General features: G+C 39.1%; 1 protein-coding gene across 1 annotated transcript; it reads left to right on the top strand.

The window, feature by feature from the left end:
- Positions 1-51,071: 51,071 nt before the first annotated feature.
- LOC139726528 (solute carrier organic anion transporter family member 4A1-like) lies at positions 51,072-132,548 on the top strand. Its single transcript, XM_071637510.1, has 10 exons — positions 51,072-51,510; positions 53,988-55,069; positions 87,214-87,313; positions 114,353-114,474; positions 115,439-115,693; positions 124,424-124,619; positions 125,453-125,606; positions 126,908-127,086; positions 129,668-129,732; positions 131,433-132,548. The coding sequence occupies exons 2-10, from the start codon at positions 54,229-54,231 to the stop codon at positions 131,786-131,788; spliced, it is 2,268 nt and encodes a 755-aa protein (XP_071493611.1). The 5' UTR covers positions 51,072-51,510; positions 53,988-54,228; the 3' UTR covers positions 131,789-132,548.
- Positions 132,549-144,179: the final 11,631 nt, after the last annotated feature.

Here is a 144,179-nt window from a genome sequence, read left to right as displayed (position 1 = left end):
TGTGAGTGAGGGACAGAAACAACCAATGTAAAAAATTGAATCAGTATAATAAATGTTAATTATTGTTAAATACAACATGTCAACAATAGTTATGATAAAAATGTTTCTGGAATAAACCGTCTACAGTTATGATTCATTGAGGAAAATAGTACATGGTAGGATGTTTTGTGATACAACTGACTTACACATATGCATCAAATGTGATATCTCGGAACATTTTTTTCAATCACTGCTCCCAAAAGTAAACTGTACCTTTAAACATTGCATGGCTTCGTGGGAGCTGTTGTTAAAGGACAAGTTCACCTTCATAAACATAAGGATTGAGAAAATGCAACAATATTAGTAGAACACATCAGTGAAAGTTTGAGGAAAATTGGACAATCGATGCAAAAGTTATGAATTTTTTTAATTTTTGTGTTGGAACCGCTGGATGAGGAGACTACTACAGCTTGTGAGTCATATGCGTACAACAGCATAAAGAAAATGTAAAAGAAAATTCAACATATTTTCACTTTTTTCGCATAATAAAAGAGCACTTGACTTGCCTCTTTGTAAAGGCAGGGGGAATAATATTACCCATAACATTTGTCGGTAACGAGTCAGGGGAATGTGTACTTTTTTCAAAAGATGGAATTTTGTGAAATTCTCTTTATATTTTCCTTATATTGTTGTACGCATGTGACATCTAAGTTATTCGTACACTGCAGTAGTCTTCTCATCCAGCGGGTACTGCACAAAAACTTCAAAAATTCATAACTTTTGAACGGATTGTCTGATTTTCCTCAAACTTTCAATGATGTGTTCTACTAATATTGCTACATTCTCTCAATCCTTATGTTTATGAAGGTGAACTTGTCCTTTAAACAGCAAACATGATTGCTGCTCTCATTGGGTCATTCTGTCAAGATTCTCAGCAATTTTGTGAGTGGCCAACAGATTTTGCAGTAAATCCCATATCATATGCATTCTTGAATAAGTCCCCACAATTATTTGCTGGAAATGATGGCTGCTTTGTATTGCGTGGTAACCAACCGAGTGTGCCTCAGACAAATTCTTTGTGAAAAGGCAATATGTCTTTATATCAGCACCTAAAATGTTTGTGCAATACTAGAACTGTTTCTGTCTTTGTACTCTACATTCTAATCTCGCCAGTATCAAATGCACAGCATACTCATCAAAACTTATAAAGAGCCGTATGGTTTGGATGTGTAAATATAGATAGGTAGGTCCATAACAACCTACAGATTTGCAGGACACAAAGTCCACATTCGACTACTGCACTGATGGCTGTTGGTTCAGTCATTATTCTTCAGTTTCAGTTCTAATTCATTTGATCTATCCACTGTCAAAGTGAATCGTGACAAACTAAAGACAACATTCTCGTCAACATGTAAACACGAGTTCTTGAAGAGTATATAGATATAATCACAGGTATACAGGAATATATTTTAAAGTACAGGTTCAGGAAGTTGTCATCTTTTAGCAGTTTCCTTGACTGGGATAGCGTTCTGATTTTCAAACGAAGGAAGCAGACTATGTAGGTGAAAGGTCAAAATCCTTCCCTACCCCACCCCCAACTCCCGCCACGTGCTGCGATCGGTCTGACTGCTGTACCGGTAAACGTGCAGAGATTACTTCGACATTGATTTTTTTTTTCGTCCCCTTACTTCCACTTCTTGCCGGCGTCCGTCTTGGGGAACAATCTGGCAAACGCATTGCGATTTGCAAGACCAGTGAGGTCAAAGAACCAACAGTAGCGTGGTGGGGTAGCTACAATTTCTTTTTCTCCTCTCTATCTTTTTTCTACTAAATTTCACAGCATGTGTGGAAACAGACGGGGGGGGGGGGGGGGGGGGGGAAGAGAGAGAGAAAGAAAGAAAGCAGGAGAGAGGGAGAGAAAGAGATGGGGTCAACCATACTTTTCTGGACAAGGGCAAGATGTATGTCACCTGCTCTGTGGAAGACTGGAGCAATGAACCTCTCTGTAGCAAAGAAACATCTGGATCCTTAGCATTCCCCTGTCAAGTCCATGTGCATTAATCACCAACTAATTAATGAAGTGCAGGGGGGAGGGGACCAGACTTTGGGGGTCAATAAGGCAAAATACGTATGGCTACATCATCCTCTTCATGTAGTCCTGTTTTTGGTACAAAGAGATGTACAGCACATGATGATACCTATAAGGCTAATATGTATTCTTTGGTACAATCTGTAATGTGGAGTGAACAGTTAACCTATATATTGCAGTGTATGCAATGCATACATTCCTACAGTATAAGAAACGACAAAGATGTTTGGTGTGATGCTGCAGGAATAGTGGGGGTGGTCATGATGATGATGAGGAAGATGATGATGAGGAAGATGATGATGGTCGTGGTGGTGGTGGGCATGATGATGATGATGATGGCGATGATGATGATCATAATGATGAATGATGATGATGATGATGAGGAAGATGATGATGAGGAAGATGATGATGGTCGTGGTGGTGGTGGGCATGATGATGATGATGATGGCGATGATGATGATGATAATGATGAATGATGATGATGATGATGAGGAAGATGATGATGAGGAAGATGATGATGAGGAAGATGATGATGGTCGTGGTGGTGGTGGGCATGATGATGATGATGATGGCGATGATGATGATGATAATGATGAATGATGATGATGATGATGATGGTGATGATGGTGATGATGATGAAGATGATGATGATGGTAGTGGTGTTGGTGGGCAGGATGATCATGTTGATGATGGTGGTGATGATGGTGATGATGAATATGATGATGATGATGATGGTAGTGGTGGTGGTGGGCAGGGTGATGATGATGATGATGATGATGATGATGATGATGATGATGATGATGATGGAGAGTCTGGTAACCTAGATGTGATGGTTGACTTTCCAGAATAAATCACTTAAGGGAATCTTCATCAAATATTTTTTTTGGTCAATTCTTTGTTTCTTTTTTTTTGGCCCAAAAAAAATAGTTTTTTTTACCGAAAGATTCTAATGAATCTTGCAATGACAAACACTCTTTACAGCACAGATAGAGCTGTGGTCCACTGAGTTTACTATTTAGAGCTCTGGTCTGTTGATTTTACTATTTGTTCAGGTGTCCGAGTGAAAGATCACTTTGTGTAAAATTAAATCAACTGTGAAATTCCACAGCCTGTGGACCAGAAAGCTTGACCCTTTAGATTCAGTCTTCATTTATGTAAAAACACAATGAATCAAAAAGTACAGGGAGAATGCTCAGAATACGCAGCCATTCTGATAAAAATGTAGCCGCTTTCACAAAATTAGAATATGTAATCGATAACAAGTTATGAGGTACAAGCTTTTTTTATCATTATTTAACAGCTTCGGTGTTTCTTGATTTTGACACTTTTTTCTTGAGTTTGCCTGAACCCTTGACTGGCCTCCGGGGATGATCATGACATCTCGAGAGGGAGGGATGGGTAAACAATGGCCCTCTCCTTATCTGTGTGGGGTGCACTTGACAGGGTGGTGCCACGTCTTCAACGGTCTCCTTTTCATCTTTGCCGAGAATCTTGTTTTATTGCAGTGTATGGTCGGTCTTCTGTGGTTGCATTCCACTGTTGAGTTGCCAGCGCGGCCCCCTAAACCAAGGGGTTACTACTGTCATTTTTACTGTAGTAACTCTTTGCCCTCACCAGTGAAGCTCTAGTTCCATGGACCTGTTCTTACAAGCTGAGAGTGTCGGAGTGTTGACTAACCAACCAACTTGTCAAGGGAGGAACCAGGGCCTCTTGTAAGTAGGGCGATGGACAAAAAACAGGTGCACACTTCACCCTTCTGCTACAGTTGAACCTCTCTTATCCGGCCTCCCTTTATCCGGATCTCTCTATTATACGGACGCAATCTCGCCGTGATTTTCTTTTTTTTTTGAATAATAATTACGGGAGGAAAGTGGGATTCCCAAGTCCTTGAGAACTCGTACACAAACACACATGAATTACATATACTTGATACATTTCTTAATAATTATTTAGGTAAATCATCCCAAGAATTTATAAAAGAAAATGATTGCATTCTTGCAAACACGAACCTCTATTTTGAGGTCTGTTACTGAGTGTAACAATGAAAAGGTTACAGTATACACATTACTACATGTGGTACTACAATGGGCTACATCAGTACATGTGTATGTATATGTACATGTATAAAGCATTGAGTCTCCCGTATCCGGCCAAATCCCTTATCCGGATGAGCCCCGGTCCCGACTTGTCCGGATACAAGAGGTTCAACTGTATTTGGAATTTGACTAAAGGGGCACCATGGCGATATTTAAAGGTTAACATCATTCACTAGTGTGGGTCAATCTTTAATATTACTTGACATTCAGCCTTGAATTACATCAATATGTAATGTTATGATATTTAAGAATGAAGTACATTGTAATGCTTGAAATGTATGTGACCAGTCACCACTTTTAACTGATGCGTTCTCAGACTCAATAGTCAGTAATACTTTGTAATTCTATTTCATCATTGACAGATTGCTTTATAGAATTGAAAGATTGATACCATAGTTACCTCCCATACAAATTTCAGAGTCTTGGAATGCTTCGAAGTCCAAAAACTCTCTGCATTATGAAGCATATTACTTGATATATTCTTGTTTGACTTATGTGTCGAACTCAAATCTTGTGCTTGTTTACTGCACCTGAACTTCAAAGCTAATTTTTTTCAAAACTGTGTTGATGACATCTCCAGTGTCATGTAAGGTTTTTCATCATTTCTTCAGTAGGATCATACCAGATGAAAAGGAACAAATGTGCACACAATGTTAAAGCTTAACTTCTAGAGAATGTCACAATAAAAACATAAGTTGGTTAATCAGTGGTCAGTGGCTTGAACTTTTATGGTGAAGTGGTCCTATGTATCATCAATTTCAGGCAGTCATATTTATTCTTGTGTCCACTTCCATACACTTCAGTAACGCTACGTCTGTTGATGTCTGAAGTTCATTTTGGTAGATGAATTTCCTTGGGGGAAGTCTGCACATGTGCTTTACAGCTGGTGTGGTAAGAAGTATGAGAAAGTCGTTAAACGCCACCAACAGATGAAATCCCACGACACCTGCGGCTGACTTCTCTCGAAGACTTCACAATGACGCACATTTCGCTCCACTCGATCGTGGGATGGTCTCTGATTTGAGCCTCTGTTTCACAGAATGAGAAATAGGCAGATAAATCTATAGATGGATTAATGGATAAATGATTTCAAGTGGGGGAATATATAGAAGTAGGTAGATATATACAATGATATATGAATATAGATGGAGAGAGATATAAAAGGGAAAGAAACATATGAAGAGAGAGAGAGAAGGAGAGAAATATATAGGGCCCTATACATATAAAGAGAGAGATAGCGATAGAGAAAGATATATATACAGAGAGATAGAGAGAGAGAGAGAGGAGAAATAGAAGGAGAAAGAGAAGGAAAGGGAGGAAGGAAGAGCGAAGAGAAGGATTTGGAGGTGGGCTCTTACTGGTCCAGTCTCAGTGTTGGTATACAAACAGAGGGTCTCTCCAAGGAGGGTCTCACAGGCCGTAAAAACATGCATCCATCACAACCAATAGTTATGGCATAAGCAGATCTTCCGGTCTGAGCCATAGGTTTCTACTTGAGTAGAAAGACTGCAATTTCTATGAATATTGATTACACAAAGAATTATGAAAAAACAAACAACACACTACTTGCTAGAAAATTGCTACATGTACCTTCCAGTCTATGTACGTACAATTTTGTACTGCATAGTGAGATATATTTGCTGCGTGAAATTTTCGCCAATTGGAGCCAATGGTCTTTTTTGCTGCAAGAAATTTTCGCAAATTGCCACTGGCATTCAATACATATAATGCAGATAAGAACTTTTGTGTGCATTTTAATTTCGCGAATCGGTTGCAAAATTCGCAGTGTTAAAATGCACATAAAAATTTCTCATTTTACAGTAAATATATACAGCAGAAGGAAAGAAGAACATGAGATATTGATGTCTAGAATTACTACTGATGGTGAGCATTTAGGATATTAACCCATTGAGGATGGACTGATTTTGCTACGACATGCATTTCCCGTAGAGACCTGCCCGAGTATACTGTGGACTCGTCCTCAACGGGTTAAAAAGAACTTCTACCTCCTCCCTCAAGACTTTTTTTTAGGTGTAAAACCATGAGATTATTGAAACTGTGAATCAAACAAATAATAATGGTGGTTTGTGGTTCCAGTGAACTACCAGTATACCATTTTGTGAGCATTAGAAATGAGATAAGTTGTACTGCTCATATGATGTTACTTTTCTCTGTATTTGTGGCCTATGTTTGGTGGTATATTTATTTTCAGGATATGATATGATTATTCTTTTTGAGAGATGGGATATTGCTAATAATTTACTTGCAAAGAACTAACAGTTGGTCTGGACTTGTCCTCAATGGGTTGAAAACCGTGATTTGCTCTGAAATGATATAGTATATACAGTAATCCTTCTTTGAACTGAAATATAGGCCCTACTGATTTTTGTATGCAGTTTTTTTTTTTTTTGTATAAATGTCTGGATTGACAAGAAACTGATGACGGGGGTTGAGTGATGGGATACAGGGTTAGTCTGAATTTTAAGATGGTATCTTTTCCACGCAGCTCTTCCAAGATCATACATTGTGGTCCTCATTGACAATGGGGGCTTGGAGACCTCTGTATTTACATCACATTTTCCAATGTCTGGGTCTATGCAGGCAGACTGGCTGGCTGGGTTAGGCTCTCGACAACCCAGAGTTGATGCAGTTCAGGAGAAGTTCAATGTCACAGCATAAGATACAGTACATATATTGGACTTGACCTCACTGACTAAACCAAAAAAAAAAAAATCACCTAGATAACTTTCTGATTCTATTTGTGTCCACAGTGACATAGTTGTGCCACTTAACTCATGTGGAATGATTGTAATTAAGTTTCTTGTTTGCATAATCAAGTAGAATAAATGCAGTAGGAAATTGATATTGCTAGGGTTCCCTTTGATAGGACACCATATGCACACTGACAGAGCATATATATCAGTTCGGAGATTTTCGGCAAATTTATTCTGTCTCGGGTGACGGGTTGTGGCACCACACCTGTACTTGCTCATGGCTGGTGATTTTTCCCCTATTTGCATAATGACTTGGGATGATTGCTTTGGGTATTTATTGTTCAGTTTGAGGAGATTTCATACTTGTGTGGCAGAGCCATAGAGCGTTCAGGCTGATCTTGGAGCACTGGACCGTTCACATCGGAGTGATCGAAGCTACCAGAAATCAATGACTGCTGACAAATCAAAAGAGCAAAAACATGTCTTTTTTAGATTTTTGTTTTTCTCATTCAAGCCCTTGACATTTTTTTTTGATCCCTTTGCTCTCATGAAACCTTTATCCATCAAGTCCAGTTCATGGAGAAGAAGATGAATTTGTTGACTTGACATTACTCCCAAAGCATGCCAAGTCTGATTACAGTTTCATCCCACGTACTAATAGATCTTGCTACAAATATTTACACTGTGCTGGCAGATCACATGATAAAACTTGAACCTAGCCACTCATGGCCTGAACTTAGCCACTCATGGCCTGTACAAAAATGAGCATACGAGCATAGATACATGGACATTGTACATACAAACAAAGATATGTGACCCGCTACAACAAAATGATCCTAAAGTCGGGCGAGGTCGATTATTTGAAAATTGCATGACACAATTTCCTAATCTTTCTGCTTTAAATTGATATATAACACGTCTTATAAAAATAATCGGCTGCGGAGATATCGATGTTTAAAAGAGAGCATGTCAAGACGTCTGGGAAATCACTATTTCGAGAAAAGCGCCCTAAAAGTTCTCCTTGCGACGCAATCACAATCAAGAGACACGCAAGTCAGTATTCACCTCCGGATAATAGAAGTTAAGCCCTAGCAACCCCCGAAATGCTCATTCAAACACAGCGTCGGCGGTCTCCTCACCGACCAATCAGTGACCAGGATGTCAGGAGAAGCGACTAGGCATAGCGCAACCCGCCCGCACGCACCAGTCGACTGGGCAGTGTGCGAGCTTCACGCTTCGGTTAGCGGCAAGCAGCAAACTGACCAATGAGATCACTCTGGTCGTTGTTAGGGGCGGAGCCTATGTGTGGCGCTCAATCCAAATGTTCGAACCAGTTTCTGCTTCGTTGAAACGCCAAAAAAAAACATGGCCCAGAAAAATGCTATTTTTTGGTCTTTCCTTTCATCATTTTGCTTCAAAATTTCGACAGATGATAGAAGACATGTCAGACTCTAATAATATGTCAAATTCAGAAAATCGTAAGTTTTGACCAATTTTGATGCTCTAACTTCAAACTCGATTTTCACGGCTTCGACCGTGCGCGACTTTAGGACCATTTTGTTGTAGCGGGTCACATATACACACTGCAATGTGCACACATGCATACATATACATACAAATGCACTCATACTGTAGATGGTGTTGTATACTACACATGTATGTGTGAACGAGCATTTAAAAAAAAACTAAAATGGTAACTTTGGCAGTGGATGCTGAAGGATAAATTGTTTACAACCCAAAGCAATAGGTAGGGTGTAAATGTATTAGAGGTAGTAAAACGTTAGTAGCACCAACACTGAACCTTACTGTCCCAGAGTATCGGTGTACGATGTAATTAAGGACTCGACAAATGAAAATCAGATGTGATTGCAAGTGACGTTCAATAAGCAATATCTTGACTGATAATCATGATTGTTTATCAGATATCTTTTCAATTCTGGCAAATTTTGCCCTTGGCATTTTTACGTGTGACGTACCGACATTTCACCAACCCTATCATTTCATCGAGTACATCCTCAGCAAAGACAAAAAATATCTGACTACATTGACTGTAAAAAGAAACAAGCAAATCTTACAATTCTACATACGTGTGGGAGATTGTATGTATAGCTCTATCCCATGTTAATTCCTGCGTGATATTGTGCTGCAGACTACATATAATGCATGAATTCTCTCTTTAAAGGTAGGGAATCCCATTTGCATGCCTTAAATGAAGAGTTGTATAAATACAGTGGTATGTTGAAGAGAGTATCATTTTAGAAACTCCCATAAAGTATTGAAAGTGGAAGGTAACATTTAGTACATTTTTATTGACCGTTAGATTTTGAATTGAATTTTTTTCGGGGCTCACCGTAAATTCCAGTACATTACTAGGCTAGCTTTGCAGACCCATGCACTGCATGTGTGTCCATCATGTATATTTTGTGAAGAAAGTTCATCAAAACTTACAAACATTTCTATATACATTCTTGCCACACACTCTATATGTTATTACATCAGCTCTTATACTTTTAGATTTGTGTTTATAGATAAAAAAATACAGAAGACTGCAACAAAAAGGCTTAAGTGTGGCTGACACACAGAACTACTGAGTAGTTGAGTTTTGTGCATTATTCAAATTGTAGATAACTGTTGACTTTCAAATTTCTCAGCAGTGGCCTAAACAAGTCCCCTGAGGTTCATATTGAATGTTTTGCTGCATTTTGGGAGGTTTGTAAAAGGTATCCCCTACCTTTAAAGGGGAAGCGTGAACTTGCTTGTTTTTCGTGCTGTGCATCGGCATGTTCTTCGCCGAAGAGTTTATTCCGGGGCAAGGATGCTAGTGGAGTGAGGATTTGGGATAGATTTGGTGGAATGCTAATCAAGGTATTTGAGGCCTATTGTTGCAGTTAGGGTAGGCTCCGGCTTTTACACGCCAGGAAATTCGTCGAAGCATAGCCCTCAATGATGAGACTCGTGAATGGAATCGGGAGCGGAACAGAATGTGGGCCGCTTTTTTGGAAGTCGCCTCTCAATAGTTACGTTCACACAACGTTCCTAATCACAAAGATTAACAATGATGTTAACTTCTGTGTTGTTGTTTTGTTTTTGTTGTTTTGGTTTTAGTGGTGTGTATCACTCATGATGATTTTGTAGTTAGCCTAGTGTATACATGTAGCCACACCAAAAGTTAGAAATCTTAGATATTAGTTGGTAAGTGGTCACAAGATTTTTTAGGGTTAGCTCCATCTGCAAGCACGGGATCCCTGCACGTAGATTAGCATTGTGTGGACATGATAATCAACAAACTCGAAAGTTAGCCTGATCTCTCCATGATACCTATTCCCTTTTAGTTTGCCGGTCAACCTCCATTACAAATTGTTCATTACCGTATTGCCGCACATGATCGTGTTTATTGCTATCGCTGGGTGTATGAATTTCTTTCAGTTCTGTGAGTTTAATAATGGAGTGGGACTCTATCCTGATCACTTGACGCACGTCGTAGTTAAAAGTTACAAGCTAATCTATGAAAGTGAAAACTTTAAGTTAATCGCAGAGATTAAAAATGTTGTGTGAACCAACCTGTGGAGGTGAGGAAGAAGACAAAAATGAATGAAAAACAAACAAACAGTAACTGCATGAAAGCTTTTAGGTAGGCTGAAAAGCAAACAATATTTGACACCATTGTGTGTGTGTACAATTACGTGGACATCAATGCTGGAAAAGACAAAAAGGCATTCATTGGTATGCGGAATTGTGGTGTCAGGTTAATCAATTTAACTGTGTTTTAATCATTTTGATAGAATGATATGGGTCATATCCCACTCCAGTGATATAAATGCAGCTTTGTTTTGTTGTTTACGCTATTTTTTTTTCCAGGAAGTTATTTGTGTTACGTAGGATGAGAATATTTCTGTTGGCCTTGATTAGTGGAGGTGATTGGAGTAATTACTTCATATTGTGAAGCTAAATTTATGGTAGCATGTCAACACTCCTTGTTCTTTTGGTCATGCACTTTTCACAGTGGTGTTGTGTGAATATGATAACTAGGGTCATTTTTATGGGTCCTTATAGAGAACTCCATTTTCTGGCTTGTTTAATAGTCAGTACTCATACTGTGGCAGCTCAAAATTGGCAACATCATTCTTCAGACTGTCAAGAAAGATTCAGTCACATTCAGTTCATTATCTTCAGCTGCCTGATCAGACTTTATTGAAGTGGCAGAGTCAATTTCAAGTCATTGCATAGAAGTGATGTTCTTCAGGGGTGGAACCAGAAATTCCATAAAGAAGGGGTACCAAAGATGGTTTCTTTGGAAATCAAAAGGGGGGCTCTCGCGCCCCTTTCATTTTTCTCTTTTTATTTCTTTTGTTTTAACATAAAATAAAGGGGGGTGCCTGGAGCACCCCCCTCTGGATCTGCCATTGTTCTTATACTAGTATCCCCAAAGGGTAGTCCTGCTTTAGCTACGTAAGCAGTATATGTTGCCCTCCCAAACGGCCCTTGTAAACATTGTGTATATTTGTAGCATCATAATATTACGCCAAAGTTTGAATGAACAGCTTCCCATTTAGACCTTACAACTATATTAAAGTGTTGATTGAGGTGGACAAGGTGGATTTAACATTTTGTCCAAAGATGTGTGTACCAAGCTGGAGTTGAACCCATAATCTGCTACAATGTATGTATGCATTAGGGCCTTTCCTACTTTTCCACAGTGTTCTCACTGGTAGTTTAAAGAAAAAAGAGAGAAAAACTCACTTCGTTGGCATTTTTCTTTCCCCCTCCAGTCATTGTAGTCTCCTTGATCTGTTCCACTTTTGCTGCCAGTTTGTTCCCCGTGTCCTGTCCGAAGGAGCAATTTTCGCTTGTCAGTGGAATCGGCCGATTAGCAGGGGACAGAAAATGCGACCTAATTTTCTGTTGAGAGATTGGCCTTCTGGCGTGTCCAGGCGCTGGGCTCTTGGAGACCCTTAAGCCTTCCCATCCCACGTGAACTTGCATTCCTCTCATCTGCGAGTGTTTTGGTGACACAGAAATTAGCAAAGCCTAGTAGAAGAAGGGTTAAGTTGTAGTTGTGCCAACAGCCTTTCATAAGAATTACGTTTCCCAACTTTTGTTCTCTTTTTTTTTCCTGCCAGCTCGAAGATGGAATGCTGATGGAGAAAGTTGACGAAGGAATTACGGTCACTTAGTATCTGGACTCAACTCCTAAATAGGTGGTTTTGCTCATGGATATTCGAAGTGAAATTAGGTCTGAATGCCCTACTAACTGTCATGTACCCTCCCTTTCTTATTTATTTATTTTTTAGCTGTTGCTGAACTTTTCACCCTATTTAGCAATGCAAGGTGAAATTTGTTCATATTTCCCTCTGATTGTACAAAGTTTGCATCTTTCGTGGCAATCTGTAACTTTTCTGTCACCATTAGCGATCGATATTTGCATGATTTCGATTCCGATTATGCATTGTTTTACTTGGCTGCTCAGGCAGCAAGCTAGAGCTTGTTAACAAGCAGCCACAGAATCAAGAATCCCATACCCCGTTTAGACTGTGGGCGGGTTTCAGAGCCTCCTTCAGGAGGTTTGAAAGCCAAAGTTTTGACAGTTTTCGAGATTTAGCCACCAGAATGGTATAGAGTGTCAGTAATGAGGTGAGAAATGGCCTCATTTTATACCTCAGTGCAGAGGTTCCTATCAAAGGAAGCTGAAGCCATATGAAAATATGCGAGCCAAACTTAAGAGAACAAACCCCTGAGGGAGCTATTTATTCATGTCCACGTGGTGTAACCAGTGAGTGGTTCTCATACAATATAATGGCTTCAAAGAAAATTCCCTCGAGATCATTTTGAGGCCAACTTTTCATGTCCAAAGGTTTGCCCAAGTTTATATGGAAATTGCTTCCCGTTTGTGTAACAGCAAACTAAAGCTCCTTTAACAGCTAGGTATTACGTTTTTAGGAGAAAAGCACAATAAAACAGAAAATATGAAAAATAACCCGCATTACATGTAGTAGGAATTTGTTCGGAAGGAGAGTGGGGAGAATTAAAAAAAAATGAGAATGAGAAATGGGTGTGGATCATGAGAAACATTCATACTGTGCAACTCAAGTAAAAATTACTGATGTGTGTTTTGAAGGAAATTATCCAAACTCTGTGCAGAGTGGTAGGTTAAAAGTGAGTACTGGCTGCGCATCTCACATGTTATGAGGATTCTCAAGTGATTGTAGGCATTCAAAATTTAACAAGTTGCTTATCTACATTGTACACTGGTAACGACTACTTGTGTACACAGTGAAACCTTGCATGCTTACAGGAATTAGGCCTTGTGGGACCAAGATGTCTGCAGATGAAATTTTGCCTTTTTCTTAGACTGGAGGAGACAGTAGTCCTGTTACTTGATCATGTAATCTGATCTCAAAGTGACCTGATCAGTTGACAAGTGACATTCATATTCATTCATTTTGGGATGTTTTCGTTTGCCCATGGACGAGTAGCAGGGAAGTCGATAATGTAAGTTCGGAGGACCACAGCTTCCCCTTCAAAGTACAAACATTGGCTGTGCAAAAGGTGCTGGAGTTGTACCCCCATCACCACCCCAAGTTCTTCCAGCAGCGTTCCTCCCTCCAATCTGTCAAGACGGCTAACCATGAGGCCTCCCAGATTTCAATCAGTGCCCCCGCATGGAGTCCTTAAGGATCGGGCGAGAGAAGATTGGACGGCCAATTGTGAGAAAAGCACAGAGTGATACCGCCCCCACCCCCTTCTCCTACACTTCTTTACTCACCTTTAAAAAAAAAAAAAAAAAAAAGGGGGGGAAAATTGTGCGTGCCTGCGTTCGAGCTTCAGATAGATTGGATAACTACTCGATGACTTTTCGAGCCCAGTGTGTTTTTCGGTGTGGGAGATCACCTAATCTGTAGTTGTGCACACCCTCCTTAAAGAGCTCTCAGGATCATAAATTGGACATTTATAAAGGAGCCATTTTCCTGGGGGGGGGGGGGGGAGGCAGGTAAAAAAAAAGAAGGAAAGACAGAAAGGTTATGAAAAGTGCATCCTTTCTCATCTCAACATCCCCACTATACCCAATAATCAAGAATAATTGTTTGGGTTCTCCTTCTGCGACCATTTGTACGGCATATTGTACGTCTAATCCCACATCCACTTCAACCATTATTATTGACAGCCAAGGGGGGAACCACATAGTGTGCTAGTGTATTTCGAGCCCTCCCACCACACTGAAAGGCAGAAATCTCTTTTTCAGGTGATCTCTATACCAAATTTTCTTTTGCAGAAAGAGGGTCCATGCCTAGAGTCTTAATGGCTTGTTGACAAATATTTCAGACCGAATCAACCCACTCATGATAAAGCAGTGACAAGTAAAAGCCTAACTTGTAATTTTCAGTGGGTCATCTTCATTAGTCCAGGGTTCCAGTATTTCTGTAGTGTTCAAATCTTAACTTGTTCCCTGTGAGATTCCCTAAATCCTTGCAAACTTTGTATGGGATCCAATATGTTCATGCTGTTTGCAGTGGGTCAAACCGTCTGTTTTTGGCAAGCGGGACCATTCTCGCAGGTATTCAAGAATCCCCGTAGCAAATTGTGTACAGCTTTTACACAGCTGATCTCTATGTACCACAGGCCTTATTCCAAGCAGTTCGCACACAGCCAAGGAATCCCGTCTGAAGTCGACCGTTCCTGATGAGAGCACGCATTGATGCACATATTCGCTGACGCTTGGCAATGGGCACTCTTTGTGGTTTTTGAATGCTACCGATGGGCAACGAATTCAGTCATACCAGTACCACCCATAACATGTCTCCCCATGCTTCTGGGGTATATTAGGGACCTGTCCTCTTCTCGAGTCCACAAGTCTCTGTTGCTGGGTGTGAACGAAAAAGATCCAATCATTCCAAATAAGTTTCGCTGCTGCGATACTTTTATTCAGTGAGAGAATGGGCCGAAGATATCGAACCAACCAGCTGCTGGTTGGACAGAACCCAGGGCGAGAGAGAGAGAAAAAAGAAAACCATCTGAGCAGATAGGAAGAAGGATTTCCGGCAGCGTGCCAGAGGGGCAAATATGCATGGACATTGGAAACAATTTGTCTATTATTATTACTATCATTTCTTTTTTTCTTTTTTTATACTTTTAGCCATTTCTATTCTTGGTTGCAGAAGAGCTTTGCAGACCTTTTGCCAACCATATATTTCGATTCTTTCCCCTACCATCACAAGGTCCTTTGCCAACTATTATGATACATCACAATTCTTTGATGTTTTGTTTCTTCTCCCCAACAAAGCCTTCACCTCCTGGTGAATAGGGAGGAGGTGTTAGAGAACAGTGGCAGCTTTTCAAAGGAACAAGAAAGGAACAAGGCTTTCTGTAGGACCAATCCAATCATTGTCAAAGAGTTATAGGGGGAAGAAAAAACTGAAAACCCAGCAACCAGTCTCGAAAAGAAAACACTTAGCCCTTATTACCCGCTGCCATTGGTTTCACAGTAATTTCTTCTTGGTCCAAATAGGTGAACAACTGTGTATTGACAGAAATAACATTTCGGTCAGAGGGGAGGGTTTTCACAATGAGTCAAAGACAGTTATTGGGCATTCTATGAATACTTTTCTGGTGAATGTATTTTTTCCTTTGTCCTTGAATGACAAGTTGACTTCTCTCACTCAAATTCTAATCATTTGTCCTAAATTCACCTCCATTTGTCCCAGACTGTGATTGTTGATATAAGTCCCCAGATTTCAGCTCTGGGGGAGAAGGAGGTGGGAGGGGAATAGGAGAGGGGAGAAGAACCTTGCAGAGAGGGCTTGATTTCACGTTATTTCTTCCCTTTTCCCCTCCATTCCCTCTTTTTCCCTCCAATTTTGTTTTTATATTTCCTGCAACTTGTACAAGCCCCTGGGGGAAGGAGATAATCAGCGTGGGCTTAAGCTGAATGAGTAGTTTGGGTTATTTCAAGTTCGGTGCAGACACATAACATGCACTCCGCTTGAATTCTACTCATTGCGTTCACGTACAGCCATAGCAGGCTTTGCTGTTTTGCATTCATATGTAGTCTAGATTCTTTTTCATTTTCCCCCTCTATTTATTTATTTTATTTATCTATTTTTTTATTTTTTTTATTATTTTTTATTTTTTTTTTGGGGGGGGGAAGTAACATTACTGTCATAATAACCTGAAACATAACCATATTCGTTGAGCCTTGTGCTGGTGAGACCGTAGAAATCTCCTGGTGTTTTTTAATGTGTTCAGTTTTGCAAATGGAAAGAGTTGACTATACTCTGTGACTTTACCTAACAGCAGGAAATTTCAATTTCAATTTATTTTCGTATTTCTCGATGGAAAATACATGGTATATAACAAAATATAATACAGAATGTCCAGCTTGGATATATACATGAAGAAATAGGAATACAAAAGTAATACATAACGGTCGATGTGTCATTTTCAATCAAAGTAAAAGATGCGAAGAGAAATACGATGGAACCTACTAAAAAGCAAAGCTTGTTGAGTGTAGGTCCCAACAAAAGCCTAGTAAGGGGAACAGGATGAGGAGCACGGGTACAATTAAGACCAAAAGTAATGATAAACAAAAGAGAATGACTATTACTCGGGGCTCAGAAGATTCTTCTCACATGCATTTATGTGTGTGATAAAATGAGAACAAGTAACCACATGCTGCACACTATAGCAGTTGCTCTCATAGCAATTTAGACATGGGAGTGATAATGACGTGAATACTTAAGTACTATTAGGGTTTAAACATTCCGGCTTCCATAGACACGGGGAAAGATTTAAAAAATGGAGAACATGAATCAATTGCAATTCCTATATGTGATATACCAGCCAGCTGCAATGATGCATAAAAGAAAGGAAAGAAAGAAAGGAGGGGAAACTATGCGACACGACCATGGTCTTACTAGAAGTGGAAGGAAAAACACCGATGGGAAGGAATTTGAGAGAGCATGCAACTAAAATGTATATGCATGAGTCTGTTCACATGGCAACAACCGAGTAGTATAACAGAGCAGCCATCAGCATAATAAAAAGGAATTTTAGTGCACTTGTGTGTTGTAGCTATTCAATACATGCTGTCTGAGTTTACGCTTAAAGGATGATAATGACAAGCAGCTTTTAACCTCTGTTGGGAGATCATTCCAATATTTAGGACCTGTATACATAATTGTGTTTTTAGCGAAAACTGTTCGAGTTCGTGGAAGGTGATAAGCGTCACTCTGGCGAGTTGGATAGTGGTGGACAGAATTGTTTCTTATGAACATCTGTAAAAAGACACCAGGAAGATCTTTTGAGGAAAGTTTATACATGAAAATACCTAAATTATAACCAAACAAATCTATCAGTTTTAAAATCTTATTTTTCTGAAATAAGGCGTTAGTGTGAGATAAATACCCAGCATGGTTAATAATTCTGATCGCTCGCTTTTGAAGAAGAAAAAGTGAATCCAGTAAGTATTTAGATGCGTTACCCCACGCAAGAATTCCATAATTAAGATATGGGGAAATCATGGTTGAATATACAATCTGCAAGATATGGTTGGGCAAAAAATGTTTCAGTTTGTTTAGGATTCCTGTATTTCGTGACAACATTTTGCTTAAAAAATTAAAGTGAGTTTTCCAGGAAAGGTCACTATCGATGTAAAGTCCTAAAAACTTTGTACTATCTACTCGGGTTAAGTTAATATCATTAATCTTAACATCATCAGGAATAACTTGCAAAAAATTGCTAAATAACATATAATGTGTTTTATCAACATTTAATGATAACTTGTTAGCGTAAATCCAGGACTGAACAGATTTCAATTCATTATTCATTATACTTACGAGGGTATTGGGATTGCGGTGAGATAGAAATAAATTAGTATCATCAGCGAAACAAATAAAAGAAAGAATCTGTGACGAATTTTGGAGATCGTTGATGTACAGGATGAATAAAAGTGGGCCAAGAAGAGAGCCCTGGGGGACACCGCAAGAAGTTGACGTCATACCTGACTCATAGCCATTTATGTAAACAAATTGTTTTCTGTTTGTGAGATAGTCTTTAAACCACTCTAAAGCCCTCCCACGGATACCGTAATGGCTTAACTTATAATACAAAATTTGATGGTCAATGGTATCAAAAGCCTTCGAAAAATCGAGAAAAACACCGATGGTGTGGGAAGCATCATCTAAAGCATGAGCTACTTTATCAATGAAGGCTAATAATGCGTGAGTTGTGCTATGCTGTTTTCTGAATCCAAATTGGAAATTAGAAAGAATATTGCAATTAACAAGAAATCTAAGAGTTCGTTTATAAACAAGCCTTTCAAGAATTTTTGAGACTGAGGTTAAGAGAGATATCGGGCGATAATTGCTCACAAATTCTTTTGGACCCTTTTTGTATATGGGAACAACTCGAGCGATTTTCATGTTATCTGGGACTTTGCTACTAGATAAAGATTGATTGAAAATATAAGTGAGTGGAGAAATTATTTCATTTATTATATTCTTCAGAAGAAAAGCCGAAATACCATCATTACCTATACTTTTCTTAATATTTAGGTTATCAACAATTTCTTTGATTTCTTCTTCAACAATAGGAATGAAAAACATGGTTTGTACATTCCTGTCTTTTAAAAAAGAATGAAAAGTTGTCTGGGTATTTGGTATTTTGCTAGCAAGATCAGGTCCTAAGTTAACAAAGTAATCATTAAATACATCGGCCATTTCCTGTGGATCATCAACTTGATGACCGTCATTCAAAATATGAGTAGGGGAATATGAAAAGCTACTTTCAGTCCTTCAATAAATAATTTGACATTTCTATGATTCCCGAAAATTGAGAAGAAAGAACGTTTTAGTTTTATGGCTTCTCATTATCTCATTGAGTAACAGTGCTGTAATGATTGAAAAGACAGTTTGAAATGATTTGACATGGATTGCCAAAAGAGCTTAGGTAACCAGTCTATTACCATGGCTTCATTCTGTACATGCTCTGGGCCAGTTAATAAAACAGTGTGCATGCTGGAAAATTATAAAAATTGAATACATTTTAGCATTTCTTTACAGGAATGTCTGGCGAAGGGCGGAAACGAGACGCCGTAAAGCCTGTCGACATGTGCAGAGCATCGATCAGACTTAGAGGATTTGCTTCAAATCCATGACACATGCAAATTTACCCTTTTTTGGGAGGGGGAGGGGCCAGGGTTAGTAAGAAGGGGCATTTTTTACTTTTGCTCTGAAATTTAGGCAGAAATATCCTGACAGCTGTATGTGTCAGATTAGGAATGAGCATCAAGTGCTAATCCACTCTGTGTACAAGTTGGGTGAATGAATGGTGTGAAGTCCAATGCACAGAAAGGTTGAACAGTCATTAGAACAGGATGTGGAATTAAAAAAAAAAATGTTAGGGGATTATTAAGTTTCACATGCTTTAATGGAAACAGTGATATGACCAAACAATGTATGCAAATGAGCGTAGGGTTATGGTATTGTTACTGGGAAAAGGTTTTCAACGTAGACCTGTGCACATACATTTACTGAATATCCATCCTTTCTTGAAATGAAATCAAGAAGATGTTGTTATTCTGTTCAAACAAGTAGAAAGATTGTGAATTGATGATTTTATGATCATTTTTTATTTTTATTATTTTTTTTTTGGGGGGGGGGGAGGAGGGGAAGCACTGTAGTACAGTGGGTCCCCTATTGTTGCACGTGGGAAAATCACACTCCACCAATATCTTTGTACATCCATGTATGAATGCTCCCCTCCCCCCCCTTTTTTTTTAAGTTGTATGGCCCTACATTCCATTTCAAAATCTGTGAGTTCTTGTGGCACATTTACATTGCATTCTCCGGGTATTGGCTAACAGATTTTATCTGCCATATATTCCACGTTTGATTTCATTTGACAATGATTTTTTTTTTTTCTTCAAAGGCGTGTGAAAAGCGATATCCGTAATCCTCTATGAAAGACTTGTACAGGGTGGTAGCAGTGACTGGGCCTTTCTGAGACAATCCGTGCTCTCGTGGAAAGATACATGGTCGTTGAGTTACGGGGTCGGTATGTCTCCTGCAAAGATTCGAAGGGAACAGGCACTGCGACTGTTCCCGAATCCTCAGAAGAGTTGTTTCCTGACAAAACATTGTGGGTAGATGGAAACCTTGCAACAACGTGAAGATAGATGCATGGGACTAGGGGACAGGAATATATTTCTCTTTTTCTATTTTTTGTTTCTGTCTTTGTTGTTTTATTTGCCCCTAGGTCAGAATGAATATGACTGAATCTGTCATTGCCAAAGTTCAAATATTGAGATTGGGAGTATTCATATGACAGTGATATGATCTCTTGATACTCCTAGAATGTTGGAAAAAGAGCAAAGGTTTATAGATTTTCTTATGGGGGAAAGGGATTGAGTATAAAGGGTAATAGGGATGTGAAACAGTATCTGTGCCCCATTTTGTTATTGCTGAAATGCAGGATATGGTTGGTAACTTTCTCACGTAGTCGGCACTCTGGAAGTTTACTTTAGGCCCTTTCTTATTCGGAAATTCATTTTAAAACAAATCACAATTTCACAAATTGTCATTACTTTTGAAGAGTACACATTCCCCCGACCTAAAATGAAAACAGCTACTAAAGATGAATATCATATTCCATCAGTCATGCAGGAGCTAGGTCAAGTGTGACGACAATGTCCTAGATTGTTTTTTTTTTTTTGGGGGGGGGGGAGAAATTTCGTATTTTATGCGTAGTGTTTTGAGATTGTATTAACATGCATCATTGTTGTGTTATTATCTAGGAGAGCAGCATGCAGAATTATTCAAAATTAAAAAAAGAATTGTAACTTTGGAATGGATTTTTGTTTTCTGTTAATCAGTACAATCCATTTCTTGCTATCTAAATCTGTATTGTTTCTTTATTGTAAAAAGAGTACTTTGCATCTATGGGATGATACAACAACTTTCCTATAGTGGCTAATAATGCTTGCATTTGCAAATAACCTTTAAGACAAGTCCAGACCCTCAGACAGCATGTTCATAATAATCTGATTAGAGATTTCACTGAACCTTGTACGTTTGAAACAACATGTTTGGATCAGTCTAATACTTCTAGGTACTTTGAACCTCTTCTCCTTCAAAAGAGATAGCTTCAATATAAACAGGCAGGCTCCCATTGCTGCCTTGCCCCAGTGAACCCATGGGGCCAGCTAATCTGCTATAGGCCTCCCTCCGCACCTGCCAGTGGGTACTACTAGATTTAAATCTGGGGGAAAATATTTAAAAAAGTGAAAAATGCCAGCCTGATAGGAATCATTTAGTTGTGGTTGATGTGGGTGGGTAGCTTCCTCCACAAAATGCATCCCTCTTTGAGGCTGACTGCGATTTCATTTAAATGTGGAGGAACCGTATTCGTTTCAGGTGTAGATCCTCAAGTCAAGAAATAGGGAAATAGCTATAGCCACAATCCATCTATAGGGACCTCTGAGCGGAATTACGCCGACAAACCCCTCGTGGAAATTTCATGACCGATGTGAAACAAGTCGCTCTTGCTTGGTTGCCAGACAGTAAAAATATCGTATCATCTTTGGTGTATTTATGTGAAGAATTTATAGATCTTTCAGAGAGAGTGTTTAACTTGCACCTCTGTAGGGGTAATTGTCTGCAGGTGCAAGACCTCCTGGGTGTGGGGAAGTGGCAGGTTATGAAACTGTTATCCTAATTTCCCACAAGATTCTGAAACTCTCCCGATTTTGTAGGAGACCTGTTATCAGACCTCCCAACCATAATGAATTTGGAGGAAAGAATCTGAATTTTGACCATTCCCAGCTCTTGTTTCAACAGGAGTTTCCTATTTTTCTGGATAATTTTACTACACACTCCTATGGGAACTGCTCTTTCTTTTCTACTTTTGAGCCAAATCATCCCTATTTTTCAGCCAGAAAGGTTGTGAGGTCTGTGTTATTGTTCTTGTTGGGAGTGCTTGAAATTTGAAGCGTGTGGATGGAGTCACATTTTTTTATTTTGTGTTTGTTATGAAGCTATTTTCTTTTCGGGGGGGGGGGGGGGGAGGGGTTGGAAGAGTGTGGAAGTTTGGAAATAGGATATGAGAAGTCTTGGCAATTACATTGCATGTTCTGTCCTAGTTCAAGCTAAAATCATTTTGGCAGTATTTTCCTGTGTATGGTTGCATGGTAGAATAATGCTAGAATGTGATGTTTTGTACGGGTGCTGTTCGTTATTCCGAAGGTTCGTTACGCTGAAGGATCATTATTCCGAAGGTTCATTAATCCAAAACACACAATTCCCTATGCCTAGATGTTCGTTAATCCAAAAATAAAATAGGATTTGTTATTCCGAAGGCTTGTTTGTCCAAAAATGAAATAGGGGTCCTTATTCCGAAGGTTTGTTAATCCGAAAATGAAATAGGGTTCGTTATTCCAAAGGTTCGTTGATCCAAAAATGAAATAGGGTCCGTAACGAGCCATCGGAATAACGATCCTTATTTCATTTTCAGATTCATTAATGAACATTTGGATTAATGAACCTTCTGCATAACGAATCTTCGGAATAACGAACCTTCAGAATAACGAACTGTAATCGTTTTGTACACATGAGGATCCTACATTTCTTCGAGAGGAAGCATGGGAAGTGTGTGTGTGCGTGTCTCAGGGGCAGGTGGGGCAAGAGGAGTAGAACTTCTCCTGTGGATGGTGGAACTATGACGCTGCATATTTTCATCGTACTACAATAATTATCGCGATCGAGTCTCATTTTGCATGGTTGTATATGACACATGTAAGACCCAATTATGTTTACACAGGCCTATCCCAAATTCAGCTGCTGCTGCTGGTACACGTATGTATGGGGGATTCAAATTTGCATGTAACTGGATGATGTGGTCCCAGGCTTCAGGCAGTGAGGTTCAATCAATCATCAAACGTACCCATACCAGCAGATTTTGCTAGGAGTGGGACTACAGGCAAGCGCTCTTTCAATGATCCATCATAGTACCAAATATGCCAGAGGCCCCCTGAAGTCAACTTCATAGCCCAGGAGCATTTTGTCTCCCCAAGGCCAAGCGATCGAGGGTTGGCTTGGATGTGATGACACGGATGCTGGGAGAGCATAAAGACCTTTTTTAGCTGAATTTTTGGCCGAAGCGCCGCTCTTGCTATTTTCTGAGGGCGAGCCGCCGCTGGGGCAGGCATGGCATCCCCCTGCCTGTGCGTATGAAGCAGCTGTCACGGAGGGCAACGCCTGCCTCACCCCGAATTACGCCCCCACAGGCCTGTCCCATCCAAAGTCGGTCGTTTTCTCAAGAGGATGGATGGATGGATGATTGTAATGATGTTGTGACCTTGATTTTTCTGTCTGATGTCTAATAGACAGTTGTATGTCTCCAGGGGCGTCGCCATTTCCTTTAAAGTGTAACTCCACAAAATGCGAAGTAGGCGTTTAATGTATAGAGTAAAACCAGGTGAATGGGATGACGGAGCAAAACAAAAACAAAGAATAAAAGCAAGGAAATTATGTCACAAGTTTTTACTGAATAGTGATATTGCTCACAGACATGCATGTATATATGCAAATTGGTAGAAGCGATGATGTAATCACCTCAAAGTTCTGCCATTGCTTCGTTCAGCAAAACATTGAGATTATTTTTAGGGGGTAAATATTAAAGCAACTATCGTACAGTTGCATTTTCTGCTTTTGCAAGAGAATTGTGGTTGTGATTAACATTGACGACTGAATGACAAGACTAGGCAATAACCAGTGACAAGGTGCTAATGATGGGGCACATGAACTTTTGCCTGCCTGCTGAGGTCATTCCAGGTCAGTGGATAGCCCCCTTGGCTAATTGAGGTGATAATCAGAGGTCACATGTCATGGAACACATCCAGGTCATTGAGACAGTTTTCCCTGAGTCAACCCTGGTGAAATTAGACTTTGACTTCAGACCTCATTTTGTCATGAACTGATTTTCAGACAATTGTCATCATCCATCGACATCTTTTTTTTTTAATGCTTACCCAAAATCTACACAAACTAGTTAAGTGTGTGGAAACCAATGATGTTGTTGAATGTAGTATGTATAGACATGTCTGTCCCATTTTCAGTTTGCTTTTTTTTTTTTGGTTTTGTTTTGTTTTGATCTTTGCTTGATTTTTGTATCTTTATCAGCAAATTAATGGAGCAAGTCTTTTTATCCCCACCCTCGCTCTTTAGTAGCTAAGTGCAACCATGAATGCATACACCCTTTGACGTTATTTCTAAGAAAAGAGAAGGCATCACATTAGCATAATGTGCTTGTTATTGAATTCTTCCAGAAGTATGAGTAGGTGGTAAGACTGTGTGGGTGTGGAGAGCTCGTTACGGCCCATCCCTCTGGGAAAATTATATATCTTATTTCAATTTGTATACCCTGCATCACAAAACCACCAAAAACTCGTCAGACATGGATATTTGAATAAGTTATGGGTAGATTCTGAAAGAGCAGACTCTAAACTTTAAAATGATGTAGGCCTATAATGTAATTCAGATGGACTTTCCTGACCCATCTAAATGATAGAATGTACACACTCTGGAGAAGTGTTTACTGAGAAAAGTGGCTTTGAAGTGTAGTGTCTGTTCAAGAGCCTACTCTCGCACCAAGCTGTGCTCTGTGCAGTGAATGGGACAAAAGATAGGAAATAAAACTCCATAACAACCACAATGAAGGGATTATTGGAATAAGCTACGTGTAAAATTGTGTATGCTCTCATAGCACATTGTATCCATGACTACTAAAAACTTTCAATGTAGAAGCAACATCTTTTCAAAAGTTACTAGAATTAGAAGTGAAGAGTGTGTTAAAAAGAGTTTTTAAGGAATGAAAAGGGGCCTGTAAGACACATCTGATAATGATATTCTACAAAAATGTGTTTTAGAAACACTGCCAAAAACAAAATTTCCCATTTGTTTTATGATCCCAAACTTAAGAATAACGTAGAAGAATTGCTGTGTCAGGAAAAAAAAAAATAGGTGGACCTATTTCACCTATTTTGAGACCTGCATGAAATCAAGGCATGCAATCTTTAGTTGGTTTTTTTTGATGCATGGTTACATATATAAAACACATAACCCTTCATTTTCAGGTCATATACCATTCTTGGAAAAACAGACATATGAGCATCATTATCAAAAGAAACACTCTTAATATCCTTAGATAGAAATGATATCATGCTACTTTATCTCAATTACATTCAGATGTGAAACTAAACTTTTCTGTGAACTGAGCGCTACTAATCACTTGGTGGGGAAGTGGAATTGATTTTCCCCTTTCACTATTCTTATGTACCTAGTTTATAAAACATATGATGCACAGATATATGTCGTGATTTGGTGGTTTTTGGGTGCACTTGTTAACACTTGGAAGCAGTCTAAAATTCACTGAATGGCACCTTGTGTGTTAAAGCCATTCCTACAATATTGTAAGTAGTACGTCCAGTTCTCATTAGTCCAGCCTGTGCCTGGACAACAGTCTTTACCTTCAAATGTTGCAGTGGATGGGTTTATGTGTGCCATATAACCTAATCTCTGTTTGTCCCCAAATCCATGGCAATGTTGAAACAAAATCTTATTATGTTGTGATAGCTCCCTCGCTTGCTGCTGATTGTCCAGGCGGAGGACGAGGACATTCATACTTCTTGTATGTGTGTGTCTGTGTGTGTATGTGTGTGTGTGTGTTTACACATCATTGGATAGTGCTTCTCTCATTGGGGGGGGGGGGGGCACCCACACCATCGACATGTTTTTTCTGTGTAATAGTCGGCCTTTGTATGTTTGAGCTGGGATTTATTTGGGATAAGACCCCGCCTTACCCTGAGGTCATCATGCCAATCAAATAATGGACTGTTAGGCATAGACTTGACCCTTCAGACCACTACCTGTTCCTCTGCTAAGAAGACATTTGACAAAGAGATTTGTAATTGCAGTATGTGTTCCCAGTCCAGTAACAATAATTTTCTACTCTGACTTGAAATAGCTAAAGCAGCATCAACTTTATATCATTGATTGTTATATTATTGAGTATGACAGCATTAGCTGCTTGTAGAGGATGAATTCCTTTTGAATGAAGTAGACCTGCTTGTCAGTACTTAAATGCATTTGAGCCAGAAGCAAGTTAGAAGTATTTTTCACCATTTGCAGATGAATCAAAAACCCAGCTTTAGTGCTTCAAAATAGTTCTAAAACGATAGTTAGGGATAGAAGCAAGGGATGTACAAAATGTTAATTAGTATAATCAATGTAAGTAGGCCCTATTATTAAATATACAAAATGTGAACAATAGTTGTAATCACATTGCATCTAGAATAAACTTTCTACAATTATGGTTTATTGAGAAAAATAGTGATATCTCCTTTGATATATTTTAGGCTTTATTGTAAAAACTGTATATGCTAATGCAACTGACCTACACATATGCATCAAATGTGAGAACTCAAAAATTTTAAATCCCTGCTCCCAATAGTAAACAGTACCTTTAAAATAGATTCAAATCGACCTCCTTGCTCAAGCTACAAGCTATTTGGCTCCTACTTCACACATTCTTGAGACAGACAATAGTTACGTTCAGACGGTAGGCCCTAACCTCGAGGTTAGGAAACCTCGAGGTTTAGCTCTTGCCCCCTAACTACGACGTGTGTCCACACGACGAATCGTAACCTCGAGGTTACGAAACTTCGAGGTTAAGCTTCTGCCCCCCGTAACTACGAGTGGGTCCCACTCGATGTTAAAACCACAAAACCGGAAGTTTAAGCCCACATTGCTAACAAGGCGTCTATTTATTCTTTAGTCCAACCCTGTCGGACTCGCTTACAGGTACTCTTTTTCTCTGTCATGATATGCAGAGATAGCACTGCACTGATGACTTTATGCCTTTATGAAGATATTCGTCGAAAACATTTCTTTTTTAGCGTCGGAGAAGAATATAGAATACAGTAGCGAGTTCGACATGTTCAGTTTCAGAGATCAAGCGTATGGGAAGAAAAGATGATGTTGTTGTGTCGTGCGTCATAGGTTTTTCATGTGTAGTGTATTTGTGGTGTACGTTTGGGAGGTTGACCCGGAAGCAGAGGGAAATTGTGGGGGGGCTGGAGTTTACGGCGAGGTCACTCTTAACTTCGAGTTCGTTGTTTTTTGTGTCTACACGGTGCTTAACTACGAGTGGGGACCCCCCGCGGCTCGTGGTTAGAGCGCTAACCATAAGATTTCTCGTGGCTCGAAACATCGAGCAAACCTCGAGGTTTGCTAACTACGAGTGCGTCTTCACGGTCCCTAACTACAAGCTCTAACCTCGAAGTTTCCTAACTTCGAGGTTAAGGGCTCCCGTCTGAACGTAACTATAGATCTCTGGTCATCTTTGAATTGATATCTGCAAGAAAATGAATACTCTTGATAAACACACATAAGTTGGTGAAGTGAAGAGGGAAGAATCAAAGCAAATGACAAAAGATAAGAGAAACAATCGCTCTTAAGTTTTGTTGTCACTGTGTCTCTGTCTCATGTTTTATTGTATGTGAGGTTATTCACACATGCTTGAGAGTGAGATAATGAATAGTATGCTTCCAGAAAGATACAAGTAATTGTACACCATTCTAAGAACACTGACTTGCAAATGTTCTTTTGCTTGATAGCTTCTGTTTTTTTGTTTTTTGTTTTTTTGTTTTTTTTTGGGGGGGGGTATTTCACACATACTTGAGAAAATGAAGAGGATGAAATAGGTCATTGTTCGCTTACTTTCATGCTTTTATGAAGACTGAGCCGTCTGCCTCACAACCCTGCCGTAAAAAGGGTTGGAGGATTTGAAGACGGGTGTCTTAAAGAAGCACAAACAGTGCCACAGTAGAGTTTGTGAGCCAAACTGGCAAAATCTGTATGTATAGGACATCATTCTTGCCTCACATGTTGTTTAGCCTGTTGAAGATGAGCTGATTTTACTTTAACACATATTTGTCATAGGCCTAAATATATGGGGGGGGGGGGGTGGTAGCAGGGGCAGATCCAGGAATTCTGTAAAGGGGGAGGCGCAACTAATATTTCTGATGCCACTTCCGGGTTCATTTCATTTTTTTCTTTTTATTTCTTTTGTTTTTGCCGAAAAATAAGGGGTGTGTGCGCCGGTTGCCCCCCCCCCCCCCCCCCCCCCGATCTGCCACAGGGGTAGTCTTCAATGGATAACAAGCGACAGCAAACTTTAACTCTACTTCTTCTGGAAGTAATGCACTTGGAAGAGGTAGAGGCTTTTGTCAAGGTGTCATTAAATAATAAACCCATTAAAAAATAAACCCATTTGAGGACAGGCTAATTTTGCTACATGTTCATTTCCAAAAGACACCTGACTGAGTATATACAGGACAAGTCTTCAAAGCGTTATGAGACTTTCAAAATTTCATCTTTTCATCATTTCATCAATCACCCAGTATTTAGAGATGAAATACCAAACTGAACAAACTGATCAAATTCTCACTTACTTATTGTAGATTGCCTGCTGAAGACCAAAGTAAGAACCAATCCATTGTTTCTGTACCAGAAGTAGGCCTACTATGATCCACCACTTGCTCAGTACTAATAAACTACTAAAATTGAAAGCATCTATAGTCATAGACATCCATTGCAGATTGATACCCTAATTTTTGAAACACTCAGCTTCGGACAGTGGGAACTTTTATAGCCACCATTGACCTTTGAACTTCGACAAATTGCATCTATATGTTGGCAGTGATCTCTGATGATGGACAATCCATTTAGTTATCTATTTTTTGTCAGTCTTTCAGTTTAACAAAGAACATGAAGAATTTCGTACAGTGCAGTGAAAAGGGAGCAAGATATATATATATATATATATATATATATATATATATATATATATATATATATATATATATATATTTTATCTTACACTAGTCATGAGAAAGCTGAAGTTGATATGACACCCTTATTTACTCCCTAATGTCCACTGGCAGCCAGTTTGTACAGAGTGTCTATTGCATTTTGAGATATCGGTGCTGAGTGGGTTAATGTGAACAATAAGGCGGTTGGATGCTGTAGGAGGTTTACGTGGGATTGTCATGGAAACTTCATATGGAAAAAAAAGGAAACAGTGTATCCCTCCAAAGTCCTACAAATGAGACTAGCAAGAGATATCCTCAAGTTGGTTAGAGTTAAGTCAGATAATTGCCCCCATGTAAATATTAGCATTGGTCCAAACACACATGCTTAGAATACCCACTTCTCCATCTCTTCTTTTTTTTTTCCCCTCTCCTTTCTTTTGTTTGAATGCGTATGTTTGTGTGCGTGTGTGTTTCTCCCTCTCACGGAAATACCCTAAAAGTCTAGCCTTGTAGTATCAAGCTTGTATGCTATGTCAATAGAACACAAATCCATTGAATACAACGTGCCCTCCTTTTGTACTCCTTTTCCTGCGTCCAGATAAGTGAGCCCTCCCTTGGAAAAAACCGAAAAAGAAAGACGGAGAAAAGAAGAGATTCATGCACCTGTCCAGAATTGGCTAGAGAAACCCAGTGTAGGGGATGCTCTCCACACACATCTCATCGTCTTTACATTGCTGGTGAGTACTACAATACTTTACCTAATCTCAAGTATGCTTCACTGCAACAAGATCAGTGTTAGATTCAACACCAAGGGTGTATAAATCTATTTGAAGACAAACCAGTGTCAATACAGTCCACACCAACAGGTATAGAAAGTATGTCGTGATGATTTGATTGAACACCTGTGGTGTTCAATCTATTTAGACACAAACCAGTGTCAGTACAGTCCACACCAACAGGTATACATTGTAGAAAGTATGTCGTGATGATTTTGATTGAACACCCGTGGTGTTCAATCTATTTAGACACAAACCAGTGTCAGTACAGTCCACACCAACAGGTATAGAAAGTATGTCGTGATGATTTTGGGTGTTCAATCTATTTAAACACAAACCAGTGTCAGTACAGTCCACACCAACAGGTATAGAAAGTATGTCGTGATGATTTTGAAAAGTGTTCACCTGGCACTTCGTGGTGTGATTTGACACTGTAGCTGGTGATATTTTTGACACTGCACTGGTGTTAACTCAACAAAGGCACTACATCTTGTTGATTGACATTGCTTGTGTTAATTTCAATGGTATGTCACTAGCTCGGTATATCATATTTAACACCCGACATTTTGCAGTGTTGATTCTTGACTGTGCAATATAGAGTGGTCTTCATTTTTTTTTTCTTTTTCTTTTTCACGAGACTTGTATTATTTAATAACAACAAAAAGATCCCCCTCCCCCCCCCCCCCAAAAAAAAAATGCTGTAAAATATGGGAGCGAGGCTAAATGTCATTAGGTTTGGTGAAAGTGCAGATTATGGACTCTTTTTACTGCAATCCTGGGTTTTGATTTCTCTTGTTTTGTTCTGCTTTTTTGGTAATTAAGGTTTTGATCTTTCATTTTTTGGTTCCTGCTAAAAATATTAGACGATCTCAACGGAAAATTACGTCTGCTGTATGTTTCACCTCCTAAAAAATTGGTTGTGACTCTACATTGAAACAAGTGTAGTTCCTGTAACTTGTTTTATAGCTAATTGTAAAAAAATAGCTGAGGAATCTTCAGTACACAATGGTACTAGTAGCCGAGCCTGCTACAAATGTAGCTGTGCATTTGGTGTGTGCATGAATGGTGTATACAGGAATGGAAATCACATGATGAATATCACAAGTTTTTTTGAAGTGTGGGTTCTCATTGCATAATGTCTTCATGCAGAGTTGTAAGAAAAATCACAGTTCCATCTGCATTTTTTTTTTCTCTGGGGATATCTCTTTCTTTATTTTTTGTCAGCATTTGGCAACTTTTACCTAAGTTTGGCAATATGGCCAAAACATGTTCTCATTTGTTTTTTTTTTTTTTTTTTTTTTTATGTGAGACAGTTATTCTTGCCTTGTAATCAGCTGTTGGTTACTCCAGTGCCAAGTTTAGTTCCAGACAGAATCTCAGATGTGTGATATATAATTACCAGTAGAGCTCTGTTTTGTTTTGTTTTGTTTTTTCTGGGGGGGGGGGGGTGGAGGAGAAGTTACATGTTGTATGTCTAGACCACCATTATGTCTTTAAATGCCTACCACATTGCTGGCAACCATAACATGATATCAGCCTGAATTTTGAATAGGGGAAAATGGTTGGGGTGGTAAAAGATGGGAAGGGGGGTGGGGGATGAAACTAGGGGGGAAATGACCAATATCGTACTTGTGTCTGACCTTTTGATTACCTGCTTGTTGCATATTTCTATTGACCACAAGACTCAAGTTCCTGTGTCATTCTTGTCTTGGCAACAATAAATCTGTTGTCACAGGCGAGGCTATGTCATTGGGATGACAAGCTATGTTGAGACTGTAAACCTGTCATTTGACCACAGCTATGAAAATGAATGGTGGTATACCGCAATATAGACATACACATGATATACTATATATTTTACTTGGAAGGGAATGCTGTAATTTATTTATATATCTGACCCTGAGAGGTTTTTAATACTCTCAGTAAGGCCCTCTATAAAATCTGTCTGTCTGTCTGTCTGTCTGTCTGCCTGTCTGTCTGTCTGTCTCTCCCTCCCTCTTTCTCTCATTTTTCCCCTCTCTTTGAGGAGTTTCACACATGTTGAGAAGTTGGTCTTATTAGTTGCAAAATATCAGTTATATCACATATATCACATATACAGTGTAGCTATCAATTTATCTATTTACGTCTATCTATCTATCTATCTATCTATCTATCTATCTATCTATCTATCTATCTTTCTATCTACCTGTCTGTCTGTCTGTCTATCTATCTATCTATCTATCTATCTATCTATCTATCTATCAAGGTATTTATTTTTTATCTATCTTCCAGCCTGCTTCTACCTTTTTACCTGTTTCTTCATATGTTGTATGTATGCCCTACACGTTTCTCAGTTCATATCATCATGTGCGGGAAGACCAACACTATATCAGTTTCTTCTGAGTTTATGTGTGTGGATATAATATGTCATATTTCACACCCATACGTTTAAACACTCGTCTCCCTCTCCCTCTATTTCTCTGTTTCAGTCAATATTTGTGTTTGTAGCAGTCAAGTAAGATGCATGCTTGAATTTCATTCATCCATTCAGCCCTTAGATTGCATCAAAAGGTTGTCGCCCATTCCGCAATCCCCCCCCCCCCCACACACACACAAAAAAAAAAAAAAATTGAAAGGTTCAGAATCTGTCAGCTCTCTGGAGGCTAATAACAAACATGATGGGGGAAAGGTGAACTTCAGACATCCATATGGGACTTTTTGCAGGGTACTGTACCTGTTGCTTTGGAGAGCTCCCATTATGCCCCCATCTCATATTCTCCTTCTCTCTTCTCTTTCTATTCCTTTTTTTTTCTCACTGTCTTTTCTTTGGATGTGGGTGTGGATGTTTATGCAAGAATGTAGAGAGAGAGGGGGTTGGGGGTTGGTAGTACCTGCAGATGGAGAGCAGGAAAGATTCTTTTCCTACTTTGTTTATTAATAGAATATGTATTCATCTAGTTGATTTCTTTTTTGTCAACCTTTTCTGACCTGTCTTGCCAGGTCATTTTGCTTTTCTTGCCTCAGTGATATTTGTTCATAGATCGCTTAAATGATGATGGCGTAACTGTTGGGCCTTTAGTATTATCGAGTGGTCCTCCCCCCCCCCCCCCCCCCCTCGTTGCATTCAATAATCATCATACTGATCAGTCAGTTAAGTTCAACCATTTCTATAGTTTAACCATGTCAACATTTAATAGTGTCCATGCATTTTCTCAGAAAATTCTAGTCATGGGGCAAGAGAGGAAGAGATGCAAAATAAATCAACGCTAGTTTGAACCTTGTAATGATTAGAAACAAAGTCTCTCTCAATGCCTGACATGTGTCGATCTTAGGCTGCATTTATCTAAAAAACTTCTGAGACAGAATCACAATCCTAAATGCATATTTGAGGCATTTTCAGGGGTTAGATAAACGCAACCGTGTTTTTAAACGCGTTAAGAAACGCCGTTTTGAAACGCCTTTCACAGGGCGTTTTGAAACACGTTTGAGACCACGATCTCCGTTCTGTGAATAGATAAACGCATTGCCGTTTTGAAACGCGCTTATATCTCAAGGTCGAATCCCAGCTGTTTCCGGTTGTGTTCTCTACCTGTTATTTGAGTGTGACTGATGAGGCATGCTTGGTGGTATGCAGTTGACCATTACTTCCTGGGTCAAATGGCGCAAAGCTGATGGGCAGTGACATCACTCGAATTGCGATTGTATGATGGTTAGATAAACGTGGCACCCTGAGAATCACGTTTCAAACCACGTTTGCAAACACCGTTCCAAGCGTGTTTTGCAACGTGATTCTCTCTCTCAAAACACAGCCTTGGAATATTGAGTGTTCCGTCATTTGTTGCAATAGCGCCATTGTTGTGAAAGAAGTCTATCATGAACAGTAGCATTGACATCCTAAGACAGTGGTCCCGATGAGCTTGATATTGTTATTGTTGTTGTTGTTGTTTTAATGGCGTGTATCACTCAGAATTGAGTATTTACGCCAACACTCTCACGTGTGTTTAAGCGTGTGACATAGACTAGCCTTGCTTCCGAGCTGTCTGCTGATTTTATGTATTACAGTCAAACCTGTCTTGGCCACCACCTGTGTGTTATAGCAGCCACCTGCCTGCCGTACCCACGACCACTAAAAACAATTCCCTCCAAGAGTAAAAGCATGTTACAGAACTTGTCTATTGCGGCCACCTGTCTGTAATGGCCACTTTTTCATCTCCCTGGGGTGGCCACTGTAGACAGGTTTGACTGTATCTCAAGCACACGTTCTTGTGGTGTGCCAAAGCTTTTCCAGTTTATGGTAGATTTGCCCAGTTTATCTCGTGAGAATGCTCTGGACACTGAAGTCAAAATCAAATTTTGAACCTTGATCGGTGTGATTGTCCTTTATGAGGATATTATTACCCTCCAGATAAAATGCATGTTTCTTATGACCCAAGGGGAGACTAGGTGTCACCTGGCGTACACTAGTACAATGTCAACGGCATGGGCTCCAGGTACTGCTGGCTAGTGGAGGAAGGTGTAGTAGAGGGCTCACACCTGTAAATATAATGGAATATCCCCGACCGCATCACAAAATCGTACCAAAGACACTAAAATAAATGAATAAAAAATTAATTAAAAATCAGAAATGCAGTTTGGCAAACAACTGAATAGCTGCAGATATTGAATATGAATACCTCTTCAAACTGCATTTTGGTTGGAAGATGAAAGCTTTTCTGATGGAATTTTAAGGGACTATATTTGATTGGGTGCATGTACAGAAAATATGTGACTTTTTGAGGAAAAAGAACTTGTAGTCTGGCTTTGCAAACTCTTGGACAGAGTTTGAGCTGAAAAAAAAACCCTTGGAAAGTTGATAGATGAAAGGGTATATCTTACTTTTTCAGGTTACTGAAGATGAAACACCTCATTTCTCCCAGCTATTTTACAGAATTTTTCGAATTTTGAATTTTAACACATGTCTCTATGGGGAAATATTTACCTGTGTGAGCCCTATGGTATAGAACCCCTCAGCCTTGACTGGAGGCTACACTGCTCCCTAGTTCATTGAAGGGACGGCACTGTGTGTGTGTGCCTGACATTTTTAACGCATCGCATCTCGTCAAAGACAGATGTCATTTGATGTAACACTTGGAAGTCACTGTTGATCACTGGCATGCAGGGTCAGCAAGCATAATTTTTTGACAGGAAGTCAGGTGGTTTCCAGTGACTCAGTCAAGAACAATTGTCGAAGTCATTGTTAAGTCATTGAAAGTGTCAGCTTTTGAGGTCATACTTTTTTTTTTCTAAGGTGCTGCGCTTTTGGTCCGGTTAATGAAAGTTTAGAGGAACCATGCCAAGAATAAATCTGAGGTGTACATTGCAAGATGAATTTACAGTGTAAATTTCCATGACATGATTGTGGTGCCTGCACCATGAAATACATGTAGTAGTAAAGCTACAGAGGTATTGCCATAACCATCAAAATTCAAAACCAGTAACGTGAATTTGAATGAGTATGTGCATGGGTCAATGGATTGTCTATTTCCTTTTTTTTAAAGAAAAAAAATCTTCGCCATAAAAGGATTGTTTCTCTATTATATCTATATTTTCTTAACATTTGTGTCATAAGTTGTTGTTTTGTTGTTTTTAAATCTAACATTTCTTGTACTTGTTAGGACACAGTTGGCATTTTGAAAAACAAAAGAGACTACTTGCATTCATTTCTGGTCTGTTGTCACCAAACTAGGGCTTAAGCTCATTTTATTTTGAAATGTGCAAATATTTGCGAGATAAGTGTCAAGCAAACAAAAGGCAGACTAAAGCCGAGTGATTCGACGATTTTATAGAGCAAATTGATCGAGCAGACGGAGCGACGCCTTTCGGGAAAGCTGAAGACGTCTCTTTCTTCTTCTTCTTTTTTGTTGGGTCTGTCAAGTCCAGGAAATTAGCCGAGATATGGCTTGATGCCGGCGACAGTTTCTGATTGTGCGATATGTTACTGGCTTTTCTTTTTAGCTGTTTGCATGCGTTGTCGCAGCAAACAACCAAAACTTGTTGACAGTGTGGAGATGGATGGTGACTTGAGTTTGCAGGATGAGGTGTGGGGGAGGTGTGATCAAACGTTGTTGCTGTTCCTGTGCCCCCCAAATCTAGGCAAGTCGCAGAGAAAAAGGGACAGGCAAGCTCGCCCCCGGGCTCGCCGAGAAGACAGTATCAATCGACGTCAACGATGCCATTTGATTGTGTTCTCCAAACCCTCTTTTGTGAAGAAAATGTCTTGTCGTAGTGCAATAGTGCCCTTGTTGTTGGTTTTCTTGTTTTGCTCCACGCACCTTGACAAGATCGAAAACACCAGGTGCAGTTTGTTCTTAAGCTCATTGAAACATAGTTGGTCTGCTGTTTATGAATCATGTTTTGGCATTATTTGTGCCCATTAAGCTCACAAGGTAAGAACCTCCACTCAGAAATTTATGGAAACTTTACTAGGGGGACTACGTTTAGCTTCTTTATGAACAGTTACATCTGTTTGTGAGGAACTATCTGCTTTTCTTGTGATTCTTCATTTTCTTTTTCCGGAAGAAGACTACTAAATAGACAGTCACATTGCTCAAAATCATTACCTTCTCCCATGCACAATCGCGGGTGCAGCAGGCTGGTCTTGTGGTGGATACGGAGTCATCATGTCGTTCCCATGGAAACGGATTGCTGAGTCTCAGGCAAGGAGACGGGCTACCCAAGATATCCACCCACCCCTCCTCTTCTCTCCAGCGGGTCAAAGCTGGGTCTACAGCCTTTCTTCAAAGACCCTCCTGCTGTTGATAGTGCTTTTTGACCGAGCAGGTGTGTAATAGTGCCAACAAGCGAGCCAAATCGATATGGGACAGTGCAAGGTCCTTTTGAGCTCTGCAAAAGTGATTACTATCCCTGAGCCATTAGAGAACTTGACTGCAAGTACAACATCCTTCTGAATGATTCAGCTACTCTCTCTGACCAATGGAGTTAATCTAGATTCACTCATTGGCTGTCAGTGCAAAATGGAGATGTGCATGATCTTTGTTTAACCATTTCTGTGCCAATAAGTTAGATGTTCTCAAAGTTCACATACAAAAAGACCTATGGATTGGAAATTAGTGTAGCATGCAGAGGGTTCAACAGAGATCTACTGATTGGTTGTGAATTTTGCCACCTCCATTTTGTAGCAAGATTTGGTAAAGCAAGCAAGGGCGTATGTTGAGAAATTTGGACAGGTTTTTCAAAGGTCCTTTTGCCGGAACTCGTCTGTCGCTGATGGCTCAACTAGTCTTGTCTGACGACCCTCTGATTTCTTGCTTCTCTTGCAATCACTGCAGTGCAAATGCCTTAAACAAAGGCTACTGTAAAACCAGAAATTGGTGTGTGCATTTTAAATTTCACAAATTTTGTGAGAGCCAAGACTTGCAAAGTTTAAATACACGCGGAAGTTCTTGTCTACACTATATTCATTGAATGCCAGTGACAGTTTGCAAATATTTCATGCCATGAAAAAAGCCATCAGCTCCATACTTTCACAAAAATTTCAGGCCCGAAAATTGCTTGCATTTCAGTAATTCTGGTCGCAATCCTTGAAGCTTCGGGAACTTGGTGCCTGCTGTGCTTCTGTGTTGTCAAGTTTGTCCCCCATTCTTCTGTGCGAGACGTGCTATGTACCTGGTTTACCTGTTAACCCTCCTAGGGCTGAGAGAGTTAATTGTTTGCTGTGGGTGTGGAGCAAGGCATGGGTTCATTCCATCAACAGGTGGAGACCAACAACATTCACAGCACGCTTTGAACGGAAATACAGATTCATGTGGCTTCACCAGTAGGCGACATATCTGAGGAATTATTGGTCCAGCACTATACATTGTGTCAAACGTTTATTTTCAAGATTGAAATCAAATCATCCGATGGAATTGTCCGAAAGCATCACCCCAGCAGCTGCTCAGTCCCATGCTGGCCGGATCTCACAGTTCTTGCTGCGAGCGTCGTCATTGCCTTCATTTGGAGCATTTTTTGGTGCGACTTGGGATATGTTTAAGACTTTTTTATGATCACCCCAGGGATTAAATGTTGGCCATTAGAAGATAATAAACCAACCACTGAGTCACAGAACAAAACAAAACAAACTGATACCTTGACAAAGCAACAGTGCAATGAACCAGGGAAAAAAAAAAGAGAAAGCCAAAATAGGAGAATGAAATAAAGATGAAAAATGAGAAAAGCAATCTGAAAAACATTTATGACAAAAAAAAAGAGAGAAAAAGACACAAGTTATGAAACTGGAAAAGTAGTGGTTCTCATTTGCAAAGTGTTTATGGGAGGAACAGTCATACTGACTGTGAAAAAGGCATCAGAAAACTTTGTTGACCCATTGAGGACGGGCTGATTTTGCTACAACAAGCATTTCCCATAGACCCCTGCCCAAGTATACTTGGGACACGTCCTCAGCGGGTTAACATTTTTATGAAAGCTGCTCCATACCCCTGAGCCTGCTACTCCTTCACATGGCACAATGTGCCTGGTTGATACCGGTTGCTGACTATTGCTGCATGTATATTCTCACACGAGAGGTCATCATCATTTGCCCGCTTTTCCTGACAAAAAAATGTCAAGGTCGAAATGAACATGTGCAAGTGGCTGATTCAAAGTGTCCCCTGTTATCTCTTGTAGCCTTACTTTCCCTTGTGAGTTAAACAACAATCAAGAGAAAGAAAAGGGGCATTTACAGAAAAAGAAAAGTGATATGACAGAAGAATTCCAGAGATGCTTTCCTATATCTCACAGCCAAGAGCTTCTCTCAATCAATAGTCATTTAATTCTTTATGCGCCACGTTCGCAGGCCCGACTCGATCATCGGCGTGCCAAGTTCGCATATTCTGCTCAAACGCACAAACCCGCCCAAACTGATCAATGAATCGCCAAATGCCACAGTACCTTGAAGGCATTTTTCGTGATTCCAATCCTGTCCAATGTAGTTTGCATTTTATGTGGTGATTGACTATCAGACAGTATTCTCTAGTGGATTTGCTCGTAAATTCTAAGTTTCTGTCATTGTTTTGTGTGCAGAAGTCATGGCTCTACAATATTGTACATGTAGCTACAGGTCATTTGAATCAAAAAAGAATACAGATTTGTCATGCAATTTACATCAAAGCAAAATGTGGCATTTTCTCTACAACTTTGCTCGCTACATGTCTAGCTTGACAGAAATCTATAAAAGTTAATACACAGATTTGAAAAACAGAATGTTTTCCCAAGGCATGACTACGTTTAGTGTGTCAGAATAACGTGGCACACAGGGGGTTTCCACCATGGCACATAAAGAGTTAAAACATGGCTATTCCCGTTATAAGCCAAATATCATCTTTGAACCTGACATTATTGAAAATAGACAGAACCTGCTAGAGAAAGAGAGGCTTGCATACTTAGATGCCAACTGCAGGATTCGTGTTCTTCTTGTCGTCTGGCCTCATTTTGTTTTCCACTTTAGCAGACATCCAAATGTCACAGACAGGGCTGTGCATATCGCTTTGATGATCTTCTATTTTTTGTTTACTTTATCCATCCATGTTTCCTTGAATCTTGTTATGTCTGTGAAAAATAGAAACATAGATCTACAGTACCTAGTATTTTTTTGTTGTCTTCATCTCGTTTTATGTTTCTTTGATACTTTAACCCGTTGAGGACGAGTCCCGCGTATACTCGGGCAGGTGTCTATGGGAAATGTGTGTTGTAGCAAAATCAAACCGTCCTGAACGGGTTAAGTCTATTACACAAAATGGAATACAAAGGGACTGTTAAGCCATTGAGTGTCTGCTCATTGAAGTGAAGCCTTTGCAACTTTTACATGCTTAACCCACTGAGGAGAATCTGACTTTGCCATAACACACATTTCCTACACATAACCTGTCAGAGAACACTTGGGGCTAGTCTTCAAAGGGTTAGATAAATTTTAGATGTATTCCCAGCTACCTCTACACAATGAGTTCTATTTTCTTTTGATTCGATTAAGGGTATAATTTCCACTGATACAGGGGCATAGAGAGTTTGAAATAGTTAAACTTAACTATGTCAAGTCATATAGATGCTCTGTTAATATGTCATCCATACAACATCCTGACATGGAATTTCATTAGGCAAAAAAGACTGCATTCCAGAAATCAAAGATGGAAGAGCAGCGTCTGTGATTCCAAGGAGGAAACTTATGAATAATCCAAAGAAAAACAGAAACTTCACTTTGTGTATACCAGATCAAGATGGCTGTAAAATCCAATTCACCTGTCATCTTCCCACGTTTTATGCCTGTGTACATCAGCAGCACTGCAACAATATCAATATACAAAATCTTATGGATATTGGTGTGATCTTCAATCTGCATTTAGTATCAATGTAGATCAAGAGACATGCTGCTACTGAAATTGAACTGTCAGCATGCTGCAGGAAAAAAAGAAAAAGTGGGGAGGGGGGATACTTTCGACTTACCGCCCTCTGTCTCACATTTAGATTTGCCTTGTCTCTTCTTTTCAAAACTTCGGCGCTTGAGATGCGAGAGTGACGACGAGCTTTATCCCATCTACCCGTCTTCATTCCTAACAAGATCTGCGAGAAGAGATTTACCAGAATGAGCCAAGACAGATTTAGATCACTGTCCTCATTTTCCATGGATCTGTCTATGAGAGATCAGAAATGTGGTGCATGTTTGCTTTGCCCATCGATGTCATTGAATTTATTCAATCAGTATGATTTTCCGTACCCGAGATCTCGTACCAACTCTGCAAGCGCTTCAGATGACTAGACAGTTTGCATTACAATGATGCTATTTTCATACTGGTATATGTTATCAGGGACAGAGTGTTGTTATGCAATTGATGATGCCTATATTGATTTGTATGGTTTTATGTTTTTCTTCTTAGGCATTCTTTTTATAAATTTTGATTGACTTGTCATGGTACTTGAAGAAAAGAACATAGAAATAAATCATACCATGCCAAACCGAACTAAATTCCAACTTCTCCTCAAACCAATATTGTAGCATACACATGGGACTATGAGTTCAGTGGGCCATGCCATAAGAATTGGAATATAACATGGATTCACCTTGTCATTCACAGTAAAAAAAAAGAAACATAAACAAAAACAAAAGTAAAAAAATACACAATGGACAGAAGCATACTAAAAATGTCTTCTAAATACATATTGAAAAAAATGAAATCTTTTGTAAGTTCAAATTCTACATATTGTTGTCAGAATTCTAATGACAGTGCCTGCATTGTTTTCATGAGGAGTTCTTTTTCCTTTTTATTTCCCTCAGTGTGGGCTTCACAAAGAGTTTTCCCACAAAAGTTTCCCTGCTGCTCGACGAACCAACAAATCGCTTCTTGAAAGAATATATTAAAAGGTGTGTACAGTTCTTGTTGAGGTGAGGATTTGGCTTTTAATGTTTTGCGAGATATTCAGAAACCACTCTGAGATGTCAAAGAGCATGCAATTCTAAGGGGTATCAAAAGTTTATTTGATGAAAATCGGTTTTGAAATGGCTGAGATATCCAAAAACAAGGTGAAACAAAGATATCCTAATAAAAGGCGTGGCCTGTCGCCTTTTATTATTATCACTTTTTGGGATATCTCAGCCGCTTGAAAACCAATTTTCATCAAATGAATGTTGAATCCTTCTTAAAATTACATGCTCTTTCATATTTCATAAGAGGTTTCTCATTTTCTCACTTAGGAATGTTCAAAACATGAATCCCCACCTCAACCAGTACTGTACAGTCCCTTTAAGCCGATGTGCACACTCACTGGGAAAGTCCCGTTCAGGGAGTGAAAAATTCCTTCAGCCTCCATGATTTCCTTCCAGATCTTCCCTTTGCACTATTAACTCTTTTTGTGCCTTGTTCGCACGCCCGACTCAGTTGATGGCTTGCCAGCTTTGCATTTTTTGCTCAAACACACAACCACGCCCACAATTGATCAATAAATCGTCAAATGCCACAGAACAATGAAAGCGTCACTCGCGATGCTATTCCTCGAAGAGATAGCTTGTGTTGTGCAGTGATAGAATAGTGGTGTTCCATAGGTTTTTTTGAGAAAATCTTGTAAATGTGTGGATAATCGTGACCAAAAATACAATTTTGCAGTCTGTTTGGGGGTTATGTTTGGTTACTGGCCATTTGCATGTAAAAAAAAAAACACAATAAAATTAAAGCTTTTTCTTACAATACAATACAAATTTTACAATTTAGAGGCTTTTGACAATTCTGCAATAATGAAAACAAGCAATGATGCATGTACAAATTATGTTGAAAAGATGACAGTGCCAAACCGAACAAATGTGGACTCTGAGACTCTACTGGTTAAAAAGTAATTTCTTGTGGCATTTTTTTTTTCCTGGTAATATCAGGTTCATGTGGTGTCAATGCTTTAATCAATCTCCACATTTTAGATAGTTCATGACAAGACAAGACTGACTGCATAATGACACAACATCTATAAATGTTTGTGAGGCTTCCTCGTTATGAACAGGAAATCCAGTGTTAATGTGAGTGACCGCCACCTTGGCAAAAGTGATGTCCAGATATACCACGATGCGGTAAATAGATTATCTTTGATTCTCCGCTCACCTTGCACCTGTTCATTAACTTGTCTTTAAATCAAAAAGAAGAAATAATTGGCAAAAGGTGTGTTGTTAGCGGGGAGTGGGGACAGCCACCTTTCATCCTTTGGGAGTGACGAAGCAAAGCAAATTTTCAATTTTCAGACACAGCACAAGTAAATTAGATAGTGATGACTACGTGGCCTATAAACAGAGTCACAAAATGACAAAATTATGAGTCAGGATGGGACCGATATGTCTGGAACATCCTTGCACTCTCCTTTCCTTTTTTTTTTTTTTTTTGGGGGGGGGGGGAGTACAATTTTTTATACCAGACTTCATTTTTATCACACAAAATGCCTGCATAGGAGTTAAGCATGGATACAAGGGATAAAGCTAATAGATACAAACAGATGTGTAGTATGTAAAGTTGTTCCAGAACTAGCTCACAAATTGTTTCTCGCAAAAATTCCTCGTTAGGCGTATCAAACTTTTCTGTTTGTCATCTAGGAAACATCTAGGACCATGCACACCCACAAAAAATCACTTTCAATATTATTTTAGAGTGTGTGAGGAATACTGTGAAATTTGATATATTCATGACATGAAATGTTCGCAAATTGAAGCTGATGGCCTTTTTTTATGGCACAAAATTATTGCAAATTGCTGCTGGCATTCAATGCATATGGTGTAAGCAAGAACATTTGCTTGCATTTTAATCTTGTAAATTTATCTTGGCTCTTGCAAAATTAAAATGCACACAAATATTCCTTGTTTTTAATCCTCTTTTCCATGCAATTGAGATAGTGATGGAACTATGTCCATAGCTTTCATTTGGTACTCCATAAATCTTTCAAATAATTTTGGGCCAAACTCCATACAGACATAACTCCTTTTCTGGAAGTCAACATTATAGCAATGACAAAGGAAATGAAAACCATGTGAGCCTGAAATCCACATGTGACAGGTTGTGCGCACATGGTAGTAATTTTAGAGGAACCATTTCATATCTGGTTCTACATGCTTGATTGCACGCATGGCTGAATGTTTTGCTGACTGTGCGCATTAAATCCACCAATGTTTGTGTATATGTATAAAGGATATGTGGCTCAAGAATATGCCAGTGTGATTTTTCTCTCATTTCTGTAAAGTTTTCCTATCAGGCAATGCGACGTGCATGATTGCTACCCCCCCCCCCCCCCCCCCCCCAAAAAAAAAAAAAAAGTTTTTGGAATGACTTTCCTGAGTGAATATTTCACATTTGACAATGCCCTCTCATGTGTTATTGTGGGAAAAAGGATGATAGCCATATCAATCTCCTTTTTTTTCTCTTTTTTTTTTTTTTTTTGGGGGGGGGGGGGGTTCCCACAACATCATTTGCACTCAAATAAGGCTCCGTGGTTGTTTTACACTCAGAAGAAGACATCTATTTTTTTTTCTCTCAAAATCTGGCAATTGTGGGCTTGCACATTTGCCTAGTGAGTTGTTCCTAGGTTGTCCTCAGCAAGCCCATCTGATTCCCTATTCATACAAAGGGGATAATATCCCATGCTCACAATGTAATTTGATTGGCAGTTAACTAGCTGCTTTACATCATAGATTTTCACAGTGAAGATGGCACCAATAATCATCATGACATTAAACAGCGCCCTCTCGAGTCCTGGTTCTGTGTCCTTTTCTTTTCACTGCTGATGGATGCTCTGCAGACTGCTCCCCATGGTAATATTCCCCTTTACCCTTCCCCCTCCCCATACCCCCCAGTCCTCTTCCAACCTCCTAGGGGCCAAAACATCACATGACTAGTTTGTAACCATTGAGTGAAGTGACCTCATCTGCTGTCACGCAAGACGTGATCTCCCCGAAAATTGACCGTCAAAATTTCCCTCACCTGCGCAAATTATTCAACTACACAGGAAAAAAAGAAAACAAGGAAAAGATTATCATAGTGATGATAATCTTTGAAATCTCTCTCCGAGGGTTTGACCCCAAGAATTTCCTGCATCTTCTGGCAAGATGTCAAGAAATGGAGGAAATTGCAAATCAGAAGTGAAAATTTATGAAAACAAGTCAGATATGGGGAACTCGCTGTTAAGCTGTAAATCCATGTTTTCGTTCAATAGTGGGAGTTTCCGAACAATTTTGTTGTAATTGAATACTGGCAATGACTTCCATGTTTTTCTTTTGTCACTGCTTTGTTATTGTATATCATAGCTTGTTTGTTGCTTTTCCATGTATCATCTTGCTCATTCAGACTAGAAAATTTCAAACTAGCTTTTGGAACACTTATGGAATACAAAATGGAATGTGACAGAATGGAATAGGATATTACGGCAACAAGGAACAGTTTTGTTTTTTGTTTAATACTAAAATTCACAGTCAGAATGTCAAATCTTGTGTTTAGTTCTGAGGACTAACAATTATCCAGATAATTTTTCGCTGTCATTCATCAGTTAATAATAGGAAATATAAAATTTTCTTTAAATTTCAAACCTATACTTGATATTTACGATGATACTGGAGGAAAAAAAAATGCTTGTACGATTACTAGACCTTGATGCATGTAGGCCTACTGCCCTTACCCTTCCCATCCATTTCATTTTGATAATTTATTTTTTTATTCCTATCTCCATTTTTCATCACTTTTTAACACTATTCAATGAGATTAAAAGATTTTAATGTACTCGTTCACAACAATTTCAAAATGTTTAAATGACTTTCTAAATAGACCCAGAGTAAAAAGACGTGCTTAAAGTGAAATTCTTACAGTGGGAACCTGTTATTTATAGTGATGGCATGATCGGTTGCGTCATTCACGCCAGAAACAGAACCAGGTGTGTACATTGATGCCTCACTCAGCAGCAGATCGCTGTTAGAGATTATAGCCGGTCACGTCGTGAGGATATGCAGAGAAAAGTATGAGGATACGAAAGAAGCGCACGTAAGCAAATTAGCCCATCACTTTCACTGCAAGGTTTTTCGCCGGGGAAATCCCAAGCCTATCTGATAAATCTGACCTACAGGTAGTTTCCACAGTGCAGGCAATGTGGTCAGAGTCTTAAATGTCAGTGATGGTGTAACCTTGCCAAGGTTATGGTTTTGGCTTATATATTTCAGAAACGTTACCATTCATATGAGATTTCATTTCAAAACAGTGGTCACATATGTAGATACTTTCATGGGAATGGGGGGGGGGGGGGGGGGGGGGGATAGATGATGATTCTTGAAAGACAAGAAGCTATTCACGGTCACAAGAGGAATCCTACCCAGGGGATACTTTGAATAAGATAAGCAAAATGAAATCAATTTTTATCTTGAAAAAAAAACGAAAAGACTTTGGGTGAGGAGATTTCAGAATCTGTTAGGAAATGGGTTTAAAAAGTAGATTTGACATAAATGTTGTCATAGTTACCTGGCTCTCATTGTACTTCTTGTACTTTTAGCAGTCGTCTTTTATATGTGAATTATGAAAAGAAAAACAAAGTTATGTGAACTTTCTTTATATTGACGGTGAGGAATTGATAGAAAATAAATTGCTCTGACAATTTTCCTTCTCGTATTTTGAGCAGCATCAAATATTTACAAATGTTATTCACCAATATAATTTTATGTGTGATGCTTTGTGTATCAAATGATATGAACTAAAGAACATGGTACAAGTGATTTCAGGTTCATGTAACCAAGATTGTTATTTGAGACCCCACAGAACTTTGTTCATCCTGAGCTAGAAACATTTCAAAATATTTGTATAGCCATTCATATTTGTTATGATTTCAAATCTACTTTTTTTTTTGCTAACCACTTTCACATGTTGTACTGCTTTGTTTTGTTTGTTTGTTTGTTTGTTTTTTGACTGAAGTTTTCCATTGAGGATATCATCTTTTTGTACATAAAACAGTGAGGATTCCTCCAAACATACTTCCTTTACTTTCCATAAAAATCTATTTGAATCTCACTTCATCACATCATGTTGTACTATTTCTTGCAAATTCAGAGAAGCTGCAATCCATTTACATTTGTTGTTGCCCTGTAAATCTCATGAAATTGAATCGAGAGTAAATGAAAACCTGAAATATTAGATTTCTGTCCGCGCCTCAAGACCCCATTGTTTCAAAGTAATTGTTTCCCCCTTGAGGGTAAGAGTTGCATGCGCAAGCGACGGATTTCAAATATTTGGGAGATATGAAGCAGAAATGAAATTAGGCCACTTTTGAATGGAAAGGGGAACAGAAAATGAGCGTGTCTGATTTAATCTCACATTTCTGGGCCATGACCTTATTTTCTTCCCGGTTAACAACTAGCCACACACAATGGCACTTGAAACACCTATGATGCATATCGCCGGTTTATGAATGATCAGTTTTGATCTTATCAAGTACATCTGTATGTATATCCAAAGTGAGAGCCATACATCATCGGGGAAAGATGAACTAACACAGACGAAATACGAGAAAAAGAAATTAAAAAAAGGAATGGTTATGTGAGAAAAGAGAAACAGCAGGAAATATAACACTAGCCTGAGAGAAAGATAGAGAGAAAGAAAATAGATTGATTACAAAGTGTAGCAGAGCAGATGAAATGTGATACTCAAAAGGTTCTGACTGTTGTCTCAATTGGAACTAAAGAAACAAAGAACAAATGTGACAAGAGTCTTATTTCTACATCTTTTCTACTGTTTTAGAATACTGAGAGGAAACTCCATACTCTTAGAATGCTTTGAATCAAATGTCAACAGACACATGGAAACTTGAAATACATTTGACAAAAAATATGTATGAGAAACTGTTTTGATGCTGGTGCAGACAACCAAGAGTTGCAAGAGGCTCATCTATGTCTTTGGGATTTTGGCATCATTCAAGCAGTGCTCCACCCTTTTTGTGCATGAAACATCACTTAAATTGATTTGATTCAGTTTAATTTGATTTGATTCAATATATTTATTCTCTGTATGGTATCACTTTACAATTCCTCATTTTTCAGCAATATCATTAAACATCATAATATGGTACTACACACCATGGCTGTTTCCCACAATTTCAAGAATTTTCATCACACATACAGTATATTACATCTGTTGTAATTACATGAGTTATAGATTTCCATACAGAAGAACAGTTGCCAACAGTAAGCAGAGAAAGCTAAAGGCTTGACTCTTTGTGTACTGATGATATGTACCATTGATATAATGAAACAAAGGGTTTCCAACTTATGAAAATCTTTTCTTGAAAGCTTGTTTCTTCATGACACTGCATAAGTTGTAAGTGATAATATTGCAATATTGCTATGTTCAATACCCTCTTGGACAGACAGACAGACAGAAAAAAACCCAACAACAACATCATCAACAACAACAACAACAGCAGCAACAGCAACAGCAACCACAACAACAACAGTGCCCCTGCAAATCAGAATGAAGAAGTGAATAATGCCATCTCTTGTCCTGATATGATTATTCACTGAATCAAGATCATTACACATTGTCGCAGTCACTTTACCAAGACAGCAATATCTGTTAGCCAGTTGTGGTATTTTACGTTGAGCGACAATTGAAATCATTGACGTCCACTTGCATTTCAAATAGTGATAGACGGTGTAGGCCTACTCATAAGTCAGACTGTTTCCCCCCCCCCAACCCCCCCCCCCCCCCCCCCCCCCCCCAAGTGAGAATATCTGTCATTTTGTCTCCTACTGCCATGGTTTGAATTGCTGGGGCAAGATGGCACCAGACGTCAATTACACGTACTGTAGCTCATATTGCACTTCTATTCGTCATTGTAGATGGGGGGAAACTTAATAAACCATCTTTGTCGATTGTTCTCATGCAATCCTGACCAAACCTGTGAAAAAGAAAAGAAAAGAAAACAAACACCGAACTCACTTGATTCAATTTTTGAGAGATTACATTTTCATGTGCATCATTTGATTTGATCTCCATGGCAACTAATGAGATGGATGCAGTCATCAATTTATACCATATTGTGTGGTTTTGTCTTCCCAAAGTGTAATGACATTGTTTTCTGCTACACAGTATGTGAGGCTAGCAGGAATATTGCAGAGCGTGGGAGATAGCAATAAAACTTTTATCTGGGAATCTTTGTTTTTCCTTTGCGCATTTTTTAATATTTCTCAATATCTTTGTGGCATCATCTGCCAAGAGAGAATTTGCTGCAATTTTGTGGAACTCCTTTATCACTGGAAATAATTCAATCAGGTGGATTTGTGTGGCTGGGGGGACACAAAACATGCGGGCTATACCGCTGGATTCAACTTGGCTGAAAATTGCCATTGACTCACGAAGGGCGACACCCTTAAAATGCTATAGGCATTGTACGTAAGTGTGATGGCGAAGAGATTGAAGGAGTTAAAGTGCATTTGTGTTTTGTGACTCGATCTGCTCTTGAGTGTGATTTCGCATGACTCTGGAACTATTTGATTATGGACTGTGATGTCCAATAGAAGACATCCTGAAAGCAATAAGCTTTAATGCTCGTGACTTTCAAAGGTATTGTTTAGTCTGTCAAAGCTGCCCTTACTCTAAAACAAAGAATGTTTGCGTGCATTATAATCTTTGTGAATTTCGGGTCAACCAAGATTCGCAAATTTTAAATGCACATGAAACTTCTTGTCTACACTACATGCATTGAATGCCAGTGGCAAATTGCAAAAATTTCATGGTGCAAAAATATCTTGTTTTGCAGTGCTATTCAAAAGTCATGTCCCTCAACACAAAAGCTAGGTAAAGTCACCAGATATCACCTTTCTGATGTTGGTATTCCAGATAATATGATCTTAACCCATTGAGGACAGACTGATTTTGCTACAACACGCATTTCCCATAGACAGCTGCCCGAGTATACTCGGGACTCGTCCTCAATGGGTTAAGGTGGTATACAATTTGTTCCACTTCTTGTCCACAATTTTTAAAACTAAAAACCAGAACTATTATGTCCTGCAAGAACATGATTTCCACATGGACACATTTTTTTTTTTTTTTGAAAATCAGTTTTAAAGTTTAGTTGCAGTCAAGTGCTTGATAGGGCATGAGGTATGTACCAAATTGGTCAATTCAGAACACAATTTCATTAAGATGCCTTTTAACAAACCTAAGGGATGTGTAAGTATCAGAACAGTAGTAGACTTTGAAATGTAGATTTAAGGTAGGTATTAGGTATGAAACGTTTGCATGTGTGTGTGATTTTTTTTTAGCACAAATATAAGAATTCCGGTTTTGCTGTATGCCATGATGTAAAGTTGCAGATTTTTCCAGTTTCAGTGGCTGTGACTTTATCAGGGAATATGCTGATAGACCCAACTGTGTCAGTGAGATTATGGAGGCAAACACTAACTCTAACATATACAGTATGTCGGAAAGTGACACGGTCTCATCATCATCTCATCTTAATCTGATATTTGCGACACCCAAAATGAGCATAAGATTTCATCTAAAGGGAATTTAAAAAAAAAGCATGGTACGAATGACCCATTATTTGATGGACTAGCTCACCAAGTGCTGACATAAAACAAACATAAAAACACAATTATCTTTTCTCTGTTTACTCTTTTATGGAGCTGTCAGTTGACAGAACATTTGTATTCTGATTGACAGGTGGTACAAAATTACTCAAGGTATGTACTGGTTCTCCATTTCAAAAAAGTGAATTAGGTAACAACTGTGAGAATTTTATGACAGTTGTCAATTCCAGGGATTTTTTTGACATGAAATATGACTGGAAAAAATATCAACTTTTTTTTCTTCTTCATTCTTTTTTTTTTTCTCTTTCTCTCTGTGCAAACTCTGACAGTTCAAGGGAAGTATGAACTGTATATAATCGCTATTGATGGACAATTGACTCGAGAATCAAAAGTGTGATTGTTAGTCGATGTTTTCGGGGAGGAGTGGAACTGTGCTTCATTTGCCAGCAGTGCACGGTTCATTGGGCATTCTGTATGATATCTGTTCATTCATTGATAGTACTGGCAGGAGATTTTGATGAATGACCATTTATTATTATCATTATTATTATTATTTTTTTGGTGTGTGTGTGTGTGTGTGTTATACCCATTCAGAGGAAGTGGTGTTATGATGTGTATTGTTCTCAGGAAATGGTTTGTGCAGATAAGTGTCAGTATAGAGCAATAACATCTGATTTCCTCATAATAATATACGTGTGAGTGGAAGTTGTCATCCTGTAGTACTCCGATATCCGGTATACAATGCAGAAGCGTGTATGTAGGTATGTTAGTTTGATTTGGGCTCGATCGGAGATAAGCATATGTTATTGTTCGTCAGGGTGTATGCTATTTACATTCATACTTAATTTGAATAGAAAGAAAAGTACATACCATGTACATTAAACACTCATATTCAGCATGTGGAGGTAACATGCATTTACCTCTGTAATTGTACTTTCTGCATCTGTGATCGTGTGTTTCTTTTCTTATATTCAAATATCTATGTATGATGTGCTGTGTACTTAAGATCTGTCTACGTAATAAGAATCGGTTGCGTTTATCTGACATCACTTTCTGTATTTACCCACTGTGTATATATAAATATATGTATATGGTACATGACATCTGTTTCTATATTTACAAGCTGTGAATATATCTTTGATATTTGCTTCTATGACACTGATGTGCTGTAATGATGAACTCTGGGTTAACTGTGAACTTTGGTTCAAAAGTGAGAAAAGAAAAAAATGTTGTGGGTTTTGCCCAGCACGGATTGGCATTAATGGCAATAGAGAATGAAAACACCTCCTCTATGTGCTACAGTAGTTTACAATGTGTACATGGGCTGTATGGTTGTTTCCTGCTTATTTAACCCAGTCACATTACTAGTAATGTTGTTTCACTTTCGAAACATGTTTTTTTATTATTCCTTCGTGGAAGGAGTGTGGAATTCTTAATAGAGTAGTAGGATAGTACTTCCTCTCACCTAATTACCTCTTTCTGTTTTTTTTCCCTTCTCATTCATGTTTCCAGAGAGAAAGATTAAACACAGCAACAACAACCAGAACAAATTGGCGCCCTAACTATATTTGGGATTACATCCTTGTGGCTTGTAACTGGATTCATTACGTCACCTCGCCTATTCATGAAGGACTCGTTGCGGTTCTCATCCTGAATGACAACGACCGTGGCAGGAATTGCAGCTGATTCTACGTCATTAAGAAGGCGGATCGGTGAACGTCAGGCCATAGAGACTTTGTATTGATGCACGACGACAGCGCCTCAAAAAGTCAAATGACAACCGACAGCGGCGGGATAATTGTTTCTACGTCCCAATCGGTCCCGGCGTCCCTGTACCCCCAGCGGAGAGTTGGCTTCTGATTCAGCATGCGCTGGCCCTGTGCCTTCAATTTCGAGGAGGAAATTTTCAGTTTCAGTACAGCAGTGAGTTTCCTTGGTCTCAATTTCATTAGCTTACAGGTAAGTTACAGTATATATCAATATATTTCTAGACATGTATTTGTAGATAAGTCTGTACATCTATTACCTCTCATATAAAGTCAAGTACATATGCAATGTATTTGCAGTTGGACATAACACGCTTTTAAATTTCGAGATAAGCAATCCAGCAGAGTTTTATTTTCCCCCTCATGAATATGGTTATCCTTGGGAAAACTTAACAATGAGAATTTTGTCCATGTTGTGTGCCTTAACCTGTTGAGGATGGGCTGCTTTTGCTACAACAGGCATTTCCTATAGACACGTACGTACCTGCCCGAGTATACTCAGGACTCGTCCTCAATGGGTTAAAGAGTAGTTTTCTATCAATATGCTTCTTTGTACTATCTGTATGTAACTGTGCATTTATGTGAACTTTTTGAGTATGTTGTTTCATTTTATACCTTTGATATCATTGGCAGAGAACCAGAAGGTCACTGTGGCAATTTTAGGGGATATTGAGTTATTAGTATCACATTGTAGAATGATCTCTTCTACATCATGGTGTCAATTTTAAGTTATGCTCTTTTTCAGTGAACATGTTCAAAATAAAAACCAGAGAGGTACTATTTTACCCCATATTTGAAATAATGCTTATAAATCTACCAACTTTTGATTAATTAAAGGAGACGCACAGTTCTGGTCGAGGTGAGGATTTTAGCTTTTAACGTTTTGTGAGATATTCAGAAACCACTCTATTAGATGTCAATCGGAGCATGCAATTCTAAGGGGTATCAACAGTTTATTTGATGAAAATCAGTTTTGAAATGGCTGAGATATCCAAAAACAAGGTGAAACAAAGAATCCTAAAAAAAGGCGTGGCCTGTCGCCTTTTATTATTATCACTTTTTTGGATATCTCAGCCATTTGAAAACCAATTTTCATCAAATAAACATTGAATCCTTCTTAAAATTACATGCTCTTTCATTTTTCATAAGAGGTTTCTCAATATCTCACTTAGGAATGTTCAAAACATGAATCCCCACCTCAACCAGTACTGTACAGTCCCTTTAAACTTTTTAGAATCATGAAAATTGATTGTTTAGTTTTTCAAATTGTAGAACCCAGTAGCACCCTTCAGGTTCTCAGCTGGCGATGCTATGTATACTGAAAACAAAAAGATGAAAAGACTCTATACATGAAACATTAAATGTATCCCCTCCTTCCCCTTCCATCAATCAAACATTCATCACCTGACTTGTGGATGATGAGTTTATCCCACTAGCTTAAAAAGTTGATGGAACTTCATTTGATGCATCAAAAAGAAACTCAAGTTAACATAGCACGGTCTGATCTATCTCGTGAGACTTGTGTGTTCCCAAGTCCTGTGAATGTGAGACTTTGTCCCTGCTGCCTGTCATGAATAATAAATCATCCTCACACTATGCCAAACTATTCTCCTGTTTTGTTTTGGTTTTTTTTTTTTGTGCATCTCACGAAACTCAATGAATTTCACTTTAAGCATTATCTCTCCCTCCCCTCTCCATCTGCATCTGTCCTCTTTCCTGTCTCTCCATCTCTCCTCCGTCTCCATCTCTCATCTTTCTCTCCTATCTTTCTCATCTCTCCATCTCTCATCTCTCTCTCCCTTATCTCTCTCATCTCTCCTATCTCTCCCCTCCTATCTCTCTCCTATCTCTCCATCTGTCATCTATCTCTCTCATCTTTCTCCTATCTCTCAGTCTCTCTTATCTCTCCTCTTATCTCTCTCTCTCTCTCCTATCTCTCTCCTATCTCTCCATTTCTCATCTCTCTCTCTCTTATCTCTCCTCCTCTTATCTCTCTCTCCTATCTCTCTCCTATCTCTCCATTTCTCATCTCTCTCTTATCTCTCCTCGTCTTATCTCTCTCCTATCTCTCTCCTATCTCTCCATTTCTCATCTCTCTCTTATCTCTCCTCATCTTATCTCTCTCTCCTATCTCTCCATTTCTCATCTCTCTCTTATCTCTCTCTCATCTTTCTCATATCTCTCCTTCTCTCCTATCTCTCTCCTATCTCTCCCCCTCCTATCTCTCTCCTATCTTTCCATCTCTCATCTATCTCCCTCATCTGTCTCCTATCTCTCTCTCTCTTATCTCTCCAATTCTCATCCCTCTCTCCTGTCTCTGTCCTATCTCTCTCCTATCTCTCCATCTTATCTCTATCTTATCTCCCTCCCTCCCCCTCTCTCCCCGTTTTTCTCCTCTCTCAGTCTCTCTCCATTTCTCTCTCTCCATCGTCCTCTTGTAGCCATCTTGCGTTCTCGCTTCTCACGAATTTCTCACATAGCTCTCCTGTCTCCCTCCAGTTAACTGTCCAGCGTTCTGTTCTGGGAGTGCACATGTGCGCCATGGTAAGATTTAACGACACTTGCAGACATCAAACAGTTAACACACACACACACAAACGCACACACCCACACACACAGGTGCACATAAATGACCATATTCTCTCTCTTTACTTCTCCCAAATCTCACAGATGTTTTCTCAGTCCACGACCGGGTGATCGCCTGGTGCAGCACTCACACGTGGAAGTGTGTTGAACTCTCTGGTCGAGGCATTCGACAGCATTTTGAGCGCAGCTCGCCACCACAGTAGAGTCGCTTCTTCGCTCTTACCGACAGAGCCAGACTGATTGCTGTCATCTATGCTGGAGTGTATACTGTGCTAAGCTTCTTCGATCCGGCTTTGATCCCCTTGGATTTCACTTGGATTATATTATGATCATGGAGAACATGGAGGAGAAATCGTTTAACAACAACAGCAACACAATGGATGGAGTGGGGAATGGACTGAACGGCCATCCCACACACGTGCACACCGTCAATTCCAGTAACAATGCCAGCTCGGGGATTAGGACGATTCGCGCGATAGCCCCTGGCGAACTGGATGTCGTCATCCACGAGAAGCCATCGAGCAATGGCTACATGTCTGTGCAAACTACGAGTGGTTTCCATGGCGACAGCATGGATGACCTCAAGGATGAGGAGGATGAGGAGGAGGAGAATCTGTGCGGATGGGGGCAGGTTACGCCCTCCTCCTTGCAATCTTGCGCCACCATCCCTTGGTTTCTCGTATTCCTGTGTATATTTGCGATAACGCAGGGAATCACGGTGAACGGACTCGTTTACGTCATCACGACGACCCTCGAGCGACGCTTCAAGCTGCCCTCTGTGCAGAGTGGATTCATATCGAGCTCGTATGACTTTTCCGTAATGGTCGTCATCATCTTTGTCACGTACTTCGGGGAGCAGCGGCACAAACCCAAGGTACTCGCTGTCGGTGCTCTCATTTTCGCACTGGGCTCATTTATTTTCATGCTGCCGCAGTTCACGACTCCACCCTACGAGTTCCGCTCCACAGATTACGAGTTCTGCGACACGAGCCGCAACGGAAGTGATCACTGTGACACGGCCTCCCAAACCGACGGGCTTTCATTATACTTTTGGGTCTTTGTGCTGGCCCAGTTCTTACACGGCCTCGGTGCAGCACCGCTCTACACCCTGGGGATAACGTACATTGATGAGAACGTAAAACCAAAGATGACATCCCTTTATATCGGTGAGTAAGGCACAATCATGATCATCATCATATAATTCTGTGAAGCTGCAGGACATGAAGAAACTGGCATAGCTCTAATTAAAAAGTAAATGATTATGTCTAATGCTATGCCTTCCTCATCAATTCTCAGTATCTTGTACAGTTTGTCTTAACCCGTTGAGGATAGGCTGATTTTGCTATAACATTTCATTTCATTTCATTTCAATTTATTTTCATATTTCTCACATATATCACAATAAAGTATATAAATACGAAAATTATACAAAACATAATTCAGATGAGACTTCATCAGAATGTACAGAAGTTTGATTTGGTATAAACACGAGGTCTGTATGCATGCGAATTACACTGTGGTCATAATGCGAAAAAAAAATATGATGGGGCCTGCGTAAAAGCATTAGCTTGTACAGCCGCAGGTCCCGTGAGTAATCAGATTAGGGGAAGTTTAAAGTACGGATGTTTTTTAAGACCAACTATATCTGGGGAAACCGATTAAAACAAACAAAACAAAAAATCCAATTAAATATATATCACTAAATAAAAATACAGAAAAACAAAAAGCTGAAAGGTCACATGTTGCAGCAGTGAACAACAACTGCAGAGATTCAAGGGGTGTGTTGCAGAGTATAGAAAATGGCGTAACTGTATGTCATAAATACATAAGTAGAAGGTGGGATAATGAGATTTGTCGTGAATGTAAACAATACCGAAAGTTCAGGAGTAACATTCCAGCATGGGTCCTAAAACCAAGCATTCCGTGTGACCATAGTAACCGACAGCTGTCACGCGCGAGAGTTTCGATAACCGAGTGGAACAATAGGTGCATGAACAGCGCAATAGGCAGACTGTTCAAAAATAGTGTTCATGGTTAGGATCCCGCCGGACTAAGGTGGGATAGACAAGGGGTAACAGTAAAGAGCAACAAGAACTATACACTATGCATGCCGTACAATGTAGCTGCTAAGAAGATATTGCTTCAGTTTTCGTTTGAATGAGGTTACAGTGGTACAACTTACAAGTTCCATAGGGAGTTCGTTCCAATATTTGGGCCCAGCGAACATAATGTTTTTTTTCGCGAAAATTGTTCGGGTACGTGGAAGGTGATATGCGTAACGTTGACGAGTTGGATAATCATGAACTGTATAATTTCTTGTAAACATTTGGGAAAATACGTCTGGTAATTGGCCAGTTGAAAATTGAAACATAAACAGGCCGACGTTGTAATAAAATAACTCGGGAATTTTCAAAATTTTATTACTTACAAAAAGTTCGTTCGTGTGGGATAAATATCCAGTGTGGTTAACAATTCTAACAGCTCGTTTTTGTACAAGAAATAACGAATCGATAAGGTTTTTAGAAGCATTTCCCCACGCCAGAATCCCATAGTTGAGATAGGGAGATATCAAAGTTGAATATATGCTCTGTAGAATATTACTTGGAAAATAATAGCTAAGTTTGTTAAGAACCCCGGTATTTCTAGCAATAATTCTGCTTACATAATTAACATGGGTTCTCCAAGATAAATCACTATCGATATGAAGACCCAAAAATTTTGTATTGTTGACCTGTGACAGATCAATGTTGTTTATCTTGACAGAGAGAGGTAACACAGGTAGCGAATTACTGAATAACATATACTGAGTTTTATCAATGTTTAAGGATAATTTGTTCGCAAAAATCCAAGATTGGACAGAAACAAGTTCTTTATTTATTATGTTTATAAGCGCATCAGGATTTTGATGAGAGAAGAACAAATTTGTATCATCTGCAAAGCAAACGAAGGAGAGAATCTTAGAGGAGTTCTGGATATCATTAATATATAAAATAAAAAGAAGTGGGCCTAACAAGGAACCCTGTGGAACACCACAAGAAATCAGTTTTGGTTGGGAATCGTGACCGTGAATACTTACAAATTGTTTTCTATTCGTTAAATAATCAGTGAACCATTCTAGCGCCCTTCCCCGAATTCCGTAATGATTTAACTTATAAAGTAAAATGTCATGGTCTATTGTATCAAATGCCTTGGAGAAGTCAAGGAAAACACCGACAGTGTGAGAAACATCATCTATAGCATGAGCTATCTTATCAATAAACTTGAGTAATGCGTGAGTTGTACTATGTTTTTTCCGAAATCCAAATTGAAATTCAGTAAATATTTTTGCCTGAAGAAAAAAAATTAAGGGTGCGTTTATACACAAGTCTTTCGAGTATCTTTGAAAAAGAAGTTAAAAGAGAAATGGGGCGATAATTATTGACACGGTCTTTTCGCCCTTTTTTAAAAATGGGAACAACTCTGGCTACTTTCATTTTTTGAGGAACTTTACCAGTAGACAAAGATTGATTGAAAATATAAGTAAGAGGCGAGATTATTTCATGAATCACATTTTTTACCAAGAAGTTTGTGATTCCATCATATCCCGAACTTTTTTTATTATTTAACTTATCAACAATCTTTATTATTTCATCTTCGACAATTGGGACAAAAAATAAAGATTCCATATTCCTACTACCCAGGAAAGAGTGAAATTCTCGCTGTGCTTCAGGAATTCTATCAGCCAGATTTGGCCCAATGTTTACAAAAAAATCATTAAAAACTTCAGCTATATCTATGGGGTCATCAATACGAACATCATCCTCTTGAATATAACTAGGCACGTTATTATCAGTATTACGTTTCAACGCTCGGTTTATCACCCTCCACGTACCCTTCATATCAAATTTACATTTGTCGAATTGATTCATAAAATACATCCGTTTGGCTGACCGTAATGCAGAAGTGAGGATATTACGATACTGAGTATATCTGGACTTGTTTGTAACTGTGGGTACTTTGCGATATTTATGATAAAGTTTATTTTTCTTATTGATTGATTTTAAAAGTGATTTTGTAACCCATGGCTGCCGGGGTACTTTTTTATGATTTGAGTTAGAGAATTTACGACAAGGGATAGCAATATTAAGCTGAGTTATCAAAATATCTATAAAAATATCAAAAGATAGATTTACGTCATTTTGATTATATACAATCGACCAATCAACGAGTTTCAACCTTTCTCTAAAACTATTCAGGTTCGAGTCTGACATAACACGAAAACCGGATTTTTTTTGCACACTGTCAGCAAGAGGGTGGATACTACCAATAAGTGCATACACAGGAAAATGATCAGAGATATCCGTAACAACAATACCAGATGAAATATCAGAAAATGACTTGTTAACAAATATATTATCTATTAAAGTAGAAGAGAGGTCGGTGATTCTTGTAGGTCTCCTTATGAGAGGAATAAAAGACTTAGACAACAGTTGATTAAGAAACTCTTGGCAATTATGATTATCATAATTTAAAAGATTTAAATTAAAATCACCCATAAGAAAACATAATTTATTCTTGAAATAGTTATTCGACAAAATACCGTGGATTAATTCACCGAATTCAGTAAAATTAGAGTTTGGTGGCCTATAAATTTCTCCAACAATTACATTTCCTTTATTTGGTACTTTTATCTCAATGAAAATACTTTCAAAAAATTCTGTCATGAAACTGAACTCTTCTAATAACCGATGGTTTAAATTTTCTGTTACATAAAAACCAACTCCACCTCCTTTCTTGCACGGTCTATTATTTGTAATCAGTTTGAATCTATCAATATGAAACAATGAAGAAGGAGACACCTCCTGTAACCATGTTTCACTGAGGCCGATGACACCAAATGTGAATCGTAATTCATCAATGAATAAGCGAAGTTGATCAAAATGTTGGTTTAAACTCCTAATATTAAAATGAGAAAAAAAGATTTGATTTGGGTCCGAATTGGATAATGTAATGACATCTTTTTCTAAGCAGTAACTTGTAGAAAACATGTGAGGTGGAATATCATTAGGATCAAAATCAAGTTTTAATTCATCGGTTTCTGTGGTTGAAAAAAATTTTAAGTCAGAATTATCACCGTTCTCATTATTTGTAATGGTTACAGAACTTTCACCTTCCAATGACCGAACATCTACAAAAGCATTACTCATATTCATTGTGATAAAACTCAAAGCAATTCATCCTATTTTCGTTGGGAAATGTAACAGAATGTACAGCAATGTTGGGCAAGCCATATTGCCGTTGACCTGGACACAAAATGGTAGAAGACACGTAAACATGTTTGTCTTTGAGACATACATGCACCTGGACAGTTGATGCCGACATTGGAAAAACATGTTTATGCAAGAAGGAGGAAAAATACACCAGCGTGAATGCATGGAATTCGGAAATGCGAATAACAAGTGAACAATTAAGAAGTACTGGGGCACTGCAAATGCGAATGGAATGTGACACTAGGTGGGATAATGTATGAAACAATTTTCCATAGGTAAATATGAGAACATAGGGATGCATAGGTTCAACCTGTGCGGGTGACACTTCGGTACGTTCAATTAAAAATTGTAAACATGTGACCTTCCTTAAGGGCAAATGTGCACATTTGGCGTTGCCAATGAATACAAGGATGAAACATTTAAACATCAATGCAGAGACAAACGAAAAAATAAGCATGTACATCACTAGCTCTACCTTAGAGCACTTCACTAATGATAGTAGAGTGACAAAAAATATCAAACTACACATTTCTTTCGAAGATATCGACAGCCAACCCACCCTCCTCTCTTAATCCATTATATAAAATAAATTTTTAAAATCTAATTATCCAGGTTTATGGTAAGATTCATTATGTAGTACATAGCGGTATCAAAAGAAATATCACAACCCCCTCCAAAAGAGGGACTCATGTGAATACATTATACCTTGTGCATGTCACACGAGTTTAAAACATGGAGGGAATATACTCCGGTAGCCGTGGAAGAAAAATGTACTATACCAATGCATGCCTTGAACATGCAAGTTATGGGAGACTTTCCTTTCCAAAAGGAGCAAAAACAGACAACGAATACATAATGCTAATAACACGCAGTTATCAAACCTTCAGTTAATCGTTGCTTAAATCACCCGAAAGGCTCCTGACCTACACACACAATACATGGAGTCGCAGCTAGGCCGCCAAACTCGCAACCCCCGCAAGCAAAGCCTGGTTCTAAAACAACATGGCGGTCGGTCTACTTCTCCGACCCGTAACCGATGCACATATCGGTAAAATATCAAAATACAATTTATCAATACAAAGTTGTGAGTCATTTCTTTTCACTATTGTAACAGTAATAATGTGGGTATCATCATCACCTTTGTATACAATTATAGCCAGAAAGCATAAAACACTAATACGGTGTATTGTTAAGAACTCAGAAATGGCAGAGGTTAAGTGCAAAATGCGTGAATGAAAAAAACGAAATAAATGAAAGGATATTACTCATGATATAAATTCCAGTCCGACGCAGCTTTTTCTTTCCATTTTAACACAACCTTGATTCATTATGTAGTACATAGCGGTATCAAAAAGAAATATCACAACCCCCTCCAAAAAAGGGACTCATTACATTATACCTTGTGCATGTCACATGAGTTTAAAACATGGAGGGAATATACTCCGGTAGGCGTGGAAGAAAAATGTACTATACAAATGCATGCCTTGAACATGTAAGTTATGGGAGTCTTTCCTTTCTAAGAGGAGCAAAAACAGACAACGAATACATAATGCAAATAACTTGAAGTTTTAATATTAAACCTTCAGTTAATCGTTGCTTAAATCACCCGAAGGCTCCAGCTAGAGTTAATGTAGGTTTAAAACATGGAGGGAATATACTCCGGTAGGCGTGAAAGAAAAATGTACTATACAAATGCATGCCTTGAACATGCAAGTTATGGGAGTCTTTCCTTTCTAAGAGGAGTAAAAACAGACAACGAATAGATAATGCTAATAACTTGCAGTTATTAAACCTTCAGTTAATCGTTGCTTAAATCACCCGAAAGGCTCCAGACCTACACACACAATACATGGAGTCTTCTCCGACCCGTAACCGATGCACATATCGGTAAAATATCAAAATACAATTTATCAATACAAAGTTGTGAGTCATTTCTTTTCCCTATTTTAACAGTAATAATGTGGGTATCATCATCACCTTTGTATACAATTATAGCCAGAGAGTATAAAACACTAACACGGTGTATTGTTATAAGAACTCAGAACTGGCAGAGTTTAAGTGCAGAATGCATGAATGAAAAAGACGAAATAAATGAAAGGATATTACTCATGATATAGATTCCAGTCCGACGCAGCTTTTTCTTTCCATTTTAGCACAACCTTGGTTCCAGCGAGAAGTATTTTTGTAAAGACACCTTTCTGCTTTCGTAGGTCGTAGGCAATCTTCGCGAGCTCACCTCTCCGAGCTTTTAGACTGGGAGGCAGGTCGGTACGCACGGTAATTCTGCGGTTGGAGAGTCCTGGGTCATCGCCAGCCCGCGGTTGACGCTGCCGTGTCTCGAACGCGTTGAGAACGAGGTTCCTGTCACGCATGAACACAAATCTGGCGATGATAGCTCTCGGGGGAGGGTCGCGGGATGGGCCTCCAGAGGCCTGGTTGGAACCAAAGTCGCGGCGAGGAAGCCGGTGGGCATTGGCTAGCTGGATGCCATCAGCATCGGTCGCGCTGAACCCAAGATGAATGAAGGCGTCACGAAGAACCCGGTCAATTTGTTCGTTCGGTGTTTCCGTTACTCCGTAGAATAGGAGGTTACTCCGTCGGCCATGAATTTCCATGGCGGTCAGCTTATCGTTGAGTTTGGAGATCTCGTCCGCCATCTTGTTCACGATATCTGGAAGCTTCCTCTGTTCAATTTCGATTATTTTATCGGAGTTCATTGAAACCGAGGCTTCCAGTTCCGTGAGCTTGCCATTAATTGCAGTAACTTCTAGCTTTAGGGCGTCCAGTTTTTCGCAGACTGAAGCGGATGAGCGGGAAATAGACCGTTGAATGTCAGCTAGAGTTAGGTTAGAAGCGTCACATGGCGTTTCAGTGGTATCATTGTGAGAGCTGCTATCACTTGCGGGCGGGGCGGGTTGGTTGGCATGTGGTGCCCTAGACTTCTCCTTCGGGCGTGTAGAACGGGTAGGCATGCGGTCTGGGCGGTCAGCCATGTTGGGAGTAAACGTAACAAAATGTTCAAATAAATGAACGAAAATTTGCAGAAGTGATGAGTTCTTCGTTATATGGACTATCAAAATCAGCAGATGACAGAAATGCAGTTCTGTTAATCCATGTTACGTTGCCAGTAGAGTAGTGCCTGCATTCCAAGCGTAAAACGAAGGGCGGTGGCCGTCGATCGGAGAGCGCTACGAATAAACGTCCTCCCCCATTGGAGTCGATGATTGCAAAAAACATGCAATTCCCATAGACACCTGATAGAATACTGCCAAAATATAGCAGCGTAATTTGAATGTAAATATTTTAATATATTCCACAGTTTAGACTGAAACTATTAAAATCTGAATATCAGGAAGATTTCAGACATTGTAGTCCACTGTTCAGCCATCTAGGATAGGTAAAATTGATAACAATTTCTTGAGATCTTGTCTTTGTCGTGTTTTGTGCACACATATTTATGCAGGTACATTTTAGCTCATAAAAGCTGTGCCTAAAAAAAAAAAAGGATATACATGAATAGCACTGCAGCTAAAAATATTTTTGAAAATACTTAAATTATCAAGTTCCTGGAAGTAAGGATACATTGTTTCTGCCCCCCCCCCCCATCTTCCAAAGATAGGGTAATGAAGTAGATGGTACATCGAAAGTGTGTACATATGGAAGCATGTGACTGTCATGAGCTTTGCTTTCCAAGGTTGGTGTGTCAATCTATGCTATACTGTTTGCCCATCATCAATGCTTGAGTGAGAATGGAACAGCTTTGATGGTACTGTGAGATCCACTGCAGATGAGGGTATTAGCTCCTGGAGAAAGAGAGAAAGAGAAAAAGATAGGTAGATATATCTATAGATAGATAGATAGATAGATAGATAGATAGATAGATAGATAGATAGATAGATAGATGGATGGATGGATGGATGGATGGATGGATGGATGGAAGGATGGATGGATGGATAGATGGATGGATGGATGGATGGATGGATGGATGATGGATGGATGGATGGATGGATGGATGGATGGATGGATGGATGGATGAATGGATGGATGGATAGATAGATGGATGAATGGATAGATAGATGGATGGATTGATGGATGGATGGATGGAGGGAGGGATGGATGGATGGATGGATGGATGGATGGATGGATAGATGGATGGATGGATGGATAGATGGATGGATGGATGGAGGGATGGATGGATAGATGGATGGATGGATGGATGGACGGATGGATGGATAGATAGATAGATAGATAGATAGATGGATAGATAGATAGATAAAGAGATAGCAACAGACATTATCGAGAGAGAGGAAGATATTTGTAGATAGGTAGAGTGAGAGATACACTCATAGATAGATAGATAGATAGATAGATAGATAGAAGGAGAGAGATATACATTTAAATAAAGAGAGAGAAATAGAATTGTACATAGAGAGATAGATAGATGGATGGATGGATAGAGAGATAGCAATAGACATATAATATATTTACAGAGAGAGAGAGATGTTCATAGATAGGCAGAGTGAGAGATATATGTATATGTACTTGTAGATAAATAGACCGATAGAGGGAGAGAGGGATACATTTAGATAAAGAGAGGGCGAAATATACTTGTAGATAGATAGATAGAGATAGATAGAGAGGGAGAGAGATACATGTAGACAGATAGATAGAAAGATAGAGGTACTTGTAGAGAGGGGAAAAAAAGCAAGAAAAAGGGAGAGGAGAAGGGTGAGGGGGAAAAGAGACTGTCCTCTCTGTAACCTCTTTGTGCGTATCCTTTCATTATTGTTACGGAATATCTGCGGTTGTGTATTGCTGTGACAGCTGATACGTTAGCCATTCACGACAGTCTGCAGACTTGCTGGGGCATCCCTACAGAATCTTCTCTGTCTTCCTCTCTCTCTCTCTCTCTCTCTCTCTCTCTGTTGTTGTTTTTTTCTTCTTCTTCTTTCTTTCTCCTGTATCCTCTCCACTAGATATTGCCTTTTTAGAGGTACTATGTATTCATAATAAGACTTGGCATTGCCATGTGAGTTATATTTCCCCTGAAGTGTGCAGTGCTGAGAAAAATCTTATCTCTTTTGATATTAAAGATCTTCAGACAATTGTATTAAAAACTCGAAAGTTGTCAGTGATATACCTGAAAATATGCACCAAGCCACTTTGTATCATAACTTTTAACTCATTGAGGGCGGGCTAATTTTTTGTTATACAACATGTATTTCCCATGGACCCCTGCCCGAGTATACTCTAGACTCATCCTCAATGGATTAAAACATTGCACCCTTTCCCAACCCCTCATAAATTTCAGTTTGCCTTTTTTTTTAATTAATGAAAATCACATGGAAGAAGGAGAACTGTTTTGAGACCAAAATGTTGATATTAGATGCAAACTCCATACTATTTTTTTTTACAACAATTTAATATCATGTTTCTCTTGGTGGCTCCACTTTCTGATCCTAATTAAAGGTGGGTCCCATCTTTTATTCGGATCGCTTTCTTGACCATTTTCAAAACCAATTTTCATCAAATAAACATTGAATTCCTATTTGAATTACATTGTACGTGTTCCTTTATAATCTAGAAGAGATTTCTCACCAACTCATGTAAAGCTGGAAACCTGAAACCAGATCTCAAATGAAACTACACCATCCCTTTTAGCATGATAATCAAGAAGTGTAACGTTTTTTATCGGGATGTTTATGATGACGTTTATGCTGACGTTTATGCCAGTGATTCACAGTAGTTAATGTTCTGCTGGTCGGAAACTGACAATATTTGACCGGAGTCGACACACAATCACTCCCAGCTTGTGATAAAAGAGTCGCTCATTACCTTCCAGTTGGAATCGCCATCATGTTTATTATAGACAAATGTGTCACTTGTGTTTGGCTTGCCATTATTATTTTTCTTCTTTTCAATTGAATGCCTCCACTGTCTACAGGCATAGATTATTCCATTTTGCCCCTTATATAGCACATATGTCATAAATGACAAAGCAGTGTGATAGTCAAGGGCAACAGCTGGGGAAGGTATGCCCCAAACACGATGATTTTTGAAAAGGATGATTCTCCACCATCGTCATGTCTTATAAATAGCCTCGCAAGGTGGAGGGCAAGGTCTGTGATGAGGATGTGGCGCAGACTCCTCACTCTCATCTCCAAGAATGCTCCCACAATGCCCCTTTCATACTGGGAGGGATAGTCGCAACACGACAGCGGTCGTCAATGTGTAAATATTTGTTGAGAACACAGATTGTTTGCCAGCTATCTATTAAATGATAATCTGAGATAATCTCAGATTATCTCACCACTTCCAAACAATCCTTGTGGCAGATTTCCTCTGAAAAAAAAAGATGAATTGAACAAAGAAAACATAATGAAAAACAAAACAAATATAAAGCAAACAATTGGAAACAGAAAATGTGGACAATAATGAGAAATATCTTTTGTTTCTTGTGTTAGGAATGACAGTGTTGAAGGATCATGCAGCCTCAAAAAGCGATCGAACACAGAATTTTGTTGGAAACATCCTTATGTACACACAGACTTCACGCTGCTTCATGTTACTCCATCTCGTGAATCATGGGATTTGCTGAAACAAGGCAGGAGATTAACATTCAGTCTGTCACTTGTTTCAAAGTGTGGACTTCCTTGCCCTTTGTCTAGCATTCTTATGACAGATGACTCACGCGTCGGATTTTCCTTGTCGATGCACGCCATCCCCCCTCGCAAAAGATTTAAGTGAGTTTCAGCCATCATTCACGCTGGGACTTTGTCATCAGTGAAAAGTAAAATTGCTCTTTAACCCATTGAGGATGGGCTGATTTTGCTACAACACCCATTTTCCCACAGACACCTGCCCAAGTATACTTGGGACTAGTCGTCAACGGATTAACTGTGAGTTATATTCACATGAGGCTTATCATTGATGGTAGAACTTGTAGTTACAGCTATCAATGTGGCTGCACTTGACGATAAAATCCGAAAGCGCAATGCACCATGTGTGATGGTTTCTGTTCTTTTCATAGCTTCAGATACATTGTACGTATATTGCAAAACTGAACTTAATGTATACACAGCATTCTGTTCTTGATGAAGAGTGATTTATGTTTGTTAATAGTCTCTTTTTCTTTATAAATAAACAAGAGTTACTGATTCCAAATATGGAGGAAAAAAACAATTACATTATTTCCACCCCAGGCTGGTGGTGATAGATTATGTCTGGTGATTCAGTCTCAATTTTGTTTAGCTGAGTTTAAAATTTCTTGGCATTTCTTGGTTTTATTGTCATCTCATATGCAGTGAGTTACACTTCACTTTATGTCTAGAATTTGAGTGTGAAGATCAAAAGATGGATTTGAATCTATACTAGACGGCTCAAACAGAACGGGCAGGCATTCCCGCAGAGGAAAAATGGCACAGTCATAATAATGGAGCTAAATTGGCAATTCCGAAGCTGACGACGAAGAGGGGACAGTGACTTGGCAATTTGCTGCGCCGAAAATCGAGTGATCAAGCGACGTTATTAGATGTGATTTCACATCCATGTTCACGTCCCTGAATATATTGGAACCATGTGAGAGAGAGATATATACATGTATATCTTATAAAAGAGATAGAGAGAGAGAGAAATATATCTGAGTGAAAGAGAAATATATATCTAAGAGAGAGAGTGAAATACATATTAATACATGTATAAGAGACAGACAGAGAGAGAAAGTGAGAGAAAGGCAAGGAGAAGGAGGAAAGAAAAGGAGAGAGGAGTGAGAAAGCGTTTAACGCAAACATCGATGCACACTCTTTTGACGTGGTGGCAAACCACATACATACGAGAGTTAGATGAGTCAAGAATAACTCTGGTGAGAAAACCAAAGCAGGCTGCTGTAAGGAAAGAACGGATAAGGACAAAAACTGAGAGAGAGAAAAAAATAAAGAAACAAGGGGGGGGGGGTTAGAATGGATGAGTGATTGGATGACAAATTGGCCCACAGGGAGGTGGAAATTGGGGTTTCCACCCCCCAATTTGCTCCTCCGTCCGTTTTTTCACCGAAGATATCATGACAATAGGTCCGCCGAGCTCCATTACAGTCGATGCTATGGAAGGGATCAGGGCGGGAATTAGCGTGCTCCGTTCATGAACGAGAGAGAGGGAGACAGAGGGATAGAGAAGAACAGAGCCAGACAAGCGGTTAGCTATTATTTTTTGCAACTGGGGGGACATCCCCATTGTCTCTTCAAATTATCGCGTTCCCCCGTATCTCCGTCTCCACTTCTTTTTTTTCTACTCTCCATTGTTCAATTATTGATGCGTCTTCCGAGCTGCCTCCCTCGTAGGCGACTGTTAATCCTGTGCTCATGAGGAGATCGGTAAAAATCATGTCCGAAGTTTATTTCCACTTTCCATGTCTTTGTCCCTCCCTTCATACCTTCCTTCTGTTGCTGTCGCATAGCTGTAATCACTCGCACCCAATAGTCAGCGATATTATCGCAACTTTTTGTGAGAATCAGTGGAAACCAGAAATTGGTTGCCGGACGTTTCCAATAAAATCAGGGATTTTTATGCATTTTTCTGTATGAAATATGATACAATGTAGGTCTTTGCACTTTTATATTCTACTAACTCTGCAACCATTAAAATGAAAAAAAAAAGGAGAACAATTTTACTGCAGTTAGTGGAGCTTGTGGTCAAGTATCGCCGGTCACTGTGTAATTTGTTGTCTCTGCAGCCCTGGATTGAAAGCAGAAGGAGGTGGTCACTGTGTCTTTCACTGCCCCGTCCAGAACTGGCAAATTAGGTTGGCGGGTAGAAGGTAGCAAGTGGCATTCTGCCTAAATGAGGAGAAGCAGTGGGCCAAAGTGCCCTGCAATGCATTGGAGACTATGTTTTGAAATATGTTTCCAAAGCTCCTTCTCCTCTCACTTCCCACTGATGTTTATACAGAGCAGATCAATTTGTTGTTGTTATTTTTGTAAATGTTAATTTGTTTTCTTCATCCACAATAAGAAAATATGGACTTGAAAAAAAAGGAGCTCTTCCTGAAATTCAATTCAGTAGGATTCTAATATACCATTTCCCCATATTTTGAACACCAAAGCATGTTTTTGTCTTCAGAATATATACTTCTTTATCATGTGATTTTATGCATCAGTATGTTTTCCAACCTGCAGGGGTTGACAGCCCCAAATGTTATTATCATTATACCCGATCTGCAAATTGGCAACCATTTGTGCAGCTACCCCTTGTGCCCTTACAGCAAGTTTAATCAAAGTAATACAGCTCTTGATGATGACATATATGATTTAGAGAGAAGGAAACTTGATGAAAGATTAAACAGGCAAGAATTAAAGATTGGGTCGTGAACATGCAAAGGTTACATCTACAAGGAAGGAAAAAAAAGGAGTGAAAAGGTGAATGAGAATATAGAAAATTCAAGGTGAGTAACCTTTTAAACACGAGTCCAGTGTAGGAGGAGACCTTGGACACAAATCATGTTTGCCAGTTGTGAATTCTTACTAATCAGCCAGCGATTCGTCTCATGCATGTGCAGTGACATTAGCCGATACCTGACAGAATTGATCGGGGCGAGGAGGCGGGAGTCCCTCGTGCACGATGTCATTAACCCGGGCTCGTTTGTCAGCCGCTCATGATTTTGTTTGAGGAGGGGCTGCCCAATTTTCGTGATTACTCCATCTATCGTCAGTAGAGTATTGGAGGGGCAGGGGGATGGATGAGGAGGCAGAGGAGGAGGAGGAGGAGGAGGCCAGAGGGGGGTCGCAAGGGCGACACAAGTGGGCGGGGCAGGGAAAGACCTCCATCCCTTCATCCCTGATTAGTCGCCTGTGCAGAATCAAGATGTCGGCAGGTAAAAGGCCAGGATTTATTTTTGGAGGACCACCTCGTGCAAATGGAGATAAGGGTACAAGTGCCCTGGGATGCTATATAGCCACCATGTTGATAATTTTGTTTGATTCGACGATTTGACTGGGGTTGTAATAGCATCTACCTTTCAAAGCAAAATAAGAAATTGGATGAAGTGGATGACCTAAAAAAAAATACCTCATGAGGTGGAAGATCAGCTTACATGAATAATATTTGACACTGCTGACCACTCTTAAAGGATTGATGCGTTAGATTAATTTTCATATGAGGTTGACACTAAAATCTGAGAGCGTAGAGCAGTATCTTTCATGGAAAACCAGGTTTAGAGAAAATGTATAGGAATATCTAGATTCTAAAAGTGACCAGTTTATCTTAAATCTGGAAGTAAGTAAAAGAGTTGTGATGTTTTATGCACAAATAACTTGCAGGTTAGTAGGACACTTTTGAAGACAATGCGTGGCTTTCATGACATTTGAATAATTCTACTAATTTTTCATCAACTTTTTCCTTTTTTGTTTTGGTCTTTATGGTTTCCAATAACTTTTTGCTTGGAGGCATATACAGTATATTCCCCTTAAAATGTGTAGGCTACAAGGTAAACTGTATTTCTTGGTTGTCTTCAAAAACATGTCAGGTGGTCGGGAGATTTCCGACACTCACTCTGCTCTTTACCGAGCTTTTATCTGGCGAAAATTTAATCTCTTGATCCGCCGAGGATTTTCAGCATATCGGATGACGGCATTCCACTCTGCAGCTGGGTGAGTGATGTGACGAGAGCCCAGGTAACGCGAGATTGTAATCGTATTTCCACGCCAAGACTAAATGTTGGGATTTCTCCCCCGCCCATATTGCTATGGTTGATATGTTTTAGCAAACGCGATGCCAACACAACACGTGTTTGTGTGTGTGGGACCAGCCTTCCAATAGGTTGTATCTCTAAATACACTCCTGGTTGGTGAAAAAAGAATAACTCTTAGAAATGAATACTGAGTTAGCTGTTGATGTCAGAATGCCGAGGATCAGACTTCACCTGAACACTTTGTGTGCTTCGAGTGTTGATATGTGCTGAAAACCCCATAGTGAGTTACACACTATCTATAAGTCCCTGGCACAGAAAGGGTTAACTTTAAGGATGAGTCCCGGGTATACTCGGGCAGGTGTCTATGAGAAGCGCGCATTATAGCAAAATCAGTCCGTCCTCAACGGGTTAAAGAACCAATTGCAGTTCAGAAGGTTAGACAGAAGATAAAGTAAATGAAATATTGATGATTGTCATATTTGTATGGATTACACTACAGCTACACTGTATCATGTCATTCCCACATTCGATTAAGCATCAAATTTTCAACACGAGCCTTTTATAGATTACTATCATTGATTCAAACCATAAAACGCTCTGTGAAATGTCAAACCAATAAATGGCCATTTTCTGCCTCAGTGACTCCTCCGTTTTGAAACTCCATGACCCCACTTGCAGTGATTTAAAACTAGATTTATTCTCTGTGATTCCTAATGGTGAAAGGCCCCTGATTATTTGTTGAATCTAATTGAAGTGCATTGATAAATCACATGGCAACATCTTGTGTAGGGAGATTTTAACCTTCCATTCACACTCATCCAGAAAGGGAACTTAGTCTTCTTTATCTCTACTAATCAGCAGGATCCGAGATACAAATATGGCAAGGGGGAGGGAGAGCTAACATGCTCAACTGCTCATGATTAGACTAGGACATGAAATCTGGAATTCTGGAACACACATGTGCAATGATAAATCTCTCCCAGAATGATGTCAAGGAAATTTTGACGCCCATGTTTTTAAGACCCTCGCAGATGTCTCCAGATTAATTGAAAAAAGAAATGGCATATATACGTGCATTTGGACACACCCTAATGATGTTAACATGACTATGATGGATTATTAAACTAGTCCAGCTGTTCTCAGCTTCTTGGAAAGTTAATGAGATCAGCTGTTTGGCTCCAGAAGTGCCTAATAAACCTTGAAATTCCTCATTGGTAATGTATAGTAGATGTCTTAAAGCTATCAAATGCACAGTTTAGTCTCATCATTGTAAAGAAGGTGGAGGGGAGGGGGACGTAACCGCATAGATTAAAAAAAAGATGCATTGTATCAAGAAAAAGAAGAAACTGATTCTAAACTGTAAAACAACACAGCATTTACATATTAGCATAGAAGCTCAGCTGTATTGGAAATCCATCTGAGATTGCAAAATATTTTGTTTTAAGATCAAAAGTTTAACACTAATTTCAAAGGTATTTACAAGATTATCTATTTCACAAATTAACCCCTTCCCAACCCAAACACTGTCTTTCCAATTGACATTTCACAGGGTCCATTGCCTTCCTGTTCGTAAATTGGTTAATCCCCTGCACCCACCCCAGCCCAAACACACACACATACACACACTATGCAGATACCCTCTACACAACTGAGTTAAAAGTGAAATAATGAATGAAGTGATAATGCCGTCATAGCATACTATGAATAGCTTTGCCACAATCAAAGTTGATAGTATTCCAGCATTATGACAAGACAATACCATTATTATATCCTGAAAACAAGACAAAAATAGCAGAGAAAAATGTCCTTGTTAAGAAATCAATGCACATTTCTTCAACAAAATATGATTCACAAACCCCTTCACCCTTTACACGAAACAGATATTTGAAAGGAAAGAAAATGAAATAAAAAAAAAATGACTGCATAGTCATGTTACTGTGATTCTAGTCTTGGGTTCCTTATGTTCCTTGTTTTTATAGAGCAGGAAGGATTATGCCATTCTTCTAATGTAGATATGAAACAATTATCGCAGGTCAAATGCCTCCGATACCTGAAAAGAGGTGAACTGCCCAGATTTTTACATTCATAGTATGACACGCCATCCACTGCCATACAGATTAAGCTGAAAGGATGTTAACCTGTTGAAGACAAACTGATTTCCCTATAACACACATTTCCCATTCACCCCAGCCTGAGAATACTTGGGACTATAGTCTTCAATGGGTTAAACATTTTAATGTTAAGTCAGTTCATAGTTAGAAAGACAAACTGACATAATATTGCAGCAAGTTCGTCAAATCTATTTTTATGTTCATTTTTAATAAAGGAGTTATATTTGCAATCTTCATAATGTGCATGTCATTTTAATGAAATCCAAATCTAAACTTCAAAGTGACATTTTCTACAGACTTCAGTCTGATGTGACGAGGAAGTTCCCTCTTTTTCTTTTTTTTTTGATTAACTCGTTAAGTAAAGGCTGATTTTTGCTGCAATATGCATTTCCCATTGACACCTGCCAGAGTATACTCGGAACTACCCTGCAGTCTTCAACAGGTTAAGAGTTGAAGTCCAGTGGCCATAATGCTAAAAAAAAAAGCAATGCCATAAAAGGCATGGCCATGTACATAACATAGAGAATCACACTGTTTGTCTACATAGTTTTGTGCTCAGATTTTAGCTCATGGGACACTATGTTGAATGTCGTTGAAGGAGCAGGGAGCAAGAGCTGTCCTGAAGTTTATAATCTTATTCAGGGGGCGTGCATGTTAACTGCCTCCTTACTCAGAAATGCTCCATGAAGGCATGTTGTAATGCATCAATAAGTAGGGGGCCTTTATTGTTAGAAGTCCCATCGAAGCTGCACTGTCTCATCAAATGCCAGGGCTGTCCAGATATGTGCAGGCAGCTCGCTGCTCAATGTACCATCACATCTTTCAATTCCTGGAGAAATCTACACGTGTAGTTAAAATAACACCTAATCACATTAATTTTATTGTTGACTGTCGTTCTTACGGAGAAAACCAAATTGAAATCTCAGTGTGATTTTAACCCATTGAGTTCACTGATGTACCACATCTTGTGAATTCCCCAAGAATTTTATTGAGATGCCACCTAATCACATAATTCTATGGTTGATTGTTGCTCAGATTACAAAGAAAACAAGATGACAATCTCAATGTGATTTCAAACTGTAGTTTGTGTTGAGTCAAATGTATAATACGCGAACACACATCAGCTCTTTATCATGTATGGACATATCACTGTTCAGGAATTGCTCAGTGAATGAATGAATACTTCTATCAAGGGTTATTGGCTGGGGAAAAAAAGTCTTATTCCTTCTGTCATTGACTGATAATTGCCAGACATTTCCATAAAAATAGAGTGCCCTATCCTTGAACCGTTGCAAGTGAGACGTGCCATTTGTTGTACCGATTGCGTAGATGTCTTAATTAGACCAGAACATCCTTGTTAAAGAAAAGAAGGGGGAAGGAATATTGTTGTAAATAATGTCAGCTCGGCTGGCACTGCGCCAATACACTTGTGGTTTGATTTGCACTCTGAAATGAGGACTTGTAGCAATTACACCAAAGAGGAAGGGTAAAAAGAGTTTACGGAATGTTTGCAAAAAAGGGAATGCTAGAACATGACCGTGTGCACCCATCTGATAAATTGCACGTGATGGAGCTAAATCCGACAAATTGAACTCCCAAATGTGCCGAGCAAAGATATTTGGGAGTTCCATCAAGAACAGCTGTACTTTTTGGCTGATGTCTTTTATTCAAACCATGGAACATGCATTCCATGACTCAAAGAGAGATATAAATGAGCTATTTACGGAAGAATGATATCCAATTATTTATGATTTCTCGACTCAATCTCTGAGTGGATCAGATATGTACCCAGAATTCAAATGTCGCTTGTCATGTGACATTACATTCTTGATCACCAAAGACCTAGTGGGATTAACAGCAGGATCGTATGAATGGCTCGTATATATAGGACAACTAGAGGACAGATTTCAAATTTTGTTGTCAAAAGCACTTGTAATCCTCCATTTTCAAAGGAATCCCCACTTTTGCAGATGTCAGACACAAATTTACTTGTAAGGCCTGCTCACATTCTCATTCCATTAAACTGTGCACTTTGTGTTGAAAGGTCTCTGATGAATTTTCAATGTTTCCAAGCTGTTCTACTTTTCTTTTTCTTTTTTTTTTTTTGGAGGGGGGGTAGGAGGGGGAAGGGGGTTCTTTACATCCATGGAAAACTTGACTCTTGTTATGCCCACAGAAGGTGTGACTTCAAATGTAAATCTCATTTGTGTGAAAATTTGAGGCATGCCCTTCTCTCTTCTTTGTGTTTCTGGACTTCTAATCGATCCTGGCATCTGTTGCAGATGACACCATCAGTGTGTTTAAGACCTGCCATCTCGTTTGGGCTGAATTGAATTTTGAAACTTTAAGCGGGATGCCATACATACTGAGAAGATTCACCGGTTGGACACTCGTGCAGCTGGACAGCAGATTGAGCAAAATAACAAAAACAAAACCAAAAAGCGCTCAAACCGTTCCATCCTTGGTTCAGAGTATCGTAGGATGGTGAGATTCCCACGAGGGACAAAGGTTGTCTTGTATAAAAGTTTACGACTAGAAAAGACAGACAAGGAGAGAGCGAGAGAAGATGAAAAATTGAAGAAAATGATTGGAGATAATTGTCTGAGAGGGTGAAAATTCCCAGAGTCCATTCATGGATAGGGGAGTGGGATGCATGCCCGTTGCCATGGTGCTGTAAGTGAGCCGCATCATCCCAATGGGATGTGGCACTGATTGCTTTTCCAATCGCAGACCCCCTCCCTGCGATGGGAGAACTTGGCCATGGGAATCTGGCCTGGGTTGGAGTCATTTGTCCTGGACAGCTGTGAGAGAGTAATCTTCTTCTGCTAATGAGGACTTGATTAGTCAAGATTTGCATCTCCAAGGTCTTTCACCCCCATTTTTAGCTCACCTGAGCCAAAGGCTCAAGTGAGCTATTGCGATCGCCCTTCGTCCGGCGTCCGTCGTGCGTCGTGCGTCGTCCGTCGTCCGTCGTCCGTCGTCCGTCGTCCGTCGTGCGTCGTCCGTCGTGCGTCGTGCGTAAACTTTTTACATTTTCATCTTCTTCTTGAAAACCCCAAGACCGATTTTCATCAAACTTGGCAGGTAGCATCCCTAGGGGGTTAGGAACTCAATTTCTTAAAATGGGCACCATGACCCACCCAGGGGGCCCCCAGGGGGGCCCAAACCCCCCAAAATTAAGGAATCTTTAAAAATCTTCTTCTCTAGAACCAGAAGTGATAGAGCTAAGTTAATACTATGAGTTAGTTCATTGATGACTGTAGTTTCAAGTTTGTTCATGGCAGAATCAGGGATGCCCCCCTTGGGACCCAGGGGAGGGGGGTGGGGAGGGGTTCTAATGGGGCCTAAATTGTACATTTTCATCTTCTTCTTGAGAACCCCATGACCCATTTTCACCAAACTTGGCAGGTAGCATCCCTAGGGGGTTAGGAACTCAATTTGTTAAAATGGGCACCATGCCCCACCCAGGGGGCCCCCAGGGGACCCCCAGGGGGCCCAAATCCCCCAAAATTAAGGAATCTTTAAAAATCTTCTTCTCTAGAACCAGAAGTGATGGAGCTAAGTTAATACTATGAGTTAGTTCATTGATGACTGTAGTTTCAAGTTTGTTCATGGCAGAATCAGGGGTGCCCCCCTTGGGACCCAGGGGAGGGGGGTGGGGAGGGGTTCTAATGGGGCCTAAATTGTACATTTTCATCTTCTTTTTGAGAACCCCATGACCCATTTTCACCAAACTTGGCAGGTAGCATCCCTAGGGGGTTAGGAACTCAATTTGTTAAAATGGGCACCATGCCCCACCCAGGGGGCCCCCAGGGGACCCCCAGGGGGCCCAAATCCCCCAAAATTAAGGAATCTTTAAAAATCTTCTTCTCTAGAACCAGAAGTGATGGAGCTAAGTTAATACTATGAGTTAGTACATTGATGACTGCAGTTTCAAGTTTGTTCATGGCAGAATCAGGGGTGCCCCCCTTGGGACCCAGGGGAGGGAGGTGAGGAGGGGTCCTAATGGGGCCTAAATTGTACATTTTTATCTTCTTTTTTAGAACCCCATGACCCATTTTCACCAAACTTGGCAGGTAGCATCCCTAAGGGGTTAGGATCTCAATTTGTTAAAATGGGCACCATGTCCCACCCAGGGGGCCCCCAGGGGGGCCCAAACCCCCCAAATGAAGGAATCGTTAAAAATTTTCTCTAGAATCAGAAGTTATACAGCTAAGATAATACTATGAGTAAGTACATTAATGACTGTAGTTTCGAGTTTGTTCATAGGAGATCCAGGGGTGCCCCTCTTGGGGGCAGGGGTGGGGGGGGGGGGGGTTGGTTAGGAAGGTCCAAATGGGGGCCTGAATCGTACATTGTCATCTTCTTCCTGAAAACCTCATGATAGATTTTCGTCAAACTTGGCAGGTAGCATCCTTAGGGGGTCAGAATTTATCAAAATGGGCACCATGCCCCACCCAGAGGGCCCCAGAGGGCCCCAGGGGGCCCCCAATTCCCCAAATTAAGGAATCTTTAAAAATCTGGGCCCTTATTGTACATTTTCATCTTCTACTTCAGAATGCCTGGTCAAATTTTGGTAGAGCTGTGAATAATTTAGATTAGTGACTGCGTGAAAGGTGAACTTGCGATACTCAGGTGAGCGCTAGACCCGCGGGTCTCTTGTTTTTCCTCTTGATGAAATCATTTTTTTTTCCAGGATTTTCTGTCTTTGATTGACTATTGATAAAGGGTACATCCTTGGTGAAGAGGGGGGGGGGGGAGGCAGGAGGGAATGGATAGGAAAGAGAAATGCCATATCGTCCGCTGGGTTGACAAGACGTTGCATCTCAAATTTGAAAATCACTTTATTGGATCAATTGTCAGATAGTTGGTTAAGTGATGTTCTGTCCAAATCCTAGCTGTCTTACCCTCAAAATGAAGCCACCACAGTATGCCAAAGGGAAGGTGATCCCATATAGTTCTTTGACTGCCAATTTTTTTTTTTTTTTTTTTTTTGCTTGCCTGAACATTTTACATTTTTGAGATAAGAGGATTTGCTTTTTGAGAACCAAAAAGCAGTGTAATGATGTCTTTATCTTTGAAAGTGTGGGCATGATGTTTGCATAATCTCGACACTTTTGAGATACGAGGCTTTGTTTTTTGAGAAGCAAAATGCAGTGTAATGATGTCTCTTTATCTTTGAAAGTATGGGCATGATGTTTTGCATAATCCCAACTTATTGATTTCAAAATATGTACAATGGCATATCTATTTCTTGATCACTTTAACTTTGTATTTTTACATTGTTTATCACTTTTCACAAAGTGTTTTGAAGCTCTTGAAAGAGATGACAATTACATCACTACATACATCACTATGATTATTTTTACCAAATGGATAAAAGTTATGTGTATCTGCATCAAGAAAACATTTAAATCCCAAATACAACTTTAAAGAAGTTTGTGTGTGTGTGTTGCTTTGTGTGTAAGTGTGGACAGGAATGTGTGTGTGTGTGTGTGTGTGTGTGTGTGTGTGTGTGTGTGTGTGTATATATATTTTGTTTGTGCTGTGGTTGCGTTTGTGTGTCATTTGCATATTTTGTCTCTGTGTGTCATTTGCGTGTTTTTTCTCTGCGTGTCTGTGTGTGTGTGTGTGTGTGTGTAAAAGTGTGTGTTGCTTGTTTATTTGTCAGTGTATGTGTGTGTTGCTTGTTTATTGTCATTGTATGTGTGTGTTGCTTGTTTATTGTCAGTGTATGTGTGTGTTACTTGTTTATTGTCAGTGTATGTTTGTGTTTGCATTGTTTGCATATGTTTTGTATAGTTAACATTTCATGTAATGCTTGAATCATGCTTGTAGGAAGTTTGTGGTGGCACCGGCTCTCCACAGCTGTCCAATCACTTGCCATCACATTCCCCCAGCCCCTCCCCACCCCCACCCCCTCCCCTGATCTTGACTTGATCCAGGACTTGTCATACCAGTATGTGTATGTCTTCTGAGTTCTATTCATAGACTTCCCCCGCGGGCAGTTGCCTGTCGTCAGGTGCGAGGGTGATTCAGGCCACTGTGGCCAGGTGAACCTTTTCCGACCCATTAAGTACGAGAAAAACCACATTTGTGCGGTTTGGTACTTAATCTTCCTGTAAAAGTGTTGTATTCTTCACCGATCATGTTTTACATGTAAGAGGAACATTTTTTTTTTTCAAGTATGATTTGTCATTTCGGTTATGGAATTCTGAAAGCCTTATTATTACTAACATTGTGACTGCATGATTCTTAAATTAGAAACATGGTTCCAAAGATGAGAGGTGATGTTGCTCTGTAAAATTTACAATATATATATTTTTTTTCTTATTTTATGCAGATTTTATAGATTAAACCACTTCCAATTAATCTTCCTCCAATATAAGTTACATGTACACCTGTAGAAAAATTTAGGGGTACCAACTTCATGATGGTATAAAGAAATAGATTTGTGCAGCATAATTACCCCAGGACTAGAGTATACAGTGGACAAATTGGGCATTATAAATATGCACTGTGTCATTTGACAGGTCATAAAGTATAGTGAATATTGGTGAAAAATGATGACCAAAGTTTTGAATGATGTCAGGCTGATGACATAGACAATAACATAACCATTCAGGTATCAGTTCATTACCTAATATGGCATTCTGTTAAGGAGTCAATTTTGTTGTAATGGTCACCTGACTTGTTTTTGGTCATGTGATGACTCATTACATTTCTTTCTCAGAAAAAAAACAAACCACAGATGTGTTTATTTCACAATATGTTTTATGAATCATTCCTGCCATTTATGAATTGAGTTTAACTGTTTGAGGTCCTTCATATATTTGTAGTCGATATGCAAAGTAAATAAAATAGTTTTCCAAAGATAATATACATTGTACATGTAGTGGCAGATTTCTCTGAGCAGAATGAGTATGATGACAGTTGTTCGTACAGCACAATGCCAGTTATTCTTACTTGTCAAATAGGTTATGAGATTTGATAACAAGATTAATTTCGTCCATTGAACTTTGAACATTGACTCAACTGCTTGTTTGTTTGTTTTTTGGTCTGTATTGATGTTTTTAGTCGGAAATGACATCCTTTATCTTTTCTGAAGGCTAAAACACAAATTTGATGACAGCGGTATGCATCATTAATGTATATGTCATGCAAATGAGATTGTCCTACACACAGAGAAGTGTCCTTGGCATTGTGCCACATACATGGCGTGCATCGCAGTTGTCTTCGGATGCAGCCAAGCTATGTAGGTGAAGAATTTGCCTCCCCCCCAAGAAAAAAAAAAAAATTGTCCTGCACAGCTCTACCCAGCCATTTACTGTAAAACAAGGAATGTTCATGTGCATTTTAATTTTGCAAGAGCCAAGATTCGCAAAATTCAAATGCACATGAAAGTTCTTCTCTACATACACTAACACATTGAATGCTAGAGGCAACTCGTGAAAATTTCATGCCGCAAAAAAATGCCGTCGGCTCTAATTCGCGAAAATTTTAATGCCACGAAAATATCGCGTTTTACAACCCTCGGAACACCAACATCTCACAATATCGTTAGGATTGTATACAAACAAGTATACCAATGGTGAGAAACATTTATGGCATTAAAGAAACAGCTACAGCTACAATCTAGTAATTTGGTCTCATGACTCATTTCTCTATTGGTGATACATTATTTCTCTGTTGTGATGTAAAGTAATTTCCCAGACTCTAAAAGAGGTCCAGATGTTCCATTTAGGCAGGACGTGCTGTAGTGGCTATGCAGTTCAAGGCACGTACAGATTCTCTTCATGCATACTTAAATGCTGAACTGTGCTCTCTCCAAATGCTTTCTCACCAGCTTACAATATATCATAGTAGTAACATGGAGTGGATGTATATAGCATTCCATCAAACAATATGGCATCATGAATAATTATACTACATGCATAGCAGCATCTCTATCTCTCTCCCTCTCTGTACAGACATTCATACAACTCCTATAAATGAATATATTACACATGAGTGTATATATTATTATGCATTCATGTCACACACATATCTAGAAGTAGTAGGAAGACATGTTGTTTCAATTCAATTCAATTCAATTCAATCATAGTTTATTTCCAATCATCGAAAATCAAAAAACATAGTACAAAGTATACATGTGATGAAATATTGTTCATACGTTTGCATAAGATTCATGTAATATATATACGAGACATATTATAGAACAACATATAACATGTACAATATTTAGGAAAACACTGTATAAATACTTCGTGGGCGAGCGGAAAATAAATTCGATTATGGAAAATAGTGATCCACTAAAAAGCATAGCTTGTCGGACGTGGATCGCTAGACAAATAATGAGTAAATTATATTCTATTCTATAACAATATACATGTAATTATTTTGAGATACACCGGTTGGGAAAAAATATAGAATACCAATGCTAGTGCCCGGACACTGCTCACTGAACCACGTGTACCGGGAAAATATGACAAGGACAACACGTTCGTACACACATTCAATTACCCACACGTATACACTGTAAGACGCGAGACAGTACCGAGAGGAGAGAAGACGGTAACAATACAAGTCTACGAAGAACAAGAGACAGGAAAGGAAGAGGAGAGAAGAAAGAAGAGAAGTCTGCACACAGAACACGCCAAGTGCTGCGACATCAGGACAAGTGAAGGCTCAAGCATAAATCAAAACAATTTAAATTATCTAAGATTATAAGTAGAAAGTAAATATTTTCTGAGTTTGTATTTAAATGTAACAAATTTGGGGGAATCTTTTAAACTATTATCTAAATTATTCCAAAGTCTGGGTCCGGTATAAAGAAATGTATTTTGGGCATGTGCGGTTCTCATTAATGGAAGATGAAATTCGTCGGATCGTCGCGTGGGATAGTTATGAACATGACTATTTCGATGAAATGAATCATGGAATATTTTAGGTAAAAAGTTACTGTTGTAATTAAACATAAACTGGCCAAGTTGAAACACATACAAATCATTTACTTTTAATATTTTATGGTCAGAAAACAAAGCATCTGTATGTTCTCGGGTATGTAAATGAAAAACAATTCTAAGCGCTTTCTTTTGCAGTAAAAGAAGTTTATCAAGTAACATCTGACATGTATTACCCCAAGCAAGAATCCCGTAGTTTAAATAAGGTAGTATCAAACTAGAATAAAGAGTTAATAATGCAGATGAAGGAAGATAATATTTTAATCTATTCATTACACCAATGTTACATGTTACATGTTTTGTCACATGACTTGCGTCAATGACATCATACAATCTGTTCTTTCATCACACCGGGATGACCATCATCCTGTTGTAGAGTGGTCACATTTACTCCTCAACGAGCATGAAATAATAAACATTGCATGCTCAAAATGACCATTCCAGAAAATCGGGGGGGGGGGGGGGGAGGGGAGGGGGGATAGGTATGTAGGAGGGGGAAGGGGTATAATGAGATGAAGAAAAAAGGTGAAAGAACTATTAGAAGGAGCTCTTCACTGTGATGTAAAGTAATGATGGTTTAGGCAGCTGTCATACAGGCATGGGAGCTGTTTTCTTAATTCTTCCTCCCCCCCTTCGCCCACCGATATTCTTGACTGAATGATGCGGTGGTCCAAAGTGACATTGATGGCTCACATTGTTGCTTGCGCTGATACAAGGTGACAGGCAGCGGCGTGCCGCGGGATTCGTCCCTCGACATAATAGTCCCATTCATACCCAGACCTACACAAGCCTTCATCTTCTTTTAATATTTCGTTGAGATCGCCTCCTCTCTGCGCTGCACTAATTCTCTTGGTTGACCTCCTTTACCCTGCCCCAATCTGCACTGAGCAAGTCCACTAATCATCTTGATGAGTGGTTCTTATCCCATGCATTCAACAACCATCTCTGCACTATCAACACTTACTTCTATGTTCTCCATTAAAATCTCATTCAGGGGTGCTAAAAGCCATACAAATAACACAACAGCAACCCACATGGTGTTTATCCACTTTCGGGCACTAATTATGGGAATGATACAAATTCATTCCATGAAAACACTGTAGGTATCTAGATCCTACCAGCTGTGCTTTAAATGTGCTTCTTTCTCATATTTTTTTTTTTGTCTTTGTACGTCGATGCATTTTTTTTTTTGATATATATAAATGCATGTCTCTTGCACTCATGCCATTTTAATTCACTCTAGTAGGGCATACATAAAAGTATTTCTACTTCTACTTGAATACATTGATTAAAATAGTGAAGATTAACATGAATTGAAATGGTCATGATAACAGTTATGAAAATAGCAGTGATACAATTGATGATAGCAATTAGAACAGAAAAAAAAACACTTTAAATGTTTCTTCTGTGTATTTCAAAGACCACTGATAATCTGAAAGGTCTTTCACAAATGGTATCTTCAAGAACAATTTCCTTCTTTTTTTTTTGAAAACAAGCATCCTTTAAAAGAAGACAGGAAATGACATCATAGGATTATTCCAATCAACAATCATGTTTAATAGAATGTTGATGGGGGCACATACAACATACTTGGCATACAGCCACCACTGTCATCATGTCATGCAAACAACTGGCAAACATCGTCTAAAGTCTGTTGTCTGTCTGCAGACTTGATGTCTCTCAGTCTAATCCTTCCATGAAAGCTGATGCACCTTTTGAAAATATTTACTATGATTTTATATATGAATATTATATACACAGCAGCTCACAGCAACTTTAGTTCCACACAAAAACCCCAGAAGCCACATTCACACACACACCCACATGTGCACAAAATTAACAGATTTTGAAACTTGATTTTTGTGAAAACCATTAATTTGTGCATGGGGAAGCAAAAAAAAATACCCCAAATGTTAATTATTGCAATACACATTGCACTGCAAAAATCAGTCCTGCTTGATTTCTTGGAAATATATCGCTGTAAATTTGCCCTGCGTGTTGTGTGAGAACAGCATGTGGACACTTTATAGATTTTTTAATCCCATAATGCAACTCGTCACAGTAAATCCACACACTGGGATGCCAGTGGTCATGTTCTTGTCACTGTTGTTGTTGTTTTTATGTATGTGAAACATAGCAATAATTTGTCCAGCGCAGGGTGTGTGAACGGTGCCATATATGTAAATATATATGTATATATATATGATATATATATTTTTTTTGCATCATGATGAAAAAACTGATAACTCCTGTGAATGAATAAGTATAGCAATGGGGGGGGGGGGGGGTTAAAGAGAATGAAAAATGGGGGAGATAGAAACATTTGGTCCCAAAAAAAATAAACAAACTGTAGAAATAAGCGGAATCACAACTTCAACTGCAGTGAGAAAACTTTGCTGTTTCAGCATCTGGGAAGGGACCTCCTGGCAAGCAACCATAATGTTGTTACGATCTCCATCGGCGAGGGAAGAGGGAGGCGAATGTGCCATGCTTCAAAAATGTGGGTGAAGAATTTATGGAATGAACATCCATCCATCCATCCACCCACTGAATTGGGACGTCTGCATCATGTATTCTGCGCCAATTGTCGGGGGCGACTTTTTTTTTTTATGTGACCTCTTTCCGTTTCTGTGAAATGTTGTCCATAAAGATGGCACTCGCAGTGTCTGCTTCAGCGGAGAAATGAAGATGGTTGTTGAATCGGCATTGACACCGGGTATCTTTGCAGACGTAAACGCTGCGAGCGGACAGACGACTGGCCTGATTACCCTTCCACATTCCTGGGTCTAAATGTCACTGACATGACGCTCTCCAATAATCAATGCTGCCTTCTCTGTTCGTTTGCGCTCTGAGGTCAGCATCTGGAGCTAGCCGAGATGCACTTGAGTAGAACGTGCATTGATGCATGGTGACGTAAAAGCTTTCACCTATTTTTTGCAAACACTTTTTTTGCGTCATTTTGTTGTTGTTGTTGTTGTTGTTGTGGGGGGGGGGGGGGGGGACAACTCCTGTGTATGATCCAAACATTCACAGAGTGGAAAATGTATTGTTGAGTCTTTTTCTCAATACCAGACCTAAAAGAAATGATGACAGGACTCTCAATTTCTGACCCTTTGAACAGAGTCCATCACAAAAACAAGATGATAGAGTTACAACATCTCAAGAAACATGTAAGAATGTCCATTAAAAAAAAAGGTATCACAGAGGATGAACAAATAGACAGACAGACAGACAGACCGGCAGATAGATAGATAGAGATACTTTGTATAATTTTGTACAGATAGACAGAAGAAAGACAGGAAATAGAAAGAAAGATGATGAAGTAAGATAAAGAAATGAATTCATGTATATGAATAGGTGAATATGATTGTAAACCAAGCAAGATGTCTACCAATATGTGATGAACATGAAGGGAAGTGATGTTGAGGGAAGAATTCATTCTTTAGTCCTCTCTTGTCTTCTTTTGTATCAAGCAGTTCACCCAGCATTACGATGTACACCCCCTTAACCCATTGAGGACAAGTCTCGAGTATACTCGGGCAGGTGTCTATCTGAAATGCATGTTGTGGCAAAATCAGTCCATCCTCAATGGGTTGATACTGAGCGGTGCAATTTAGGAAGAAGTCATGGTTGTACATAGTGTTCCCAGAAAAAATGGAAGGAAAAAAAGGTCGAGACTCCTGAACCTAGTAACATACCAAGTGTTGCCATAGCAACTGGAACATGATGCCCTCCCAGATCACCACACAAAACTGTTTTGCTTTACCCCCAGATTTATGAGAAGCGCCTATTGAATGAGACAGTCCAATCATTTTGATAAGATAATCTTTTTAGGTAACTATTGCTACCCGTAGTGTGCTGAAAGATTGATGCTGTACTGAGCAACATGATAGTTTGTAACAGGTATACCACCAGCTGGCATTAAAGGTGAACTTTACATTGCAGTTTGGATGAGAGATCATGCATGATATTCATTGATATACAGTGGATATGTAGCTAGATCTATTTGTCTGCAGTATGTTACTTAATGAAACTCTTAACAGAGTAAAAGAAAATGAGAATGATGGGGGTCCAGATGATGTTTGAATTTGAACTTGTAGTTCTTGGAAGCAAAGACACTGTCACCATTCCTTTATCGTATTGTAAATTCTCAGTGAAATTGAGTAATTTCCACAACTTAATTTGAGTTAAGGTACAGGACAATGTAAAGGATACTATCATACAATGTGTGATTGGCCTGAGCAACCAAGTGTGACTTCTGAAACTCTGCCCTAGCCTTTAATATATATATAAATTTATTCATTTATATATAAATGAATAAATAAATGTAGTAGAAACATGATCATAAGCTCTGTTAGGCAGGAGTATTAAGGAAAAGTTAAACATAGCATACAAACAATCAAAGTATCATAAAGTAAAAATAATGGAGAGAAAGAAAAAATGACAAATATTCAAAATGGAAATTTCCCACTTACTTAATTGCTACCCTTCTTCATATACTCCGGTAGAAAGAAAAGTTCAAGTGGTCGTTCTTCATGGTTCTTCATGCCAGGTTTTGTGTACATAAGGTACAATGTATATGACAGGAGTGGAATAAAGGTCCAGCAGAAATTGAAAGGAAGTGCTGTATTTACAAACCAACCCACGACTCACCTTGCTCAAAGAAATCCTGATACAATTATATATATATATATATATATTTTTTTTTTTTTTTTGGATCAAACAACCTACTAGACCACTATGTGTCTGACAGATATATTTCATTATATTTGCTCAAAGGCACCCCAACAATATAGTGAAAAAAACAGATGAATAAAGATATTTTGATAAGGATCTGTGGTCTTTGACTGGTAAAACTAGCTGGCTCCAGTGATTTGGCTTCGTATTCGCAAATGGAGCGTGCCATAATCAACCCACGCTTGGTTTCACTCGGATAGTGCCCTCCGACAAGGACGACTCATAGCTGTACATGTGTCTTGTCACCTAGAATTGATGCCTTTTACAATGGTCTCCCTACATCTGAAAGACAGGAGAGAACTGTTAAACTAAGGCAAGCAGACCTGGAAAAAAAAGGAAGATGAAAAAAATTGAAAGAAAAACAAATGTCTGAAAATCATTATATATCTTTGTAGTTGTCATTTGTCACAGAGAGAGAGAGTTATGGCAGACTGCGTGGGAATTAGAGAGAAAAAAAAGGACAAAAATACACTCAAATATTTTCAACAGTTATCATTGACTGTTTTTGCAACCATTTGAAAAAAAAAGTTTGCAAATGGCCTCATAGCTAGCGAGGCTGCCTAATAGGTTGATTCACAATGTTCTGAATGTTTTTTTTTTCATTTTGCTGCATGAGCTATGTTTGTTTTTCTGCAGATGAGGATGGCATTGCGCTGCATGGTTGTTTTTGAAAATGGCTCAAATCCACACCCTGCAGATGAAATGATGTCATGACTGTGTTAACCCGTTGAGGATGGGCTGATTTTGCTACAACACGCATTTCCCATAGACCCTAGCCCGAGTATACTCGAGGCTTGTCCTCAACAACAGACGTAGAATTATCTTTTTCTGTCTGTCAGCAGAGAGTGTAGCCCCCTCCCCCCCCCCCAAAAAAAAAGAATAGATTTATAGGGCTTGAGTGCAGACAAAGATGCAATGTCATTGGACCAGTATGCAGGAAGTTAAAGGAATGGAATAGTTTTGATGGAGACGGGGCTTCAATTTTCCAACTTTTTGTGAGATACTGAGAAACCTCTTATGAAATATCAAAGAGCATACAATTCTCTGAGGAATTCAAAATATACTTGATGAAAATTGGTTTTGAAATGGCTGAGATATCCCCCCCCCCCCCCTACAGAAAGAGGTTCTAATTAAAGGTGGGACCCACTTTTATTAGGACCACTTTGTTTTACTTTCTTTTTTTCAGCTATCTCGGCCATTTTGAAACTGATTTTCATTAGATAAACTTTTAATTCCTCTGAGAATTGTACGCTCCCTAATATTTCATTAGTAGTTTCTAATTATCTTGCAAAAAGTTAAAATCATAAATCCCTATCTTAAACCGAAACTATACCATCCCTTTAAGACCATTTGAATTGTTCACAGGTTGTCTGCAAACTGTCACTGAGTGTTTTAAACCTTTCATCATTTGAGAGTTTCCCTTTTAGTAATCCATTGCTCACGGGGATGTGCATGAGGGGGTGTGCATCATATTGGCAATCATGGTATCACAGATTTGAAGAGTTTAACATCTTCATATGAATAATGTTTGTGTTTGTTTGTTTGTTTTCTCTCCCTGCAAACCCACAGGAATCTTCAATGGAGCTTCCCTACTGGGCCCGGCCTTTGGCTACGTTCTTGGAGGAATGTTCCTCAGTATCTATACTGATCTGGGAGTGGATCATGAAAGGTATAGCATTATCTTCACTCGCTTCCTGTGCTTCGATCGGTATGAACTTTGTAGCGGACCTTGCTATATCCAGACAATGCGCTTTTAAACGTGCAGTTTGTTCCATTGTTGTCGGTTCCTGATTGGTAGATGAAAGTTTGGGGGTTTTTTTCACATATATTTGTACTGTATACACTGAATATTTCGCGAGGTATTTATTTTCGCGAATTTTGCGAGTCAGGTGCTATTCGCGAAATTAAAGACATGCGAAAATATTGACTCTGATCGCCAATGTGAATGTAACATACACGTGTACTCAACTCTGTTCAGTACAGGACTTCACGATCGCGAATTTAACCACTCACGAAATCGTCGGGAATTCCCATTTCACAAAAATTTAGACTTACGAAATATATGGCATTTACATTGAAAACAGCACAGCAAAAATTTCTGTATGCCTACTCTTTAAAAAGATCCTCAGCCTGTGTTTGCCCCCACTTGTTCATGTTCACGCAAATCTGTCTTTCATTACGATTCCTCTTCTCCAGTGGATAACCCCAGCCAAGATAGGCGCAAACTTGATTATGCCTCGCTAATTCCCACAACCTGTTTGGCCAGAAGTGCACTTTTTTTTCTTTTTTTCTTTTTTTTTGTTGGGGGAGGGGGCAGTTGGTGACTCTGAAGTACCAAGTGCAGTCATATGTTCCGCAGGGACACCAAATTTTTAGAAAGCGGCGCAGGATGTCTTGGCCGAAAATGGACGAAATTTGCTGGATTTAGCAGTTAACGATCTTTTCCTGCCAAAATGTGGGGGTGAACAGTTACTTGTACTTCGAGTCTGTTTTGTGTGTATATCTGTGAGTTTGTCATGAGTAGCAGTTTGTATACAAACTAGATTACTTTGACCTTCATTCACTAGGTTTTTTCTTTTGTTTGTTTTTTGTAGTTGTTTTTTGTTGTTGTTAGTGCTGCTGTTTCTTGGTCTGGGACCATCTTTCACAAGCACATAGCAATATGAATATGTCATTATGTATCTATGTACTAACCCTAAGAATGACACAATTGTCCATATGGTATCGATGCATTTTGTGCAAAATTGAGCACATGGTGACATTGAATGCAATTTCTTCCGAGTTACGATGCAATTTTTCCTTTCTTTTTTTTTTACACATTTCCTCATAATTCATGCACCTAGTCTTCCGCAGAAAATTACAATGCATTTTTTTTTTTGGCAACAGGTTATGATATACTGACCCTGAACCCTAGTTTTACATCTGAAAAAGAAAGAAAAAAACAAAAAAATAAAAAACAAAAAAATAAAAAACAGCTCATTAAAGTGTTCCTTCAAAACCAATATGTGACTGAAGGTGATAGTGGTGATGATGACTGTAATTATGATCATCAACATCAGTATGATCATCATTGTCATTTGTTTTAAGAGTAATAGATATGGTGACAATGATTATAGAGGTGAAAACTATCATTGTATTAACCTCCAAATACAATGTAGCATGACAAAAAACAGTATCTCTCCTGGAAAATCCGTTATGATGATCAATTCGCAAGATTTTGATTCCCCTTTAGATTACAGCACCTTCTTCCGTGGCTTTTGTGAAGTATAGGCTCACAGCTCCACCATCATTGGTAAAATCAATATATGTGTGCATGTGTGCATGTGTGTGTGTGTGTGTGTGTGTGTGTGTATGTGGGAGACAGACAAACATACAGACAGACAGTGTGGGAGACAAAGTGAGTACAACGATTGTAATCGGTTAGGCGTTGTCGTGTCTGTCGTCACCTCGTCAGACGAGGGAGACTTTGCGATGGACGCAAACTGCTGTTCCAGTTCTTTTAACCCGTTGAGGACAAGTCCCGAGGATACTCGGGCAGGTGTCTATGGGAAATGCATGTTGTAGCAAAATCAATCTGTCCTCAATGGATTAACCCTCCTATCCCCTTTGCTACCTGCTTGCATATATACAATAGTGTAGGAAGCCTCTGCGGGAGGGAAAAACAAAATATGTAAGGGCGCAGTTACCAGCTGGGGTTGTTGACTGCGTCGCCATGGTAACCCTGTTCCAATTGGACATAATACAGTTAGCTTTCCTTGTATTTTGACTAGCACTGGAAGGATGCCAGAATTTTCTGAGAGTGTTTTATTCAAGGAGCTCTAGGTGGTGTGTGGTGGCTGCTGTGGAGAGGGCATGATGCCAAAAGCTAATGTTTTGACTTATTTATTGTTACGTGATCTGTGATCTTCCAGTCAGTGTCGACAATAACAGGGACCATTATCGGTCATCAGAGCCGTGGGTGAAAAATGAACTTCACTGGATTAGTAATGTGATTGTCTCTTCCTCTTTTGCCTCCTTATCTGCCAGAACAGCATTGATGACCATTAAAAGCCCACCAATGCTGATGTCAGAGTACAAAGCCATGTACACAACCTCTAGCTTCATACAATTGTACCACCTGAAAACTGACGAAGAAAGGAAGAATGTATCTACTCTTGCAAAGTTTCCTTCATTAACTGATTTAAAACTCATCTTCTTTAAAATGCTCCTTAAGTTTGACTAATGTATGTCTAGACTCTTTAATTTGTAATTCGCAGTAGAGTATATGATTATAGTAGTTGTGCAATAAGATATCCGTTATTATTATAATTATCATTATTAGTATTATTATTATTATCATTATTATTATCATTATTATCATTATTATTATCATTATTATTATTATTATCATTAGTATTATCATTATCATTATTGTTATTATCATTATTATTATCATTATTATTATTATTATTATTATTATTATTATTATTATTATCATTATGAAAAGACATATGTGACAAAGTATTTGAAACAGAGTCTTCATTAGAGCAAAAATGGTAAAACATCAAACTTTACAAGAGATGAATAGGAACAGGTGTCTTATCTTTTAACCACCCATCAAACAAATCACCATCTTCCTTTAATACTAACAGTATTTTTGAGGCGGTGTGCTCCGTCAACAGCAAGAGTTTTGCATGTAGCTGTGGCTTCTTATATGGTGAATCCAATTTACTAAGCAAGCGATAGTCATAATCAAATTTACTTGCAATCCTAAACAAACATAATTTTGATGCGCATTCTATCTGTGGTCTTTAAGAGTAAAATGCCAGCAGAGTAGAAGTGCCAAAACCACATCCTAATAGATGATGTCAATGTTTTTCGGTAGGATTGGGGGGGGGGGGGGGGGGGGGGGGGGGGTAGGGGAGCAGGGAAAGTACAGAGAGATTGCTTGGTCCATTTTCTTGTCACTGCATACAGGATTTGGTTCATTATTTACTTTAATACATTAATATGTGTACATATGTGTATATTTCATGTTCAAGTTGTAAAGTTGTATGTGTATGTATGTATTTGCGAGTATAATGTTGTGCATGTGGTGATTTTCAAGCCTTCACCCATAAACCAAGAGTCAAGTTCAATTATAGCATAAGGTGACTGAGTCCACTAGGTGTTTATACAAGAGTCAACATATAACTGTTCCGAAGGGAAGTTTTACCCACTTGAATTACACCTTGTTGCAATAGCACAAGTAATTTGTGTGTGCTATACTTTGGTGTGCTGAGAATAGACACTAAAAAAAATGTTGTAATTGCATCTCTCCAAAAAGACCCCCCTCTGAACCTCTTACAAGTGAAATAGTAAAAATGTGACATTAATAGTTCTGCCATCAGCTTAACCCGTTGAGGACGAGTCCCGAGTATACTCGGGCAAGCGTCTATGGGAAATGCGTGTTGTAGCAAAATCAAATCGTCCTCAACGGGTTAAGCAGGAAGTGCCATGACAGGCAAGGGGGAAAGATCACACAAGAATAAGAAATGATCATTTTCATTTATGTATCATACCTTTTAATATCATTCTTTGTTTTTCCCCTATGGAGAACAGCAGTGCTGATGTAGAGGTTACATTGGATGACATATCATTATTGCCAACCACGTTACGCCATGTGGTATGAATTTTTTAACGAAGACATAAATGCCTCCGGCCCGGAGACTCCGGAGATTCTCATTAATATTTTTAGTTTTTAGCGACATGTGGGCAGAGCTACAACTGTAATCACTCACAGATTCCGTTTGGGATCATGGGCGTTGTGAGCATTCATGGCGAGAAAAGTACTTTTGCCTCATGTTGATAAGTTATTTAGACTCCATTGTCATTTTTTTTTCCTTTTTCATAGCATAATTTCTTTTGACAGTGAATTCAAAGCTGTCAAAATTTTCTCCTGAATGTTGACATTTGCACATTCTTGCTTCATGTAGATGTAACAATCTTGCACATGGTTGCGCCTTGAGCATTTGTTGATTAGATGGATTTGGTGCCTTATAGGTCCCATATATTTTTTATTAACAATGGGATATATTGTATGCCATAATACACAGGAAAAGACATACTGTACCTAATTTTCCCCTGAAACATTTGTCGCAGAGATCTACTAAAAGGGAGCGCCTTTTCCTTAAACCAAGGAGGTACTGGGCAAGTAGTACCTCCTCGGTCCAACCATGCGGAAAATGGTAAATGCCACGGGGAGAATGATACCGGTATATCCTTTCACTTTGCTCGTACCCCACCAAGATAGTTCGTGACTTTGCCTGCATTGTACGCAAGAGACCATAATATGTTATGTAGTTGTTGTTGTTGTTTTTGTATTTCCTGGAAGTATACCACTGTGTTTAGTCTGGGAGATCATGTGACTTGCAAATTGACATCCACACTTCATGTGAAGGATGTCAGGTATGATAGTGGGGTGGCTTAGTGAAATTATCGTGACACGGCGGACAAAAGCATGATTTTTTCACCAAAGGTACTTCATGATGTACCTTCTCAAAAAATAGGGTGCTCCAAGAAAATTGATGCTGGGAAGGAGGTCAGAGGTCAAAGGTCAATGACCTTTATTTGTGAAATAGGTTTTTTGGATATTTCTCAGGTCAGGAATATCCAATCTGGATAAAACTTGGCAGGAAGAATATTGAGAACAAGTAAAATATTTTGATCGAATTTGGAGTGAATTTTCCAAAGGTCAAAGGTCAAAGGTCGATGAACTTTTCCTAAAAATCATGTTTTTGTTTATTTCTCCAGGTAGGAAGATTCAATTTTCACAAAATTTGATATGAACGTTGTATAGAAGGTACCAAGAGTATAAACCAGGGGTCAAATATAATTGTTGATTTGTGCGTTGCCATGGCAACCCAAAACTAGGGTTTTTAATTGAAGTTAGTTACAGGAGGCTATTTTCCAGTTTGGAAGAGATTCCATTTGAATAGGTACAACTGATCGACGGGATGTATAGAGGTTTGAAATACTTTTCATTAGTGTTAAGTGGTATGTTGCCATGGCAACTACATATATAGATTTTGGTTACACTTAAAGGAGACTTCAGAACTTATGAATTTGAAGAGATTTCCATCAGGGTTGGTATAATTGATCAACAAAAAAGTCGCCAAAGATTTGTCACCTTTATAGCATGTGGGTTGAGTGAATGCAGCAACAATAATAGAACACATCAGTGAGAGTTTGAGGAAAATTGGACAATCCGTTCTAAAGTTATGAATTTTTGAAGTTTCTGCTCATGCAGTCGAGGCTGGATGAGAAGACTACTATACCTTGTAATGTCACATGTGTACAACGATATAAAGAATGAATAAAAAAAATTCAACATAAATTATTTTCGCTTACAAAAGGATACTCGACTTCTCTTTCAGAAGGCAGGGGGAATAATATTACCCTTGACATACGTCAGTAGCAAGTCAAAGAAACTATGTGAACTTCATTCAAAAAGTAGGGTTTTGTGAAATTCTCATTTTATTTTCCTTAGAATGTGCGCATGTGACATCATACACTGTGGTAGTCTTTTCATCCAGCCGCGACTGTGCAGATACCTTAAAAAATCATAACTTTTGAACGGATTGTACGATTTTTTCCAAGCTTTCTGTGATGTGTCCTACTGATATTGTTGTATTCACTGAATCCATGTGTGCATGAAGGTTGACTTGTCCTTTAAGGACAGATTCTGAAAGAGCAGACTGTAAGCTTTAAAATGATGTATCACACAATTCAAAGGGATTCCCCTAACCTATCTAAATAATAATACCGGTACTGGAAAGAAAGCACACACTCTGGATAAGTATGAACTGAGAAAAGAGGCTGCATTGTCTATTTTTAATCTTTACCAAGCTGTCTCATGTCAATATGTTCGTCTTTTCTCCCCCCCCCCCTCCAATTTTCATTTGAGTTTGTCATTATTAATTTTTGACGATAAGAACGATGCCACAAGGCATTGTTTCTTAAAAATGCTTCAACTGCTCCTTCAGGTCCAAAATCTACATCAATATATATAATTTTCCCGATCTCCTCAACATTTTCCAAAAATAAAGCATACACCTTTTATGCATTGAGTCCTCCTTTTTGTGGATAATTAAAGGCAAAAACCCAAAATTAGTGCTTGAAAATTATTCTTAAGTGTGAGTTACGGATAGAAAGAACCTCTGTAAAAATGAATCTGTATAATCAATGTTAAGTATTGTTAATAACACAAAATGTGAACAATATTTCTATGATAACATGTTTCCAGACTAAACCGTCCGCATTTATGCTTTAATGAGAAAAATACTGATATCTCTTTATATGTTTGCTTTGATTGCAAAAACTGTATATGGTAGGATGTCTTGTGATACAACAGGGGGGGGGGCATTTCATGAAGCAGTTTGGTCAGATATTTTTCTGACAAACTGTTACAAACTACAGAAATCCTTGCATCTGATTGGCAGAGAGCAAATTTGTCCGACAACTTGTCGGACAAAATGCTTCATGAAATGCCCCCAGACCTACACATATTATGCATAAAATGTGATATCCTGAACATTTTTTTCAAGTCACTCTCCCAAAAGTGTATATATAGGACCTTTAAGTTTTTCTTGTGTTTGTTCCTGGCAGATTACTAGTACAGAAATGCTCCAATCCATGATGACCTAACGGAAATTAAGGAAATTAAAATGAATATACTGAAAACCAAAACTACAGATACTAATAACTTACTTCATTCTTCTCTCCCCACCCCACCCTACCCCTTCTTTTTGGTTTCTTGATATACTAGTAGATCTAGCTGACTTTGATAATTGTCATTATGTAACATCATCTTCAATTGACAAGGCGATAAAACTTAACAATAATTTCATTATGCTGCTGGACTAATGGGGTTAGTTGAACTATATTGTTTTTAATATACTATACTTTTTCCTCCTATCAATCACATGTATTTTGGGTGGAATGTATTTTGACATAAAGCATCATAGAATCAACCGCCTTTGGGGTCGGGAATTTTGTCATATTATATTGTGATTTAGATTCTGCTCTATGCCAATTTTGTTTTATTTCTATCAACTTTTTAAACTCTCCCATAGACTTTGTTCACTAGCCAACTACATCCCACCCTCTTTGGATAATGTGAACCAATCTAACATTGCTTTTACTTTTTAATAACATATTTTAATAACTTTTTAATATACATAGCTATCAGACCAAAAATATTCAAACCGCTTTAAGTCTTTATGAGTGAAATTACAAATATCAATATATTTTTAAAAATATTCAAATTGTCTAAATTCAACTTCATCTATGAAAACAAACTTTTAACCTTTTTAAACATTTGAATAACCCCCATAAAGAAATAAGAAACATATAGAGAGGGGAAGTGCGGACAATAAAAATTGCTAACGGGAATCAGGTAATCCCTGCGCTAAACCTATGGAATTCACACAATCTTGGAGGAAACGGGTTAAATTTGTTAGGAAATATGTAGGGCAATACCCAAAACCTTAAGTTCTCAATGGAATATGCAGCTCTTCTACTGGTAAACTAGTAGTTCTGGGAGAAAAAATGAGCTGTGACATAGTCCTACACCTGGCTAAGTCATTGCCCAAGATTTAAAGTATCTGAGCCAGAGTCACATGTCACTCTTTGCCATTTCTCAACAGGAGGTAGACAGTACTAAAAAAAATCCTTTACCAGAAATTATATCAAATTATTTAATGAAAAGGTGCTTAAGAAAACTGGACTATTCCAACACACCTCCCTCAGGTCTGCAACACAGACTAACCACCTGTTACCATAGGAAAACCAGTAAAAATGGTGTATTACTGTAAACATGCACATAATATGTCGTATTATGGGTCTGAATTTTAAGACTAGCAACCATGTACATTACATTGCATTGTACAGAAACCTGGCGAATGCCCTGTGTATAGTCTTTGAATTCAGACATTATTGTTATGTACAAATTAAGGGCATTTTCTCATTTTTTCTGTTAGCGGATTTCTTGGAGCACCCCCTAATTTTGATCCTCATATATATACAAATGTCTGAGGAAAATATGACACTTTTGTCCGGCGTGTCACGATTGTCAGTATATTTGTCACTAAGCCACCCCACTATGAAACATACTCTTTGACATACGGAGATTCGAAGAACGGAACAAAATGGAGTAAAAAAAAAAAAGAAATCAGAAAGCAAAAGCAGCGTGACTCTTTGGTCGCAGGAGGAAATGTTGGGAATGTTCTGCACGTAATTTATTGAAAAGTTAGGTCACAGGTGGGCTGACTAAGCTGTGACACTCCTTCCCTATTGCCTTGGGAATGATTTGTGTGTTTATGTTCAATTTATGGCGTAAGAGGAATCTGTAGTTGTTCTTGATATTGTTTATAGAGGGGTAGTATTGAAGTATCACATGAAAGTGATCCCTTTGGAATCTTTATTTCTATCTTCTATCAGTCCCCTCTCTTCTCATCTTTCTATCTCTCTCTCTCTTCTAATGATTATCACTCTAAATTTTCCTTTTTTATCCTTCTACATTGTATCTTATTCCCTTCTCTCCTTCACCCCAGGCTCTGTTTCATTTTTCTCTTCAGCACTTACTCTCTCACTCTCTCTCTCTGTACTGTATCTATGAAACTTAATTTGCAGACTTTCTCATCACTAACCCTGGAGCTATATTTGGAGTAACTAAAAATGTTAATGAAAATGGGCCTTTAGGTGTATTTGTTTTTCTACTCTTTTTTTATCAAATTAATCATAGAATGCAGGGAGAACTAAAGGAAGAAGGCAAAGAAAAAAAGAGAGGAAGAGATAGATAATGCTGGCCCCTCCAAGATGAAAAGAAATGTGAATACAAAATGTCATCTCTTTGAATGTTACACCTTAGAAAAAGAGCTTTTTTTTTCAGAGCACATGACTAATAACTCAATCTTAACTGTGCTCACGCAACAGGGGATTTAAGTCTCCGTAGCAACCGGTATGAAGGGATTATCAGATCATCATGAAACGTGATTTACCTATCAAGCACACTCCATTCATGAATGATCGTAATAACATGATGGCTGACTGTTATTGAAAGCTCATTTAGGATTTTCATATTTGCTTCATGTACCTCATTAGGGGTAAATGGAGAAAAATTACATCACATTGAAAAAACAAAACAAAGATGTTACTATACAAAACTGTAACAAGAATCAAAACATTACTCTTATCCAATGTGATGTCTCTGAAATGTATATCCAGATAGAAGAAAGATTGTTCCTACAACAACAAAAAGAAAGGCTGAAAATCATAATAGTTGATTCTCAACATGCATTTTAGGCCTACCGCAAAAAGTGACCCTGTAATCAATTGTTTGACTTCTCTATGATACACGGTCACAGATGTTTTCTTGTAGAGACTGTAGTCAGGCATGTCCGTGAGGCAGCTATCACTATTTCGTGCCATTGCGTGTGTGTGTAACGTGCGCGACTCTATTAAGGATGGGTTGACGCATCCTATTATTGTTTGGATGGCACGTCAGTCCTTTGTCTGCCGACTTTCCCCTTCCCCAAGCCCGATGCTCCCGTGGGGACGGAGGAAAGAGAGGATCGGGGCCTGCCCATCATCAATCCTAACTTGCGAAGTCTTCCTCTTCGTCTTTACGAGAGATAAAAAGGCTGCAAAATGATGGAGTCGCGTACTCGAGGAAAAAAGAGGAAACATGAAACAAAGGATGGAGAATCATAAGATAATGGGAGCCATTGTCTTCCCTCGTTAGTTTCGATGAGCGAGAAGAAGCAAAGGGGAGAGCAAGAACCGGCGGGGTCCGGAACCCCGTGAATAATTGTTCTTTGTCACCCGAAATGTATCCTGCAATTACGGGCGGAATGTGATGCAAGGTGCCTGATTCATCGCGCCTCTGGGAGGCACCGCGAAGGGCAGTGTCCTTTCAATGTCTGCGGGGGGGAAAAAAAAGGGGGAGGAGGGGGACATAAAAAGATAAAATAATTGGCTTTGATCACAGTACCTCTGACTCAAAGGAGGGGGGCAAAAAAGGGGCGGGGGAGGGGGGAGGAGGTGATGGGGTTGGGGAGCAGTTTGGACAAGCTTTTTGGTCATTCCTCTCTCGCCAAAAACAATTGACCTAGATGTTGCCGGGGCAAGAATTAGAACGGTCCAACCCCTCTGGATGAAATGTGAACCAGCGATCGTCATGGCGGAGCCCCCATAAGGTATCAATTCCTGAGTAGGTTACATAGAGTGTCACTTTAGATGGCCTTTGTGTGAGTGCATTTCGTTGGTCGTTTGCTCCCTACTTGCAAGGATAGATTTTTTCTTTTAATCGTCTGTTTTTAATCTGTAGGAAACCGCACAATGTGCCTGCAATTTTCAGCTTTGATCGGCTCATCTAATATTTCATGTGCAAAAGAAAATGTAGAGAATGACATGGTGGACAGAAAGTTATCACACATAACCTCATTCCTGCCAGAGTTAAAGACACAAATGGAAAAAGCAGACTTAGAGAGCAGATGCATCATGATGTAATGATATATTATATCCATTACAAACGAGGAACTTGTGGAAAGGAAAGCTTGTGTAACAGGTAGACTCTTGCAAGTGCTTATGTATTCCATAAAGCAGGGCTCCACACTAACTTTTATTTTTGGTGGCCCAAAGGTAAACATCCGACCTTTTTTGGTGGCCCGACATGTGTTTTTGGTGGCCCTGGGCCACCGGGCCACCGGGCCACCGTTATTGTCGAGCCCTGCATAAAGGCATAAAAGTAATATTCTTATTTTCTGTTGAGAAATGATTAGAAATCAAAACTCAAATTCAGTTGAAATGGAATACATAGGCATATTTATATTCCAGTCTTTGGACAGAAGACACCAAGTTCTTGACACATCTGTTGTCAGTTTGTTTGGAAAGACATTGAAGTCACTCTTTAACCCATTGAGGATGGACTGATTTTGCTACAACACGCATTTCCCATAGACACCTGCCAAGTATACGCGGAACTCGTCCTCAACAGGTTAAATTGAATGAGGGGAGGACTTCATGCCATGAATGCAGACAAAATTTGATTTAAAAAAAAAGGGGGAAAAAGGGGGAATGAAGACATTGTTAACCCTTTCAGGACACTTTAATTCAATTTTCCTTAGAGTGAACATGTGGTATGCCTGGTCCCAGTAGACACTGGGTGAAATAGGGACCAGGAGGAGTTCACATCTCATATAGATTAGATGATGTCACAGACAACCTTATGAATATTCATGGTGGGTGGGTTGGGCGAAAGAGGATGGAGTATCAGGAATATCTAGAGTCAGTGTAGGTGTTTACACATTGTTTTGATTGCATGATTGAGTGCTTGCCCGATTGAGTGCTTGCCCATACAGTGTGAACGCGTATAAAGCAGAATGGGAAAATGTTTTATGTTGCTTGAAGTTTAATGTTTTTTCCGTCAAGCTTTGCTCTGGACTTGATTGGTGTTAACAGTATGAAGCACCTCTAAGATATCCATATATGCAGAGGCGGAGCTTAGAGACGAACCATCTGCAGTGGAGCAAGAGTGGGCACTGATACTTGTAGGTTTCTTCTTTGAGTGATCAGCTGCAAAAGCTCTCACGTCAATATTCCCCGCAGGTTTAGAACCAAATTTGCTAACAAGGGTAACATTACTGTGGCTTCACCTTGACAGTCTCAAAGAAATCCTACCGTGTAATTGAATGTTGGTCTGACAAAAATAAAGAAGTAAAAAGCAAGCCAACAAGGTGAAGACAAATAAAGCAGAGTAAAAACAAATCCACGAGTTCAAGGAACATTCACGATTCCTACAACAAGAGTTTCCTTTACCCTCTTTAGACCATAACTTCTTGATGTGCAGACCTTGTTATGTCTGGTACTCTCTCATGTGTGCTGTTAACCTTTGACCCTGTATCCCAATTCAAGGACAGTTCAAGAGCGGGGCTGTTCAGAGGTGATGCTTTGAAAAAGTATAGTACAGTCTGGAAACAAAAACAACAACAACCAAGAAACAAACAAACAAACAATTAGATACACAAACTAACAGCTACCCAAGAAACAACAAGAGCAAAGTTCAGTGCTTGTTGTTTTGTTGTTGTTGTTGTTGTTGCTGCTGCTGTAATGAGTCTGCCTGGTATTGAATTTACCAGATTTTCAAAATGCAACCAATCATAATGAACAGAAGTGAAGTCAGAGATTTCTCGCTTTGAATAAGAACCAAGTCGATATCAGAGGATAATTTATGACCAGTCCCCTTGGGAGATGTAATGATTGTCCATTGAATCTAGAAATGGCACACCCTGAGAAACTGAAACATGCTATTGTAGCCTTCAATTCACCAACGTGGAAGGAAACGAAAAAGCTGCGTGTGCTAACAGGTCCTTGTGAAAAAAGCAGGTTGGTCGTTTCACCTCCAATGCCTAGCCCACTTCTCGTCATGTCATGCACGTAGACGCAGATCAGTCGGTAATGACGTGTTGGTTTTTCTTCTTTTTTTTCCTCCCATTTCTTTTTATTTGTCAGTTCCCTCACCTTGTGAAGGAACTTGTTCATTAGCAGTACCAAGAAATGCAGATATTAACCACAAATTGGTCTTCTGTTATTCTGGGAATGTCCCACTGTGAGTTTCCAGTTAGTATTTATTCATATTGGTATTTAGGGTTTCTTTTTTCACCAAAGATATTAAATAGAATGTTTTTAGATTGCCAAATATGTCTGGTGTGTTTTCTTAGATGTTTTGGCATACTTGAGATGCATGAGTTTTTCAAATTTAACCAAAATGTAATTTTTGCCTTCAACATAGTATGGTGCATCAGTTTAATATTATATATTTTTTCTTTAATCTAGAGAGGTGATAGACAGCCCTAGTACAGCACCATGCTTGCGGGATTGGATGGAGAAAAAAAATGAAATAAAAAATCTTGTTAAAATTACTCACATACTGGGGAGCATTGGAGAAAGGTTCAATGAAATTTTATAAATAAAATAAAATAAAATTGTTGATTTCAACTAACATTTGTTTGGGGGATACAGTCAGTACAACGCCCTTTTCTGGCAAGTTCGTGCACCTCTTGCGAAATCAAATTGCCTTGTGTTTATAAAGACAAATGGGACATCGAGACTCAGAAGTTGCTGCTAAAGTTGGTAGACTGGGATAGGGGATTGACATACCCCAACAGCAACAAAACATTAATCAGGAACAGTTGACTGGCGTATCGGGGTAGAGCCCTAATATTTGTATCTGCCGGAATGAGTTTTCTGTCCATAAGTGAAAGTCCTGAGAGTAATTGGATTAGTCGTATCTCCTCGTGGGATTTATCTGAAGTTGAGTAATATGTCTTGGACCCATCTTCACTTCATCGTGCCTTCAAAAGTTTGTTGTCTGCCCCGTAACCTTTCAAATCTTGGGGGAATTTAGCGGGGAAAGACGAATCACCATCTTCTTATCATGAAATTGGCACCTCTAGATTTTACTGCATTGTCAAAATTGGAGAAAATTTTAGATGGAAGTGGTTTAAAGTCGTAACATCTGCACAAAAGCAGAGAAGAAATTTATCCCCGAAGACTCATTGCAGCTGTATCATGACACGGCTACAATTCTTTGAAGGATAGGATATAACTTATTCTTTTTAATTGCATGTCAAAGAAAACAAGGGAGAAGTTGGTGAAGATTTAATGGGCTCGTCAGAGGTGAGCTTGTGAGTTATAATGGACATCTCTACTTTTACCACTTTGCAAATGTTGCTGCAACTGACATCTCACTTTTGTCAAGATAGGTGAAATTCTAAACTTCCCATTATTTTCTTTTAATAGTTGAGGTCCAGTTTTGACAGAAACCTGTACCATTTTGTGTGGCTGGTTTTACCCTGTTCATTCAAGCCAACCCGAAGATGATAATGGATTATTACCCAGAGCATACCCACCCTTACCAGTTGCTGACATTGAAGAATTGAAATCTTCAAGTCTTCAATCCAAACTTGTGTGTTGATATGATCCTCCCCGAAGCATTCTCGTGCAACAGGAGTAGTAATCTGATCCCACCTGAGGGCAAGCGGGCCAATCCATTAAACCAACACACTGGAGCCAGCTGTCAAATTGCCATTCATTATGGACACCAATCGATCCATCATGTTATTTTGGATCCAATTTGCTGATGGCAGCTCCTGATGTATTCGTTAATTCATCTTTTTCTCCCCTTTTTTAAATCATACACGGGGAGGTATGGTACACCTTTCAGACTAACTCGTCGCCCTTGACCTAGGGTTCTGCTCCCTAATAGATGTAACCAGCCAATCATCCATCATTAAGCCTATGATTATACCACCACCAATATGTAGGGGTGGGAGCAGGGAGAGAAATAGTGGGGTGCAGTACAGGGGTGAAGTTTTTAACTTGTTGATTACTACAGTGTTCATGTATACCAGAGTACACTAGGGCAGGTATCTATGGGAACTGTGTGTTATACCTAAATCAGCTTGTCATCAACAGGTTAAGGTCAGAGCTACCAAGTCTCACGCATTCTGCGTGAGACCCAAGCATTTAGGGGCCGTCTCACAATCTCACGCATGACACCTATTTTTCTCACTCATCGGGCAAAGTTTGCAACCTGGGCCTATAATAATGAGCATAGCTCAAAAGATTAAAGTGATAGTTGCAATTGAAGGTATATTTTCCTTTTGTCTTTCAAAATAAGTAAAAAAATAGTCACTTAAGGATGCACCTGATCGCACCATTAAGAGCTAAAAATTGAAAAAGCTCCCTACCGTGGGAGGCCACAGGGGGGAAAAACCCCTCCCACACCCTCGCTCGCGCGAACGTTCGCTCACCGAGATGGCGAGTCATGCAAATCTCACTCATAAAATTTTTTTGAACTTGGCATCCCTGTAAGGTGTGGCTGCAAAATAGTAACGTTACACTTCTTCTTACACTTAACCCACTGAGGGCGAGCTGATTTTTCTATAACACGCATATCCCATAGACACTTGCCCGAGTATACTCGGGACTAGTCTCCAACGGATTAACTGTGAAACAACGGGGCAAAATCAAACAAGAAGAATACAACAACAGTTTATCAAAATTAGATCAAAAAGTCATGCGGTTATGAATTTCCTGGGAGATTTTTGCTGTATTTAAAGGAAAACGATAATATCTCACTGTGATAGATTTCAAACAAGTGCACACTTTAAGGTCACGTGGCCAAATGATCTTGATGGAGCTCATTCAAGAGCCACTTAACTGTGTGATGCATTGTTAATGAATCGCCCGGTATAATGAGGACCTCGGTAATGAGAAAACGTCGTCAGAACGGTATCGGTACAGGAAGCTATTTACGCTTTTAATACATTGCCAATCATCACCATCATTACATCCCTCTCAAAATACCAAAGAAGGTCACAAAAGTTTGTGATATGGATGACGAGTTACATGTACAGTAACTAATGGTGATGGCGTTTGATAGCTGCTGGCTGTGGGATCCAATTTGGAGCAACCCAGTCGAGTTTGAAATGTCAGCAGACCTGTCAGTTCAGTGGATTTCTACATCACAACATCATCAAATATTCTGATGGTGGAAAAGATCTTGTCGGGACGTGGGCAGCCACCAGACAAAAAAACAGAAAAGAAAAATCAGATAACAGCACACCTTGTCTGTGATGCTTTACGGCAGAATTTCAGAGGACAGCACAGAACGCATGGCACTATCAGTCTGCAGACTTAATACTGTTATGCTCTCTTTTGATTTGCAATAAAACAGAAATTGAATTGAATTGGATTGGATTGGATTGGATTGGATTGGATTGGATTGGATTGAATTGAATTGAATTGAATTGAATTGAATTGAATACAGATGGATTTTGAATCAAAAAATGGCCAGACATGCAATTGTTACCATGAATCACAAAGACTACACCCACCCCACCCCTGCAACGCCCCCCCCCCCCCAAAAAAAAAAAGGAACAGGTTAATTTTGCAATTGGTTGAAAATTTTTCAAATTTGTGTCTGTAAGGACCATTTTATATGTTGGTTATAAGTTCAAACAAAAGTGACCTTTATCCTCTGTATGTGTATATCTAAAGCTTGGAAATTGATAAAATATGATACTTGGGGTTTGTAAAACTTTGAATACCATCATGTTTGACATACCCTTTCCCCATTTTTCACTTCATGCGTGTGGTAGATGAAAACATGCTTGGGAAAGCCCTGCAGAAAACTGCACAATAGCCATCAGTGACACTCTTGTGCTTTAGAATAATAATCATGAATAGAAGAGTTGGTATGCCAAGTTTCAGAATAATCTGATAATTGCATCAAAGTAGTTGCTATTCATAGTTTGAATTCATTTTATCCCCCACCCCTACATGTACAATAAGGAGTCAATCATTGCACTTAAAGTGACTAGTACAACAATTAACTTCAAAGCCCTTCGTTTTCAGAGTGACTTTTCTAAAGCTTGGATTTTTTCTGTCTCTTTAACTACATGTATTTCATTGGAATAAGAGCATCCAGTTTGAACAAAGTATCATTCTTCGCATTCTACATATTATGTCTGTATTTCCAAATTGTATAGTATGGCAACTTTCTATTGGTAATGGGATGCTAGGGCATGCTTTCACAAAATTGCAAGTACATTGTACATGTAGTCATATCATCACCATTTGATTTTACAGATACTGCTTCACAATTTAAAATCCATGTTATCTAGATTACGTTAGTATGATAAAGGTATTGAAAGAAATAACAGCTGGGCCTTCTCTTGAGAAACATGCATATCTTTTCCTTCACCAGTGTTTCATTCATGTACACTGTATGTACGAGACCTTTAAGTTGTAAAACATGATCATATTAAGCCTACCCGCCCTGAGTTTAGGCTAATTGGCAACTGATTAGACTACGTGACCTTGTGTGCAAAAGTGATGAGAAAAGAAAGCATTAACTTTTAATTAGTCCATCAATTAGAGTCCATGACCTTTCTATTTAGCTGTCAATTGCATTTGTAAGACAGTCCATATATCATAGAAGGCTTAACGGTTGGTTTAAAGGTACTGTATTGTCAAAGCTGTCAGTCTCTCTTCAAGCCCTCCAAGAGTTTTACCTAGAAATGATCCTTGCGTAGGTTTTGTATAGTACACATATATTGCAAAATTTGGGTTCAAACTTTCATGCACAATTGTCCTCGAGGTTCCTCGTCAAAGAGAGTCCACTTAAGTGGCTAAATCCTCTATCTACGGTCAAACGTGAATCTTAACCCGTTGACGATTAGTCCGGGGTATACTCAGGCAGGTGTTTACAGAAAATGAGTGTTATAGCAAAATCAGCCCATCCTCAACAGGTTAAAAAGATTCCATATAAGGAAGTATCATAAAATGGGTAGCAAAAATCCTGCGATCTCATTGGTTGAGAGCTGTGTGTTGATTTTTACTGGCCGCATGCTGCCTCACAGTGGTAAACATCCAGTCTTGAATATTTGCCACCTTCACTGGAATCTAGTAGTCAGAATTTCAGGGGTCATGTTTGGATTGAATGAAGATTATTGGCAAGGCAACTCACACCTAAACACATACACACTGATTTTAGATGAAAATTTGATGCCTGTGAACCCAAACGGAAGCAAATGAAAAAAAAAAGAAGAAAAATGTTAGAAATCATGAGATCTTGGAACAAGGAAATCTCTTCTAAGGAAATAATAGAGGTCGCGATCCCTGTCACGTAATGCATTCTTTCCACTTTTTTGCACTCACAGCGTGAGCGAGGTAATCCACAGGAAATTGTGGCAACGTAAGAAAGCCAAAGAAATCAAAACCTCCAAAGGTCCCATCTAATTTCACGACCGACATAAGATTTAATCCAGAGCAGCAGTGGTGGGTGCAGGTACCACGTATGCACCCCTCAAACCAGTTTTGCTCACGTACCGTGGGCAAAAATACGCTATCCTTACTTTATTACTGGATGATTCACTCTTCAGTTTGGGTGCAAGAAGACCAAATTTATCATTGATTTTTTTATTATTTGATTTTATAAATTGAATTAACAGAATCTATTTTACACCTCTCTCTCTTTAGCATTGTATCACTCTACAATAACCATAATTTGTATTGACTCATATTGATATTGATATGATAGTGTATCATAATTCATGGGGAATGCTGTATTATATTTGTTATCAATATCCCTACCTCTTTGTGTTCCTGTTTATTATTTTCATCACCATTGTCTCGCAATAGTTCTCTTTAAAAAAAGAAAAGAAGTGATGATGATTAAGATGATGATGTCCCGTGCAGTAATAAAGCTTGACAGTGCTGACATTTCTCTCCAAGAGAAAAAAGGGTGAGTGGCACGCCACTGGAGGTCGATACACTCTACATGATGTACAGTGTATTCCACAGTGACAAAGATCAAGGGTAGTACTCTTAACCTTGTCTTAACACCGTGACAGTATCTCTATAGGATGAGGTCAAAGTGAGAGGGGCGAGGGAAGGGGGGTAGGGTGCAGAGAAACCCAGCCCTCGACTGATGGAAAGTGTTAAGCTTGGGGCCATTTGGGCGCATCCCCGATAAATATCTCCTGACAGCTTGGTGCCAGCTCGGAAACTTCCACTTCCCACCAACCAGACCCCTTCCCTCAAACTTTGCATCACCGTCCAGCTGGACTTCTCCCCTCCGGTCATAAACCCTGGTCACATCCCACAAATAAACATAACAAAACAAAACAAGTGCATTAAACAAACAGGCATACAAACAAACAAGAAAAATGATCAACTAAACAAACATAATGGAAAGTACAGCTTAGCAGATAATGCAGCCAACAAATCTTTTCCTTAACCACAAATTCCCTTGAAACTGTTCTGCCTAAAGAGAGCAAAATCTTGTATCCTCTGCAGATGGTTTCAATTCTTGTTCAGTCTTTTTCTTTGTGCTTCGTTTCATTTCCATAGCAAATGAAGAGCTGTTGCCAAGCAACCACATGGTCATGTGACCTTAGCAGCTCACAGGATATCACTGTTATACTATTCAGTGAGACACACACCAGAAGGTAGATTGTATTTCACAAGAAAAGAAGAAGTACGTACAATTGTAGAACTTTTGACTGTCGAGATGTCATCATGAGCTAGATTGCATACCTATCAATCAGTTTTTAGCCATTTGCTGATTTGATGGAACAGCTAAATCTGAAAGCATCATTTTTGTCTTGATTGATTTCCATAATTTAAAAAAGCTATATTGAAAAGAGAGAGACTATATCTTATGAGAACAAAAAACTGATAAAGAAGAAATGAGCCTTGAGTCAAGGCTAGCATTGTCACACATTGCATGACATCTGTCATCTAGAGCTTTTGATGAGCATACAGCATTTACTTTAAAGTGCAACCATCAATCCTATTGCTATATATCAGCTTCAGTCCCACTCATGTGGTTCTCTGTAAGCCATTGATCTGCCCGGCTCAGCCCCACGGAGCCTAAGCTTAATATTGATGGGACCCTACACTTGACATTTCTCTCCCTCTAGATTTTGTAGATGCTCTCATCCACTCTCTCTCTCCTGCTTAAACTTGAGAAGGGTTTTAGTGGAATTAACCCTTGACCTTTGCACTTGTGGCGTGATCTCCTTCTCCACCCTGCTCTTGTCCACTACATCTGCTGCCATTTTATCTGGGATCCAGAGAAGAAGAGTTGGTCACCATCCACTCTTCTTTAGAGAAGAAGGTCATCCCGGTGAAGATGACTGCCGAGATGCTGGCACATCAGAGCACATGCTTCGATCTCACCGATAGTATAGTGCCCTATTCGTCCTCGGGGAGGGTCACCGATCCCTTTATTGGAAATTGTAAATCCAGCAGCATCAGTTACAGTCTCTTAAAATGGATGGCATTTTTTTTTTCAGTGAAAGTGGCGTGTTACAGATCAAAACAAATTTATCAACAGGTTCTCGAAACAACAATAACAAAGTTTGTGGCATGTCATTTCCATGGCTGTAGGATTTGCATCCCTTTCCTGCAAAGAAGAGTAATATGTTAGGTATTAGATATTGTTTTGTGGTCTGCTTGGTAGCAGAGGGTAGTAAGTCCTCAGCAGTCCATAGTTTCTTTTTAGTAATTATGCATTCACATAACATTTGGCTAGGATAAGATGACTTGGATCATACAACTAGTTATTATATCACTGTAAGTAATGGTCACTAATAGCAAGTAAATAAATAAATAAATAAATAAATAAATAAAGGGGAAAAATGAAGAGGTAACACTTGATACATGTTTTGTTAGATTGTGTAATAGGAACTTTTTGTGTTTACTGTAGGTATGCTTGATGTCAGACATATCCACATAAGCAAAATAATACATGCTTTGCATTGGACAGTAGTATTAAACAAAACATGGTTATGCAGTGCAGAAGAAGGAACTTTTTCCAGATGTTTGAACTTTTCAGAGCTTTAGATAGGAATGTCGTGCAGCAGAATGATCATTGTAATGTAATGTAGTATATCTGTCAAGGAATGAAATTACTGCCAACTGTAACTCCAGAGGGAGCTATTGATATCCCCAGTTGGTATGTCTGTAGGTGTGTGGAAAGGCATGGAGCACCATTTCTTTATCCCCCTCCCCCCCTCCCCCCCTCCCCCCCCCCCCCCATGAGTTCTTGATCACTATTGATTTAATATCCCTATTATGGAATCAATGAAGGAGCACTGATTTTAGCAGAAACTTACTGACTGTGACGTTTGATAAATCACTGAAAAGTGATTTTAACAGAACTTTACATGGTATACTGGGTTACAATAAGCAGTGGTCTAAAATCAAGAAAATGTCAGATTATATGAATGTATTTGATAGTATGTACAGGATGATTCATCATCATCACCCAAAAGCCCACTTTATGTGACTGGAATTTTTATTTCAACTATTAAATGCATGGTATTTCATTTTCATGAATTCTACAAAGCCGGAAGGCAGTTTTTAAGGATGAGCTTTTTGTTTTCAGTAAACCACACATGACTTCTTGTAAAATGCATTTTGAAATTTATTGTAGAACTTGATTGCCAAATGCATCAAATATCTCATTCATATCTAGCCTTAATATAACATCTATTATAACTGTAGCAGATGGTTTATGATATTGTTTTTCTGCTTTAATTTTTTTCCCCTTTTTCCTTTAACATTGTCAATGTGCAGTCACGGAACATTGAACTGCATTTTCTTATACCACATGAGATATTACGGGAAATATATCATAATGTCTAGACTGGCCCCAGAGGGATGCCATTTGAGAGATTCAGTTTCATTAAATCATGACCAATAGGAACATGTTTATTGCCTAATGGATTGAGCAGTCAAAGCAGAAAACATACTGGAGGCAAATATATGTATTAAAGAAGATACATTTGTATTCCCCTAGTATGCGAGTATATATTATATATTTGGATATTAGGGGAATATCTTCCTTTTCTCCCTCTTACATCTAGGGTATGTAGAATTCTACACTTCTCTTTTTACGTCCATCTGTCTATTTCTATCTTCTGCCCCTCTCTTGTCTATTCTTTGGTATATTTATACATTTGCATATATCTCAAAAAGAGTATAATGTATATATCTCTCTCCCTCTCTCGCTCTTCCCTCTTTTTTGTCTTTCTTTCCCTCTCCTTTCCTGTTGTCTCTCCCCTCCCCCCCCCCCCTCTCTCTCTCTCTCTCTGTCATCCTTTTTTACTGTATCTCTTTCTCTGCCCTCCTTCCTCTGTTTGTAAGGATAGTATTCATCTGTTTTACTTTCCGTATACATGTATCTAGCTGTTCATAAATATATAGGTCCTTCTGGTTTATATTTCATATATTTCCTGCACCTGTTTTGTTGCTCAAAGTTATGCCGAGTATTTCTGGAAGGGCCTTTATAGACATCAATCCATGAATCCAATAAATCTTTTTGATCTTAATGAGGAATGTTTCATTTGTTCCAAACTTGTATAGAAAATATATGTTTATTTGTTTTTAACTGCTCTAAACATAATTGTGAGTTTACAGAACAGTATTTCTTCAGAGCTTCAGTAGATGGAATATTTTGTTTTGGACAAATTGCAAGTAGGCCTACTTGTATCAAAACTGTTTTGAAACAGGTTTGGTATTGAGCCAATTCATCATTTATACCAAACATACATTTGCTTGTTGTTGTTTGAGTGTGTGTGAATGTGTGTGTTAGGCTCATTCAAGGTTGATTCATATAACTGCAAGCTGGGGCAGGGGCTTTGGGACCTGTAAATCTTGGAGACAAATCTACTGCCTACTGAAGAAATTGAAGCACATTATTAGAAGAGAAGAAGTAAGGAAAGCTGACAAAACTTCCCCCATGGTGGATTAATCCTCTGCCAGTGACTGAATGTTGACCTCATGGGAGGCTAGCCTTGCCTTAAATGTCGTGTATTTGTGATTAGTCTGGCATCAATGTTACCTTGCACTCCAGTCAAGTTCCCTACAGACTCTCCTCCAAATATTCTCCAAGGGCAGTCAATACAATTTCACAGAAAGAATGTAAAACTTTGAGAGATGGCATTACCCTACCAGACCTTGCCTTGACGAGCACCTCAGTCCCATAAGTGACAACATAGCTAGCCTTCGTCAAAGCCTGTCATGCTATCAATTTGAGTGCTGACAATTCACAAGTGAAGTCTATTAAAAGCCAAGTTTGTCAATGTTGGGACATTTAGATCTGTAAATGTGATTGCTATTCATGAGCTGAGAGAAAATATTGTCTGGCATATCAAGCCTACTGAATAGATGTATTTCAGTCAATAGATAATTCAAAATACTCATTTTGACCAATGAAATTACTAGCATTTGTACCCCTCAGCCACCAGCACAAAACGCAAATTCATTAACTTCTTTGAATAGACCTCTACTGTTTAGATGTAAATCTTGTTCCCAAGAGCTGGCAGCAAAATGCAATAACTCACAGATATCCATACAGAAATCTGGATTGGTCTCCAGAAACCCTTTTGCTGGGGGTTTGAGTCTGACATTAGTCTGCTTGATTCTCTAGCAAATAAAACAGTGGGAGTGTCTGTGACAAATGCTATTTACCATTGCTACATCAGTGGTTTGGGCACATGGTGCAGTAAATGTCTAGCCTCATCTCAAGGGGATAATCCTGTCTGATGGTTATCGAACATTAATTCTTACCCCCTCCCCCTTCTCTCTCTCACGTCTGCTCCTACCACATGCTTCTTATTGAGGTTTATTGCATGGTGGGAAGGTGCCAGACACCATCTCTGCAAAGTTCTTGAACAAGGACAGTGTCACAAACATGTTCAAAAAATGAAGAACAACTTGTAAAGAAAAACAAAACGTGTGAAGTGAACCTTAAGTGAACCTAGACATCTCATTTTTCTTGAGTGTGTAGATATTTGTGAAATGGATATTTATGGGAATTTAACATTTTTACCCAAATTTTGGTCAAGGGTGAATGAGTCCAGAAACCGTATAACAAAAACAAACAAACAAAACACAAACAACCTTTACTGCCGGTTAAATAGATATTTATATGAAAAACATGGCCAGCCTTAATTGTTTCCTATAAATTTCCAGTCAATTGGTTTTTAACCCATTGAGGACAGTTTTATTTCACTACAACACGCATTTCCCATAGACACCTGCTCGAGTATACTTGGGACTCGTCCTCAACAGGTTAAAATTTGATATACTTGGATCTGTCAATGACAAATCAAAAGATTCAGGTGTAGGCGAATGTGTTTTAGTCTTTGTTCGTGTGCTCTGTGCTTCAACCATTAATATCAGGGGGAAAAAAAGAACCAATGATGTGCAAGACACAGCATATTATTCTTGACCCATAGAGAGTCCTGATATTCAATATTTATTGATCTCAAAGGATGATGAAAAAAAAAAGTTGGTGATAAAAGCTCAGCATGTGCTGGCTAATATCCAGTTGATACTGATAATAAGAGTGTTATTCCAAGGCAAAGAAGTCTTTGGAGTGCTTGCTCCTCAACTTCTAGGCCGATGATGTCGTCTGGCAACAGACCATTCTGCCTCAGTTCTAATAGCACAAAGTGAATGGAGGGGAACATTCCTTGAAAATTTGACAGTCTTGTCACCCCGCATTTTAAAGTTAATCGTTCAGTTTTTATCTATCTTTTTTTGAGGTGTGGTCTCCTCGACATCATTTTTGTCACCTTCCAAAGTCCTCCACAGTTGATTGCCAGGTCAGTCAAGCAGCAAAAATTGATTTGTCCCCCCCCCCCAACATTTTTTTTTCTTTTTGAAAATGTGCAATGGTGATGCATAATGTGACTCACTTCCACACACCCACTGGTTCAGATTTAACCAGCGAGTCGGGGGGGGGGGGAAGTCAGCCGTCTCGGACCTACAGCGAGGAATTTCAGGAGTAATTTCTGGGATGCCGCGCTGAAATGCATGATGTACTTCTCACCTAGGAGCAAGCATTCGGTGGCCGATTAATTATGCGCGTTTTGCTTGTTGCTGTTTTCTGATTGGCTGTCCTGTTCAATAGAAACTTCATCTCAGAAAATAGAAATCGTTTGGCTCAATCCTGTCCAGAAGTTCATCATTATACTAGATTTATTCTGTCACGTACACAGCTGGACTAAACGGGTAGCAAATCTCTGGCAAGCTGCCATATCTCTTAGATAATAGGTTAATAGAAACATATGATATTGGGGATGATATTGGAAACAGTACATCATGTTTAATACAACAGGTTAATAGAAACATAATATTGGAAACCAAATTACATGTCTGGTACAACATTTTTATGGAAATATTGGAAACAGCATGCCATGGTGAATGCAAAATATCAATAGAAATATTGGAAACAATGTACCATGTCTTATGCAATAATACAATATGTCGATATAAATGATTATGATATTGGAAATGATGTTCCATTCCTAAAACAACAGCTCTTAATGAAAATACATATTTGACACAACTTGCCATGTTTAATGCAACAGTTTGATAGAAACATATATTGGAATCAATATACCTTTTTTGGTGCAAAAGGTTAATAGAAACATTATATTAGAAACAATGAACCATGCTGTATTTTGCAGAAGAAGAAAGTATATTCAAACCTATGTAAAGTGTGCAAGAGTTATTATACGACCTGGGGGGGGGGGGGGGGGGGGGTTCACGAAGAATTTCAGTCAAACTTAAAATTTAAGATTGACTAAAAAATATGGTAAGGTATGTGTGTCTTCAATGTTGCTCAACTTTCTAATGAAAATGAGGATTTTGGAGACTTTTACTTGTAGCCATTGATAATACAAGTTAAGATAAATAACAGTGGAATTATTTTGTAAACATAAAGGATAATTTGAAGTGACTGGTGATTAGGCTAATGAAATTGAACAGGGAAACCAGCGGCATACCATAATTTTTAGTCAATCTTAAATTAAGTTCAACTTCGTGAAGCACCCCCTTGACTCTTAGAGTTTCATTGGCACTATGTCTGCATATGAAACATTAATAAGATGTTAGGCTGGTGGTGCAACGAGGGTTGAAGAAGAATGCCTCAAATTCTCCACTGGAAAAGCAAACTTGCCAATCCCTGATTTTTTTTAATGAATTGTTACCTACAATATTCAAAACAAATTTCCTGCAGAAATGAGACAAGTAGCTTCATCCACCACATCAAGAAAAAAAAATATGTATTTTCGTTATGGCTTGAGTCAGCATGTAGCGCTTTTGCACCATGGTGAAAAAGTGTGACGAATATTTGGCGCTATCATCATTAAAAGTACTTTGTATTAATGTGCTCTTTAAAAATGCAGAATAGAATGACTTGCAACTTGAACTCATTACCCATGTTAATCAAGTGCACCATGAATTATGTCTATAATTAATGACAGCATCTTGCACACAGTGAATATTAAAACAATGCTTCTCCTCACCCCCCCCCCCCCCATTGCACTCCCCACCAATATATGAAGCTAAGATGTACACTACGATCTATCTTGATACGTGCAGCCTTTGAGTGTGTATCACCAAACAAAACAAAACTAGCTACTTGTCTCATTTCTGCAGGAAATTTGTTTTGAATATTGAAAGTAACAATTCATTAAAAAAAAAAAAAATTAGGGATTGGCAAGTTTGCTTTTTCCAGTGGAGCCTTTAGAACAGGGATTTCCCCCACAAAAAAAAAAAAAATGACATGCCCCCTAGGATTTCCTTATTTGCAGTTTCATTGTTACCAGAGCCGGAAATGAGGTGTAGAATATAGAAAGTATCCTTTCTGAGTAACCAAATATGTTCCCGCAGCTAAGTTTTCCGGGAGCAAAACTGCATTATGTGAAGCCAAAACATGATCACACTGTGTGCACTGTTTCCATAGTAACTCTGTCACAAAGAAAGAAAAGGAAAGAATGAACTAAGTTGACAATTATATCATATTCATTGCAATTTATGCATACTGGAAAGTGATGGTATGATTATTGCACTTTTAAATACTTATTGAAAACGTGATTATAATCTTTCTGATACCTTTAGTATCATGCAGAAATAAAACATGGTGTCTCCTGTTGCCAAATATTCCTGAAATTTTATGTATTCAACATTCAGTTGCACTCACCATGTTTCTTCCAGAAAAAAAAAAAAGATAGTGGAAAATATTCAAATGATGTTGATTCATCTGTTATTCATTTATTCAAATTTTGTTTTGTATCTGTTTATTTTCATCTTTATTCTGCAGCCTCGGACTGCAGCCAGACAGCCCCCTCTTTGTCGGCGCCTGGTGGATGGGCTTCATCCTGACGGCCCTTCTAGCTCTCAGCGTCATCATTCCATTTCTTGCATTCCCAAAGGCACTTCCAGGTAAGTGGGGTCAAAGGTCACTTGTCATTAATTGTGTATGCCATATATTTTGCGATGGTATTTTATTTTCACTAATTTTGCGAGTCAGGTGCTATTTGCAAATTGAAAACACACAAATATATCAACTTTGATCTCCACGTGAATGTGATGTGCAAGTACACCTTTCTCCGTTCAGTACTGTGCTCCATAATTGGGAATTTAACCACTCGTGAAATTGTCTGGAAGTCCCTATTCGTAAAAATAAATTAGACTCGCTAAATATTACAGTATTAACCGTTTCTGTGTCATTGAGTCAAATGTGCACAAATTTCAAACACAAACCAATGGACAAGAAATGAATGTGCCAATCAGTGGGTCAAACAGATTACACATACTAGAAATTATCATGTTTCTTTGAGAACTGGTAGAAGCAGGACTTTACAGCTTTTTCCTCAGGTTGCCCATTTGGGTCACTAAAATCATTCAATGTAAAAATTTTGGTGGCCAAAATCAAAAGATGTAGTCTCCAAAATAAGAGCTTAAGAGCAATCTGTTTTGAATCTTAGTTGCCGGATCGGGCCACCGTAAGATAACTGGATGAGACAGATATTCTCTGTATACACTGTTGATATTATTTTGAAGGGATGGTTTTATCGTAGAATACAGAAACGAGACATTGTGAGTTTTCTAGAACTGTATTGTAGTAATGTACCTTAAATGAGGGGACTGCATTATACAAGTTTGCTTTCTAGCAGCCCCTCAAATCTCATTTCCTGTCTGTAATGAAACAAGATGCATTTCTGTGTGATATTATGTTACATGAAATATACTATGCTATCATTTTGATTTTTTTAACATTCATGTATATTGTTTGCAAATGAAAATTAAAAGGGAATAAACTGAACTGAATTAGAAACATGGTTGACCATTTTTGCTTTGTTTTCATAATTTGTTTTGTTTTTTTTGGGCTTAACTCCAATTGCAGGCCAGAAGGAGCTGGCGAAGGCGCGAGTGAACGAGGCGCACCGCGGCGCTGAATTCTCGTCGAGGGCGGGCTTCGGCGGCAGCCTGCGCGACTTCCCTCGGGCCACCCTGGCCCTGGTGCGCAACGCACCCTTCATGTGCATCTGTGCCGCCGCGGCCACAGAGTGGTTCCTGCTGGCGGGATTTGCGGTGTTCGCGCCCAAATTCCTGGAGTCGCAGTTCAGTCTCTCCTCAAGTTGGGCAGCGCTTCTTGTCGGTGAGTTAGGGCAGGCACACAAGATTCCCCCCCCCCCCCCCAGTCATTCATATATTACAGCTACAAATTGCTGTTCCATTTTTTACAGCTCTGTTCTGATTGGTCAATATTAGTAGGGCACCTAATTTTAGTTGTTAGGCAGGTGATTGCCGAATTTAAAGCCATGAGGTCAAGTGTACTGCCATATGCAAATTGTCATTTTTTTAACACCCCCCCCCCCTTCTCCAAAATGGCTGGTAATAAGCAGTGCATTTTAATCTACATTCTCATCATTCTGAAACTGGAATTCATTTTGGGCAGTTACATGTAGTTATTGCTAAATTAGTCACAAATCGCTCAAATTGCTCAACAAATGTTTGGATCATCAAAGGTGTAGGTTGTCATTCTGACTTGGCAGAAGAAGTCGGGTTGTGGCCTGGTATTCAGAAAGTTTTCTATACCGCTGTAAAGAAGACAGTAATGAGTGAAGGTTCTGTAATGCACACCAGATGTCCAAGCTATCAGTTTTTTGTGCCTGCATTAAGAACATTGCACTTTTTCAATAGTTCTTCATGACCTCGGCAAATTTCTGAGCTGTTGAACATCGGATGTTTTTCATCATGTATGTCCTCAATGCACAATCTTACATTATTGATTATCTCAAGAATTTTTCACTTCGTCAGAAATAACAGAGCAAAGTGGAAAATCTTTCTTTTGCTATAAAAGTGCTCTACTTTACAGAATTTTTTGGCTCTCTCACTACTAGCAAGCGAAGTTTAGGAGGGTTAGTTCTAAATATTGGAAGGTAGATTTTATTGTTCAGTGTCCATTAGGTACCGGACTATAATGATTTTGTTGATTTACATTATTCTGTGAGTTTACAAACATCTCGTATTGCTCTAAATCAACACATAAAAAAAGTTTGTTTGTCGATGATACCTTGAGAAGCCAGAACACTTTGGTTGTTTTCTTAAGTGTCTACAGATTAAAGCATTAATGGTCCTCAGGGAAAACATGTAAATGTTGTTAGAAGGTTTCAAAAGTTAATGTTTAGTGGGTGCGGGGTATTGGCTGGACATTACTGCTCCACCCCCAAGGCGCCTATACTATTGTAGAATTAGAGTCCTTAATGGATTTTTGAAGTAGGATTAGAGTTATTTTGTCTAGTGATCTGCAGACCGTGGAGTCATCCCGCTTTGTTAACTATTCCTGTACCAGGGACTCTAGACACTGTGTACAATGCTATGGGGTTTTCTGTGCCATTCAATGCTCAAAGCACACAAAAGGTTAATTGCCAGAGTGGTCTTGAGGTGTCGGCAGCCAGATTAAAGGGATTGTATAGTATTGACAGAGATGAAAATTGGGCTTTTAACTTTTTGCAAGATACCAAGAGAACACTTATGAAATAGCACAGAGCATACAAATGCACCATTTTAAGAGGAATTCAAAGTTTATTTATTGATGAAAATCTGTTTTGGAATCGCTGAGACATCCAAAAACAAAGTAAAACAAAGCAATAAGGTGGATCCCACCTATTATTGGGAATGGTTTTTTTTTATATCTCAGACATTTTAAGACCAATTTTTATCAAATAAATGTTGGATCCCTCTTGGAATTACATGCTCTTTCATATTTCATGAGAGGTTCCTCATCATCTCACCAAAAAATACTAGAAACATGAAGTTAGGTCTCAACCAAAACAGTACGATCCCTTTCAGCCGTTATTTTTCTGTTCATTTGTCACATTCTCTTGTCCTTTAATAGCTGGTTGTAGTTTTGTAGACACATTATCGGATTCGGTGACTTTTGATTCATTGACTTTTGGGGATTATCCCACCTAATGATCATGCTATTCTATGAATGCATTCAGCGTAATTGCTAAACTGGTCTTGAAGTGTTGGCAGAGTAGGTAAACATGATTCAAACTAGGAGGGTCGGTCATTCTTGATCGGTGAAAAACCTTGTCGTAGTGTTGTAGTCGCATTACAAGCTTGGGTCCTTTGTCGGAAATTCGCTTATTGTTTTGATTATTTCATCTGATGGTCATCTCGCACAAAGAGCATTCTACCTAATCGCCCAATCGGTCTTGAGCCTTCCACAATTGAATTGCATTATCTGAAGGGCGTTGGTCATTTCTGCTTTGTGGAAACATAGTCGTAGCCTTCAAAACATATTGCAGGATTTGATCTTTTATAGGGGGAAATTCGTTGGCTCTCTCCGAGCGGCCGTTTAATCTCCATCATTTCATTCTCTGTGACAGTGCCAATCTGGCCATTAGGAGTTAATCCTAATCTCATTTCCCCCTTTTTAAGCTGCTTATAAATCTAATGGAGGGCATCTCAGATTTCAATTTGTAGGTGTTTTTGTTGTTGCTGTTGTTTGTTTGTTTGTTGTTGTTGTTTTTTTATTTGTATGAGAATGTCTGAATAGTTTGCCATCACCCAGAGTGGAATGTGAGTGGTGTGGGATAAGACTGAACCCAATTCAAAACAGAGCCTGGGAAAGAAAAAGCCCTCCACAAACCGGAATCATGATGGTCTGCCAATATCTTTCACATTCCGTCATAGTCAATATTAATCTCTTCCCAGCGATTGGCACAAAGCACTAAATCACACTAAATCAAGTTTTCCCCTCCCCCACCCCCATGATCTCCAAAGTTTGTTGATACCACACCACTTCTCCACTGCAAACGATGTCAGTGATATTGTAAAAGCAGACATTTTTTTTGCACTCCGCTGGGTAAAATGACATGTGTGCATTTCTATTTATGTAAAATCAAAACATAAAACAAGCACATAACCAGTAACAATAAAATTGTGTGCTTTTATTTTCACATGAGCTTTTTGTCAGGGGAAATACATTAAAATTTCTGCTTTAAAAGTTTTCTCTGAGTATATGGGATAGGATTACTATGGCATTGCTTCCCTTTTAACTTTTGTTGTGTGTGTGTATGTGTGGGGGGTGGGTGAAATACTGCTTACACTTGTATATCAAGATCTGAATTATCAACCTTAATCAGCAGGTTGTTGACTTTTAAAGATGAGCTGTGGATTAACAGGAAGTAAGTCTGAAAAAATTATAGCAGTTGTGTCTTTTGGAATCCCTATCAGTCGATCAACCATGCATCTTCATGACGGCCGGTAAGGAATAGCATTTGGGCCGTAGAGATTAAATGAGTGAAATGACCATCACATATATAACACAAAGACACATGAACAGGAGGCTAGTGTGTCTTACATCATTTCAAGATTATTGATGGTGCAGGCAGTTGTAGTACATTCAGTAGCTGCTGCAGCTGCTGCTGTAACTAAATGCAGTCCCACATAATACAAGCATGGAACTATGTAGCTTATATGGTACTCATATATTTGTCTGGTTTGTGTTTCGTGCACAATTAATAGGTAGTTTTGGCAGTTTCTAACACCATTTCTCAAGGTGTTTGTGCAAACGGCACACGTGGGACAAATATTCTTAGAATAGATGGGAACAGCTGTTAGGAGATAACTATAGGATCGTGGGATTATTTCAGGTCTTGAGTGACTCACACTGTAAGAAGCTATAAATCCTTTTTGTAACCATGAAAACAAGCAAGAAAAAGGAATAAAAAGAGACAAGTAAAGCCTAGGCAATATTGTCCTCTCATCTCAGAGGGGGTATTGTAGTGATTGACATCAACATTTGGCCCAAAGTTTGCAGTAAAATGATGACTGCATCCAGGTATGGGTGGTTTAAAAAAAACTCCCCCCCCCCAAAAAAAAAAAAAACAAAACAAAACAAAAAAACAAAAACAAAACAAAAACAAAAAAAAAATGAATAAAAGAGTTCCTTGAATATATAATGAATAAGTTTATCACCAGAAAACCCCTCACTGTCCACATGTTCAGGTTGTAGATTGACGTAGATTGATGTCCAGTCAGAATACATTGCTGGGTCAAATTCCAGAGGATGAACCTCGAGGATGAAAGCCGTGGTCCTGTGAGAAAAGAAAACATCCTTGAGGTGTTTCTTCGTAAGCCATTACCTGCTAAACCCATGCTGTCCATCTGTGGTCTTCAAAATGAAAAATTGCAAAAGGAGATGATTATGAGTAATATTGCAATTTGTCATTTAAATGCCACAGATTTACTGTGATGTGTTAGCACCGCCACCCATCTAATATCTTCAACCACCCCCCCCCCCTCCAAATATGCAAAGAACAAAAGTACACAACACAAACATTTAAAAAAAAATGAATACCTCCCCCAAAAAACAAGCAAACAAACAAACAAAAGCAAATAAACAGCCAAACAAAAAACACCAATATGAATATTTCTTCAGCACTCTTTCTTCTTCAAGTCTCAATAATTCTTAAATCCAGCCTCCAACCCTCTGCCCCAAGGCTCTGTTATTTATGGAAGTAGACTGCCCACCCTTTCTTCAATTAATGTTGACATCTTTTCTACAGTTGTGCCACAGAGTTGAAAGGCAAAATTTTGGATTCATTCTCATCTGCAGCCAAAATGTTCCCATGATTACATCATGAGATCAAAATGTAAAATTTATAAATCTGAAAAAAAAAACAGCAGCATGCTGAAATAAACAGCCTTTTCAGAGCTATCGTGTAAGAGCACTAAATTTTGCAAGGGAGAGAATCAGAAACACAAAATGTAGGTAAAATCCCTCAAAAAAGCTAGCAAATAAATCTATGACAGTTTGAGCTTCTATTTTTGTTATGTTTCTATGTGTCTTTGTTTTATTTTTGTTCTTGTTCTGTTTTGTTTTATGGGGGCAAGGGTGAGAATCAGAAACACAAAATGTAGGTAAAATCCCTCAAAAAAGTTAGCAAATAAATCTATGACAGTTTGAGCTTCTATTTTTGTTGTGTTTCTATGTGTCTTTGTTTTATTTTTGTTCGGTGCTCTTGTCTGATTTGTGTTTCATCTCGCATTGTTCTGTTTTGTTTTATGGGGGAAGGGGTTGAACGTGATGTGCCAATGTTCAACCCTAACACAATGCGACTTGTCACTAGATTACCATCGAGGGAGTGAGGAAAAGTCAGTGACATGTTTTGACAAGCGCCCCCTTGTGTTTTGTAAGGGAACCAGCATCACACCCTAGAGAACCAGCCGAGCAACTTCATATCTAGTGCAGATGAATTATGATGTCACGTTCTGTAGTTCCAGGGGAATACATTATACTTCCGCACATTTGCAAGCCCCGTGGATTGCTGCGTTATGTTTTCTTTTCAATAGTGCTTCACAGCTGCATGATTTATGTTTGTGAATTCTTTCTACTTTGTCTCTTCCCTGAAGGTTATTTCACATAGTCCCACCTATACATATGTGTGTGTGTTGTTGTTTTTTTTCAACTTTCTAAACTGATCAAGGGCATTGCAAATATGTCACAGGAATGAGGCAGTGATAAAGAATGACAGGAGTGACTACACTGTCACCAGAGTTTCCTGTAGGAATTGCAAGGTGTGGCCACGTGTGTGTTCTCAGCAACACTATTATGAGACATGTGCATTATTTTACAGCATTTTTCATCGTTAAGTGTGTGTCACACACAACCAAGTTGGTATAGACATGTCACACAAAAACCAAGTTAATGTGAATTGATTGTATCAGGGCTGCCAACACTGGAAACTAGTTGAGAGTGAGACTCCCATAGGCCAGTGCTATAATTTAGGAGTCAAAATGAGTGAGATCAATAGAAATGCATGCAAATGAAATAAAGTTTTAGAGTGAGAAGGGACCAAAATGCATGAGTCTCACACTCAATGTGTGAGAGTTGGCAGCCCTGTTGTATCCCAGAATGCAGAGCACAAAATGGCCTACAGGTGCTTGAATATAATGTTTTTGCTTCCAGCAATGTGCTGTCAGTGTTTGAAAGCTGATAATTGCTGATGAAGGAGTGAAAAATGCAGAAATATTATGATGACTGCAGCTGGGAGTTCAAGACGAAATGATGACCCCAGATTGCCTCCCTTTAGTAACTCTTTTACTGCCACCTGTAACCTGTTTGTATACCATGTCAGAGGCGCTTTTGAGATGGTAGGCCTCAGGGGGTTCGTGTCTCTAGTGCTTGTGCTCATAGGCTGACAGCATTAAAAGAAAAGAAAAGCAAGCAGACAAAATAATGAAAACTCTTCTGTCATGACCATTTCAAACTGACAGCAGTTATCTCAAAACTGATGCTTCTTTCATATATATGTGTCGCCCAATTTCTCTTGCACATTTAGGCTTTGAATGCCACTTATTACTTGTAAGGAGTTAAGTCCTTACAATGTATGTGCCACGTTTGCACGCCCGACTCAGTCGACGACTTCCAACTTCGCATATTCTGCTCAAACGTAGTTACAAACCTGCACAAACCGATTGATAAATTGCCAAATGCCGCAGTACCAAGAAATTCTTTCTTGTGATTCCATTCCTGTCACATGTAGCTTGCATTTTATGTGGTGATTGACTATCAAGGAGTGTTCCCTACTGAATTTGCCAGTAAATTCTAAGTTTCTATCACTGTTTAGTGTGCGAAAGTCATGGCTCCACTATAATGTAGCTACTGATCAGTTGAAATAAAAACAATCATAGATTTGTCATGTAATTTACATCAAATCAAAGCTTGTCATTTTCTCTACAACTTTGCTCCTCACATATGCAGGGTAACAAAAATCTATAAAAGGTGCAGATATTTGAAAAACAGAACGTTTTCCCAAAGCATGACCACATTGCAGTCTTAGAATAATGTGGCACACGTATACAGAGGGTTTACACCATGGCGCATAAAGAGTTACTAGATCTAGAGTGCATATACTCACAGGCTGAGAGCATCAAAAGGAAAGGAAACACAAGCAAGAAAAACCAACAAAAACTAGCTCGGGTCATCTTGAAGCTGCGTGATGCTCCTCGTAACGTGTTGCCCATTTTGCCACCAAATTCCAGCTTATTACTGGGAATTACGAGAAATATGGGCAGAAAACCTGTCACTTGTGGGAGTATTGGCCTTCTGAATGTTGCTGCCCAATGTGGCATCAATCTCGTCTCTCAAGGCCGCCAATTTACCAGTAATTGTGCCATGATGCGCTCATTTCGGAGCAGTGAATCACGCAAACTGTTCGGCGGTGATAATCGCTGTCGAGGCGAGAGTTTCACTACCGGGCTGATAAAGAATTTGAACTTGTAGCAGGTAATGAGAAAATTTTTCTCATCTGCCAATTGAATGACATTCTGTTTTTTTTCTTTTTTTGGTCGTAATGGGATGGTATTTTACAGATGTTTTGCTGTAAGCTAGTCATGTGTGGTTCCCCGTAAAAGGACTGTATGCATTCTCACGTTGATAAGTTCTACAAAAGAGATGTAAAGGAGCATTTGGGTTTGGCATTTGGTTCTTCTAACAACTTTAACATCTTCTCCACCTCTGTCCTATTTTGCCTAAAGGCAAAGCCAACAGAGTTGTGGGACAAATTTACTTGCGTGTGTTTGTTTTGGAGCATTTTTTTTTTCTATTCTTTTGAGGAATAACAAGATCTGTGGTTACAATTACCTCAATCTGGTTAACTTAAGAGAGTTTAGTGGCTGTATGGACCTTGAGAAAACTTCTTTATACATCTAATTCATTTGATTTGATTGACATTTAGATTCCAGGTAAGGACGGTAAACCGATTAGAGTTTAGGAGGAGTAGAGGAAAAAAAAACATACAAGTGTACAGCCAACTCTAAGAACTGAATGTGTGGGATTCACATGTTTTCAAAGGGGGTGGGGGAGGGTTAACCCATCGAGGACGAGTCTGGGGAATACTCGGGCAGGTGTCTATGGGAAATATGTGTTATAGCAAAGTCAGTCTGTCCTCAATGGGTTAAGAGGAAGAAGGGCTCAGATCATGGTTTCCAATCTAATTCTCAAGTTTTATGGGAAGTCAGGTTTTTTTTACTAATATAAGTGAAGAAGAGACAGCCACTTTGAAATGTTACACAACCTTTCTGCTTGTAAAAATTGTTATTTTCATCAGGTGATTCCTTCATACAGCACATAGATAAATAGTGCAAAGCTTATTTGCACTTGGACATTAACCCGTCGAAGACTAGTCCCAAGTATACTCACGCAGGTGTCTATGGGAAATGGGTGGTACAGCAGTATCCGCTCATCCTCAGTGGGTTATAAACAAACTGAAAGAGATACATTTATATACTCCACCACCACCACAACAACAACAACAGAACAACAACAACCTTACAAGGCATCTCACTACCCCCCCCCCCCCCAAAAAAAAAAAAAAAAGAATCAAAAAGGTTTAGTGGTTGACTTGTATTTAAAGGTCCTGTTTACCTTTGGGAACAGTGATTTAAATTTTTTTCAAGATATGACATTTAATGCATATATGTGTAGGTCTGTTGTACCGCAAAACATCCTATTATATAAATTTTCACAATAAAGCCTGAAATATATCTGTATTTTTCTTAATAAGCCATAACTGTAGACGGTTTGGACTGGAAACATTTTTATTATAATTATTGTTCACATTTTGTATATTTAACAATGCTTAACATCAATTTTACCGATTCAAATTTTTACATTGGTTGTTTCTGTCCCTAACTCACATTTTAGAACTGTTTTAAAGCACTAATGCTGGGTTTCTGTTTCATCTGCAAATGGTAAATTATGCCTTTAGCAATGTTCTTTCTCCATCTTATTTCCCCCATCCCCACCCTCTACTCACACCCCCCCCCCCCTTTCTCTCTCCTCCTCCCATCTCTTGCTGCCACCCTGCAGGCTTTACAGTCATTCCGGCAGCAGTGGGCGGGTCCATCATCGGGGGCTACGTGGTGAAGCGGTTCAGCCTCAAGTTCCGCGGGATGATCCGCTGGTGCCTCGCCGTCATCACCGTCTCCTTCTTCCTCCTCTTCGCCTTCATGATCAACTGCCCCAACGCGCACTTCGCCGGCGTCACGGTGGATTACGGGCACGCGTAAGGATAATATGAATTTATTCGTCCGGCGAGAATTGTTTGCTCAGAATATGACTCCATGCTCAGGTAGACTCTGAGACAAAAGATTAATAATCTCGTATGAAAAGAATGGAAGACATTTTTGTTAGGATACCACAAAATTGTGAGATTTTCAAGTTACAGTCTTTCTTTTGGAACACTGATTTCGGCTTCATCCGCAATAAATTTTCAAGATGACTTGATGATATCCGTTTCTCACAACTCTCATATTGGTCTACACATAAAATGATATTGATATTATATTCTTAGTCAATATTTCATCAACTGCAAATCATCCCCAGAAGTGTAATTGTCAAGTTTTTACAGTGAAAAAAAAAAAATGATTTGATGCAAAGTGTACACATTGTATGGGGGTTTTTTTCTGTAAGAAAATAAGAAATCAGTCCAACTTCAGACATTACTCCAAATTAAATGTTTATTGTCACAATTTTTTTCTGATTATATTCATTGTATAATAATTATATAACAGATATCTGTTTTGCTGTAAAGTGAAAAAATAAATAACCTATCTCTTGCTGGAATGCCAATAAATTAATAAAATGGACCAGACAACAGAAAACTTCCTCAAATCTCATCCCTAGACATTCACCATCTGACTCAGTTCTGCTTTGCAGAAGAAGACGTTTGTCTTAATGAGTCCTATTTCTGCATAGATGAAAAGAAAAATATTGACTTCCCACGGCCCGTCTCTGGAGGAAGATGCTTAGTTTGGCATCTATCTAATTGACCCCTCTCACATTCCTCTTTCTATTTCTCTTCCCTCTCCCCCCCCCCCCCCCCATTTTCCTTTTCAGAGATGTGGATACCACTTCAGCCCCTTCGAGTCTGAATCACACATGCAATGGGGCCTGCTACTGTAACGACATGTTTCAGCCGGTTTGCGGCGTGGACAACATCATCTACTACTCGGCCTGCCATGCGGGGTGCGCGACCGGGCAACAGAGCGAAGTAAGATAGATCCCCTTTGCCACCCCTCCCCAAATATTTCCATTTATTCCTCCAGCCCCCCTCTACCACCCCATACCTTGTATTGCCAATGATAGTTGTCATCAATTTAGACGCAGAAGATTGTCGACAGTATTCAAAAGTTGAATGTTCTCTGCTGAACAGAAAAAAAAAATGTGGTGCAAGTTAATGGACATGAACTTGTCTGTTTAAACTGCATTCACACTTGCCTGCTAGTCTAGCAAGACCAGTCATGGGGAAAAGATCTTATCTTTTCAGGGCCGAGTGTCTGTATTTGTCCCTCTCTCCTTCCCCTCAAACTTCTTTAGAAATTAGTTCATGTGAGACCAGTGACCAGGTCGAAGCGGGGTGGTTAGCCTACGTCTGTGCAGATGGGCAGAGGAAGTAGTCCTTTATCTTCAAGATATAGTGCACATGCATGCAATATGGAGGGCATTCACAGCCCAAGGTGTCATTCTCCCACTAGATTTGACCCACCCACCGTCCTCCCCACAAATTTTTCGGACTGAGAGGAATTGATTTCATAGAGTGTTTAGGCGTAGAAATTGGAGGAGGGAAAATGCTTTTTGATGTAATTTTCTTGCAAATTCGGAGACCAGTGTTAATGCAGGCTGTGAGAGGAACTCAATGTAAGCTCAGTCTTTTTGATGCACCGCTCCTTGTCTGATCACAGTATGAATGATAAAAGTCCAACTTATATCTGCTTCCTATTTTTGCTGTCAGTACCGGTATATGAAATGAATGACATTTTCTGACAGCTTGCATTTTCTCCTCAGTTCTGATTTTGTTTTTGTTTTGTTCTGTTTGTCTTTGTGTATTGTATTAAAAAAGAAATGGAAATATATTCCCAGCTACCATGAAATGAAACCAAGCAGAGCAAATTAGTTTTCTTTTTTTTTTTGGGGGGGGGGGGTGATGGATTTAAGGTTGTAAATTCACGTAGTGTGACATATCCTGTGGAAAGTGCACAGTGTACAGATATAACCTTTCAAATTGTGATGACTCTTACTTGGAAAGGGAAGCATACACTGTATCATGAACAAATCCTGTAGCACTAAATCATGAAATATTCTTGGTGAGTAATGAACCATACATTGTACTTCATTTGGGTTCAGTTTTTGAAAGATATATATGAGGTGAGAAGGTATTAGGTCCTTGACAGAACAGGACCTATTGCATCCTTATGCAACGTTTTTTTGTGCCACATGCCGATGTCTTGTGTTTTGCATGGCTGACACGCACGCCCGAACATTTGATACTGATTGCTTTTGATGCTCCCCCAGGGCTATGGGAACTGCAGTTGCATCAGCACCCCCGACAACTTCACGTGGGACCAGCCGATGGCCACCCTGGGGAAGTGTGATTCAGAGTGCGAATGGCAGAATCTCTTTCTTGTGCTCCTCTTCCTCATCGAGTTCTTCACCATCCTCGCCGTCGTCCCTTCGATGACTGCAACTCTCCGGTAAGCAAGCAAGCAAGCAGGCAGGCAGGCAAGCGAGCCGCCCCGATCATTCACCATCAAGGCTCTCGCAAATTAAGATTGAAGCAAGATCAAATTTTCCTGAGCATCTCTGAGATGCACATCCGCTTTCAAAATACGAAGGAGACAAACTGAAAATAAATCAATCTCCCAACTTTCCCTCCTCTTGAGTGAAAATCCTTCCCCCCCCCCCTCACTTGCAACCTTTTCTTTCAGAAACGCTTCTCTTGCAATGTTAGCCAGGATTACTCAACTTAATTCCAGCTCTATTGGAGTGATAATGTACTGTAGGTTTCATGCCAAAAAGAATTGATCGAAGCAGAATCAAGATAGAACAACATTTCAAAGTTTGATAAATGTAAAAGAACAACATCAAAATCCCTGGAAGCATCTCTTGTATGTATGTATGCATGTATGTACGTTGTATGTGTGCATACAATACATGGGCATGTAAGTGTGTACACATGTGTCTATCTTTCTATATCTGTCTACCTATCTATCTGTCTATCTTTGTATCCATTCATTTATCCAGCTATTTACAGCTGTATCTTCCTTATCTATCCATCTATTTCAATAAACCCTGTATGTATGTGTCTGTCTATCTTTCTACCTAACTATCTACAATGTACCTATCTATCTACAGTTTGTACTATCTACCTATCTATCTACAACTGTATCTATCTACTTACCTATTTATTTATCTATCTCTACATGTATCTATCTACATAATAGTCTATACTAAAGCATAACATATACGACAGGCAGTTTCAAAGATAGACTCCAGAAGTGATATGGATGTTATGTCCCTCTAAACCCTCCGTGGTGATCCCCAGCTACAAGGTTTTGTATCAGGGCACCTAGCTTAACCCATTGAGGACGGTTTGATTTTGCCACAACACGCATTTCCCATAGACGCTTGCCCGAGTATACTCGGGGACTCGTTCTCAACGGGTTTAATACTGTGTATGATGCAAACCTCCACTTGGGTGGCAGTGCGTGAGCTACGTGCAGAAGATTTAGGATGTCTTGTCATATGAAGGTGTGGAGCATCCCTGAGATAGCTCTTAGAATACCATGATTGCTTCCTTCCCAAGGCAGGTAGTGGGTTGGAAAGCCACAAAGTGTCGTCGGCCTTCTCAATGATCAAAAAGAAAAGAGCGCGCCCCCAACTTGACCTTGTTTGGAGTGGCTACGTGGTTTCAAGTTTCATGTCTCAAGCAATGATTTGCCAAAACAATGTCTAAAACTTTACCAGGTGAAGAATTTTCTTGTGTGTCAGGCAAGTCCTCTAGAGATATGATTGAAGAAGAAAATGAATTCGTTGAAGTTTGCATGGTTCAGTGGCAAGAAGATAGAGGCAATGTTAATGCAGGTTGACAATCTAGCAGAAATCTGCCGTGACTGTGTCTTGTTTTTTGCAGTAATGTTATAATGTTTTCTTTCGATCATCTCATCTATTACATTGTGCCAATTCCGATGTTTTTGCCAAGTTGATTTCCAAGAGATCTTGTTGTTTTGCTGCAAACACCTGTCTTGTCACTTTGTATTGATTTACATCATGTTGTCATGGCGATTTTGATGCCAATGCTGGGAGCTGTTGGGCTCGCAAGGCCGGCAGTCGACTTTTCAAGATGAAAGCGTGTGAATATTGCAACTCCTTTGATCAGAGTCACTGCAGTTTTTGTCTAGTCAAACTTTATTTGTCACAATTCTGCATCCACATGAATAATCAATAAGGTTGATTTCAGAACAGATTTGATAAGGGCAGGAAGTTGAGATTAAAGTGAATGTGAGCCATTTGACAGAAGTGTAAATCATCATTCAGTGGCAAGGTGGATATAAACAGAATCAAAGGCAGGAATTCTGTATGGAGGTGTTAAAAGGAATTCTGTCTTTAATATGGCATGATTCTGTGAGACATGTGTGTTGTTTAATAGTGGCAGAAAAAAAAAAATGACGGTAGTGATTCTTAACTTTAGGCCCGTTCACACTTATAGTGAAATACCAAGGTATTTTGCAATTTACGTATACTGCAAAATACCTTGTGGTATTCTTTGTGGTAATTTAATTTACTTCATAGGAATTACACATGCGAGCTTTTACTGTTAATCTTGTCCTGAAATACCACCCACTGCACTGTATTGTATTACGCACATGACCTGTAACACACTTACAACATATGTAGCCCATTGGGAACAGATTGATTTTGCTATATCGTGCATTTCCTATAGACACCTGCCAGGGTATTTTCAGGGCTAGTCTTCAACAGGTTGTATGCTGTGCTGAACTTGGAGCGGTGTGATGTTGGGCCAGATATACCATGGTACTTCATGAATTGATAATAGAGTCAAGCAAAATACTGCAGTATCTATGACCATGGTATACTTTACCAATATTCATTAATAGTGACAACAATTTACTGCATGGTATTTCCTTACCATAGATAGTAATTCCAATGTAAACGCACTTGGAATATCAATTTGCAGAGTTCTTCAGATCCATTAATAGTGGATCCAAATTGTCACCAATACCATTAATTTTTGTGTTTCACTTTGTGTTGCAGATGTGTTCCTCACTCACAAAGGTCATTTGCCCTCGGTCTTCAGTCATTAGTCTACAGAGCACTAGGTAAGTCTTTGTCCGACCCCCCCCCCCCCCCCCACCCCCACCCCCACCCCCATAATTGCTGTATATATGCAATCTTTCTCTTTGGAGGTACCAGTCAACCTTGGTTGAATCCAAGGGACCAGAGAAGGGATTTTTTTTTTCTCAAACCTACCTAAATTTTGACATAACACAAGAGAATTAACACACATGTTTCTATCCATCCACGCAGAATATTTCTTTGACTTTAAAGGAAAAGTTCACCTTCATATACATAAGGATTGAGAGAATGCAGCAATATTAGTAGAACACATCAGTGAAAGTTTGGGGAAAATCGGACAATCTATTCAAAAGTTATGAATTTTTTTAAAGTATCTGCCCAATCACTGCTGGATGAGAAGACTACTACAATGTATGATGTCACATGCATACAACGATATAAGGAAAAAAGTGCACATTCCTTCGACTTGTTAATGACGTATGTTAAGGGTAATATTATTCCCCCTGCCTTCTAAAATAGAGAAGTCGAGTGCTCTTTTGTTATGCAAGAAAAATGGAAATATGTTGAATTTCCTTTATTCTTTCTTTATATCGTTGTACACATGTGACATCACAAGCTATAGTAGTCTTTTCATCCAGCCATGACTGAGCAGAAACTTAAAAAATTCGTAACTTTTGAACGGATTGTCGGACTTTCCCCAAACTTTCGCTGATGTGTTCTACTAATATTGCTGCATTCACTCAACCCACACGTCTATGAAGGTGAACTTGTCCTTTAAATAGCCAATGTTTCAACTTTTGCAAGGTCGACTTAAATAGGCGAGGTTGACTGTGATTATATTCAGTGGCTGGATTAGAGTCCGGTTCTCCCTATGAGAAGTTGTCTGCTATACACAATAAAAAAGGCATGGACATGATGTATACTCTCAAAATCACTTGCTATGTTCTGTGCTTGTGTCTCTGCTTCTTTGTGATAGACATGATGAGGGTCTTACTGCAGAGTGGTGCTCTCAACTTGAATTCAAATTTTATTCTAAAACTGAGAACCAGAGAGGTATTAAAGCGGTTCAAAGACTGTCACTAGGGCACTGATAGCACTTGATTTATGATAATGATATCAGCATTTTTTATTTCGATGATGCTGCACATATATTATCAAGTGAACAAAAGTTATTGAAAATGGGCTTGTTAACATTTTATATATTTGTTTAACATCATAATTGTTTTATGTTCAGTCATCAATTTTCATGGCAGTAGAAAGACATGATGATATATGATTCTTACTCACTTAGATTCTCTGCAACCTTCACTCTTTCTCACCCACTCTCCCCGTTGCCCCTAAGAAGTCAGAGCAACACTGTCGCTTCCTTTTTTCCCTCTTTTACCAAATATTGCTGCTTTCTGTGCGTCATCTTCAATTATGCCCATCGCAAGTGACTTTGGGAAATGCAGCTTTATGCACCTGACACGATCAATTTCCTGTCCCGGGATTCTGATTGTACGTGGTCACCTGGTCTGCCCCCTTACAGATATTATTCCCTCTCCTCTAATTGGTCATCTTCCTTCTTGTAGCTACCTTCCCTTCCCCTTTCCCCTCCCCCCCCCCCCACCCCTTAATGTACCCTTCATGGGTGCCCACAGTTATGAATAACAAGGAAAAGTCATAAAATTTTAAGAAAATTTTCCAAGACTAATCATATTCTTATTTCCCTTGGTCTACTCAGGCACGGTTCCAGGCCCAGTCGTGTTTGGCGCCGTGATCGACAAGGCGTGTCTGTTGTGGGAGCAATCGTGCAGCGGCCCGGGCACCTGCTGGCTGTACAACAACGCCACCTTCAGCCGCTCCATGCTCATCCTGGCTCTCTGCATCAAGGCTGGCTCGCTGGTCTTCTTCACGGGGGCGCTCTTCACTTACAAGCCGCCGCCCCAGCCGCCGCGGGGCTCGGCGGCGGTCGCGGCGCGCTACGCTCAGGGCATGACCAAGACCAACGGCGTAATCCCCAATGGCGTCTACAGACCGGTCACGGAAGAGTCCAGCTTGGAGGATCTCAGCAATCCTAGCAGACAAACTACAGTCTAGGAAGTGTAGACTATCTCCAGCAGCACTGTCCACTGCTGAACAATAGAGGGAGTACTCTCAAACTTTATCTTTGTACTGGGTGATTTCTTCGAACTGTTGCAGGGAGCAAGAATGGCATTATTTCCTATGTGAACATCGCCAGAATGCTTCTTGAGGCACTGGATCTGGATTGGAGCTTGGTTATGCCACAAGTGATCGGAAGGAATTTAACACGTTGAACGCCAGGGCCACCCCTTAAATGCCATGGAGCAGAGTCTGCTGGACTTGCATGCATGTCGCCAAACGCATGCATGGGATGCAGTTGGTTAATGATATACCTTGAATAGTGACCTATGTATTGTTAATGGAATGAGAGACTTTGATTTCTTTTGAAACTCCCATACATATCTACTACATTTCACCTGAAGTGAAAGCAAAAAAGTAGTTGAGGTCTCCATCTAGGATTTTCCACTAAAAAAAATGTAACAAAATGATTTTGTTTCCAGCAACTTCTGTCTGGTTATCCATCCGTGTGACTGCCAATTACTAGATTTTTTTTTCCAATTTACTACACATGTCATGAAATGCAAATGCTTTTAAACTAAAGAATACTTTCCTGCATTTAAAAAGAAAGAAAAAAAAAGGTCCCCTACCTCTTGAAAACATGAGAGAAAGATAGCAGTATAAAGGAGGCAGGGGTAAAAAGTAGAATGCTAGCTGCTCACTATGCTATGCTAACTGTTAGCTGATGCTTTGGCCTGCTGTCTAACTGTTCTGGGAAACCCAGGGGTGTGGTAACCCAGGGGTGTGGTAACCCAGGGGTGTGGTAACTCATGGGTGCAGTAACCCAAGAGTGTGGTAACCAAGGGGTGTGTTAACCAAAGGGTTTTGTAAACCAGGGGTGTGGTAAGCCATGGGCATGGTAACCCAGGGGTGTGGTAACCCAGGGGTATGGTAACCCAGGGGTGTGGTAACCCAAAGGCATGGTAACCCAGGGGTGTGTTAACCCAAGGGTTTTATAACCCAGGGGTGTGGAAAATCAGAAGTGTTGCATAGGGAAAATAAATGTACCCTGCTCTTCTTCTTCCCAGATTTATTGATTGCAGCTGTATTTGTATATCTCTGTTGATTTCTATGAAAGTTATGGACCAAATTCTAAGCTATTGAATGGTTGATAGGGTGTAACCTTTTAATGTTGATGGGAAGAATATGAAAGCTTAAAACTTGCAGGCATTCAAAAAAACTAAGGCGAATCTATGAGCTTTTGCCATCTCTTTTTGAATAAAAAACGAGAAAGCCATTTAATTGAATGAGCACTTATTGTGGTTGGAGACTATTTCAGAAAACAGGGTCACAAGTGTACAGAACAGGGTGACCTCTGCGATGCTTCTCTCTGGCTATCGGATGCATTTCAGGCCTCGTAAAAAAAATGGTATCATACTGGAGGCAACCAAATCTGTGAGGTCCTCCAAAGAATGATGATGTTGAAAGTAGGTTCATAGGGATCTTCCTACCAGTGAGGTGGGGGGGCGGGGGGGACATTGGGTTGATGAGATTGTGGACGAATAAAATTACCTGTAGATCAGCTGTTTTTATCAACCTTGTTGATGCATTAGTGCTGAGATGAACATTGTTGATGAGGTGAACGAGTGAAGCTTTTGCACAAGTTTGTGTGGAAAAACAATTTCACTCTGAACAATTTGAATGATTAATTTCATTTCAGAGATTTACTTCAAACACATACTCACCCATGGTATGTTGTACTTCATGCAATTCAAGCTCAAGCATTTTATTGAATGATTTGGTCATTGGGACACAAATGGACCTTTATATACTTTATTATGTCAAAGAGTCGATCATCTTGACATAACAATACTGTTACCTCTACAACATAGGTGTGAGGGTGTAGAAAAGTGTCACAGCTGTGAAACCATTGTAGTATTTGTGTCCTACTGATTGCATTGAAAATGGCCCGTGAGCGGCTGATGTAAGGCGTGCATGGAGAGGCAAAGCCTATGAAGTGATTTGAGATACGAACATCACTCAAGAATCAGATCTAGCCATATCCAGTCATAGTCTCCTTCCTAGACCCTCACCTGTTGTCTTCCCTCGTGAGATGAAACTGAAGTGACTGCGACTCCACCCGACATTTGACCCTTGCAAGAGTTCAGGTGGCTGATGTAACAAAGTCGCTGCATTGAAGCAATGCAAGGTGATGTCCAGGAGCAGAACTTGGAAGAAAAAAAAAGTGAGAAAACAGAAGTCTTGAAGCTAGAGTAAATTTTTAGCAGAGGCTATAAAGATGAATTTACTTCTACAAACAATGCTATGCAGTCATTGCAAGGATTTTTAAAAAAAGAAAAAACTAGGGAAAATATTTCAGATTTCTGAAGAAAGTTGGCTTTCTAATACTGTTACATGTCAAATGGTTAGACTGTTTCAAATTTTTCTCTGGCCTGATATTATCAGGCATTGTTTTTCCTCAAACTAGTAGCATCTGTAATTTTCAAGTCTACAAGAGTTACAACATCTTTAGCCAGGGCAAACTCAGCCTGTGTTCATATTGTCAAATATGAGTAATTTTCTTTGTCATGCATCATTCCTACTTAATACCATTAAAAGCAAAATCAAATGGAAAAAAAAAATGGCAAAAAATCTTTATTTTTGAAAATATCAATTATGCTTGAATGAATTTATTAGATGATAGAGATTACTGTATGTATATTTTTGAAGAATGATTTAGAGATGAAATGGCATTATATAATTATGATTTTACGGCTCATCTCGATACTTAACAAATATATTCGCTGGGATGCGGTGTTCGGTGTACATGTTTATATTCAAGGTTTTTGTTAAGAAGACATTGTTGATTTTGCCCCGCATCCGCAACACAGGAGCCAGATCTGCTGTGCATAATATGTGTATTACAATTTGTAAGAGTATGACATAGCATTGTCTCATATTGTTGGCGCTTGAATTGTATTCTTTGGTAGAATAATCACATATTTAAAGGTCATCTATTCCTTTTGCAAAATGTCACAACATCTTACATGGATTAAGAATAATGTCTCCCAACATTGCGTATGACGTCTTCAGGTAAATACACAATCAGTTTTTTAGAAAAGAAATGAAAAACTAACCCCATGCCACTTTAAGAACACACTCCCCTATGTGCCAAGAAGAACTGCTGGAATTTTTTGTCGGTAGTCTGAATAAATATACTGGAAATGTATAGTATTAATTCGCATTTGAACATAAAGAAGTTTACAGTTTCATTAGTCTGAGGAAAGGTGTAGATTACCTACATTTACTTCTACAATATACCAGCTTTATATGAAAGGAATCTAGTCTTTAGGGTTGCAAAAGGGACACATGAACTTTGAAATACTCACACCTGCACAGTTGATATATTATATCTTTGCACATATGAATTTTTGTAAACAGTCATAACTGTGTGTCTGTGTGTGTTTATTTGGTTAATAATTATGCATTATTATTATCGTTAATATGGATATGAGCCGTACAGAATGCCTTTAAAGGCATCAGATGAACGATGCTTTTCAGCAGGTTAGAGAAGCTTGGGGTGCTGTGGCTCATAATTACTACCGATAATCATTATTATTTTGTATTCATTCCAGATACCTAATGACCCTTATTTTTAACCTCTATCATTTTGTTTAGACTGTGTACCAAAGCGTAAACCATCCTCTTATTCCCTTACGTATCAACACTTTGGCTGCAAAAAGTCATATCTCCTCACTGTTCGTTGTGTCATACATGTATGTCGTTGCTATAATGTTCCCAGTGATTCGCGTTCTTGAAGTATGGTGGGAGAGCAACGTGGTATACGTGTATTCACGGTGCTCTACCATAATATGTCTTCTAATCCATTTTTGGTGTAGACAGGAAATTTTGATATATAGATAAAGGTGGAAAAGAGATAGTTGGTAAAGACAGCACTTCTGGTTATAGTCACAATGTAAAGAGAGAAAGAGAGAGAGAGAGAGAGAGAGAGAGAGAGAGAGAGGGAGAGAAAGATGCCAGCTATCAAGTATCTGGTTAGTTATGCTCGTACCATACCCTCACATTTGCAAATATTACAGCATGGAGTGTATGCGACATCATACTATCATGAATCATTTAGTCCCGTATATTACTGTTGATAGTTGCAAGTGTCTGTATGACTGTGTTGCAGTAATATGCATTTCCATGGTTACTCTTGATTTAATATCCGTAATAGTTCTGGGTTTTGTTTTTTTTTTTCTTCTTCTTTTTTTGTGCAGTACAGGTAGTCAGTAAACTTCAACCATATGCCTGTACGGTGGAAAGGGCGTATATGAATTATGAGATGTTATAAACTGATGTTCTTTGCACTCTGTATAAATGTGCACTGTCCTTGTATAGAAAGCGTATAGAGGAAATCACATCTTTGTTACACCTTGTATGCGGTAATCCTATCTATTTATCTCTTATTTATTTGTGTTTAGTGGTTTAAGGTGAACTGAAATGATGCCTATTATTATTATTATTATTATCATTATTATGATAAAGGTTAGTCAGTATTAAAATGAGTTGTGTGTACCTCACTGCCACAGATGTTATCAAAGTTAAGTGAAGTGCAACTGTAGAAATCCAAAGCATGGTGTGTGGTGAGGTGTTGCCAATTTGCAAAGTGGTCCACTCCTTGTCATTTCATCAGTTTCTCTTCCTTTTTCTTTTCTTTTTTTGCTCCGTTTTGATTATAGCTTTTTAACTTCCAAAATGACAACTACAATACTATAATACTAATGGTGACAGTAATGACGGTGATGATTATAATGATTTGTTGATGATAGTACTGGTTATGATAATGATAATAGTTATAGAGATGTTGAAAAAAAAACATCTTCATGATAAAAAGACTTAAATCATTGTACTAAAGTTATAGGAAGGAGTATGAACAGGTTTTTCAGGTATCAAAAATTGTCTTTGTGTGTTGGCAGATGTGTAATAGGAAACTAATCCTTGTACAAGACTCCATTATTATTATCTCTTCTAAAGATGTTCAGGTGATCAAATGAACCCTTACTAGTTCATGGTTGATTAACTCTAGAGCAAACAGAGAAAGGAATGAGCTTATCATACAATGTTGATGCCTCTCTGTGGACCATGTCAATTTGCTCTTTTCTGGCAGTCAGATAACAACTTCAATGGAAAAGTGTGTCTTAAAGGGATGGTACAGTATTGGTGGAGATGAGAATTGGGCTTTCAACTTTTTGCAAGATACCAAGAAAACACTTATGATATAGCACAGAGCATACCAATTTAAGAGGAATTCAAAGTTATTTGATAAAAATCGGGTTTGGAATGACTGAGACATCCAAAAACAAGGTAAAACAAAGCGATCGTAATAAAGTGTGGGTCCCACACTTTATTAGAATTGCTCTTTACTGGATATCTCAGCCATTTCAAAACCAATTTTCATCAAATAAATGTTGAATTCCTCATAGAATTACATGCTCTTTCACATTTCATAAGAGGTTTTTCATTATCTTACCAAAAAATGTTAGAAACCAGAAATTAGGTCTCAACCAAAACTATACGATCCCTTTAAGCATTGATTTTTCTTTCCATAGCAGCATGTCTTAAATGTACCTGTTCTTACAGGTTCACTGATCTTTTATGATCGTCACTTTATCTACTGCAATGTAACTTTCAAACTCCTCTATTTTGATTCACTTAAATGAATGCTAAATGACTGCTCTCCTTTTATTTCTCTTCATTTTTGCAAATTGTACAGCTTTGATTTTTTTTTTGAGGCAATTAAACTGTGATTCCTACTTAAATAGTCTGTACAGACACTGTTTTTAAAATTGGCAACCCTTGCATAATCCTTTGTGTGATTTGCGATGCAGGTTTTAGTTTAGGAACCTACCTCGCTCTGAGCATTTTGCAGCATCTGATCATCCTACAGGGAAAATGTTGTAAAACTGAGGACCTAAAAAATGACATTTCATCAGGTTTCTCACTATATCAGGGTGCAAATGTAAAGAAATACAAAGAATTTGGGACCTGCAAAGTCACCTTGTGATATGAAGGTTTTGTTTATCTGACCTCTTAATAACAACGTTCCATGGTAATGTGTATTCATCATGTCCATTCTCCTTCCTTTCTTTTTTTTTTTTTTAGCTTTGTAGGTTATTGACCTCATCCCCAGGTGAGGTCCATAGAAATATATGGCTTTGGTGTACATCAAGATGGTTTAAGGTGCCTGTTGCATTTATACTGAGACACTCTGAGACAACAGAAATGAATGTAATGTGCATGCAAAGTCACGTCTGTGTACTGCCTAAGTATTCATATTTATGCAAATGTGGAAATTATGCATAGCCAGTAGATGGAAGGTTGGATGAAAGTATGTGCTATATTATTCATTCAACGGTCATGGTCACAGGTAATTTTATGGCCTAATGTACGTGTGAGCAAAATATATTATAATTATTTTCAATGAAATGTTGTCTTTACAAATCTGACTAATCCAGCAACCCGCGTGTGTCACAGTACAGTGTAAGTCTTATCATTTTTAAGGTTGATGTCAATTTAGTGTGAAACCATGACGTAGATCGTGATCAAATAGATGACTTAGGAATTAACGTGGTGCAGTTTTGATGCAAGTTGCTTCCTGATCAAAATGTTCTCCTCCACACTTTCTTTCTCCATCAAATTCACGTCATATCCATGAAACAGAAATATGTAGATTCTCCCCCCCCCCCCTCTCTCTCAGCTATAGACTTGATATTCTCCCCAGTGTAGAAACGTGATACCACTCTCCACCCAACTTATACACCAGAATTAATGTAATTTCTAACCCCCTCCGCTGTAGAATCCCTCTGTGCATTTTACACCCATTGAAATCTCCTCTCTTCTACCCATCCGGCACCTCCTCCTCTTTCCCTTTTGTGCCATTATTATCTTGTAGACTATCTCTGACTTGCTGGCACTTACAGAGGAATTCCATTTCAATTATAAGGTATTCCAGTTCAGTTGTAACAGGGAGGTAACCTCCCCTCCCTTGGTAGTCTGATAAAAATAGAGTAAAATCTTACGAGTACCACATTGAAAATTTGATTTAAAAATCAGATAAAACAAGTATAGGGAATTGCATAGTCATAATATTGACTGTTCAAGAACTGTTTCCTGAAAAATCAGCAAAACTGTGAAATGTCATAACTCCCTTATTTTTTCATCTGATTTAGGTCAAATTCTCAATGTTGTGCTAAAAAAAAGAAAACTACTCCTTCTTTTTAGATTAACTTTCAACTGTACTATAATCCCCTTTAAGTTCCGCCATCCATCCATCTATGCCAACCTTACAGCCGGTACGCAAGCACTCCACTCTCATCAATTTACTTGAATTTGTTTCCACCAACTTCTTAGATTAACTCGGTTGAAAGGGGGAAGAGATGATAGTGTTTTCTTTCAGATTGTTTTCTAAAAGTCTGTTCATTTTCATTAATGTTCTCGATATTATTATTGGAGGCTTTTATGTGAAACCAGGATGGCACCTCCTTCCCATTTAACATCCTACCACCTTCTACACTCGCATTTCACCCCTGAATCGCGGGTAGTAAAGAATCTTTCTTGACATCCAACCATCTCACTCCTTGACAGTCATACACCTCCCCATTAATTGTTCATCATCTCATCTTTGTCCTCCTCCTCCTCCTCTTCCTCCTCTTCCTCCTCCTCCTCTTCCTCTTCTTCCTCCTCCTACTCCTCCTCCTACTCCTCCTACTCCTCCTTCTCCTTCTCCTCCTCCTCCTACTCCTCCTACTCCTCCTCCTCCTACTCCTCCTACTCCTCCTCCTCCTCCTCCTCCTCCTCCTCCTCCTCTTCCTCCTCCTCTTCCTCCTCCTCTTTGCACGACCAAAGCCTCTTCACTCATAACATTTAAGTCCGCCTTTTCTTTCTTTCTTTGTTGCTAATTCCAAGGCAATTAAATTTCCACCAGTCATCAAATCGGTTTTTTTTCTTTTTTTTTTTGCAAGGGAAAGGAGAAAATTGCGGGAATCAGTAAAAATGTCGATAACACCACATCCTACGACATATATAGCATATGCGACAATAGTAGCATCTGCACACGGCAATATGAAAAAGAAAAGCGATCTTGTGTGAATTTACTAGTATTCGGATTATGAGGCAAATAGGTCCTCGTTGTCATGGTGAAGGTAGATTTGTTTCCTCCACAAGTCGATGGTCAAGTTTTTTATGAGGTTTTTAAGTTCAATTAGATGCGTTCTGTCCAGGTTAGCTCCCTGTCGAGTGCCTTGATGCCTTGCTACGAGCTGTGTAATAGAAGGAGAAAATACTATCGTGATAATATTATTGTGAATATTACCGAGATGCAATAAACATTTTTTTAATTAAAAACTAAAAAGAACATGGAAAAACCCAGAGTGTGATGACAGTGATTATTGTTGTACGTGCTTCGTTTGGCGGTATCTCTGCAGATCAGAATTGATGTGGTTGCACTGGATTTTGTCACTGCGTGATCGACGTTCGTTGCACACTCGAAATTCATTTGAGTTATTGTCTGAAGTTCAACATAGATTTATTACATTTTTTTTTCTTGCATGGTGTGTGCGTGTATGTGCTTGTGTGTGAGGGTGTGTGTGTGTGTGTTGGTGTGTGTGTGTGTGTGTGTGTGTCCTCATCGTCTGTAGTGCCAGAATGCTTTCAACTCCTGTAAAACGTATGTTCAGATTTCAACCCATCGAATACAGAAAACTCATGATAATCATTGATAATTATATGATTTAGTGCTACATCTTTTACATGAAATATATGAATGTGTGTGTGTGTGTGTGTATGTTTGTGTTTGTGTGTGTAAGGCCCCCTTAAATTAAGTGATTCTTTGAAGTATCAATTGATTTTTTGAACAAGTGCAATTTCACCTTTTGAGATGAGGGAGAAAAAAAAAATCTGAAGTTGTGGAGTCGAATGCAGCGCGATTGCTCCTTATTTAAAAGTGGGAGCGATTGTGATGAAGCAGAGTGATAATTGACTTCGTTATCATTTTTTTTTTCTCTCTCTCTCTTGAAAGCGGGAAAAGCTTTCCATGAGCTCTCAGAGTTCTCTCTGAGTTTCCACTTTGCTTTGTGTACAGTGATATCGAGCGGCACTTTTTTTAAACGGAACGTCTATATCAATCGTCAGTTTTGATTACACGCCAGCCAGAAGAAAATAATAAACTCACGAGGGAGGGAACTTAGCTACTAAAACAGATACACACGAAGTACCTGACAACAGTACAAATCCATTTTTATCTTTTTCTCTCTTCTTTTTTTTTTTTGAATTTGTTATCCTATCTGTCTGTGCTTGATTCTATTGATTATACTGTCACGTATTTCTACGCATTTTACCCCCGCCTGTGCAGTTTTGCTCCTTTCTTTACTGATAACAGTGATTAGTGCGCTAAACTCAAATTCATAATTGCAAAGTATCTCTCTAATCAGTTGTATGATGATTTATCATTTAAAAGCCATGCACTTAACGAATATCTTTATTCAGCGAACCCATCACGCCGCGTTCCTGGATCCACGGTACCATGAAGAAAACACTTCGTCGTCACCAGTCCAAGCCGACACGAACTCCTGAGTGATGGTGAAATAAATTTTCTGATTGCCCCGCTATTCTTTTTGTTGTTACTGTTGCTGTTTTGCCTGTGGTTGTTTCGTTTCTCCTTGAGCTATGATGAATATCTGGCCTATCGTTTTCCGTTGTAAAATCAGCGCGGTCTCGGTGCGCGCGCGTGGTTTTGATATAAGATTTAGAAAAGGTGCTCAGAGGCAGAAAGGTACACACCTCTTAGATTCCGCCGACCATTGCCGACGAAATACCTTCGCTTTGCCAGAGCAAAGGAAGTTCTTTTGTTTGAAAACTTTTTTCTTACAGCGGAGTCAGGACTTTGAGCCTCCGGAGAAAACCAGACTGATTTCTAAAAACATGGATCGAGTCACAGCCTTAAACCTTAAGAAGGTTCGTTATGTCATTTTCCTGCGTTAGTTACGGTGACATTCAAACTCATCACTGTATCCTTAGGAGTCGTTTCTCCTTTTATGCTGACGAGTGGCTTTCCTGCAACCTTATAGCCTTCCAAATTAGATTAACTGAAACATTTGTTTCAAAAGAAAGGGTTGTCGAATAAAATAGACCGCAATCATGTTTTGTAAACATGTTTTATAAACTATGAGAGGCGAAAAGTGAAAATGATGCTTTATGTACATTTCACATATCATAGTGTTGTCTATCTTTATGTCTGGTCTTCCCGCCCGATGTTGTTGTTTTTGTTTAATCCTTATAGCATTAACACTGCTCACAGCGTTTGTGTGGGTACTAAGTGACTAGCTGCTGATTGATGCGTTACTACATTTTTAATAAAAAATGCCAACTGTCAGCTAAATTTCACATGATTGTTTCAAGATTAGATTTACGAAAATCCGTCTCTGATATTCAGAACGCATGTTTCATTATCTGCATAAACTCTTGTGCATTATTCGTTGACAGGTAATCGTCATCTCCTGTGGTCTAGTTCTCGCCGTGACTACGAGCTCGGGTACGTAACAATTAGTCGCTCCGTCCGCCCTCTTCACTCCGTGGTGGGAGGGACAGCGTGCTTGTTTCCCAAACCCTCAATAGAGGGGTACTTTTCGCGCGACGAAATCCGGCCCGAGAATTGTCAAAGGAGGGAGTGTATACATGCATTTCATTTGACTTCACTTTCTTTTAAAAAAGGAATCTCTTTTTATCTCTTTCTCCTTGGATTTCCGAGAAATTTTATAAACTGAAATATGTTCCCCAAAATCGACGCGTTTGTCAGACTCTACAATCATTCTCCTATTCATTCATTTAGATACCCCGTTCGAACACTTTTATGGCAATGACATATAGCTCACCTGAGATGCGGAGGCGGGGGGGGGGGGGGGGGGGGGGGGGGGGGACAGGGGGTAGTGCATTGAGTGTTGTCCCGAATTTAGGGACATCCCCAAGGTAGGAAAAGGCTGCAAGAGACCGCGCAAATAGAGGTTCGCAATTTTAGTTATTCTTACAATTCTTTTACAATTCTTATTTGTTTGACGTCATTCATTTTCATTCAATGAGAGTTCAATGTGAATATAGCGTGGGATTTATAGCTCTTTCCCTCTTCTTGAGGGACGTCTTTTAGAGTCCATCTTTAAAACGATCACTTTTTTTCAGAGGCTGTCAACACTGGCAATAGAGGAGACGCATCGTGCCCAGTCATTTTACGTCCGGGTATGACCGGTGCCTGCCCGGCCGTTTTCTCTGAAGAGACAGGTGAATTCGTACAGCTCGTAGTGAAGTACGTCCCACGTGACCACTACAACTATGCCGCCATGGCTCCGGAAAACGCCAGGGAAAAGACAATTCTTTACTGCGCACGTCCTGGTGATTTTAGACAAATATATATCATAATTATACATATATACGTGTGTGTGTGTGTGTGTGTGTGTGTGTGTGTGTGTGTGTGTGTGCATGTATTCATTAATAGCAACAGAAAAAGAAAGACCGAAATAAGAAGAACTACACCTATAGGTATGCTCCCCTCTATAACCAAGTGCACTTTCTATTTCACAATAAATTGTACATTTTATACAAAATCATTCAGAATTTTCCTTGTCGTGGTCTCAATTCTGCAACAATTTCTGCAAAGCAATGACTTAATTCATTCCAAAGTTTTAAGGTGCTGTTGTATGACATCTGCCTTGCTGTTGTGAGATTGTGCATTGTTAATTGTAAATTTTATTACATAACGCATAATTATTATATTTATTTAAGCTGACGTAACTGTTGATGGCATCACTAAAGGCAAGAAAGTTGGCGAGCCTGAGATAGAGCTTATTAGGTGTCATAGTAACAGCAAACAGATGCATATTTTCAATGAAATAGTCCTATAACATTATTTGTGATTTGTAGACCCTTTTCACATCTTCCGTAGTCAACATGCATTTGGACATCAGGAGACATTCAAACAAACTTATAATCTCATTATATTTAAGATAAAACAACTTGGAGTGGTTATATGCACAAACTATCTGTCTCCATCTACTCGTAACCCTCTATGCCCGACCAATGTCCACAACAGGGTGGGTCAGAACAACTGTAGATTCGGGGGGGGGGGTTGATTTCTAATAGAAAAGCAAAACGACGTTCAAGCCAGTGATGATAGGCTAAAGACGAGTCCTTTGTATCTCTTTAAGTGCATTGAAAAAGTTGTGATGTCTCTTGAATCGTAGTCCAACTCGACTTGGTCTGGCAACCCCTGAAGGTAGAATTTCGAGAAGACGGACACGCCGTTAAGGGCGTCATCGGCACGTGTTATGTCTACACATAGGCGTATTTCGTGTCCTAGGCC

This window comes from Diadema antillarum, unplaced genomic scaffold (assembly GCF_040938485.1).
Source record: "Diadema antillarum isolate AM-2024a unplaced genomic scaffold, OU_Dant_1.0 seq00000086_RagTag, whole genome shotgun sequence".
NCBI classification, from domain to species: Eukaryota; Metazoa; Echinodermata; class Echinoidea; order Diadematoida; family Diadematidae; genus Diadema; species Diadema antillarum.
This window is presented reverse-complemented; position numbering and strand designations above follow the sequence as displayed.

Coding starts and splice junctions, on each gene's coding strand:
- LOC139726528 (XM_071637510.1), top strand. CDS start 54,229: ATGATCATGGAGAACATGGAGGAGAAATCGTTTAACAACAACAGCAAC. Junction 115,694..124,423: donor TTGGGCAGCGCTTCTTGTCG/GTGAGTTAGGGC, acceptor GCCACCCTGCAG/GCTTTACAGTCATTCCGGCA. Junction 124,620..125,452: donor ACGGTGGATTACGGGCACGC/GTAAGGATAATA, acceptor TTTCCTTTTCAG/AGATGTGGATACCACTTCAG.